This window comes from Peromyscus leucopus, chromosome 19 (assembly GCF_004664715.2).
Source record: "Peromyscus leucopus breed LL Stock chromosome 19, UCI_PerLeu_2.1, whole genome shotgun sequence".
Classification (NCBI taxonomy): Eukaryota; Metazoa; Chordata; class Mammalia; order Rodentia; family Cricetidae; genus Peromyscus; species Peromyscus leucopus.
The window spans coordinates 22,916,713-23,060,891 of record NC_051079.1 but is presented as its reverse complement, the minus strand read 5'-3'; the positions used below and the strand labels follow the sequence as shown (position 1 = coordinate 23,060,891).

The 144,179-nt window shown below is 41.8% G+C and overlaps 1 protein-coding gene and 1 pseudogene across 1 annotated transcript; one reads left to right on the top strand and one right to left on the bottom strand.

Annotated features, from left to right (window-relative positions):
• Positions 1 to 34,762: 34,762 nt before the first annotated feature.
• Positions 34,763 to 71,928, bottom strand: LOC114691680 (annotated as a pseudogene).
• An 11,876-nt stretch (positions 71,929 to 83,804) lies between these two features.
• Positions 83,805 to 111,175, top strand: LOC114691634 (neuronal regeneration related protein). Its single transcript, XM_028867045.2, has 5 exons — positions 83,805 to 83,849; positions 84,298 to 84,341; positions 85,597 to 85,660; positions 105,246 to 105,323; positions 109,395 to 111,175. The coding sequence occupies exons 3-5, from the start codon at positions 85,658 to 85,660 to the stop codon at positions 109,518 to 109,520; spliced, it is 207 nt and encodes a 68-aa protein (XP_028722878.1). The 5' UTR covers positions 83,805 to 83,849; positions 84,298 to 84,341; positions 85,597 to 85,657; the 3' UTR covers positions 109,521 to 111,175.
• The last annotated feature ends 33,004 nt before the right edge of the window (positions 111,176 to 144,179 follow it).

Sequence of the window (144,179 nt, the reverse complement as noted above, 5' to 3'; positions counted from 1 at the left end):
TGAAAAGACCTTCTGTGAAAGGAATGTTCCTCTCTCACATCTCATTCAGAGGTGGCGCCTCCTCGGAATGAAACACTCATCAAGAGGAGGGTTAAGGCAGGTCTTGCCCACATGTGCAAAAAGACAAGGAGACGGTCATGGAAATCTTTATCTTATGTCTGAACCTTCTGCTAAATAGAGCTGGAAAAGCAATAAATGCATAATTGCTCATCTTGGTTACCAATTCTTTCTACTATTTATTGAGACTAAGAACCTTATTCTCAATATGAGTTAAGATTGCTTAAACTCATCTTGAAAAACCAAATCATTTTTCCCATGATAGTTCACATTTTAAGGATTGCTTAGGGCAATGTAAGGTAACCCGACCAAGATCCTACAATAATAATACACAAATTGTTTTGTTTTTCAACTTGGTAACACAGTTTTTACTTCATTATGTTAATTATATGAATACATTAAAAAACTATATGGGGGACAAGGGGGTAGCTGAAATAGTTGGACTGTGTTATGGCATCACAAACATAGGTTAACAGTGTGGATGTGCTTCCAAATATTGCTGAACTTGCTATATCTTTATATTGGTATATGGTGCAATGTTGATCTTTTCTGGCACTTAAAATACTGTTAGTTTGAAAATAACTATGGCATGTCTTGGTTGTTTAGTTATACAGCACATGATTCTGCTTCTGGAAGGATGATGGACCAATGGCCTAAGTAATGAGAGCTATAGCATTTGCTAATTAATCCCATGATTTGTCATGTGAGGTAGCAGTTAAGAACTGGGGAGAGTCTGGATTTTACCTCCTTGTAACCTCACAAGCAGCACCATGGATGTTGACAGAAGGAAGACATCACAGTCCCGGGCTAGCATCAAATACTTAGCAGTAGCTAGACTATAGGAATTTGTACCAGTTTCTTAAACCTCAGCTGCCATGGGGTGGCCAAAGAAGACCGGTTGTTACCTGCACTCACAGTGGACTGCTGTTACGGAGGGAAGCCTCTGCTTAGGGAACTTTTCTAGTAGACATTAAGACTATCTGTCCTTTGCCCCAGAAAGAGAGACACTCTCTCCCAAAGCTGTCCACTGTACAATCAATCATACATAAATGTTTTCAGAGATCTGAAACTAAGAGGCTTTGGCCACAAGCCTCGCAGAAGCAAGAGACCCGTAGAGTGGTGTTCCCCACTGTTCTTCCCTCCTTTTCTGTACTGTGGTGACTTCTGAATTCATCTGCGCATGAGTTACTTCATTACCCACCTAGTAATGTAACACTCGGGAAGAGGTCATACCGCATCTAATTAAGGCCACTGTTACCAAAGTTTCAAGCAATGTGATGGGGTCATTTTGTAGTTGTGATGTCAACCATGCCTCTGGGGTCTCAGGTGCAACTAACTGTACCCGTAAGCCAGTGGTGCTTTCTGAAGGAAGTCAAGTGGGTTTTTTCCTTTGTTTCTTGGTCTGAGACATTAATGTAAGTTCAGTGAAGAGTCTCAGAACGTGTACAGGTTCCACTTTGGCCAGCACGGTAAAAGTCTAAAGCTGTTGCTGAGGTCTCTCAATATGATTCACAGAAGCAGTAACCACACCAGGTCAGACCCATCTGGTGGTGACTGGCAGACTTGTTTTAAAATTGCATGTTGTTCTAGTTACAGGGAAAGCCACATGGAGGATTTTTTTTCTCCTTGAGGAAAGCTCCCAGGGGAATCTGATAGATGAATATCATGAGCGTCTTTCCTTCCTCTGCGCCTGCTAAGATCTAATGTGCGCCTTCTCTGAGAGCCAGGGTGGTAGCTCCACCCCACTGCCATAACGTTGGTATGCCCTATTTTAGGAGCAGAAACTTCACTTTCAGAAAATCCACACTTGCCCCTAGGCCTATACCAAGAGTCCATTGTAAGATGGTGAAGAACATCTTTATCAAACGTAGACAGTTTACTCCCTTGTTATTCATCAGACACCCAGCAAGCAGACTCCAGTCTTTATGACCGAGGACTAGTCCCAGAGAGAACCATGGGGTTCTGACAGAATTCAGTTTGGATTCTCCAGGCCTCTTCTGGCCTGGCTGTCACTGGAGGGTGGCCTAATCAGTGTGTCTTAAAGTTTCCTTAAGAAAGGAAGACGCTCGAGTTCAGATATAGTGAGGACAGATTTATAAAATCCTGGTGCTTTCCGTTGATTATTTCCCAGGATGCAGCTGAGAGATGAGTTCTTTCTGGAGACAGCCACGAGAGGAAGAAGAAGTTGTTTTACAATTATTTTTATTTTATATATGTATATTTTTTCAGTGCTGGGGATATTGAAAACAGGGGACCAGGCATAAAAGGTAAGAGCTGCTGCTGGGCTTTATCCCTACCTCTATTGCCCCTTTTACTTTTAAAACAGGATCCAAGTTGAATAGCCTGGCTCTGAATTTCCCCAGTACCCTGGGTACAGGAACATCAATCCTGTTGTCTCAGGTTCTCTTATAGCAAGGATTTCAGGCCTATGCCCACCAGGACCTTGTAGAAGGTTGTCTTGTAGAAGGTTTCTCTAACTTTCCACACTTCAGAATGTTATATGTCCTCTACTAAGAGGAATTAAAAAGCCCACTGGATACTTCAACAACCATCCCATTGTTCTGAACATCTGCTGTTGAGTGGCTTTTATAATAAAGATGACACACATTTTAAGACTCCAAAATGGATCAAAACCGAGAGGAGAAAACAGATGGATTTCAAGGGCTATAATGGTGTGGGTTAGAATTGGCTGATGGTCTCATAACAGTGACATCAAAAAGTTTCTGGGGGTGGGGGGCAATGATAGAGGAGGCTGAAAGGTCCAGCCTAGTCAGTCTGTGGGGAGCAGGTGGAATACACCTTGCATACACTGTAGTCACACCTATGATAAACAGGTCAACTTTGAGCAACAGTTGCAGGCACAGCCTGAAGCAGTAGTGTGGGAAACAGAATCGGGGCTCCTTACTGCCTTTCTATCCTAGGATGGTGGACATGTTGGCATGTCTGGTAAGATCAGAGCTCTGTGCAGAAATGGTGGCAATCTGAGAGACACAGCAACTTGATTTCAGTTGATCTTGTAAAATAACAGGCTCTCGCTGTGTGTGGGCTTCTACTTGAGTAGCCCAGATGTTCAGATGAACAGCTACAATTTCTTTCCACTGTTCATATCCTTAAAGAAGAAATAGCCAATTGGCAATTTCTCAAGACTCTGAAAAAGTAAAGCAAGCTGTATTAAAGGGAGTACTAGCTAAAGTGTTATAAGAATGGGCTTGTGTTCTTCCAATTGAAGACAATGATTATGTTTGCTTCGGGTTCTGCATTGATGACACCGAGGCTGATGCCACTTGGCTGCAGGATAATTGAGCCATGAATGAGCCAGGCTCAGTCATTTAGAAGAACCTCTGTGAACTGTGAGGATTTCATTGAGTCAACAGCTTTGCTTCAAGCAGCATACCTGGGAATAAGGTTTCCCTCATGAATTTAGCTACCACTTCATGTAAAGCCAAGATCCTGCTTGGGCAAGGATGGCATTTCCATTTGATCAGTGAGGCTAGTGGTGGAATATGATGAGCTGATTCAGAGCAGGATTGGCAGGCTAGAGAGTGACAAGGTCTCCACTGATCAGATGCTCACTGCCGACAAGAGCCCAAAAGGTATGCTTCCAAAAGGTATGCCCCTGGGAGGCAGCTGAGGGAAGTGGCCAATCCGATCCCAGTAGATATTCCTTTCCCTAATACTGCAATCACAGAAGCATATAGTTCACAGGGTTAATGTGGTTGTTGGAGCTGTCTTGGGGTGGTGTAGAAGGTCTAGAGTTAGCCATTTACATGGTCCATTGCACTTCTTGGCATGCAGTTTTCCCCTGGTAGGATTTCTCCTAAAACCAATGGAACTGGGAAATAAAAGCATAAATTATTGGTTCCAGATGTCCCTTCAGATGTAGAAGTAGCAAACACAATATACTGAATTGGTTCAAAAGGCACACTACAAAGTCACACATATAGTCCCTACTATGGACCTGGTCTAATCCTTGTTGGGATAATTCTTGTATACATTATCCTTCATGGAACTTCATGGGTGATGAATTGAGCACCTGGATCTAACAGAGCCAAAAAAGTTTCCTTTCAAGACATAAAAAATGTCTCGTTTCCTCTGGGATATGTTTTGGCTTATTCCTACTATTATAACCAGTTATCAGTCATAGATTCCATCCGCATGATGATCCCACCTTCTTGTACAGAGCATTAGACAAGCCCCAGATAGTTAAAATTTCTTCAGTTGAGCCACAAGCCATGTCCCAACATTTATAACTGAAAGTAAATGTGAAGATATACTTAGGGTATAGATGTCTTTCAACCTCATTAGGCCCCTTGTTATTTCCCTTCCTCCCTTCCCAAATTGCCTTAAGAGTAAGAGTGGTCAAGATGTGTCTGCAGTCTCCCCCTTCTCTAGTGGAAGGACACTGCTCTTAAGTAATCCATTTTAATCTAGGGAACTGAATGCTCCTTTTCCATGGTGACATCTAAGAATCCATGTGCCAGGATTAACCTTAATAATCTACCTATATTATTTTGGATGTATTTTATCTAGTGAATTGCCTTTATTACTATTGTAAACCCAGCCCAGGACAGCAAAAGCTGATAGAGTATTCAACACCTAATCTATGCTTCCTCATGAGTGTTTAGCCTCTGGTATGTTATATTAGAGATGAAGGTAAATTTAAAAGGATTTAGTAGCTAGGCATGTTATCAGGTAGTCAACATCCAAGTCCCCTGTCCTTTAGCAGAGGAAGTGAAGAATGGATGGAATGTGAACCCTCACCTTGGGGGCTTGGGTTCTAGTAGTCTGGGATTAGAAATAGATATCAAGTATTTACTGGGTATTTGTTTTCATTCATCCATTGTGATGTAAAAGAAGAAGAAGAATAGAAGGAGGAGGAGGAAGAGGAGGAGAGGGAAGGAGGAGGAGGAACTTGATGGTGAATTGAGCTTCAAAGTTAGAAAGCGCAACTATAGAGGAGTAAAATCCGGAGCTAAAGGTAAAAAACCTAAAATAGATGTGAGAATCTTAGTGGATTAGTAGACTGAGAAGCCAGAGCTTTGAGACAGGCAGTCTTTACAGGGCGGTGGGTATCAAACTATCCTGGAAGAACAGGTTTAAGATAACCATCTTTCACTTGGTCTTCTGAAATCTTCTAGCTGGCTTCCTTGATCCAAACTCCCCTGCCAGTTCCTGCCTCGTGTGGCTGCCAGAGTTCCATTTATGAAATTCAAGTCTGGTTATGTCAGTATGCAGCTTGCAAACCTTTCTTTGGCCTCCCGAAGTTAAAGGACAAAGTCCAAGCTCTTTGCATGACATTTAATGTCCTTCCCAAGTGCAAAGTCTGCTTGCAGCCTCACCTCCTGTCTCCCTGCTCTGTACGCAGTGTTCCAGCAACATGGAATCATAGGCGTATCTTTCTTCTAGGTATACTTTGGTCTTTCATACTTGTTTGGCTTAGTTTCCTTGCTTGGAATGACCTTGTCTTTCTGTGTCTGGGAAAATACAAGGCTAAATTCAGTTATCTACATAACATAGTTATCTAACCTGCACCCTTTGCTTCCTTAGTATCATATGCACAGTGATTTTGATGTATTAGTGCACTTTCTATGACTACATTTTCCATCAGACTGTGACCTTGCTTAGGGATTTATTTATTATAGAAGCCTACTAAAGTCTTTATCTTCCCCTACATTCAGCATTTGTTGAATGAATTAATATATTATGATGTACCAAATTGTATCTTTAAGGTAATAAATATTTTATATTATGTTAAAAATCATACAAGGACCCATGTGTATATAGACAGTGCAAGATTAGACTCAGTGGGTTATTTGCAACAATAAAATCTCAACAACATGACTATCTGAACATGAGCTGAACAAGGACAACAACAGACGTACCAAAGAGGACAGGGGACATCACACAGTGCCTCAACCCTTCACAAAGAACTTCCAGCAACTAAGGAAAGCTGAGAGTGGGAGAGATACTCTTCCCTAGAGAAGAGCTCACCAATTACATAGAGGTAACAGTACACAGACCGAGCAGAGTGTGTTAAAGAGTGTATACGTGCATATATGTATATGCATATATGTGTGTATGTATGTATGTATGTATGTATGTATGCATGTAACAACAATAAGAAAAAAAGTCCATGAATTTAAGAGAGCAAGGAGGGGTGTATGGGAAGTCTTGGAGGGAGGAAAGGATGTAATTATATTATAATCTTAAAAATAAAGAAATATTTAAAAATAAAGAGAACATGAAGTTGGGAAGGGGTAGGAGTGTTGAGTGGATCTGAGAGGTATTAGGGGTAAAAGTGGATGATGAATAAGATCAAAATACATTCTATGCATGCATGAAATTGTAAAAGAATTAATGAAAGCATTATATTAAAAATCATGTAAGGGCCCAAGAGTCTGATTACTTCATATTAGATATTCAATTTTTATTTCCGGTGCAATCAAAGATAGTGCTGTAATTATGTGATCTAATCTGATGGCTATTGAGGCTGTTAGCCAACATTACCCAAGTGACAACAGGTGACCATTTAGGGAATGCCTTGTAAAGAAAGAAACATGGGTCACAGATACACTGGCGGCATCCTGTCTCCTGCTACTACTACTTGCTCCCAAATGTAGAACATCTCATCTTCCTTTTCTCTTTGTACATACTCCAGCTTTTAATTTCTCCTGTGGGTTAGAAACCAAAAATCAAAAATCAATAGAATGTTTAGGATCAATGCTTAAAAATATAACACTTGTTCATGGACACAACATTTAAAGTTCTGAAAGAACCTTCCTAAAACATATTTATTGGGCCTCTGGCCATAAATCCAGTCTCTGGGGAGTGTACAGTACATTCAGCATGGACATTTCATGCAAAATCACAGTAAATGGATGTCCTCATAACCTTGATGAAATGGCGTGATTTCCTGGTGACTTGGGCATTGTACAGCTATTTTGTTAAAAAAAAAAATGACAATGATCTTAACTTATTGTAGTATTGAAATGAAATTAGGGGAAATTTTTGTGTCCCTAAATACTCTTTCTGGCCTTATACCCCTTTCCCTGGCACTAAACTGACAGCTAGGACATAAAAGGTGTATGTATCACTCACATTGGTAGCTGTTTGCAGGAATGCCCACTCATCCACGGCAGACGCTCATCAAACATGCCTTCAAAGCAGCAAAGACTCTCACTATATGCAGAAGACATATACTGAGTGAGAAACAACGATTAGTGAGCCCTGGAGAAAACACCCATTTTCCATTTTACTCCAGAGAATAAGGATGCGCTCTCTCTCTCTCTCTTCTCTCTCTCTCTCTCTCTCTCTCTCTCTCTCTTCTCTCTCTCTCCCTCCCTCCCTCCCTCCCTCCCTCCCTTCCTCTCTCTTTCTTTCTTTCTTTCCTTTTTTTTTGAGACAGGGTTTCTCTGTGTAGCTTTGCACCTTTCCTGGAACTCGCTTTGGAGACTAGGCTGCCGCCTCCTGAGTGCTGGGATTAAAGGCGTGTGCCACCACCGCCTGGCAAGGATGCACTTTCAAGTAAGAAAATACATCTCAGCTGAAGTGAAGAAAATCAAGCAAATATTAATTGGGTAAGGTGACAGGCTCTGTGCGCCGGCTCATTCACTGGGCATCCTACCTCTTCCTACCTGCTGAAGGTCGGTTGAACACTGCACTTCTACATTTCCTTTCGATTAGAGTGCCGCCATGTAACTTACTTAGATCCTGCTGTCAGATGTCCCCCAGGAAGACTGGAATTGTAAATGGAGGAATCTGGAGCTCTCCCTCTAGTGAGAGATCTGACGAGCCTCCTGGAGACGAAAGCTGGTCCTCTGGAATTGCTGTGAAGGGAGACGTGGTGTTAATATGTAAGCACTGGGTGCTGTCTTGGATTGCAGTTGCAAGGGTCTTATCCATACATTTTGTGATGTCACTGGACACTTTTCAAATCTGCCTTGCTTGTGGCTAGGTCGGAGCCAAGCCCTGTGTTCTGCTCTTCTAGAGGTTTGTGATCACCCAAGAATCCCTCTGCTGTTTTCTGTTTGTGGCCAGGAATTCTGCCTGTCTTTCTTGTACCAACCACACAGTCTCTGTTCTAAGCAGGGAGAGAGGCATTCAACACAAGAGAAACAAAAATCACAGGCTGGAACTAGCGACTGTGGCGTTGAAACAACGAAGTGGTAGCTTTGGGAGGGAGGAAAGTTTTAAGTCGCGTCCCTGCCTTTTCTGTTATTCACAAGTATAGAACAGATGACTAAGACAGTTTAATGCAAAGAAGCTAGAGTCTGCGTGATAACTATGCACACTTCATAGGCAGACTATGACATAATCGCCTGAATTCTAAGATAGGAAACACTTTTGGCCATGAGGTTTCTCATATCTCTTCTCTGGTTACAAATTAGCTCAAGGTCAACACGTGTATAAAAGTGAATTATGCATGTGCCACATTTATCGAATGGTTCTTAGCACTTTATATCATATCCTTTTACAGCTTCACTGAGTTGATTCACTATAACCAACGCATTCCCTAGGCATCTTGGTACTCACAGCTCCGTTCTAAAACACTGTTTGCCAAACTAACCCAGGACTTATAAGTAGTAGACACAGAGATTAGGTGTTCAAGCCAGACAGGGTCCCAGCACTGAGAGGGGAAGTGGGTAAGAGCTCCCACCCCTAACCAAGAAACTATCTCCGATTAGCATCTATTCGTTTTCTCCAATGGAGTCTCACTGGGAACATTAAGCAACTTAACGGCAGGCTCCATGCTCATCAGTAGATGGCCAACACTAAAGGAACTCAGTGGTATTTTTGTAGACTTTTTTTTATGTCTCATACCGCTTTGTTTGGACACTTTTTGTCTTACTGGTCTTTTGTTTGAATATTATGGTTTCCAATTTTGTGTTTTTTATGTTGTGTGTGTGTGTGTGTGTGTTGTGCTTTCTCTTTGTTGTTCATTTTTTAATTTTTGTCTTTGTTTTGTTTTTCTTTTTGGCCTGTTTGTACAAAGAGAAAGAAAGAAGGCATGGAGTTGGGTGGGTGGGGTGGTGTCTTAATCCGTGTTCTATTGTGAAGAGAAATCATGACCACAGCAATTCTTATAAAAGAAAGCATTTAACTGGGACTTGCTTACAGTTTCAGAGGTTTAGTCCATTATCAGTATGGTGCTAAGCATGGCAGCACGCAGGCTTGGGCTTCTGAAACACCAAAGCCCACCCCCCAAGTGACACACTTCCTCCAACAAGGCCACACACACACCAAGATCACACCTCCTAATCCCTCTCAAGAAGAGCTACTCACTAATGACCAAGTATTCAAATCTTTAGGTCTGTGGGGGCCATTTCTATTCAAATTACCACAGGTGGGGTGGAGGATCTGGGAGGATCTGAGAAAGAAGAAACTGTGATCAGAATATATTATATGAAAAAATTATTTTCAATAGTAAATAAATAGAAAACCAACTTGATTTAAAAAAATCTATACAACTTTGAAGCATAAAGTCCAATGGGAGTTATCTTTCTCACCATGCTCAAATTTGGAATATAATATATTTCAGATAAAAATTCTGGTATGAATGTGGTGGCATGGATGAGGGAAAGATGCCTTCCTCCCCCCTCCCTCACCAACTGCGGCAGGCAGAAGAGCTGATCCAGCTCTTCACTAACTGCAGGACTAGAGAGAGCAGGCCTAGCATCTCCCTAGGCAGCACAGTGGAGTTGACCCTGTTGACAGAGCTGAGGGTGAGTCAGCCCTGAGACTGAGAGTGTGGGAGTTTTGTCCCTGCCCCTCATCTGCCAAAAGGTGTCATGAGCAAGGGGAGACATCCTTTCCCCCTGCTCCCCTGCCCCTCATCACCCGTGACAGGTTGGAGAACTGGCCCTGAGGTCATGAGACTCAGCCCAGCATCTCACTGGCTCCTTCACTAGGGAGAGCAGGCCCTGCACCTTGCCTGGGTACCACAGTAATGCTGATCCAACGCGATGGTGCACTGGTGAGCCTGCCCTGAGGTTATATGAGTGGGAGAGCTGGCCTTGCACCCCTTGTCTGCCATGTGGTGATGGCCATGAAAGAAAGATGCCCTCTCCACCTCACCCCTTGCCATCTGTGGTGGACGAGAGAACTGACCGTGCCCTTCATCCGCACCACTCAGGAGAGCAGGTCCTGCACCTCACCTGGGCAATGCAGTAGAACTGACCCTGTTGATGGGGGTGTGGGAGAGCTGGCCCGGGAACATAAGCAGGAGAGATCTGGCTCTGCTCTTCACCTGCTGTTCGGGGGCATGGGCAAGGGAGAGAAGGCCCCCTCCTCCACACCCCACTGAGGTCATGAGAGCTGGAGAACTAACCCTGCCTCTCACCAACTGCAGCACTCTTAAGAGTGGACCCTACACTTCACCTAGGCAACACAGTAGAGCTGGTCCTGGTGGTGTAGGTGTGGGCAAGCCAGCCCTATGACATGAGAGCAGGAGAACAGGCCCCGCCCCTTGCTGCTTACTACATAGGGTGAGCTTGCCAGGGTGGTGCTGGAGAGAGGATGCAAGCTGACCAACAGAGCAACCACCCAGGCCTAGAACTAGGCCTATGAGTTGGCCCATCCAATTATCCACCCCATCTGTGATCTGCTGGAGCGTGTGAAGGGGCCGGTCCTGCAGATTCAAAGCTGCAGGATCTCCACGACACAGGATAACAGCACGATATCCAAGAGGAGTCCCAGTGAGGGCCCAGGATCTATGTGTAGCAAAAACCAGAGGCTTTGAACCAGGCCAATGACTCTGCAGACTTGCAAGTAAAGATCTGTGGACTAAAGGGTTTATTGGGTGGCTCACTGTGTCATACTACAGCTTCCACAATGAGGTGTTTCTTTTCTTTTAAATTTGTTTTATCCTGGGGGTGAGGACTGCAAGGGACAAGGAGATGAGTGGGATCAAGATTCATGATGTGAAATCCACAAAGAATCAACAACAAAAATTAAATTGGAAAAATAATGAATACTAATAGAATTATTTCCTCACCAATTTAAACATAAATCTTTGTATTTATTTATGGATGTGTCTCTACAGTGGGAAGGCAAATTTATTCTAAATTTTAAAAGGAACTATTTGTGTCTTATTCTTTCATATATTACTTCTATGATCATGATGTTATTAATTTCTCTGAACATCATTTTGTAGTAAAAATCAATATCTACTCGTATTAGACTTTAGTGAATATTATTTCTTTTTGTATTATTGCTATTGGCACCTATGGGTCCTAAGAAGTTCAGTAATGTAAGCATTTGTTTCGTTAATTTGCTAACCAATTACAAAAAATATTTATCTTTATTATGCGTTTATATGAATGGTGACATTACAGCTTGAGAACAAACATGAACACTTAAAAATATAATTGTAACTAAGAAACATTTCTAAAAACTTACTAGATAACCTCCTGTTCTTACCTTACTTGTGGGATGATTTTATTATATCAAGTGAAAACCTGAGATAGATCCATTTTTTTAAATGTTTTTCTTGATTCTTTGAGAATTTCGCATAATGTGTTTTGGTCATATTCACCCTAACTCCTCCCAGGTCCACCTCCACCCCTGGCAACTTTGTGGCCTCCTTTTAAGAGAAAAATGACACGCCATGTCCAATTTGTGCTGCTCATAGACTCCTGGGTGTGGGCCATCCAATGGAGCCTGGTTGGCTACCAGGGGCCACACCCTTAAAGAAAACTGACTCTCCCTCTCTGAGAAGCCATCAATTGTCAATAGCTCCTCAACTACTTAGAGGATATATTGAATTACTCTGGACTTCCGCTAGCTAGGAAATGTTAAAAAAGAAATCAATTTAGTGACATTTTGAAATTTAAAATCTTTATGACTGACTGAGGTCAGCTCAAACATTTGCTAATAATGGGATTATAAAAGCCCGAGTTAATTAGTTATTTTATTAATAATAAGTTATAAATCAATCTTAAAGATTTTTACTCCTATATGTGAACCATTTTAAGCCCAAGGAAAAACACCTAAAATAGTATGAACTAGCTATGATCAAAAGGCAACATTTTCCAAAAAAAAAAAAGATGAATTATTTCCTTATTTTCCTCCATCCCTTTCCAGCTTCTCTTCCCAGATGTTGTCATTGCTGAAATTATTGTTGACCACTCCTATGATAGATAATTGATAATTGGTATATATATATATATATATATATATATATATATATATATATATATATATACAGCCATTGTTAGTGGACTCCATACTTATTAATTTGTCTACTCATCAAAGTTTCAAGGTTGCTTGTACCACAAAATCAATAGTCACAGAGCTTTCTTCAGTCATTGGCAGACATGCACACAGTGGTGGACATTTTAAGTCCTTCTGCCTTCTGTTAGCTGCCACATTCTTCCCATATTTGTGTGCTCTGTGGATGATTTATCTGCCTAGATTGGAATCCAAGTGGTACTGAAGTGTAGTTCAGTGCTCCTAAGTGCAAGGAGGCTGTGATGTACCTCATGGAGAAACTATGTATTAGATAAGCATTGTTAGGCACGTGTTCCCATAGTGTTCATCATAAATTCCATGGGACACACCGACAAGTGTCTTTAAATAGAAAGCATGTAAGACAAAGCTATGTTGATCAGTTCATTGAAGTATGACCACAGCATTTCAGGTACCCAGCCCTATTTTTCCCCTGGGAGCAATGATTCAATATTTGCTAATTCAGCATTCGTGGAATCTTTGTAAAGCAACCACAGATAATGAGAATAAACTGATTTATAAATAATAAATGATGCTGTTGTTTCTATTTCAGGTTAGAATCCTATACTAAATTCTACTTATCCTTTGGATACTTTCTTCATTCAACACTACTATTAAGATTTATTTATACATGAGAGCTGGAGAGAGTCTAATGCCCTTTTCTGACTTCCTTGGGCACCAGGCATACAAGTGTCCACATATAGACATGTAGACAAAATATTCACACACATAAAATAATAAAATAAAGCCGGGCGGTGGTGGCGCACGCCTTTAATCCCAGCACTTGGGAGGCAGAAGCAGGCGGATCTCTGTAAGTTCGAGGCCAGCCTGGGCTACCAAGTGAGTTCCAGGAAAGGCGCAAAGCTACACAGAGAAACCCTGTCTCGAAAAACCAAAAAAAAATAAATAAATAAATAAATAAATAAATAAATAAATAAAAAATAAAATAATAAAATAAATATTTTTTAAATTTAAAAAAGATTAAGACACAAGGAAATGAAATTTTTACATTATACTTAAACATTATAAAATGATATTAAATTATCTAAGAATAACTTAATCAGTTCTTTCAATTTTCTATTGTGCTTTTCTTTTTAATTCATCTGTTTCTTAGAAAGATATTGTGTAAAGCAGAGTGGGAAATATTTCTTAAGTTCAAGGCAGCTCTGGCCTACATAGTGAGTTCTAGGCCATCTGGAGCTATGCAGTGAGATCTTATTTTTTAAAAAACAAAACAATAGTAACAAAAGAAACAATAATTTTCAAATATGTGGATTTTTAAATTTTTCTCTAAATTAATTTCTTGATCCAAACAAACCACACTAATAATTTCAAATTTTTCCTGAGGTTGTGTATTACTGATGCGATTATGACAACAAAATCGTGTTTGCTTTATTTTCCCTGATATAATTACCTGCTTGCTCTATTTGTGATTATATATTTAGAAGCAGTGCATCGCAATCATTAGTTACTATGTATTCCATACATTTATAAATAACATACTTGAATAACGAGTGTAAGATATGTCCCTACAATTTCACAGGCGCTACCATTTCCAAAGAGATGGGAGTGGCTTATTCTCCTTGTGTGAGAAGTCAGATTTCAGCAGTTCAGTAGCTTGGCCACAGTAGTAGTCCTTGAACTTGTAATTTTCCTGTCTCAGCCTCCTGAGTGTTAAGATTACAGGTGTATACTTTCATCTTTGTACACCTTTTAAACAATTATTTTTATCACTAATCATCTCTTTTTTGTCTGCTTTATAGAATTTTAATTATAGCAAGTATTTTGATAAAAAATGATATGTGCTATTGGCAGTTTCATATTTCTTCAGAGATTTATTTTCCTTCTTGGGGAAAATTTAGGCAAATGATGACCGGGTGTGGGGTTCTTCCCATCTTTAACACACACACACACACACACACACACACACACACACACAGTGGACTCTGGCGACTGTCTCAAGGGAGAGTCAGCAACTACAGCGACCACATGTCCCAGACTCCTTGTCTTCCCAGCTCTGTTGGATTTTTGAATTCCTTCATTCTTCTGTTAGTTTATCCCATTACTTTTATTCCCTCTAATAATCTTTATACTTCATTACTGACTTTAATTGCCCCCTGTGACTCTCCTAAAACCCTGTACTCTCCAGTTCTTAGCAACTATGAGTCAGCCCTCCAGTTCTTCCAGATCAACAAATTTCCTTCTGGAAGATTATTCTCGGATAACCTGCCTTTCCAACCCTTTACACTTACCTCAATTCTTCTGGCCTTTCCAAATCTCCTTGGTGATTCTTTAAAATCTCAGTCTCTCCCACTGAACGGAGATGGCATGGACATGCCCCAGAACGCCCCCAGAGCAGAAAGCACTGTGCCTGTGCATAATAAACATTGTTCTTAGATAAGTAAGTGGATGGCAGGTGGTCTAAGTTTCTAGACCTGGGGAGTACTTTAATTTTTTTCTGTCTCTCAAAAGATAATCAGAAGTGAGAAACAAACTTTGAGAGATGATGAGACGCGAAGATGTTTCTGCCCTTGCTTTTTCTTCAGTATAAAGTTATTCAGATGATGTATAATTATTTCCACTTTATTAGAGCCCACAATAGATCCTGGTACAGGGACAAATAAGAAGTCTTATTTGAATGCTTGTCTGTTTCTTGCACCTTGATTAAATGCTTGAAAATTTGTATAACTGAATAGATAAGTCATAGATTTCACTCGCTTTGCATAATGTTTTCTTTTACTGATCATATCTGCAGGTGTTCAGTGTCCCAGATAAATATATCAAATAAACTCAGAGTACTGTATTTGCATAACTGAAATGTGTCCTATTTGGTTTGCACATGGCAACCAGCTTGTAGCCAAATCCTAACCAAACAAATCCTTATGCAACAAGAGAATCTGACTGAAGACTTTTATTTTCTTTTTCCATTCTCCCTCCCTCCTTCCTTCCTCCCCACCCTCTCTCCCTCTCTTCCTTCCTCCCCTCCTCCCTTCCTTCTTCTGGAGCTTTTAAGGGCCCTTTTAAACATACATCTACTTTCAGTCTTGTAACTATTAATGTATTTTCAGAGCTCTTATTAACATTATTTAAAGGTCTGCATACAATGGAATAGTAAAGTCGGATGCTGTAGCCTTGAAATCTAGAATATACTAGAGTTTCCTTCCTACTCAAAAGGAATAACAGCATTTCCCATGCTCATGCCTCCTGAGAGGATGATGAAGTCCCAACAGGTGAACTGGTCATGTGCTCACTCAGACCCTGAAAAGTTTCCTTGGGAAGTTGACCTGGGAGGCTCCAGACAGATGGGCTCATAGTGAGACACTGTCTCAAGCATAGAAAACCAGGCAGCCCCTCCCCCTTCCTCAAAAAAAAAGGAAAGAAAAGAAAACAAAAAAATTAAACACACAACCCTTTCTTTTTGAGAATTTTAATTCACAAAGCAGTTACTAAAGATAATGTGACCCATATAATCCCCATAAACTTAATGAAATTACATAAGGCACAGGCTGAAGAAAACATTGTAAAATTAGAGGTTAAGTAAAGAAGAAAAAATATATCAATATATCTGAAAACCCAAACAGGAGACATTAAAACAGTTCAGTCTGACTTTTAACTGTGTTGCTAAACTTTGTCTTGGAAACTATGGAGATGCTGATTTGGGAAACGTTTTTTCTTTAAGGCCATGTACTGAAACTGTAGGAACAAAGAAAATACTTCTTTGTGCCTGGCATCATGATGCCAATGCCTTGATGACTTTGATAGGACACTCTGTATCTGGGGTTTCCCTGGAGAGGCCTCACTAGCTAGTCATTTGGAACATAGGGTTGCCTGATCTCCCTGGACCTCAGAATTTTAATTTGTAATGTGGGCATTTCAATGCCCGTTTCACATGCTGATGCTCAAATTCAAAGGATATGCTTCCTGCTTATAAAAATCACAAGCAGAAAAGCGCCTGTAAGATAAAATACAGTGGAGGGTCTGAAATCTGCCATTTAGGAGGCCAGGTTAGCCTAGGTTAAAATCCAACTCAATGACATAGAAACTACTATTGTGGTCAAGCTACTAAATTGCTGAAATCCTTGGTTTCTCACTTACACAAGGAGAGTAAGCCACTCCTATCTCTTTGGAAACTGTAGCACATGTGAAATTGTAGGCACGTATCTTACACTCATTACTAAAATGTGATATTTATAAATGTATGAAATACACGGTAACTAATGTCTGCAATGTACTATTATTATTGCCACTCATTTGGTACTGCCCAGAAGCCGTGTAGAAATGGCATCTTTGGGCTATACAATCCGAGAATAAGGGATAGGAGAATGCTTAGCCTCCCAAGTGCTTACATCAAATGTGACGTTTTGTTAGTTTCTTCTTTTCTTTTTAGCGGAGAGACGTAAACATAAAATTTAGAAATCCTACCCTTAGGTCATTATCTTAAACTATTCAGTAATATGTTAATTATAGTCTAGAACCACACCTTGTTTACATTGACAGTAATCCTGAAGTACTTTTCCTCCATTCTCCTTTGTTCAGTTATAGTAAATGAAGCAATAACTAGATACATATACATTTTAAAACATTTTGTTTTCAAAAGGAAATGCTTTAAGATTTTTGCTTAGATTAAAGAAAATATTAAAAATATATGGGCCATTGTACCTTCCTTCCTGAACAATTAGAGTGGAGTAGTTTATAGAAAAATTTGAGGAGCCAAACTGATGAAATGAATTGAACCCCATATCACTTATTTGAGAAACAACAGTTTCTCATTTTTTAAATTATTTTATTATTGTATTTCATATGCATGGTTTCTCAGCTTGTATGTCTGTGCACTGTGTATTCCTAATGCAATAGAGGCTAGAAGAGGGTGTTGGGTCCCCTGGGACTGGAGCTACAGATGGTTGTGAGCTGTTATGTGGGTGCTGGGAATTGAACCTTGGTCCTCTGAAGGAGCAGTCAGTGCTCTTAACTGCTGAGCCATATGTATAGCCTCAAATTTCTAATCTTTAAAGGGTCATTTTTGCCTTTTGTGTATTGATTATTGTTTTTTGGGGGGACCAGACATTGGTGGGAAAAAGGCAGAGAGAGGATCATCTCATCAACTCCTAAACTGTTGTTGAGAGGAAAACAAAGTCCTTTATGATAAACCCAATAATTTAGGAACAGTAAAAACTGGAATCAGATATGATCTCCAACTTAGCAATAGTCTCTGAATAAAGATTCGCTGATGTCAACAGAAGAATGAATCCCACGAGAAGGCTTGTCCCACTCCAGAACACTTCCAGATTGTATGGGCAGCACTTGCTGGTGGACTTGATGGTGAATTTGCACTCTGAGACACGTCAGCCTCTGAGACTGAAGGAAAAGTCAGAGATAGAATCAGATATCAGGAGCTCTAAGAATCTCTCTCTCTCTCTCTCTCTCTCTCTCTCTCTCTCTCTCTCTCTCTCTCTCTCTCTCTCTGTGTGTGTGTGTGTGTGTGTGTGTGTGTTAGGGACAACAAACTCTTCTTAGGAAAAGGTGAGACCTCAGTTACAAGACTTGAAACAAGAATCACTTTTGATTTGTCTGAAAGGAAATCATAGTGTGAACTGAGAACGTTCCACAAGCTTAGATGGGACACCTATCTCACAGATCTTAGCACTTTAGAAAATTGCTCTTGCAGTGTTCAATAGTAATAGAAGCAAAGTCAGGATTAACCAGAGGCTGGTTTACAGAACAGCAGGCCAGCACTTAGGGAAGCAGAGATGAAGGCAAATGACAAGAGAGAGGCTGAAGTGAGGCGCTTGAAATGCAGCCTGGAGACAAAGGGAAGTCACATTTAGAGGGACCTGCCATTCAGGAGGAAAAGAGAGCGAAGTCAGGCCTGGACTCCACCGTACGGTTTCCTCAGTATATGGTTTTGTGTCCCACGGTTATTTCATGGGAGACTTTCCCCAGTGAACACCAGGAATCAATTTTCTCAATTAATTTACAGAGTATTGACCAGATAAGCCAAGTCATTTTCAATAAATATGCATTTCCTGTGGTACACTTGAGAGAATTATTTCAGCTAATGTTCAGTTTCATTTGTCAATCATGAGCCATAAGTACAAGGCTCACATAATTTGGTAACAATTTTATACAGAAATAAAGACTCAGTGTACTCAATATGCATGGAATCTACTGAGGGAAGCAGAATGTTCATCCTCTGAGCTGATGGACATTTTGTAGAACTCATGCTCTAGAGTGTGACACAGGAGGCCCCCACTGCGGTCCTGCATGCAAAAATTGCTGCTTTGATTTTATGGTTCCTTCAAAAGAGATTGTATTTTAATATTTAATGGAAACAAAGTGAATCTATGAAATGCTTTTCAGGGTTACAATGCGGAGATTCTTGGGTTACTCCAAATCAAATGTCTGGTTATTATAGTGTGTATGGAAATAAGACTGGGACTGTGGCCACACACTGCCAATTATGAGAAGGCCGCCGGCAATACAGTTGATTTTGTGCAGCTGGCTTGCGGTTCAGGAGCTAGGAAGTTGTTCACAGTCCAGATGGCACCCCTGACCTGATTATCTTACCACTGCCCAGCATTAATGAGGGTCATTAATGCCCAACTTGAAAATGCTCACCTCGTATTTGCCTATATTTTCTGTTGCTTCTTAGAGATCCCGTGGACTCATGAGCTCTGCTCATGTGGATAATTGTCTGCTCTGCCCATGTGTATGTGTGCACCTCTCCTCACTCCACCCCTCACCCTTCTGAGCTCTGCCTCATCTGGCAATAGTGATTCCGAAACAATCAAATCATCCTCTTAGGGAAGTCTGAGAGAGTTATTAGTTATCCAGAGAGATATCCAGAGAGAGATGTAGTCAAACCAAGGCAAAGGGATCAAGGAACAAGTAAGAAATGAGGGAGGGATAGAGGATGAGTCTCAGTTATAAGACAGAGGGTACAATGATAAATCAAAAAGGAACTGTACTCAACAGCCCTGACCCATTCACCTGCACAGAGGAAAAGAGAGGCTTAGATTTTTGTGCTCAACATCAACTGTTTCCTACTGTGCAGGAAACGAAAGACACAACCCTAAATAAGGGAGTCCCCTCCTGAGGCGAGTGTCTAACAGGGAGGAAGGAGGAGGAGCAATGATATCGAGGTTGGAAAGGATTTGAGAGGAGAGCCCCCATGGGAAAGGATTTGAGAGGAGAGCCCCCATGGGAAAGGATTTGAGAGGAGAGCCCCCATGGGAGATGCTTCATGTCCCTGTGCACCGCAGTAAACGTCTATTGCACTCTTACAGGCAAGGGATTGTCAAGGGTAGATAGACCTGAGAGAGGAATTTTGCTTCAGGTGGCAGAAAACCCATGTGCCCATGGTCAGAGACAAGGATGAGTTCAGGGCTCCTGAGAGGCTGTAAAGCAGGAGCAAAAGTCAACTGTGTTCCCCACAAAGGAAAATCACATGCATGCCTCTTTTAACGAAAAGTTGAGAATGAAAAGTTGGTTTTTCTATGATTAGCCTTTTCCTGCTTTAAACATAGTCTTTTCTTTACCTAATAGTTAAGAGATGGTGGGTGAACTATTTTGTCATTTTCTATGGAAATTTTTATAAAGTTATAAAATATGCATGCTAAAACATTTTCTAAATCTTCCCAAACTTCCTCTGAAGTCTTAAGTTGCTTTAAAACTTCTAAGCAAACAAATAATTTTCACTCAGTCTTACCCAATAAAATTAATGTATAAGTTTTATTATTTTTATTGTAAAATTTTTCTTAAAAATACACTACCTAAAAAGTAAAATTTTCATTATTAGAAAATCAGCCTGGTCAGGAGACTAGAAAGTGTGTGTGTGTGTGTGTGTGTGTGTGTGTGTGTGTGTGTGTGTGTGTGTGTAAGATCTTAAAGAAGGAGGGATAATAGAGCACAGTTGATAAGAAAGGGAAGGAGGAAAAGTGGAGAGGGAGATTGAACTGGGGAGAGAGTGGGAGGGTAGGACACAGAAAGAGGAGGAGTCACTAACACTGGGAATGTTGGGAAAGCCCTGTGGAAATCTACTGTTTAATAAGCATCATGTACACATGCGCACAAGTGCACACACATGAGAGAGACAGAGACAGAGACAGAGAGGACAGAAACAGACAGAGAGACAGATAAATTGGAATTACTGTACACAAGGCACTATGCTCATCCAAAAGCCATAAGCTGGCAAATAAAAAGTCTACTGCCAGGTGTGGGATACCTCCTCTTGAATCATTGGTCAGAGATGTACCAGAGACACCCCAAAGCAATGTTGGCTTTTGCCATTACTCATGATTACCTCCCAGAACTTGATGATAAGGTCCTATTGCTGAAGCTACCACATACTTCAGTCAAGACCATGGAGAAATCAGCTTTTATTATCCAGAAAGCTTCTTTTCTGCTGGGTATGTTTTGCAGAAGATACCTCACAGGCTTCTAGGAAAGAAATACTATCATCTGTCTTATCCAGCTGTGGACCTGTAAGTTACAGTAGAGACCAGCCAGGCAAAATATGCTCATATGTGCAAGTGTCATTAATATCATGGGGAAACTGCTTTCTGATTGGATTGAAGTTTTAGTCTACAGGGAGAAATGATTACTGTCATTCTGACCAAGGGTCTGTGGGGGAGCTCGTAGGTCCTAGGGATGAAAGGGCCACTATTATTCTGCTAAATAGACTCCATCAATCTGTCTCTCGAGTACTTATCTCTATGGCATTAGTGCAGCTCTCAGACATGGGAGAAGCTCCTTTGTGCACTGAATGGTGGATAATGCAGAAACCTGTAACCGGTCAAAGTTCAGAGAATGCATGTCTGTGGAGAGCTCAACCATAAGGGGAGCATCTGCAGCACACTCCCTTTCTTCAAGGCTCGGGGAACATCAGGGAAGAAGTGGAGACAATGTAGGAAGAGCCAGAGATGACAGATCAGGCCAATCAGCACTCCAGCATGGAGGGTGGTGGAGCTCATAATTCCCAACCCCTAGCTCGGAGCTGACAGTTGATGGTTGCTAAGAGAGGGAGAGTCAGTTTTCTTTAAGGGTTGGCTCTTGTTGTATTGACCATATTCAAGTGCATGGCCCCACACTCATGCATATATGGGCAGCACAAATTGAACTCAGTGAGTGGATTTTGTTTATTTTTACTTAAAAACAGTTTTTTTTTTCATTTTACATACCAACCCCAGTTTCCTCTCCACCCCCCCACATCCCCTGCATCCAATGCATCCAACTCCTCAGAGAGGTTAAGGCCTCCCATGAGTAGTCAACAAAGCCGACTCCCTATCAAGGCTGAGAAAGGTATCCCTCCATAGGGAATGGGTTCCAAAAAGCCAGTTCATGCACCTGGGATAAATCCTGGTCCCACGGCCGGGGCCCCCACAAACAGATCAAGCCACACAACTGTCACCCATATTCAGAAGGCCTAGTTCAGTTCCATGCAGGTTCCCCACCTGTCAATCCAGAGTCTGTGAGCTCCCATTAGTTTGGGTCAGCTGTCTCTGTGGTTTTCCCATCATGATCTTGACCCTCCCTTGCTCATATGATCCCTCCTCTCTCTCTTCAAGTGATCTCCAGGAGCTCAGCCCAGTGCTTGGCTGTGGATCTCTGCCTCTGCTTCCATCAGTTACTGCATGTAGGTTCTATGATGACAATTAGGGTAGTTGCTAATCTGATTACAGGGGAAGGCCAGCTCAGGCATCCCCTCCACTGTTGCTAAGAGTCTGAACTGGGGTCATCCTTGTGGATTCCCGGGAATTTCCCTAGCACCAGGTTTCTCCCTTACCCCATAATGGCTCCCTCTATCAAGATATCTCTTTCATTGCTCTCCCTCTCCACCCCTCCCCCAACTCGGCAATCTTGATCCTTCATGTTCCCCTCCCCCGCCCCTCCCTTCTACCCATGGGTAAACTGGAAGGGGGGAGGTGGATTGTGTTTTTTAAAAAAGAGGGCATGAAATTGAGAAAGGGTGGGAGTGGATCTGGAAGGAGTTGGGGGAAGGCAGGGGGGTGAATATGAGCAAAACACATTGTATGCATGTATGAAATTCTCAAAGAATTAATAAAATATTATGTTAAAAATCAGCATGGAGGGTTTTTTTTGTTTTTTGTTTTTTTTTTTTTAATCTTACATTGTGACAAAATTGGTTGAATCATTTTAAGCACTATCATTGACATAGTGTTTGGTAACTTCCAGGCAAAATTCCTTCCTGTTTCTTAGTTATTCTTAAGAGACATCTGAAAGAAAGTTTAGGGCTTGTTATTCAGCAATGATTGAATAACCTGATGGGACAAAATCAAGTTAGTTAGTTCTTCCATCTTCTAAGAGAGACTGCACAAAAACAGTTTGAATTGAAGAACTCTGTTACTCCACTGAACACTGAGGCTAGAAGTAAGGGGCATGGAGGTTTATTTGCAAGTTATATTTTTTAAGGTGAAGTCAATATTAAGAAACATAAAGTTATTTTAAAAGATAAATTAGTTTTAATTACCTAACATGCAGGCTTGTAAAGACATCAAAATTTGCCAGCCTGGATTTTTCCTCAATAGCCTTTCCAAATTGTGAATTCCCCAGCACAGTCTGTTCCCTCTCCACAAGCCAATAAACCACACCAGGAAGGGCTCTCCCTGGAGGTCTGAGCAGGACCCTGGCAGGATTGAGAGCAAAGCTTCCAGAGGGAGAAGGGCCATTCCCAGACCTGGGGCATGTTTTTGAAAACTACTACTCCATCACACCTATATAATTAATGAGGTCTGTGACCAGATCCACACTTTGGACAACTTCTAGGGCAGAGGCATAAGGGCCCATACAAAACAAATGAGTAATAATAATAATAATAATAATAATAATAATAATAATAATAATATTTTTCCTTTATAAAAACAAGGCTAGAAAGTTCTAATAGATGCTTAATAGTCTTCTCATATTAAATCAAGAACTACTATGCTATAACAAATCTACTGTGTAATTCTCAGTGAGGATTTGTTGTGTGCTCTTTTCTGTACTTCTTTTTAAAAATGCTTAATGTAACAATATATAGATATATGGTTGTAGCCTATTATCCTCCACAGAAGAGTGTTGGATAACACAGTTTCCATGAGTGGAAAAAGAAGGGTTGATGCTGTGGGATGTCTTTCTGCATGCTGTGAATATGTGTTGCTATAAATGGTTAATAAAGAAGCTGCTCTGGTCTATGGAGAGTCAGGTTATAGCCGTGTGGAAAATCCAGGAGAGAGAGACAGGAAGAAGAAAGGCAGAGATGGAAGAGATGCCAGCCCGCCACCCAAGGAGCAACAAGATACCAGCAGACCGATAATGCCACAGCCATATGGCAAGACATAGATTAATAGAAATGGGTTAATTTAAGATGATTGAGCTAGCTACCGAGAAATGTAAGCTATTGGCCATACAGTTTGTAATTAATATAAGCCTCTGAGTGATTATTTTATAAACAGCTGCAGGACCACGGGGCTGGGTGGGACCGGAGAAACTTTCCGGCCACAGGTTGAGGATTAGTGCACATTTGAAAAACTGCCTGAACCTCCCACTCTCTGCTTGGGTAGACACTCGAGGACAGCACACAACTTAGCTGGGTTGTTTTCTTGCAGTGTCATGTCAGAAGCAACGGTGCCCATCTGCAGGGATAGCTGTGTGTGGTACCCTTTGACCCTGGAGTAAACTGAAGAAGACAGGAACAGATGCCATTTCCATCCTTTAGGCAGGTCCTTCTCTGTGAGATTTCTAACTGCCAATTTGAAGAGTTTCAAATTTCCTGGAGAGCGATAAGACTAGAACAGCATCACTCATATGCCTCTTGTTACTTTTCTTGTGCTGTGAAAGAAAGCCTCATGTAAGCAATTGGGTGGGGGGAGGTATTTTGCTCATGGTTTCAAAGATTCAGTCCATTGTGGAGAAGGGGGTGTGGGAGGGTGTTCACTTCATGGAGGACAGGAAGAAGAGCAAAGCCTGGAAAGGTCTCTTCAAAGACATGCCTCCAGAGGCCTGCTTCCTGTAGCGAGTCCTCGCCTAACACAGTTTCCACAACCTCCCAATATGCTCTTCAGATCCTGAATCCCTCGGTGAACTGGGCTGTTGCTGGGGTCAGCTTTGAGAACACTCTCATGGCACCCCCAGGCGAGTCATTTCCTGATCGCTTGGGCATCTCCCAAGCCAGTCAAGTTGACAAAACAAAGTTAACAACCATGAGTTTCATCTAGATTTATCAACTATATTTTAATTGACAAACAAAAACTATATTTTAACAATACCAAAATACACTGTTATGATTCAATTGTTAGGTACTGTGGATTTTCTTAATCAATTTAACATGTCCATTATATTACATATTTAATATTTTTGTAGTGAGAGAAATTTAAAATCTCCTATCAATTTTCTAGTATTCAGAATATCATTGTTAACTATAATTAGCAGGTTGTACGACAGATCCCTGAACATACTAGCCAAGTTGAACTGAAACTTGGATTTACCAGTTGTTAACATTTTGTCTCATTTTTTAGTACATTTTTTATAACTCTTCTCTCTGTGTGTAAACATTTTTATTTATTTATTTATTTATTTATTTATTTGCCCATCTATTTATCTACTAAGATATTTGTAAACCAATTGTAATCCTTGTAATATTCTATTCTCAAATACTTCAGGATGCAGCTATCAGAAAGTCTATTTTACGACACTTTTCACGCAAATAGTGGGACCTGAGATCAATCCCTTTTGCCTACATAAAAAGCAAGACATGGTGGTATGTGCTTGTAATCCCAGTGCTAAGGAGGCAGAGAGAGGTGGATCTCAGGGGTTCTCAGACCAACCATCCTAACCTAATTGGTGAGTTCCATCCAAGTCCCACGGGGAGATCTTTTTTCAAAAATCAAGGTGGAAAACTCCTGAAGAATGACACCCAAAGTTGACCTTTAACACACACACACACACACACACACACACACACACACACACACACACGACTACACATACACAAACCATGAGATTTAATATTTATAAAATTGTATTGTGTAACACAGGCTCGTTTTCTAATTTCCTTGCATTGTTCTTGTTTTTACTTTAGGGTAAGATGTTAATGTGGAGTTACTGGTTTGAAGAATGAATGCCTTTGGAACGTGCACCTGGCAGAGCAGTTGTGGAATTCTGCACTCTCAGCAGTGCGGAGTGGGAGTCTCCTGCCTCTGTACTGTCGAGCTTCTCAAGTTCTATTGGTGTGATAGGTGGGAAACAGTATCTTCATTTAAACTGCATTTACTATGGCATGGGTGAAACTGAAACTTTTTCTATATTTAAAAGCTTTTTATTCTGAGTGGTGGTGGTGGTGGTGGTGGTGGTGGTGGTGGTGCACACCTTTAATCTCAGCACTGGGGAGGCAGAGGCAGGCAGATCTCTGAGTTCAAGGCCAGACTGGTCTAAAATGAGTTCCAGGAAAGCCAGGGTTACATAGAGAAGCCCTTTCACCAAAAACAAACAAAAACAAAACAACAAAAAGCTTTTTGTATATACCTTGCATGTTTGTTATGGCACATGCAAATTTTTTGGATAGATTTTTTTCCTTTTATTTCCTCCACTCAGGAATTCCATTACACAGGGGTAGTATAGCTTTTATGTGCACTATCTACCCAGTGTCTCTCCCAATGTGTCTTTGATTTTTTTGCTTCTGGTATTTTTCTTCCATGGTCTAAACTGCTTGAGATATAGTTATGACATTTTGCCCATGAGGTAATAATGAATTCATCTCTGTTGTATTCCAATATTTAAATCACTGATCTAGTCATAGCCTGTTCTTGTATGTGGTGTGAGGCATGGTAGTCTTTCCCCTGTGGCTGTCTAGTTTCCCTGCATTCTTCTCTTTCCTCGGTGTTTTGAGATTCAGCTTCCATTAAATAATGTATTTCCATTTTATTCTGTCTGAATTTTCCATCCTACCCTACGGTTCCGATGCTCCTCCCATGTGAGCAGCACTCTGTCTCAATTCGAGAAGTGTGTGTTCATGTCTCTCACAGGGCAGTCCACCCTTCATGTCTCTTGCTCTCAGCTCATCTTAAGCTCTTCATTAACCCTTCCCTGGCCACTCTAGAAGGGTTCACAGCAGCACTAGAGCTAACTCCTGTGTTCCCTGGGGGGAAGAGGTTACTAGTTTTTACTGAGTGCCATTGCCATGACATTTATAAATCATTCCCAGAAGAACTCACTTTTGAAAGGAGTACGCTCCTGTTGATGCTCATTTTTGCATCGAGGAGAGCTTTGTCAGCTCTCTTTCTGTTTCATCTTTCATGCTTACCTAGAATTTTTAAACTCCTCTTTCTCCAATGTCGTCCTTGTCTCTGGAGGGACACAGAACAGAAAATGACCTTGACTCCTGTCGGGAAACTAGGTAGATGCAACACATGCAGAGGGGTTTTCAATGGTTTGGCCATCGGTCGTGTTGAGTAGCTTTATATTGTGAGATGAATAAAGATCAGTAGGCATGTACATGTAGCCTTGGCTTTCCCACTTGCATCGATATAAATACTCCAGGCAACAAAAGACAAACTTGACATCTGCTGCAAAGGGAGACCCTGAGCATAAAGTGTCAGAATGAACTTGTAAGTAAAAGGAGCCAACCAAAAGCATCGGGAGGAAGGACCATTGTGAAGATGTGTACAGATGTCAGACACGGTACTTCTCTGTCTGGTGAAAAAAAATGTATTTTAGAAGAAATAGTAAGTATATTCCTATTGCTTTATTTCAAGCGATATTATAGATGCTTCTATGAATCAGTGTTCTCTGCCATTGATAGCCACCTCCATCGGCTTTGACAAGACACCTTTTAGTAAAACCTTCTTTGGAGGATTCACACACCCACATGACTTCAGCCATTTCCTGTCCTGATAAAATAGCATCCTTAGGAGCCAGTTTCTCCCAGGAGACAAGCACTCACCTGACTGTACAGCTGCCGTCACTGGCACTTGGTAGTTCCTACTGACTTTTCTACTTTTATATTAAAATGCTCTTATCTAAAACCAAGTGTATTATTTGTCTGCAATCTCAAATTTTATCTTTGGCAAAGCACGCCTCTGCTTTCCTAAGCCATTTAGGGCCAAGCCATGAACAAACCCATGATTCTTTCCTCATTCCTTGCTCAAGTTCTTTCAAAATCCTCCTCCGGTCAGGACATCACCTGGTCCAGTATTGCCCCGAGCATCATTGTTAAGGCGGAGCCCACAGCTACTTATAATCAGCTAAATGTATTCCACAGACTAGTTGGCATTTTCAGATTAAAAAGAAAAACAGAAAACTACGAAACGGTTTTTCATAGACATTCAGTCCATCCATCTAAAATGTAAAATTATAATTTTTAAAAGAATAGCTGTTTTTAATCATCTGTACAGAAATGCGTGTTGATGGAGAGGTTTGGCTAACACTCAGCTAGTGGTGTGCATTTTAGCTAACAAGACCCATGTCATTTTCTCGATATTTCCTGTGTTGGCTAAATTGTACTTTAAAAGAGTATGCTGGGGTGGGGCCCTGGGAAGATGGCCCCGCAGGTAAAGCCCTTGCCCTGCAAGTATAAGGACCTGAGTTCAGATCCCCACAACCCATGTAAATACCAGGCCAGTGTGATGGTCCATCTGTAATTCTACCACTCAGAAGGCAAAGTTAGAGGCTCCCCAGAGCAGGCTGGCTAGCTAGACAAGATGTATGTGAGAGCTCTGTGTTCAGCTGAAAGATCTCACCTCAGTGAACAAGGTGGAAAGGAATGGATAAAGGCCCCCTGTATCAGCATCAAGCCTTCACACCTGCACAAGTACCTCCCCCCCATACATGTCTGTCCACACACATATATGTGTGAAAAGTTAAACAGGATAAGAGCTGTGCTGATCAAGGCCTGTTTCTCTCTCACAGGGAGCTCAGCCGTGTTGTGCTCATTGACCTTCCTTCCTGTTTGCCACCTTTCATTCGGTCTCTATGGCAGAAGGCTCCGTTCCTCTCTCAGAAGTGGCCTGTGCTTGATATTTTCAAGACTGGATCTACTTTCAAAGTCTTTAACAGTCTGGGGACACCTGACTAATCGGTTGTCAATTTCTTTTGCCCAAGATGAACTGCCTCCCTGCTATCCTTTCTAACCCTGCATTTGACAGTCTTTAATTCTCATTGAGAGCTTAGCCTTAATCCCATCTCATCTGAACTTACCCTCAGCTAAATCTTATTTCCTTTCAATACTCTACTCAAATCCTCCAGCACACCTTTCCTGACCACTCTGAACAGTAGGCCCCTTGGCCTATGGGAATGATTGTTAAAAGTCGCTCATCAGAATCCTCTATCGCAAACTTAAATTTTAAAAAGCTGTCAATGTCTGGGCCCTCTCTCTGGAGGCTGTGATACAACAGGCCCGAGGTGTATAGTCTGATGACTTGTTTTTATAAAGTTGTAGCAGGGACTAGAGATGGCCTTGTTGTTAGTAGGGTCCCGCGCAAAACAAAACTACAAGACCTTTTGTTCAAAATCAAGAGGAAAAGGTGTCAGTGAAAGTACTAAATTATAGGTGAGGGATATGGCTCAGTGGGTAGGAACGCTGTTCTGCAAACATAAGCACCAGAGTTCAAATCCCCAGCAAGACCATAAAAAGTCAAGTGTGGCTGCATATGCCTGAAGCCCCAGCATTGGGGTTGGGGAGAGAAAGGTGGGTCCTTGGCGCTCCTGGGCCAGCTGTGGCCAGCTGTGGCCAGCTGTGGCCAGCTTCCAATTCAGTGAGACCTGCGCTCAAAGGAATGAGGCAAAGTGACAAAGAAAGACATCTGACCTTCTGCTCTGACCTCTGCATGTTCCTGCACGTGCATTCACATATATGTGGCACAGACATGCACATGCACACACACAAGCACACACATACACACACATATACATGTGTGCACACACCCATACGTGTATGCAGACACACAGTACTAAAGTAGAAACCTTTCCCTCCATATCAAAATCTTTCTTCTCAGCTTGTTAAGGTGTACTACACTTGCTATGTAACATATCATAAAAATTCTAAGACTTACAATGTAGTGGGTAGCCAGTCCAGCTTTGACCTGGAAGTGCCACCCCCGTTGAGACTTCAGTAACTGTCATGCCTAGAAGGTGGAGCCGAGAGAGGACCCCTGAAGACCCGAGATCTGATGGGCCAGCTCTCTTGGTTCCTGGATCCTGGACACTGGAGGTAGAACAGAGTTCTCCAGAGAATACCGCTGGACTGCACTTCACCTTTCACAGACCCTGTTACCTATCCCTTCATTTGTAAGTTACCCCACAAAATAAACCTCCCTTTTAACTATGTGGAGTTGCCTTAATATTGAAACCAATATCTGGTGCCCAATGTGGGGCAAATTCCAAAGGCCTGGGTGGCTCCTAATTTCAGCCTCCTCCCTGGCTGGCAGGTACCTAAACCTGCCTGCAGAGTTCCGTATAACCAGGGAATGCCTACATGGTTCCATTCCTGAAAAATGGAGTAGCTAGTCTGGTCTCAGTTCCCGGCAAGCTTAGCCCCCAGACTAGTGAAAAACCGCCGTGAGTGAGGTGTTCCCCCTCCTCCCTGAGTGCTGGCTCCCCACCATGAAATTCTCAAAGAATTAATAAAATTCATTAATAAAACACATTACTGGAATGAATTTTTCTTTTAATTTTTATATGACAAATTACATTAAATAATAAAAAATTACTAGAATGAATTTTTCTTTTCATTTTTATATGACAAATTTTCGTTTTTAAATGAAATTGTTAGGGAATTTAACTCATGTGTGGAAACCATGATAACCTATAGCTTGTGCACATATGTGCATTTTTCAAGTCAAGATGGCATAATGAAAGTCATTATGTTGTATAATAACTTTAAAAATGAATAAAATTAGAAGTCCAGATAGGGGAAAGTCACAAACCTAACTCACTGTTTTTCTTTAGTTCTTAGCAGGTATACATTCTACGAACACTCTCTGCCATGTGCTCCCTGAAGAGGAAAAAATAAGGGGGCAGTGCTGAGGAGAAAAGGAACAGTGCGGGGCCTTTTCATTTCTTTCTGTGTCGTTTTTTTTTTTTTACCAGAAGTGATTGGTGAATACCAAGAAGTAACATGAGCAGAAAAGGGATGGCGTGGAGCCGTGGTGGCCATTGCCAGCTGCATGGATTTACAGTAAGTGTTCCTTGAATGGCAGTGTGATCTTCTAACCTGTCAACACATGCTCAGACTAGGTCTAAATGCATCTTAAAAGCCTTGCTTCTCTCTTGTTCAAAGTGAGGAGAGAGACACTTCTTTTTCTCATTTTGTATACTGTCTAGTTTAGCAAACTTATAAGCATATGGTTTTTGGACCATACATCCTCTTATGAAGCAAATCTTAGTTAATTAAAACTGTTTTTAGTATAGAAATAGGTGTGGCCTAATTTTTCCAGATTGAGGAAAAGAAGACAGACACTCACGAAAAGATGCTGTACATGAAAGTACAGACATTGGCTTCTCGATATGTACCAAGGCACTGTAACAATAGCACATAGAGCTCAACATATACTGAAGCATCCTAACAATAACATATAGACTCAACATGTGCTAGAGCATCCTAACAATAGCACATAGACTCAACATGTACTAGAGCATCCTAATATTAGCACATAGACTCAATATGTACTGAGCATCCTAACAATAGCACATAGAGTTCTTGTGATGTTGTGATGATGCATCTCAAAGAGTTGCTAAGGATTGCTTACTTTCTTTTAGTAAATAAGATACAGGATGATTTCTGAAGTGGGAGGAGCAGGATCAGAAGCCCATTTGGTGAAAACATATGCCATAAGGGAAGCATGTGTCAAATGATGCCTTTTACTGGTTCCATGGCCCATGGATATCTTTCTCAAGGACCACAGAACCATTTCTTGGAAATGCAATCAAAGAACATAGGGCCCTGTGTTCTGCCTTCCTGTGGGGCCTCACTTTTGCAGGCTCTGCTTCCCAACTACCTCCTGTCCTAAAGATGTCAATGCTTATTGATTTATTTGTTGGCAAAAGATTATTATTAATACAGATGGTCAAATCTATTACCAAGTGAATGGAGATAAATTTTATGTGTTAAATTGTGTTATCAAATTCTCGTTTTTATGAGACCTAGTTATTCATTTATGTTGAAGACACCCACAGAAAGTATTATCAGGTTGGTCATCCCAAAGGATGAGATTGCCGTCTCTGCAATGGAGGAGAATTACCTCTGATGTGTGTCACACTTGAGTTGAATACAGAGGCAATAATAAATTTTTCCTCCTCTCCAGTCTTTGTGCAATTATTTCTCTGGGTTTAGGTTTTCAGCTATCTTCCCCAAAATGTGTCCTTTGAAAGCTGCTCATCCCGTGAACTCCCCCCAGATTCTCTGCTTGAGGCTGTGGTGGAGACTGTGCCCAAATGGAGAGTCCAGAAATGACAGCAGACAATCTCAAAGCCAAAACTGTGGAGAATTTCAGGACAACCACAGTAGGGCCTTCAATCAAGTGTGGGGCCTTCTCATCACAGACTCTGGAGTGCTTACCGCATAGGTAGCGTGACCACAGGGTTTACCCTGTGGGTGATTAACAACTACCGGTTTACACAAACCTGTGAGTAACTAGTCATGGGATCTAGTGAAAATATTTTAAATGATGAAAACCCATAACATTTGCTTGCTTATTTTTAAAATTATATTTCGTTAAATAGGAAATTCCATTACCAATCATTTCTGAAACCCCACCCCACCCCCATTGAATTTCCTAATGTCTACCTTTATTCCAGAGAAATGCACCACTGGCTAAGTCTTGAAAATGTTTTAGTTACAAAAAACTTCTAAAGTAAGCAACACTCCCCTCTGCCTGATTCAGCTTACAGTTCTGAACTAGTAAGCCACTATGTCCACTTGGCAATTTGAAATCAGAAACAACTTGTGTTACAGCTCAGTTTTCCTCCCTTCTGAGGACGTGGAGTCAACCTCAGATGGTCATGCAAACATTTGTGTGTACAGTGTTTGCCCGAGATGCAACCCATGGAAACACACAGGAAACGCACAGGAATCTGGCCGTAGAAGCAGAAAGAGCGCAACAGAGGAAGAGAACAAAAATGGGAAAAATGTAAAGAAATTAAATTATTTGTGATTAATTATCCTGAGGTTGAAGGTGCTCAGCACTCATCAATCCCATGTGGGATTAGAAATGAGGTTGCGGAATTAAAAATAAAAGATTAAATTATGCGTGATGTACTTCATTAACAAAGACATGGAATCATATGCCCAATTTCTGCACTGAATTTTTAGAATGTTTTGGGCTGGTGATTTTATTTCTCACTTTGCTATGACTTCATGCAAATAGCTCACACCAATCCTATTTGTTGAAATTAAATTTGACCTATGTTCTAGAATCTAGCTCTATCAAAAGAGACAAGATATTCTTTCCAAATAACCACTATCATTATAAATTTTACAACAAAATAGTCTCGTTAGGTTATGGGCTTGAAGGGAAAGTGAATAATTACCTAATTAATCTCAGTGACCTGTACTCGGTGCTCAGCCCCAAACGACAACAGAACAGAGGCCACGGAATAAGTGGCTCCTTTTGTAGACCTGGTGGGTGTCCCTGTGAGTTTTCACTTATTATTCTTTGTGTCTTTTCACCTCCACTTCAACTCTACTTCTTTACTTCAACAAAATCTCCCATTAAACTGTTGAAACTCTTATCTCTTGCGATATTTTCTTCTTCTGAAGAAAACCAGTTTCTCTGAAGAGGTGGAGACCCCTGTTCTCATCATGGTTTTGCAAGGCTGTTCTGAGTCAGGCAGGCTGCTATTGGCGCTCCTATCTCAGTTATAATCACCTGGTACAACTTCAGACTCATCTGACATCTGATACTGTGGTCCAGGAGCTTTGCCCTGCTGTCCTTTCCAGTTCAGCTGAAGAACTCTACTAGCTCCTGAAGATTATCAGTTTTATATTTAGTATCAGAAAGCATATATTTAGATGTCAGGCTCCATAAATTCAGAGAGAGACAGACAGAACATGGTGCTTGTAACCTCTGTACTCCTGCTCTGAAATTGTTCTTTCAATTCTGGTATTTGGAGGCCTCTTACAGAGTAGCATGGGTTAGAATTCCCCTGTCATAATTTTGAGTTGCAAATAACAAATACAACTGCAAAAGAATAAAATGCCACAACATTAAGGTAAGTTATAAACATTTCAATGTTTTGTTTTTCCAGCTTGTGCACTGCCTAGTGGAGAACAGATACTATCACCCATTCATCCATCTTTTTTTTAAACTGTGACCACACCTACACCTTCTTGTCTTCCTGGACCTGTTCTTCTCAAGACCCCACTGTCCTTAGATGTGTGAACTCGTTTAGTCCTCCAGGTTTTCCTCCTGTTATCTAATTTTCATGTTGAGACAGCAAGTCCTCAGACATGATTTTATCTTATTTACTAGTTTGCATTGGGCTTATAATTTCATGAAGGCTAATACCGCCTCCGCAATATGACTTTAAACTTCTTGAGAGCAGTGTAAATGCCACAGGTCTTTTATATTCCCCTTGTGACTCATAAAAATAGTGGGCATTATATTACAAATGTTCCGACGACCAAGTCAAAGTGAGTCAGCTACTAGCAGGCATTCATTCACTAAACGGTTGTTAGGACAGATTGTAGGCTTGGGGCAGGAATTTCTTTAAAAATATCTTCCCTTTGCGGGGACTGTCTTCGCCACTGCTGGCTGGCACTGGGGTGTAGGTAAGAATTAAGTGACTGAGCGGAGACCCTGAGATGTGGCTCAGCCTTACTGGCCTGGATCCTGGGACACCAAGCAATATGGTGGGTTTGAGAGTAATCATCCCACAAAGACATTTGCATCTCGGCACCCAGAACCCTAACTGTGCTATTTTACATGGTAAGAAGACACTTTGCATGTAACCAAGCTGAGGAACTCAAGGTAGTCATCCTGGACGAGCCCAATGTGATCGCAGGGTCCCCAAAAGAACGAAGACGCTATGCTGCTGATCTTGAAGATGGAGAAACTGCCATGAGTCAGGATAGAGTTGATGTCTAGAAGCCAGGACAGCTGAGAAAACAGCCTCCGTGGAAGGAATTAAAGCATACTTTCTTTCAGCAAACTAAAAGAGATTTAAAAGCCTTTCTTGCCAGAACTGTACAGTGTGGTTTAAAGTCTCGTGATTTTGTGACGACAGCAACTGGAAACTAATATGGTGGTGGAAATTCAAACTCTGTTCTTCTAAAGACTCAAGTTTGCCTCGGTCTCCTACCTATACAATGGCGATAATGAAGGCAACTGCCTCTGAGACGGTTGTTTAGCTATGCTTGAGAATCAACAAATATTAATGTGTACTATGTGTTCTCCTTTAAGTTGACTTTTAAATGTAGACTATATCTTTATATATCTTGAGCCATAGCTACTCCCAGAATTATTATTTTTTTTTTTTGACAGCCAAATCGTCTTTATTGAGAGAATGGGTCTCTAGGGGGATGGGCCTGCGGCCCCCACTGCACAGCTTGTTCGTTGGCACTGCCTCCAAAATCCTCTGGCCTCATCACATCTGGAAGCTCCGGGGGGCTGGAGAAGGGCTCACTGTGCAGGGCTTCAAAGGCATCCTCTGCACCGAAGGCCAGGCCCACTGTGGCTGGGGCCTGTATCGTTGTCTGGCTAGAGAAGCCACAACTGGCCCAGAGGTTTTCCATCATCAAGGATCTGGTCATCCTTGTACAGCCGCTGCTCTTCTGGAGGCCGCTGGAGGATGCCTTGGACAATACGCTTTATCTGGAACACGGTACTCGACTCCCTGGCGTCCGTGAAGATCGTGGTCTTGTGGCGCCAGATCATGAGAAACACCGTCTCTGATGGTTGTGAGTCCCACTTTGCAGAGCCAGCTCCGGTGATTTCCCTGAAGTCTTTTACAGGAGCCGGAGCGGGGGGGGGGGGGGGGGGGCAGGATGAGCCATTCTTTCTTCAAAGAAAACACCTGTGATCTCAAGTGGAATGTGGCGACAGTGCACATCTGGTCTCACTGGTGCCTCTGCTCTTCTCTGTCCCTCTGATAATGCTGAGACCGTGAAGTTCTGGTCAAATTCTAGTCTCTCATGCAAATGCAACAGTTAGGAAGATGAGGCTGAGTGGTCACCTCTGGTACTGACCTTTTTGATTGCAGATTCCAGATCCAGATATACAGACCCAGGCCCACTCAGGAATGTCACAGCTGTTGCTCATGATCCTGCTGCACACCTCTAACTAAAGGGTGGTTGATCTTGCTGCAGACTGTTACCTTATTCCCAGAATTATTAAATTGTGTTTGTATTATCAAAATACTACTTCTAATGTATGTATATTTTATTAAACAAAAAAATAAATGACCGAATTTGATAATTAAAGGCACATATTCTCCAATTCAATCAATCATACCATAAAATTTACCTCCCATACAAATTTAATTTGTGTAGAAATTAAATACTTTAGAAAATGAACTTAGGCTAGGGGCTGTGTACCTGAGTTCAAATCCTTATGACCCATGTACAAGGCCAGATGTGGCCACAAGCACACCTATGACTCAAGCAGGGCAGAGACTGGAGGATCTCTGCAAATTAGTGGTTGCCAGCCCAGGTCGTGGTAAGAATTCCTATCTCAAGAGAATAAAGTAGAAAGTAGTAATAGGATACCCACACTCTCTTCTGGCCTCTATACATGTCCATGGACACAAACACCTGCACACAAATGTGCATATACTGCTCATACACATACATCTACGTATTTATAGATAGGTAGGTAGATAGATGGATGAATGGATACATAGATAGATAGATAGATAGATAGATAGATAGATAGATAGATAGATAGATAGGCAAGTAAATGTATAGTGAGAGAGAGAACGAGATAGACAGACAGACAGACACACACACACACACACAGATTGGGGGAGGGAGAGAGACGGGTTGTAAACAGGATGTAGAGTGGAACTAAAAAGAATGATTCAGTGACTATGGAAAAAGTTTGTGAAGGGAAGTCTACCAGAGTAAGTCGAATTTCCTGACTACATAATTTGAATCTCCAAATGCAGGCCAAGTTTCCACCACCTTCCACTGTGCAGGAATGCAATGCAGAGCCAGCAAAGCCACTGCGGCACTTCCTCTAGGAATCAAAAGTCTTGAGTAGGTGATGGCCATGAGGCAGCTAGTCCGCCTCTGGATGCTGGTATCTCCATTGTATTGATTCTTGAGCACCCATCTGTAACTGATCCACTCCCTCTGTTTGTACAGTAACAACAGAGAAATTGCAAACTGGACAAAATAGGAAAGAAGGTCAATGTCCTTTCATGAAAGTGGTCTGAGATGTGTGAACCAAGGATACTTATGTTGGTTAACTTTGCAAAGACAAAGCAATTTATTATATTGAGTTATTTGTAAAGGTTTTAATTTTATAGAGGAATTTTAGAATCACAGGATTATACTTTCCCCATAGTTTTCTTTTTGTTTTTTGTTTTCCCCAGAATGTCATGCAGCTAGAATCAAACCTCAACAAAAGCATATTCAAACTGGCTCCTTTCACTTGGCGCTTTGTACGTAAGATTCCTCTATGTCTGTGCATGGTTTGATAGCTCTTTTCCCTTTAGTGAGGAATACAATTCCATTGTTTGAGTATGCCTCAGTGTACTTATTGGAACATGCTGGTTGCTTATAAGTTTTTGCAGTTGTGAATAAAACTCCTACGAACAGCTTCATTCATAGTTGAACAAAATTATTCAAGTCTATAAAATCTGGTTTTCAGTTCTTTTGAGTGAATAATGAGAAATGTAAGTGCTGAATAATATGGAATGGTGTATTTAGTTTAATGAAAAAAAAATCAAACTGTCTTCCTAAAAGAGTTACCATTCTGCAGTTTCACTAGCAATGAGTTCCTGCTCCTCTACAACCTTGTGGCTGTTTGATGACATCAGTGTTCCTGATTCTGGATGTTCCAACCTTATTATTTTAAGTCACATTCCATTTTTATATTTAATTATGAATGGAAACAATGATAACATTGTATTACTTTTGTTTGCTAAAGATGTATGCTATAATACAGGCTGTGGTGGTGCACACCTTTAATTCCAGCACTCTAGATGCAGAGGCAGGTGGATCTCTGTGAGTTTGAAGCCAGCCTGGTCTACAGAGTTAGTTCTAGGTCTGGTAGGGCTATATAATAAGCTGCAGTCTTAATGAGGAAAACAATGTACTGCACTCAGAAATTTTAAGGTTTTTGTTAGTCTATATTCATTGTATAAAGCGATAGATGTCATAAGACATTTTTGTTCCAGTGTAGCATGTGTGTTGACCACATTCATCACATTTCAGGATTTTTATAATAATTATTCACTTCAGCTTTTCCTGCTACTGAATGAAGACAAAGTATCTTCCCGGTGCATGGGGAGGGTTGTGAAGATTAATTTCATGTTCAAACTTCTCTGAGCTATGATGTATCCATTTAGTTGGTGTCGCTGTGAGGGTGTGTACTGACTCTAGACTGTCCCAAGAAGATCCATCTCAGTAGAACAAAAAAGGCACAGAGAGAGCCCTGCCCTCTCCTGGGAAAAGTCATCTCATCCTACCCAGACATCGGTGTGTCTGTGCTCACACCAGCTCCCCTGTGTTCCAGGTCCTCAGGTCTCTGTGTTCACACCAGTGCCTCCCTCCCCCGGGTTCTCAGGTCTTCATTCTCCGACTGAATACTATCTTGAGTTTTCATGATATGTCAGTTTGTAGATGGTATAACTGTGGGCTTTTCTCAGCCTCTGTAATCACATGAACCAATTTCCATTTACACATCTTCCTATAACTAATTTTGTTCCTCTGGAGCATCCTGACTAGTCTCTGAAGCCTGACACTTCATAAGGGGCAATCCAATTGAAAAATGTCCGTGTTTCGTCTGAATTCAGAGCACCCAGTGTGCAGGGTAGCTCTGTTATTTGATGTGCTTGGTTATAATTTTTAACCAGTAACCATGCTTTGCTTTCCTTTCAAAGGCCCATTTGTATTCCTTAATCCAGTTTGACTTTGAAGTCTGGAAAGCAAGAAATAAAAAGAGCCCCAAATAAAAAGAAACATGAGAAAAGAATTTTCCCATTTTAATGTGGCTCCACACATGCCCCTCAGTTCGCAGCCATGTCACAAACGGAACACACGCAACTAACTTGTGGCCGAATTACAAGCAGGATGGGTTTTGTAGGCTTGTTTCATTAAGCCAATTTCTTCCTCTCCATTGAAAAACCAAAAAACAAACAAAAAACTTTTCTTTTTCTCCCTTTTCTTAATTTTGAATGCTGAAAGATTACAATTCCCCTATGGGTCTGTCACATCTGCTTATTTTCCTTTCCAGAGTATAGTAGATATTATTTCTATAAGCTGTGTGTTGTGTGGGAAACTGAACTTAGCTGTTGCTGTGCACCCGACTTTCAGCTACCCAACCCTTTCTTTACCATCTTAAGGTAGTCATAATGCATGTATTAAATTTCTCAAGAAAAGTATGCAGTTTAGTTGATTTTTTTTTGAAATATGATTTGCCTTGTTATATAAGGATATTTAGGGTGTTCTATCAGACTATAAATAAAATGATACAGATTTAAAATAAAAATTTGACTAGGAAAATAAAGCAAGGTGACTGGTCAGTGTTTTCCCATATAGGTTAGAAGGCCTTATACTATTAATTCTATGGTAGAATTTCCTGTTATCAGCAATACATTTACATAATATAAGGCATAACAATGCATTTCTTCAATATAAATAAGCATATAATAATTTCTTAATGCCAAAGCCTAAAGCAAATCATGTGAATGAGAAGGGCTTTGCTGATAGTTTATAGTTACAAAATATTGACTTAGTTCTTGGCATTTTCTAACAGCTTTTCTCATTCAGTTGTTCTGATAATCATTTGAAGTAGAAACTATTTTATCAACAAGCATGTTAAAAGCTAGTTGATGGAGTCCTGTCAAACACAGTAGAGTGGGAGACTACAGGAGTGTCACAGCTTGGCCGTGCTTAGGCTGTCTCAAGGAACACACAGCAGTTCTTAAATGTTAAAGTCAAAATGTCATCCTCCTCCTCTCAAAAGTGGTATCAAAGGAGTTGAGCTCGCACAAATAGAGCTGAATGGTGCTTTCTAGGGACAGAGAAAAGAGGTGGAGTGGTAGGAAGATGCTGTGGGATGCTCCTGTTGTATGCTGTGGCTATGTATGACTCTCACTGGTTAATAATAAAGCTGTTTGGCCTATAGCAAGGCAGGATAAAGTTAGGCAGGACAATCAAACAGGGACTGGGATGAAGAAGGGTGCAGTTGAGAGTGAGCCTCCCAAGAAGCAAGATGCCAGAGGACTGGTAAAGCCACAGGTCATGTGGCAATACACAGATGAACAGAAATGAGCTAATTTAAAAGTAAGAGCTAGTTAACAATAAGCCTGAGCTATTGGCTAAGCATTTTGTAATTAATATAAGTTATTTGGGACCGGGTGGTTGGGACAGAAAAACTCTGGCTCTATTTAGAGGAAGACACTGGTCACAGCACTTAGCATTTCAATTTGAGAAGAGGAACGTTTCAAAATGCCTGATGATCATCGTGCATAACAACAGACTATGTGTTTGACAATTGCTATCAGAATAGAATTTAAACATTCCTACCTGGAACTGGTAGTCTATGGCTAGGATGTGTTGCAATGCTTTGTCCATCCATTCTACAATGTGCAAATGTATCAAAACACCACATTGTACATCATAAATATCCGGGTGTTCAACTTGTCAATTAAAAACAGATCATGCCATAAAGCACTGCACTCCTTTGCTTTAACAATATATCTTGAACAACTTACTTGACTGAAGAATTAGATGTTCATCTCAATGGCTGCCTCATGTTTCAGTGTATGGCTCTATTTTATTACTTTTCTATATTGTGCTCTTAATTTGTTTCTAGCCTCTTACGATTTTAAACACTGCTCAGATAAACATTCTTGGACAAAAATCAATATTTTTGTGATTGTATACTTAAAACAAATACATAGTAGTGGAATTATAGTATAAAAATCAATGCAAAACTGTTGGCTTAGTTCATTTTCCCAAGTATTGATTGGAATACAGTTGAGCGACCTATGTACCGTGTTTAGTAAAGCACAATAGCTCAGGCAGAATTGGCCCAGTTGCTCATCATATGCTGAATGGATAAAGAAACTGTGACACATGCAAACAATAGCATGTTGTTTAGTCATTAAGAATAATGAAATAGTGTCATTTGCTGAAAAATGGATAGAAGTTGGAGATCATCATGTTAAGTGAAATAAGCCAGACTCAGGAAGTCATCTCATGTTTATTCTCAGATGTTGAATCTAAGATGTTGAACAAAAGACATAGAAGTAGAGAGAGGAAGTATAATCAAAGTTCCTATATGTGAAAGTACCATAATGAAACCCATTATTTTTTAATAATACATTATTTTTAATTAATGTAAATGTTTAAGGCCTAGGCTTAAAAATTAGTAATATAAAAATTCCTCCAGAAGGACCAGAGATACCATGTAACCAGGTCTCCTGCTCTGGTAGGAACAAAGAACAATGCATCACTAGGCCTCCAGCTCCACCTGGAACATGGGATCACGATGGGCCCAGGCCTCCAGCTTGGAAGGTACAAGAGAACATCATGAGCGACCAAATCTCCAGTCCTAGAGGCTTTAGAGGTCAGTACACAGGGCCAGAGTCTCAGCTCCATAGGGCCCAGAGTACTCTGAAAGACTGGGACTTTGTTTCTAGTGGTCTTAATCGTCAGTATTGGGTGGGGTTTTGTTTCTGAGGTTCTAGTCATTACTCCAGGACCAGAAGTCTGCATCTTAGGGCCCTAGAGGTTGTTTTGGATCAGCCACTCTACTCATAGTCTCCATCTCAGATATAGATCTCAATGGGTTGGCTGTTGGACTCCTGCCCATAGTGGATCCACATAATCCAAAGAGTGAGCAGGGGTTTGAGTTCATCTGGTCACCTCGGTGTTCAGGCCCACTCTTGGTCATGTCAGAACATAACCATGATGGAATCACCTCGGCAACTCCATTTGACACTCAACACCAGATTTCCTCAGTCACTGTATCGGAACTTCATGCAGACACCCCTCTAAAAGGAATCACAGTAAATAAAGCTTCTGAATAGTTTGAAAAGGGGTTAGGGGAGCTAAAACTGAAAGAAACTCACTCCAACAGATGAGCAAAACATGACAAACACAAAGAATATGACACCATGATCTTGTCTTATCTCCATTGAATCATTTCCCACACAATGGAATCTAAAAGTCTTAAAGAGCTAGCCAAATGTCTGAGAAAGGATTCAGAGTGTTGCTCCTTAAGAGAATTAATGATTATATAGAAGAATAAAATAAAAAACAGACACATGGATTAAGGAAATCTACCCAAGACCTGGAGAAGACAGGTATCAAAGTGAATAAAACAATTAGTAAGTTGGAGGAGAAAGTAAAGAGGAAACAATAAGGAAATTGAAACATTGAAAAAGAACCAAACAGAAATACTGGAAATGAAGAACATAGTTAATCAAATAAAAAAGGCACCAGAAAGCACCATTAACAGAAGTCCACGCAGAAGATCAGTTTCAGGGACGGCAGACAAAGTAGAGACAGACACATACAGAGAAAAAAATTAAATAGCATAAATGATAGTTCTTAAAAGTTTGAAATACATTCAGGAGGCCAAACCTGAGAGTCCATGGTGTGTAAGAAAAAGCAGAGATGAGATCAAATGCAATAGACAATTTTTTTACAAGAAAATTGTTGCTAAAATTTCCCAAACTCAGAGAACAAAGTAAACATGCCTAGAGAAGACACTCTCCACCACACCTTATATTCAGGTGTCAGAAGTACAAAGTAAAGAAACAATACTAAAGGCCGCATGAGAAAAACATCAGCTCAGAGACTTTCACAATCAACTATAAAAGCCCAAAGAGCATGGAATGAAATATTTGGAAAATAACCCATCGACAAAATGGAAACTTTAAGCAAGTAGGCACATCTATTCTTATATCTGATACTGTCATCTTCAAACCAAACTAATTAGAAGAGATAAAAGTGTACTGCATGTTAATAAAAGGGAAAAGTCACCAAGGAGGTGTAACAATTGTGAACATCTAGGCAGCAAATGTTATAACCGATAATTTCATAAAATCAAACACAAAAAGATCACATAGGTTCTGATACTACCAAATCCATTCTATAAAGCCAGTAGATGTCAAAACCAGATAAAAACACAGCAAAGAAAAAGTGAGACAGACAGACAGACAGACAGACAGACAGCAAGAGATACACACACACACACACACACAGAGGGAAAACTAAAATAAATTTCTTTGATGGGCATAGATGCAAAAATTCTCAACAAAACACTCACAAACCAAATTCAGGAGCATAAGAAGATCACACATTATGATCAAGTATACTTCGTCCTAGAGATGCAAAGTTGGTTCAACATATGCAAATCAATAAATGTAATACACCATATAAACAAATATAAGGATAGAAACCACACAATCATTTCAATTGGTGCTAAAAAGACATTTGATAAAGCTCAACATGCTTTCATCATAGACCTTAGGAATAGATGAAGCATACTTTAAAATAATAAAGGCTGTATGTGACAAACCTATATAGCTAACAGTATACTAAATGGAGGTGATTTAAGAGTATTTCCTATAAAGTCAGGAATGAGATCCAGATGCCAAATCTCCCCTCTTTTATTCAATATAGTGCTGGGAGTCTTGACTATAGCAATTAGACAAGAGAGAGACATAAAAGGGATTAAAATAGCAAAGAAAAAGTCAAACTATCCCTATTTGATGATGATGATGACGACAATGTGAGTTTCTACTTAAAAGACTCTCTAGAATCTACTAGAAAATGTTAGCCTAATAAAGATAATTGCAGCATGCAAAATCAATATAAAAACCCCAGTAACTTTCACATATCAACAATGTACTCTCAGAGAAAAATAAATCCCAATAATAATAGTTTCAAAAAGTTAAGTACATGGGAATACATCCAACCAAAGAAGAGAAAGAGCTCCTCAGCTGAAACTTCAAGACAGCAAGGAAGCAAACCGAAGAAGACACTAGAAGATAGAATTTGTATTGTAAAAACGGCAAGGGCTGTGCTGCCAAAATTAACCTTCAACTTTAATGTAGACTAAATTTCTATCAAAAATCAGATGCAAATTTTGAGATACATTATATATAATATATATCTGTATTATATATAAATATAATAGCTCAAGAATTTATATAGAATAACAAATAACCACAAACATCTTAAGCATTTCTAAGGTGAATAGAAAAGGCCGGAGAGTCCCAACCTCAGATCACACTACAAAGGCCTGACACTGGACTAGAAACAGGACAGGCAACCAATGGGACAGGTTGGAGGACCCAGATATAAAGCAATGAAACTATGGCCACGTAAGTTTTTTTATATAAAGAAGGCAAAACCATGCTGTTGAAAAAAAAAAAGCCTATTCTATAAATATTAAAAAATGTACAAAAATCAACTCAAAGTAGATCAAAGACCTCCATTTAAAATCTGAGCTTCGGAAACTGCGAGAGGGAGGCTAGCAATGCTTTTCAAGATGTCAAGATGGGTAAGGATTTTGAGCGGCACAGGAACAGGCCTAAGCGTCCCAGGATGAGACTACAGGAAAACTCTGCAGAGTACAAGAAACTCAGCAGAGCAGACAGACAGCCCACAGAGAGGGAGAAGATGTTTACCTGCTAAGCTTCAGACAGGGAGCTAATATCTAGAATTTACAAAGAACTGCAGAAATTAAATACCAAGGAAATAAAGCTGTCAGTCAACAAATGGGCTAATAAAACGAACAGCTTTCAAAAGAAGAAACACAAATGGTCGATCACTATTTTAAAAAGTATTCAACACAACTAGTCATCACAGAAATGCAAATTAAAACTACTTTGAGATACCACCTCACCCCAGTCAGAATTAGTATCATCAACAAACCTGACAGCAAACGCTGGAGAGGATGTGGGGAAAGAGGCGGCCTTATTCACTGCTGGTGGGAGTGCAAATTAATACAGCCATATGGAAATCAGTTTGGAGGTTTCTCAAAAAAAAATTAAAAATAGCATTACCATATGACCCCGCTATTCCACGCCTGGCCATATACGCAAAGTATCCTATATTCTTTCATAGATATTTATATATCCACGTTTATTGCTGCTCTATTTGCATAGCACAGAAGTGAAATTAACCTGGATGTCTATCAACAGATGAATGGAAAACAAAATGTGGTACATACAGAAAATGCAGTATTCAACTGTAAAGAAAAACAAATCATAAATTTTCAGGGAAATAGATGAATTTAGAATGTATGATACTAAGCTAGGTCATTCAAATCCAGAAAAAAAAATTTGCCATCACATATGGATCTCATCCTGTAATGTATACATTTTTATATTCAAGTAGCTGTTAGTATTGGCATGGTTAATTTAGAAAGGAGACCAAGAAAGGACAATATTAAGTGATGAGAAAGTACAGAATGCAGGCAAAAGACATGGGTCATGAAAGAGGATGTAAAGCTAATTGTTTTTCTGTTTTCAACTCTGTCATAGCTCTGGGTGTGGGGCACAGATAAGTTCATAAAAATGTACTAATAGTGAAGTGTAAAACCCCACGTGAAGCTCCATGGCTTCAGAAAACTGCAGAAGCTCACTGATCTACGTAGAGTTTGGAACTGGGCACACATTTGCCTGAGAGGCTTCTTAAGTCTAGCTGTGTAGTATCTTTTTAAGGGAAGCTGCAAACTCTCTCCATGTGTTGATTGCTTGTATGTGATTACTGCCCCCACTTTTCCCACCAGGGTACTCTTGAGCAGGGAGAAGTGAGAAATATTTAGATAGAAATATTAGGAGAAAGAGACAGAAACACAGGACAGCCTCGGGAGGCCCTGGGTTAAAACCCACCAGTCCCTTCTGTCTCTTCTAAAGGGCTACTTATAGAAATGCCAAGGGGTGGATTAAAAGACCTCTCCCTAGCACAGCCAAGTGCAGACCCTTCCAAACACCTGGTCACCATGCACGTGGTCAGTCCATCCCCTTATGCAGCCCTGCTGTGCAAAGCAAGCTCAGCTCTCACTAGGAAACCTCTGTGGACCCCAACACTCGTAATTCTGACTTTGTGAATTATTTATGCTCTTTGATCCTTTAGTATCTATTAGTAACAGCTCTTTGTAGATGACTTGTGCTATTCAACAGCTGTCATATGCTGCTCTTTTACAGTTAACGTGTCACTTGCTTTCCTTCTTGCTCGTTTTCCTCTACATAGAATTTTATTTTTTTTGTAGGAATTAAACCCATCAACCCTGCCATTCATGCTTTATGGTGTTTTATACCATTGCTGTAAGTCTACTGAATAACCAATAATATAAGCTGCCAATAATCTTACATTATTAAGAGTCCTCTCAAGGTGAGAAAGGAAATATGAACCATACTGCAGCACGCTAGGAAGCTGTAGTCTTCTTTGTGGGCTAGATGCATGTCAGAGAAAGTGCAGAGTGTTTTTTAGTGAATTAACAGTTTCTAATGGTGTGTCCCAGCCTGTAACCCCCAAGATTTCCTTTAAAACACGGGCTTAAAAGTGCAAACCAGGAAATTTTCAAAGCAAAATTTATTTATAAAATATAAAAGTACAAGTAAATTTTAAAATAATTTTTATCTTGGAATTCTAGAAGTTCACATTTGTAGGACCTCCACTGTCAATATAAATCTACTGAAAGTAAGATGTGAAAATGGAAAATTCACCATGATTGGATGTGACCACTTGATTGCGGGCAATTCTTTTCCATAACATGTTCAATGGCAATTTTTCCCCCTGATACTTGTCTAGAGAAAACAAAATAAAGTCCATCAGTCAGACTCCTCCATGAACATAAAAACCAGTGATGGAAGGAAAGGAGAGAGGGACAGAGTAAGGGGGTGGAGAAGAGAAAAGGAATTGGCCATTAAAGAGGCTAGCGAGGCCAAAGTCAGCAGAGGCAGCGTTCCACTGGCTTGTCAAGGCTGGAGCTCGCTGTAGGGTCAGGAAGATGCGGTGGTGGAGCTTGCCACACAGGAAGAGCGGATGCTTCAGATAGAATGGCACTGGGCAGGGGAGTTTTCTCTTACTCATGGAGGTGTCAGAGTTTGGTATGGCCAAGCTTTCAACTAAATGAAGAGGCCATTCTAGGGAGGGTGTTATGCTGCAGTTGGTCTACTCATTTAAAAGGGAATCTCATCCAAATAGACACTAACAGAAACACTCAGAGTAATGTTTGACAAATATTTGGATAGCCTTTGACCCAGTTGAGTTAACACAGAAATTTAACCATCACAGTGTGTTTTACTTTGAAAAAAAAATTTATGTAGCTGTCTTATGTCTTATTCTTCAAGAGCCAAATAAAATCCATCCAAATTCCATCCTATGTGACTAGACAACTGGCTTTCTCTCTAGTCTTTCCAGGAATTCTGAGTGTCTGAGACTGATGAACATTCTTCCAGTTTGATGTTAAGCTCTGGCTTGAAGTATCTTTCTAAAGGATGGCTCATTGTCCCACGTGTGTTTTGTCCTTTCTTCACACTGTGCCCACAAAGGCTCAACTCAGCTTCCTCCCCTGGTTTCTGCATGAGACAGGGCCAATTCTGCAGCCATCAAAGTTAGAAAACAGGACAAACCTCTCTGAGAGCACCCTAAGTCTCTTGTTGCAGAAGACCACAAGCTGAATGGACATCTGTGACAGATCTTTTAGGGACATCTGTGACAGATCTTTTAGGGAAAAGTAGACAACGTGGCATGAAATCTCTTTCTCACCCTTGAGGACCAATGAAGACAATGACCTCTTCAGGACCAATGAAGACATAATGACCTCTTCATCCTTCTGTCTGGTGCTTGTTCTTGTTATCTCTGTGCGTGCCTTCTTCCTCTGTCTGTCCCTTCCCTTCTCACAGCACAGGAGGGTGAACTACAAGGCCTTAGGAAGGCCTGGCAGAGCCTTGCCCCTCTCTCCTGTCCCGGCATTCCTTACCCTCTCTTCTGTCCTGGCATCCCCTCCTCCATCGCTCCTTCCACCCCATGCTTCTCCAATTTAATAAACACGTAAATAAAATACAACTTTTCATCCCCATTCTTCTTCCTTCCATTATTCATCACTCCCTCAGCCACTGATACATAGATGATAAAGATATAAATTCTGAATCTGCCCCAACACACAGATATTTTTACTTACATTTGCTTCTGAAACTTAGAGTAAAAATACATATGAGACTGAGCTCAGCATCTCTATGTTTACCAAAGCTATACTTTTCAATAAAAAAAAAAATCATGGAGGAAATTTTAAGTTTCAAAGATTCTATACTAAGGGAGGAAATTTAGCAGGGATTTTGGTGATAGAATGATGTTTGGAACACTTCCTCTTTTTGTGGAAATATGGGTCACACATTCTGGATCGAAAGTCTTATACATTCCTAATTTTTCTTTTTCCTATTTTTTGAGATGGGGTCTTGCTATGTTTGCCAGAGGGCCCTGAGCATCTGGGTACAAGTGATCTGCCTGCTTGAGCCTCCGGAATAGTTGGAAACACAGTTGTGTACTACCATGCCTTCCTATACACACTTGTGTTTCAGCACATACTTGCGTGCTTGACAAATTTCCTGTCCATCCCTTCCACTATAAGAAGCAGAAGACATGTTCCAATGGTTCAGGGAATCCACAGAAAGCAGGTACTGGAGCTGGCAGTGTGCTTAAAACTGAAGACTGTTTCTCCCTCTAGATCCAAAGTAATGTAAGGTTGTCCATCCTTACTATTTCCATACTTATCCATTGACTTAAGGGATAAAAAAGAAGTAAAATTCATAAAGACACAAAGACCAAAACAAAATATTTTTAAATATTCCTATTTAAAGATTTAGTTGTTCTAGAAAATTTAAGAAATCTAAAAATTATTACAACTGGAAGTAGAAAGTTCAGTTCATTTTGTATCTCAGAATACAAACGTCAATTGCGTATTTCTAAAGATTGCTAAAAATTCCAAAGTAAGAAAACACAGCATCCGGGAGAAAAATGGCGATTTGAACAGACTTCACAAACAATGACAAACGGACAGCTAGTGACCACCAGCGTCATCAAAGAGCAAATCCAGCAAACTGACTACAGATCGATTACATTGGCTTAATTGTTGAAAGGTCAGCGAGCGGGTGGAGCGAGGACGCTCTCCACTACTCGCGGCATTTTCTTAGAGTTAACCGTATGTCTGCACCCACCATGTGACCCTTCTATTGCTTACTGCTTACCCGAGAGGAACGAAAGCACGTGTCCTCCCAGAGACTTACACACAAAGATGGACAGCAACTTTTTCTGTAGTACATCCAAATTAGAAGTGATCCTAGTACATACGTGGTGCTTTGAATGGGAATGTCCCCCATGGACTCGCACATTTGAGCTCTTTGTCCCTGGTTGGTAGCACGGTTTGGGGAGGTGGAACTTGGCCAGAGGAAGTAAGTCACTGGTGGTAGGCGTTGGGAGTCTGTAGCCTCATCACACTTCCAGTTTGCTCTCCCTGCTCTGTGTTCACAGTTGAGAATGTGGCCTCTCAGCTTCCTGCTGTAGCCACCTGCTGCCAGCCTTCCCTCTCCGTTACAAACTGTCCCCTTGAACCGTAAGCCAAATGAACTCTTCCATGAATTGATTTTGGTCGTGGTGTTTTATCACAGCAACAAAAGAAAACTAACCTACCATAAATAAATTAATAAATCAGTCATAATTTTGTTCACACCATGGACTATTACTCACGACCACATGGAAAGACCCATTAGAGTAAGAGACAAAGCAAATGAATAAAAGGAGATGGGTAGAACACATTATTTAGTTAAAATTCCTAAGCATGAAACATTCTCTGGCACAGCAGAAAGGAGATAATGGATGGAAATGCAGGCATGGCAGCTTCAAGAGGGTCATGGAAAGCATGGAGGGTGATGAGACATGGGTTATCTCAATTCTGGTAATGACTTCGTTATATATATATATTATATATAAAAACACATAATTATATATTTAAAAGGATGATTTTTTGTATTTATACATACAATATATTGTGTCTATTTTATTATATTATATATAAACAGATAATTATATATTTTAAAAGGATGATTTTATATATTTACACATACACTGTATATTGTGTCTATTTTATTATATATGTCAAAGTTGATCAGATTGCAGACTTTAAACACATGCAATTTGTTGTATTTTGCCATAATAGAGTTGAAAAATCAAATATAAATTGGCTCCTGGCCAGTTTCCACCTTTATTTTGCGTCATGAATTTCAAAGTCAACTTGTTCAGCTCTGAGAAATCTGCTGGAGTCTGCATACAGGGAGGCATCTCTTAGGAGTGAGTATTTCCACTCTCAGCTGATAACCTTAGCAACTCTTATTCTGCTGCATTCCCTGCAAATGAAGTTAAGGCCAAAAATGCCAACTTGAATTCCTGAGCTAGATCATTTCCCAGTGCACCATTTCTCTGCACACAGTTGATAAATACGAGGTAATACTGGGGAGACTTTTAGAGTTTTCCGTAAAGTCTCAAGCTGGAAAGTAGCAGACCAGGACTTTACACAGGGTACCTGACTTGCTTCTGTTCCCTGTTCCACCTCTCACGGGGACATAAAGATTTTAAGAGGGCACAATGGGACATGCTCTGTAGTTAGCAAGCCTATTGAGCATGTCCCCTATAGCATGAAGGTTGTTTCCTGTTGATAGCGGGGAACAATGACTCCTTATTACTGTGAGTTTGCCAAGAGCCTGGGGAAAAAAGCCTATTAAAAAAATACAATGCATTTCTTTGTCATGCTATAGACACTTACTTGAATTTTCCATCTATTGTGTTTTAGTGGAAAATCTCTGGCTTTTGTAGTTTACTCATCAAAATGTTAGTTTTAGAATTAATTTGGAATGATCAGATGCCCGGGAAATCTATTTTCAGCTCCACTTTACAGAGCAGTCAAACATTTCGTGTGGTTAAGTACAAATAAACTCAAAATCTAAAAATGTAAGCGTCTCACGTGAAACACAGAAATCCCAACTATGACTGCTTCAAGGTTGGCAAAAGCTGTGATCACATCACTGAGGTTTGCCATGTCTACTCCAGCACATGCTGGGGTGAGTCGGGGGACTTTACAGGTTACCTCACAAATGGCTTTCAGGTGAGGACATGTTCCAACATCCCAGGCACACCGATACGCTGACAACTCCACATGCTACAGAACCTTTTCTGTTCTCCATGTGGACGTTCCAGAACCCTTAGCCATGGACCTAAGAGTGTGCACATCAATGGTGTTATGGTAGTTACAGCCACTTCGAGGCCATCACTTAGTCTGAGTACAATGCTTACATTATTAGCAACAGGTGACAGTTACACAATGCTTGTTTTTGCCAGGTTTGTCGTTAAACTCTTTATATGTATTTTCTGTCAAAACTTATAATAATTAGCCTTGCTTTACAAATGAAGGAACTGAAGGAAAAAAATCAGACTAGATATGCAGTCAGTGTATCATTCAGTGGGCTCTAGAAGAATTAGTTCCTTAATGATTTAAGACTCTTAAGGAGATCTCTCCTTTAGTTTCTACTTTCCCTCCTAATTTGTGTTTTTAATAATAATGTCTATTGGTGTATATTCATGCTATCGAATGGTGAGTTTCATTCAGACATTTTCATAAAGTTTATTTTGTATTTGACCGTATATGCCCCTTCCCCAACTTTTTTTTCTCCTTTCTCCTCCTTCTATTCTACCTCAGACCCCAGATAGTCTCACTTCTATGTTTATGTCATATAAACACACCTACATATATATGATTTTGTGTTTATGAAATCTAGGGTTCACAACTGAAAATAAATGTAATATTTACCTTTCTGAGTCTGACTCATTTCATGTAGTATGATCTCCAGGACAATTCAGCTTCCTGCAATGACATGATCTTGTTCTTTGTGGCTGAACAGAGCTCCATTGAGTGTAGAGAGCATCTTACCTTTGTACATTCATCTGTTGACAGATACCTAGGCTGAGGTTGCTCTGGAGAGCAGCAGACACATGTGAAATGTCTCTGTGGTATGTGGACTTAGAATCTTCCTGAGTATATGCCATAAGTGTGTAACTGAGTCCTGTGATAGATAATTCTTCCTTTAGTACTTTGAAGAACCTCCATATTGATTGCATCCTTTCCTGTGAAGAAGCTTTTAATTCCGTGTAATACCATTTGTCAATTCTTGGTTTGTTTCGTGAGCGATCAGAGACCTTTGCTGGAAGTCGCTGCCTGTGCCTGAGCTTCCAAGCATGCACTTAATGTTTCAGAGTTTCTGGCCTTACATTAAGTCTTTGATCCATTTTGGTTGGTTTCTGCACAGGGTGAGAAACACGTGTCTACTTTCATTATTCTACCCTCCCCCATTTTCTTTTCTTAGAGATGATCTAATCCAGCCCCCCTTTCCCCTGCCCTGAGAGTCTTTATCTTTCAGGGAACACAAGTCTTGAAGTACAAAGAATTGAGCTGGAGATCTAACAGATGCCATGAAAGCAGATACGATCTGACTTGTAAAACCTCAGATAGAGCTGCTCAAAAATTCAGCACCATCTCTCTCTGTCTTTGCCTGTCTATCTCTCTGTCTCTCTGTGTGTGTGTGTGTGTCTTTCTGGGGGTCCTGAGAATAGGCCATATTATCTTTTGCTGCACAATTAATTATACAAAAAAAATGTAACAACTTAAAGCAAGGGTAATTATTTACTATTTCCCATGGCTCTGTCTTTCGAGTCAGGAATTCAGGTGTGCATAGAGATACCTGTGCTGTGTAGGGTATGGATTCTCAGCTGGAAAATGCTATGACAAGGAGCCCGAACCACAGCAGCCTTGGTTACCTGTATTCCTAGCAGGTGATGCTGACTGGGTGCTCAGCTGGTCCTATTGGCTAGACGACGCCTTTCCACATTGCACAGGCTTCCTGTCTTCACCGTGCGGTGCTGTCTCACATGCAGGCACCTCAAGAGGAAGCACGAACCACAGGGGAACCATGCTGCCTTTCCCCCCAGTCCCCAAAGTCACACACACAGCCTTGCTTCCCCCTTAGTCTGTCGCTTGTGGCGCTTATGAAATCTGCCATTTCAAGAAGAAAGACCATAGATTCTACCATTTCCTCCTCTGGTTTTATGACATTGACTTATTTTGTATGTTTGTGCACACACATGTGTCATGGCAAGCGTGTGGAAGTCAGGGTAACTTGTTGGAGTCCGTTCTCTCCTTCCATCGTGTGGGTCCCAGGGATTGAATTCAGGGTGGCAGGCCCCTTTAATGCTGACTCATCTTGCTCCTTCATATTCTTATTTATTCTTTGCAATTTTCAATCTTGCAAACTTTGTACTTTACATATTCAATAGAGTTATTGAATTTAAAAAATTTCAATCAACTATTTAATTAGGGTTTTTTGCATGAGTGTGGATGTTGTTTCCTGGAACACAGGCGACTTACCAGTTGCTACACCACTGAAGAAAAATGGCTCCACTTCCTCTAGCAGCCCTTAAACGCCAATAGCTCCTCAGCTGGGGGTGACTTATGCGTGTGCCCCTCTAATGCCTACTGGAATGTCGATGGGCTCCATCTCGTGCAGACAACCACAGCATCTATGTGTTCATAGTGTAATGGCCATACCATGGCCAGAAAATGGCATTTGGCATCGCTCGACTCCATTTCCCAGCTCCCCACGTAAATTGTGGTGGAAATGTGACCGCATTCTGTTGTGAAAAGCAAACATAGGGTAACCGTAGAAGCTGCTCACTTCGCAATGTCAAGGTTGTTACGAAGGAGCAACAGCGAGGAATTCTAAATGCCGCTGGTGGCTTAGCCTCTGCTTTTCTTACGTCAGTTCAATCAATGAGCTGTCTAAGTGTTTTGCATGTTATTTCCCTCTTTCTACCACACACAAAAAACTGAAACCTGGCCTTCTTCCATCAAGATGCACAAAGAAATCATTCCCCAGGCAAATACTCCCAAGGAAGAGTTCCCATAAGAGAGTGCCGAGAAATAGCTCCATGTATTTACAGCTAAGTGATTCTCCACAAAGGTGCCAGAAATATGCACTGGAGCGAGGATAGCCCTGCAAAACATGTCTTGTGAAAATGGTAAATTCACATGCAAATCTTAGACAGTATCTGCCACCCCCCCCCAAAAAAAAGAAGTCCACTCAGAGCAAACAAAGATATTAATGCAAGACCTGAAGAGGAAACAGGCAATACTTTAAGACATTGGTATAAACAATAACTTAGAAATAAAATAGACTCCTTAGCACAGGCAAAAATAACGTTTTGTTGCTCATTATAAGAATGAGTGGTTTGCATGTGGGAGCGCCTCGGTTCAATCTCTCCCACCAAAAGTAAGGAAATTCATGAAGGCAAATGTTAATAAAGACTGCTTCCTGTTATCTGCAGCAAAGCAGGTAGGCAGGATTAGAAAACATCTGTGCAGCAAAGCAAACCATTGGCACGGGGACAAACTTCATGGAATGGGAATGTCTTTGCAAATTCATCAGTGACAAAGGATTAGCATCCAAAACCGATAAGGAATTAAAATATGTAGTGCAAAAATCAGTAAGAAGGAATGCAGTTAAAAACTGGCAAGTGAGGGCTGGAGAGATGGCTCAGTGATTAGAGCATAGTGTGCCCTTGTAGAGGCTTAGAGTTCAGTTTTTGAGCACCACTGCTGGATGGCTCATGGCTGCCTGTTAACTCCAGCCCCAGAGGATCTGCCAACCTCTTCTGGGCTCCACAGGCATTGCACTCATATGCACAAGCCCACATACTGCACACACGTATAATTAAAAAGAAAAAGAAAATCCTTGAGAAAAGGTGCATTGACAAATGACAACAGACAGATATGCCTCAAAAGAAGTGATTCAAGTGATCCGATAGTTTAAGAAAAAATATTCAACATCATTGGCCATCAGGGGAATATGTCCAAACCACAGTGAGCTCTTGTGTTACCTCGGCTGGCATGGCTGATATTAAGAACACAAAGCTAATAAGTGCTGATGAAATACGGGGGGAGGGGAGCTCCCTGTAGGTGCAGGGCTCATTAGAATAGCCATTACTGAGAACATTGTAGACATTATCTCGAATTCTTTATCATATATATATATATATATATATATATATATGCATAGAATACTACTTGCACAAGCATGTGTATAGCTGTACTATTTGCAATAGCTAAGATCTGAAATCAACATAGAACCAGCTGATGAATACATAAAGAGAATGTGGCATACATTCACAAAGGGACATTACTAGGCCATCAAAAGAATGCTATCCAGAAGCAGAGGGTGTCACTTGAGGGAGGACTGACTGTGTGCTTACTGTGTGCAAGACTCTGGGTTCAGTCCTCAGCCATTAATAAATTTTAAGAGGAAAATCTTATTACCTGCAGTAAAAATGGATGGAATTAGAGGACATTAAGTGAAACAAACCAGGCAGAGAGGACAGACACTCCACCTTCTGTCCCACGAGTAGATGCTGAAACCTGTTGACCTGACTACAGGGCAGTTCTTACTAGAAGGCAAAGGTGGAGGAGGACTCCAAGGAAGGTTGGATGACAGGTATTAGAACACAGACAGTGGTAAGTTCTCCAGCCCAGAAGGTGACTGTGGCTCACAATAACCTATTATATATTTTATAAGTAATAAAAGGAGTCTAAACATAAAGTCAGGATAAGATGGAAACCTTAGTAACTCTCTTTTGATCAGTACGCATTGTAAACATGTATTGAAACTTCACAATGGGTCTCATAAATATGTAACTATTTTATGTTAGTCAAAATATTCCAGGGTCAAGGGAGATGAAAGTGCTAACTATTCTGATCTGGTCATTACCCATTGTCTACATGTAGTAAATTATCATGCTGTACCCCATAAATATGTATATTTACCATATAATTATAAAAATTCAAAACCCTCACTAAAGGTTTTTTTTTTTTTTTTCCCTCTGTGCTGCGGACAGCACCACTTATAGCAAAGAATAGATTTATATCAGAGAAAATAAAACCCGTAAAATACAACGTTGGAAGCCCTACTTGGAAATGCTCTAATGAACTCTTCTCTGTGTCCCAGAGTTACCCTCTTTCCTTATTCCTTCCTGTTAGTTGTCTTCTTCCTGAGTCCTATGGAAGCAGTCTGGTTAGACTCTGCTGCCCCTGTACACCCACCCTCAGTACAAACATCTCCGCATCCTGTGAAGCCACAGACCACCTGAGCCCAAACCTTGCCCTCCCTTCCTCTCCCTTTCATCTTCTCTGGGGAAGGGCGCTGATGAGATTTTACTCCCCTCCTGTGTGAATCACTCCCCTTCCTGCTCTTGTCTTCTCTACCGAAAGGGCAGACGTTGCTACATTCAGCTGTGGCTTCAAATACCATGTCCCCCTCTGCTTCCAACGAGCATGCGTTGGCTTGGAGCCAGTGCTGGCCCCTTAAAATTTCCATCTCTCATTTCCAAAACCCTCGGGGGCAGGGGCGGGGACCTCAGCCTCGGGACTTTGTGAACATGGCTTAAGAGCAGAGATTCTGGGGGCAAAAACTCACTACCCAATAGAGACCTGGGTTTCAGTTCTGTTTCCCCTTACCTGAGAACCATTCCCCCTCCTCCCCCTCTCTCTGACTGGACTCCCTTTTCTAAGCCCATCCTTCAGTTTAAACTATGTACATTTTAGAAATAGGTCAACCCAGGAGAGGCTTTTATGGAAATAACTAAATATGAAAGGCACACTCTTTAAATTAGCCCCTAAACAGCCGGATTCTAGAAGATAGTGCTCCCGCACGACAGCTAGAATGTGAATTGCAGCTCTTTGCCTCCGCTGTTGCCATCCCTCTATCCTTTCCCGCCTTCTTGGTGAGGCTGCCCCAACTCTTCCCAGTCTCCACAGACTGCCCGAGGAAGCCCTCCCTCCAATACCTGTCCCCAGCTGAGTGTGTGTATATTATGTTGAATGCCTGACTCCGAATAGTCCAATCAGATTGTTCTCCTAGGACAGCGATACAAGATGAAAAGACAGTAGCTTTAAAAAACGCCCGAGCCAAGCAGAACAAAGCCACTTACAGCAGCAGAAGCAGAGAACCTGCTAGGAGCGGTGACATGATGGGAGCTGGAGAGAAACGCACCCACCTCTGGAATCCTGGTGACTCCCGCCACCCGGCCTTGGGAAGTCTGGGCACCCCTCGGCCAAAGGCTTCGCTGAGGTTGTTCCACACTTATTGTTCCGGCTAGTTTGCTACCAATCGAAGATTATTCTGCACAGGACACGAGAAAGGAGATGAAATATTTTCGGTTTTGGTGTTAAATAATTAACTGTTTTCTGAGTATGTAGGCTGTAAGTGGTGGGAAAATTGTGTGAGTGAGTTCTAAGGAAGCATGATTGCTATTCCTCTAGCCCTAGGAGTTTCCTTATATGTTATTTCCCTTTTCAGAATCTGAGTTTTTTCTGTCTTTAACATTTTTGACAGTTTCATATAAGTATATAATGCATCTTAGTTTTTTATCGCCCCTCCCATTCCATCTTCTCCCTTTCTCCCTCTCAAACTCTTCTTCCCAAATAGTCTCCTTCCTCCTTTCACGTCTTCCTATATGTGATCCACAGTAGTTTGCAGGAGCCTTAGTGGGAAATTGCTTACTGGACAGTGGCAACTTATCAGGACTTATCAGTGGTTGTACCACTGAAACCAATGTCATCTTCTTCCTTAGCAACCATTAACTGCCAATAAACAGTCGGGAAGAAGATGGGCCTTATTGGACCCCATCTGTGATGGAATATTGATAGGCCTATGCATGATATCCACAGCTCTACTGAGTGCACAAGGAAATCAAACACACCTCAGTACTGAATGAAGTTGTCATTGGGAGCTTCTTTTCTGGAGTGACCAAAGCATAGTTTTGATGGCTTCGTTTTTGAGACCAGATCCTACTATGTTGACCTGGCTAGCCTCAAACTCTTGGGTTAGGCGATCCTCCTGCTTCAGTCTCCTAGAAATATGGTGGGCACACTGTGCCCAGCTCAGAGAACTTTCTTAAGAAATCATATGATCTTGAAGCTTCTCTGGAGATATTTGGAAGTTTCAGCTTTTGAAGAGTGTAATGGTTAATCTCAGTAGTCAGTTTAAAGAGATCTGGAATCAGCCAGGAGATAGCCTCTGAGCATGAACATTTTCACTGTTAAATCACAAACATGCACATCATAACTGATGTGCAACAACACTGTAGCATTGTTTTATTGTCTTCAGCTTCTCCTATTTTATACCTCACTACCACATATGAAGGGAGATTTATGTCTGTATATGCTCACACAGTACACAATTCCAATTGTGCAATATGTCCCAAAGTGAAAAGTGCATTGTCCAATTCCCTCTCGAGACAATCGCTGTTGGTTTCACATGAATATATATGTAAATCATACCCACATAAAATGTAGGATAGCCATTCTCATCTAGGGTTTCTTGAGAAAATTAAACTCTCATGGCCTACAGCATTGTATGTAATATATTTAATTTTTCTTCTGAGCACCAGGGTTGGTTTTAATTATATGTTCCATGGGAAAGAATCATAAATAATTTCGTGTGTGCTGAGGCTCAAGGAGAAACTCAGTAGTAACTATTGTGATAAAAGTTAAGATGGAGACTTCACGCTACTGAAACCATGTTTGGATCTTTCTTTGCCCCTCTGTAGGCTTCAGTGATTTTCCATAGTTTTGATTAGACCGGTGTTTCATTGGTTTGCTGTTTTTGTTGCTGAGTATTCATCCATTATATGAATAGACTACTGTTTATATGCTCATTCTCCTGCTGATGAGTCTATGGAACATTTCCAGCTTAGGGCTGATTTTAAATAAAACTACTGTGAAAAGATTTGTAATGTCATTTGGTGATATATACACACATATTTTCATTTTCTGGTCTGGGAATGCAGTTTTGTGGGTTCTGAGTCTGGGCTTAACCCTTCGGGTTGCTCTAAGCATCCCCAGATTGTTGTATAATGTAGAGGGCCAAGGATAGAATAGATCAGACTCTGGGATGACACAAGTTTGACCCAATAGCATATTTAGAAAAAAAATACAGTAAAGAATATTGAAGACATCATATTTTATTAATATTTGTACAAAGTAATGGATTTCATTATGACGCTTCATAAATGCATTACAATATACTTTGACCATTTTCAATCCCTTATTATCCTGTCCTGTTTCCCCTCCCACTGCCCCCCCCCACCAATTCCTTTCCTTCCAAGGCTTCCTTCTGTACTCATGTATTATCTCTAGTCTTCTTTACATATGACTGTTCCATATATGCATGCATGCAAATATATAAACACAACCTGGTGAGGCCATTTAGTGTTGCTCATATGAACACATTTTTGGTTGATCATTCAGTATTGGATAACCAGCTGAGGGAACTCTTCCTTGGAGAAGACGGTTTTCTCCCCCTCTCAGTAGTCATTAATTACATGTAGTTCTTCATCCAGGGGTGGGGCCTTGTGAGATTCCCCCAACCACATTTGCATGTCAACTGGTGTGGCAGGAAAGTAAAAGGGGACCAGTGATGGGGTAAGGAGAGAAAAGGAGTTCTAGAGAAGGGAATAGCACACACACATATGCTTTGAAGGAGGAATTGGAAAAAATTGACAATGATCCAATAGGGGAAGGGAAAGGCAGAGAATATGAATGGAGAAGGGAGAAAGAAGAATAAATAACAAACAATGCTTGAAAAACTCATAGGAAAACATTATTTTATATTTATCTAAAATTACATCATATATTTAATTATATATATGTTTATATGTAAATGTATCTCAAATTACATCATATGTGTGTACATATATAATGTAATTTTAGATAAACATATACCTATGGGTATATGTATGTATGCATGCATATATTGCTTGAATGAAGTTCTATCATTTGGGGTGATAATACTTCCCAGCAAGAACCATAGTCTATGCAATAAAATCCACAGTACTAGGTATGAAAAACCTCTTTTTTTAAGTTGCTGGTCAGGGGAGCTAAGAGACTTCCAGAACAAATAGGCTATTGCTGTTGCCCTTGGTTGCCTCCCAGAATTTGAAGACACCGTATTTCAGACACTGGAAGAATTGAGCAGATACTGACCTGAAAGCCACCTCTGTGAGGACTAGCACTCATTGTACTGGAGGGTGCTATGCAATCTGCCAAGGAAGAAGATGAACCAGTGGTCTTAGCAAGTGTAATGTTGACAAACTACAAAAATGACCTACGGGAGCAAGATACCCTCAAAGGCATCTTAGTGCACTTTTGTCTTGGAGGTAACTAAAAGCTGTCTAATTAGACTTAAGGCCCACTCAGGAGGAGGGAATTCATGCCTGGTAATGTAAACCTAGTTAACTACCCCTGGCTGGATAGGCCACGTGAGCTAGAGGAGAACCTTCTATTGCCCCTTTCCTAAATCAGTTTAATTCCTAACAACATTCTTAATAGTTATCCTAATACCCACAGGTAAATGTTGCTCTCCTCAACAAAGAAGTTTCTCTTTGCAAGAGACTGTGGCCATTACAGAGAGTCACAGCTGGTCAAAATACAGAGAACAATGATTGTGTGGTGCTCAGCATCATATAACTATAAAGAAAAATGCTTCACTGTAGAGATGAAGAATCTCAGGTGATTTCAAACTTTATCGTTGGTCCTAGAGTCTTCTTTATAGAGAGTAAAGCAACATTTCTGCATGGGAATCTTGAGTATAACTAACCCAGAGGCAATTTCTGCTCATCCCTGTTGCACAACTGAAAACAATAGGTCTCACTCTTACAACAAATTAAGGTAACCCCTCTTTATTAACTAATCTTAGTAACAGAGCAAATGATTTTGATGACTTAGTTTCCGCTCCGTGGTTGGAGCAAATCAAAAGCACCCAGTTACCACTATTTCTTTTTTATGGTCAAGACCAAGAAGTAACTTCCGAATAATGATTATTCCATTTGCTTTAGGATTCAGTGTTAACTTAGTGTTTTGCTAAATGTGAGCAATTCTGCTCCCTCAGCAAGGAGAGTTCATAGGACTATTCCTTCCTTGACCAAAGAATTCACTTTTAATCCAAGAACACAGTATATAGAAGGTCACACAGCAATTTCTTTTAAAAAGTAACAAAAAAAGTGAAAACTTGGAGAATTAAATAGAACACACATATCTAATAATGTGCACAATCCTCAACTGTCTGTTTGGATACAGAAGAGCTGTGACTATATTTACCAGTTGAAAGAAAATTGTATTTTAAGAGCTGAATAGTATTCTACTTTATATATGTATCATATTTTCATTACCTATTAATCTATTGATAGATAGGTATACTGGTACAATTTTCTTCCTGTAATGAATAAAGCAGCAATAAGCATGAGGGTGTGTTGTAGAATATTATTTTAAGGTGTGTTACTCTTGTTTATGTTGCATTTGTTTATCTCTGTGAGGCTATCTAAAACATCTGATGGTCTAAATAAAGAGCTGAACAGAAAATAGTGAGGCAGGAGAAAGGATAGGTGGGCCTGGCAGGCAGAGAGAATAAATAGAAGGAGAAAGGTGGGAGGAGAGGAAGAGAACAAGAAGAGGAGGACCCCAGGGCTAACCACCCAGCCACACAGCCAGCCATGGAGTAAGAGTGAAAGTAAGATATACAGAAGTAAGAGAAAGGAAAAAGCCCAGGGGCAAAAGGTAGATGGAATAATTTAAGAAAAGCTCGCAAGAAACAAGCCAACTGAATGTCGGGCATTTATAAGTAATAATAAGCCTCATATGTGATTTATTTGGGAGCTGGGTGGTGGGCCCCCAAAAGAGCAAAGAGCAAAATACCAAAAATAGCCAACAACAAGGATGCAAATATCTCTATGCTATTTTATAAATATAACAGAATGGAGTTCTTTAAGTGTTTTCTTAGGGGTAAAATAGCTGGGTCAAATGGTAGTTCTATTTTTATTTTGTCAAGGGATCTCCAAACTGATTTTCACAATGGCTTGCATTAATTTGTACCCCTACCAGCAGTGAATAAATGTTCCTCTTTCTCTGCATTTGCTGTCAGAGTTCTTGAGGATAGCTGTTCTGACTAGGGTTAGGTGGTATCTCAAAGGAGTTGTGGGGAAATGGATAGACTTAGGATGTATAATATTGAGTAAGGCCACACAACCTCAGAAATTAAAAAAAAAAATCCATGTTCTCCTTTATATGCAGATCCTAGCCGTGTGTGTGTGTGTGTGTGTGTGTGTGTGTGTGTGTGTGTGTGTGTGAATAAAAATATGTGTATGGTTACAGAAGAACATGTAGAAAGGAGAATAAGGAAGGTAAATATTAGGTGATGAGGAAGAGTGGAATGTAGGTAATAGACACATGTCATCAAGGAAGATTTAGAGCTAATTGTTTTTTGAGGTTTTAACTCTGTCACTGATATTTTCAGGGTTTTTGGTGATGGATAAGTGCATAAAAATATATGTGATACAGCCTTGGTGCAGTGGGAAGGGGCTTGGACCTGCCTAGGCTCAGTGAGCTGGGCTCTGCTGACTCCCCATGGGAGACCTCAATTTGGGGGATGTGGGGATGGGGGGTGGCTTGGGAAAGAGGTCTGGGGGTGGGAGGAGGGAGGAGGGGGGTCTGTGGATAGCATGAGGAGTGAGTAGAAAATTACTTAAGAAATAAAAATAAAATAAAATAAAAAGAATATTCTCTAGAAAAAATATTTTTGTGATAGTGAAAGTGTAGAAGCAATTTTGAAGCTCCACAACTTCAGAATGGTTATTCTCTGTATGGAAGTTAACTGAGATGGCTAGATGTTGGGTCTGGTTAATTTCCCTGCATGACTCTTTTTTCTTTACTTTCAAGTTCTTTATAATGAAGTTTTAATAAATTTTAATTAAGGAAGCATTATCTAGAGCAGCATTTTTTTGACCTGTGGGTTGCAATTTGCATATCAGATATTTACATTACAATTCCTAATAGTAGCAAACTTACAGTTATGAAGTAGCAATGAAAATAATTTTATGGTTGGGAGTCACCAGTACATGAGGAATTGTATTTTAATACAGTTTCAGCATTAGGAAGGTAGAGAACCATTGATCTAGAAAAATCTCAAACGGCTGAGAAATACTTAAAGTTCAACATTCTTATCCATCAGGGAAATGCAAATCAAAACTACTTTGAGATTCTATTTTACGCCTGTCAAAATGGCTAAGATCAAAAACGCAAGTGACAGCCCATGCTGGTGAGGATGTGGAGCAAGGGGAACACTCCTCCATTGTTGTTGGGAGTGCAAACTCATACAGCCACTATGGAAATCAATATGGCAGTTCCTCAGAAAATTGAGAATCAATCTACCTCAAGACCCAGATATACCACTCTTGGGCATATACCCATAAGTGTGCTCCATCTTACCACAAAGACACTTGCTCATCTATATTCATAGCAGCTTTATTCCCAATAGCCATAAACTGAAAACAACTTAGATGTCTCTCAACCAAAGAATGTATAAAGAAAATGTGGTGCATTTACGAAGGAGTGTTACTCAGCTGTTTAAACAAAATGACAGCATGGTATCTGCAGGCAAATGGATGGAATGAGAAAAGATCATCCTGAGTGAAGTAACCTGACCCAGAAAGACAAACATGGTGTGTACCCACCTGTAAGTAGATATTAGCTGTTAAATAAAGGATAATCATGCTACTATCTACAGACCAGAGAGGCTAAGTAACAAGGAGGACTCAAGGGAGGATGAATGAATCTTCCTGGGAATGGGAAATAGAATAGATATTGTGGGTGGACTGTGGTGGTGGAGACAGAAGCAGACGGGATCCAGTGATGGGGGATGGAATGAAGGGAGACAGTGTGGGGAGAGAAAGCTGGAATTGAGGGGCATTTGAGGGGTGGTGTGGAAACCCACTGCAGTGGAAACTTCCTGGAATGTATGAAGGTGATCCTAAGGAGGACTCCAGTAATGGAGGATAAGGAGTCTCAAATGGCCATCTCTTGTTGCCAGGCAAGGCTTCCAGTAGTGGGACTGGGTTGTATTCAATTGAGTTGTTGGCTAAGGGGGTCCATGGAAATCCCCCCAAAACTTAGCTGATGTTAACAAAGGGTTGCTCTCTACAAAGTGACAGCATGGGAGGGGGTCATTGCTGAGGACAACATCTACACAACTCATTGAACATGGAAAAGTTGAGGTTGTGCCTACATGGAGCCCTCACCCCTACATTCTGGTCTCTTTGGTGTAGGAAGGTATTATCAGGCCACTAAAAGAGAAACATGGATACCAACCCAGCCACAAAAACCAACAGTACTGGTCTAAAAAAAGGTATCAATAAAATGATTCCTAATGATATTCTGCTGCATTCCTTGATTGATGCCTTATCCAGTCATCATCAGAGAGGCTTCCTTTGGCAGCAGATGGAAACACATGCAGAAACCCATACCCAGACATTATGTGGAGAGAGAGTCTAAATTGGAGGTCTGTAGTGGGTAGTTGTTCCATCTTTGATCTGGAAGTACTACCCCCAGTGAGGCTTCTGGTAACTGTCACACCTACCTATAGCCTATCCCTGAGGCAGGGCTGAGATGGGAGTCCTTAAGACCCATGATCTGGATGTGCGGCTCTCTTGGTTCCTGGTAATCCTGGATGTTGGATGGTAGACCAAGCAGAGTTCTCCAGAGAACACTGCTGGACTGCACTTCACTCTTCTGGACCCTGTAACCTATCCCTTTACTTGTTGTAAGTAAAACCCCCAAATAAATCTCCCTTTTAACCATGTGGAGTTGCCTTAATACTCCCACCAATAGAGGCCTTTATCAAATCTCTCTCCTTAGAGCTTAGGGAATCCCAAAGAAGAGGTGTAGCATGAATCTTAAAAGTTCTTATTAATAAAAACAATCTGGAGCCAGGTATTGGGGTAAATGCTGAAAGATCAGAGAAGCAGAACAAGCCACAGCCACCTCACCTTGCCAATTCCTCATCTGATCCTGTTTCCTCAGACTGGAAGCCTCTGAGTCCTCATCCAAATAGATCTCAGCTGAACTGCTGCTCAAAAGCCTAAAAGCTTAGGCAGGCTCTAGTTCCTGGTCCTCATGCCTTATATACCTTTCTGCTTTCTGCCATCACTCCCTGGGACTAAAGGCATGAGTCACCATGTCTGACTGTTTCTAGTGTGGCTTTGAACTCACAGAGATCCAGATGGATCTCTGCCTCTGGAATGCTAGGATTAAAGGTGTGAGTGCCACCATTTTCTGGCCTCTATGTCTGTCTAGTGGCTGTTCTGTTCTCTGACCCCAGATAAATTTATTAGCGTGCACAATATATTGGGGAATACAATACCACCATAAAGAGGAAGCAGAAAGATTTTAAGAGCCAGAGGGGATGGAGGACACCAGAAGAACAAAGCCTCTGAACCAACTAAGTGTTGTGGAATATTCCTTTATACTATGTGGAGATATGTCACTGTGATTGGTTTAATAAAAAGCTAAATGATCAATAGCTAGGCAGGAGATATTCATGGCAGAGAGAATACTGGGAAGAAGAAGGGAACAAGGTATGAGTCAGATACACAAAATGGAATGGAAGTAAAATCCATGTGGTAGAACATAGATTAATAAAAAATATAGGTTAATTTAAGTTATAAGAGCTAATTAGGAACAAGCCTAAGCTATCAGCTGAACTTTCGTAATTATTAAGAAGTCTCTGTGTGGTTATTTGGGAGCTGACAAGTGGAACAGAAAAATCTGCCTACAAATGGCACTCAACATCCAGTCATGTATATCCACATAAGACCTGAGAAAGCTTTAAAAAAAGGTTCTAAACACACAAAAACAAAGCCTAATCTGCTTCTTAGTCTCATGTCTCTCCTGCGGCTGTGGTATAGAAACATGTCTCTTGGCAGCTGCTTGTGTACTTGAGCTACCAGTGTGCCATGAGCTAAGCTATATGGCTGGTTTAAGGTTTTTCTCATGCAGACAGAAAGATTACAGACATGCAGTAAAGCAGGTTCCAATGGGGAAAAAAAACTCTAAACAGATTATGGTGTGTTAAAAAACTGTGCATAGACTTAAGAAATAAAAGAAAAAGGGTATAAGACAGTCATAAGGAAATGTAAAGTCTTTAAAGAGAGAAGTAAAGTAAGAAATGAAAAACAAACAAGAATATATCACACAGAGATGGGAAATACACAGGGAGTCTGAATCATGTATATTGCTGTATTGACCTTGAACTTTTTTTTTTTTTTTTTGTTTTTTTGAGACAGGGTTTCTCTTTGTAGCTTTGTGCCTTTCCTGGAACTCACTCTGTAGCCCAGGCTGGCCTCGAACTCACAGAGATCCTTCTGGCTCTGCCTCCTGAGTGCTGAGATTAAAGGTAATTAAAGGATAATTACCACTGCCCGGCAACCTTGAACTTTATTAATGCTGATGAGCAAATAACAGCTGCTAGAAGACATGCGATTGTGAAAGGAACTGCTGAATTAAACCAGCCTAGACACTTTAGGAATGCCTTAACTTTAAAATGGGAATCAGTTTTGCTTTTGGGAAAGAGGTTATACTTACGTTTCCACAAGAAATGAAAGACTGTAGATTTCTTCCAGGTTAAAGAGGATCAGGTTTGACTGGGTGAGGAACCCCCCTCCCCGAAAATCCTGGCTACAGACATAAAGAAATAAACCTAGAAAAACTACAAGACAGGTGATGTAATTTTTACCTGCTCAAACATAAAACAAAACAAAACAAAAATCTTTGGCTGGTTATGTACAATGCACATTCCATACTTATGTTACTGTAGATATGTATGTTACCTTTGAAAGTTTGTGTGTTTTCAGAGCAAGGGGACCAGGGTAGCCCAGCCTCTCAGAATGCTTCTGTTGCAATTTCCTCAGAGGTCTGCATCCAGAACAGCTTCAAGGTTGCTGGCTGACATGATGCAGCCTCATAGACTATTCTAGCCAGGACTTGACAATTATCCTAATTTTCTCAGGGTCCTCCAAAGATGACAAAACCCCTAAACAACAGGAAGCAGTCCAGAGAACACAATGCTCACATTCCTAAGAGATGGGGTGGTGGTTTTTTTTTTGTTATTTGATGGGTTATAGATGTTTGTCATCATTTAGTGGGGTTGGTTACAAGTTGTTATTATCGATCATGGTCAGGAAAAAAGCTAAACAAAGAAGTTAGATTCAAAAATCTCTTTCTGAAGAAAAAAAGGGGAATATAGTATAGAAATGATTAGATAAAAACGTGAATTGTGGAGTCTACTTTTAAAAAACCACTAGTCTCAAATATTTTACAATTGTATGGATTTTTATATATTGATACAAATTTAAGGTTATTTTTGTTATACTGTATGTATGTTTCTATTCTTGTTTAAGGTTTTGTACCGATGCAGCTCATTTTAAAAGGTTATATAAAGTTTTAGTCTTTGAAAGCTATTTAAGATAATAAATGTGGGTTAATAGTTACTCACTTGTCAAACTTATATTCATGTTAGGTATGTTTTCAAGATCATACAGAAATATATTTTAGATAGATAGGTGATCTTCAAACACTTCAAAGACCTACAGAATATGGCATTTAAAATGTTTTTTTTTTGTTTGTTTGTTTGTTTTTCTTTTCGAGACAGGGTTTCTCTGTGTAGTTTTGTGTGTTTCCTGGATCTCACTCTGTAGACCAGGCTGGCCTCGAACTCACAAAGATCCGCCTGCCTCTGCCTCCCAAGTGCTGGGATTAAAGACGTGCGCTGCCGCCGCCACCACCACCTGACTTAAAACGTTTAGTGACAAAATGTTTTTCATGACAGTGAGACATGTGTGCTCCTGGCATCACCAATTTACTTCAGAAAGGATGGTGGACACTGAAGAACCTCCACACGGAGCTTGCTTTTTTTAATGGCAAAAGCTAATCATTTGGTCAAGAAACTGCTCTTACCTTGACTGCTTACAGTATGCTATCCAAACGGACCAGCAGGATGCAAATAAAAGTGACTGATGAACTTTTCCAAGACAGGGTAGGGCAGTCCTTCAGAAATTCCTGCTTCACAGAAAAGTTTGTCAGATATTCTAGCCCTGTGGACTGAAGATGGATGCCCTAACATTACAGAGGAATCTTGGGTGACTGTCCAGACAGTCAGGTATTTCTATCATTTCCTTTAGTTTTATAAGTTGCTTGCTCTGTACTTCGTAGTTACTAAGGTAATCTATCTTTCTGGATCTTTGATGGAGTTGAAGACTAGGTAGTCACATTTATAGTCTTCCTTAGTTATGATAGAAGATAATTCAGGAACAGGACTTTGAATTCATGCAGATAAGATAAATAAAAAGGTATTTTCTCCAAAATTGCCAAATATAAATGGACTAAATGTTGTGAGTGTAATTCTTACCTGATAATTGTTCTTATTATATATAGCTTTACTATGTTAAACCCTTTCCTTTTTATGTAGACAAAATGGGGAAATGTTGTGGAATAATCTTTTTGTACACTGTGAAGATCTGTCATTCTGATTGGTTTCATTAAAAAGCTGAATGACCAATAGCTAGGCAGGATTTTCAGGCACTCAGGAAGTCAGTCAGAGAAGGAGGAAGTAGCATGGGTAGTACAGAGTAAAGATAATAGAACCACCAAACAAAACATAGATTGATAAAAATGGGTTAATTTAAATTGTAAGAGCTAGTTAGTAAGAAGCCCAAGCTATCCACCAAGTTTTTATAATTAATAATAAGTCTCCGCATCATTATTGGGGAGCTGGTGGTTCTGACAAAGAGATCTGACTAAAAATGCTCAAAATAATTTCTATATATTTAGTGATGTAGGGTGAATAATATGTCAAAGAAATAATATTCCAAAACTGTATCATGAATCTTAAAGGTACTCATTAATAAAACCAAACCTGGGGCCAGTTATTGGGGTGAATGCTGGAAGATCACAGAAGCAGAACAAGCCATGGCTACCTTACCTCACCAATTCCTTAGCTGATCCTGTTTCCTCAGACTGGAAGCTTCTGTGTCCTCATTCGAATGGGTCTCAGCTGAACTGTGCTGCTCAAAGCCTAAAAGCTTAACCAGCCAAATGCTTCTAGTTTCTGGTCTCCACGCCTTATATATCTTTCTGTTTTTGCCATCACTCCCTGGGATTAAAGGCTCACTTCTTGGGATTAAAGGCGTGTGTCACCATGCCTGGCTGTTTCCAATGTGGCCTTGAACTCACAGAGATCCAGAGGGATTTCTACCTCTGGAATGCTAGGATTAAAGATGTGAGTGCCACTATTTTCTAGCCTTTGTGGAACTATAGTGGCTGTTCCATCTCTGACCTCAGATAAGTTTATTAGGGTGCACAATATTTTGGGGAACACAATACCACCACATAAAATTATTTAAAAACTCTAAATTTAAAATAAAATAACCCCCACAACTTCTTCATCACCTCATTTCTGATGTTTTTTTTTTGGGGGGGGAAGATCTATAAAAATAAGGTCTTGATGGGGCTTAAAATAATAATTTACAAACTACAGCTTGAGGAAGACTGAAGAATTACATGTAGGCATAAGATATTGCTTGTAAGTTTTCACACCGTAATTCTATCACAAATTCTAGTTCTAGGATTTTTAGCTAGAGTGAAAGGAACTTTTTAGTTTTAAAGTTAATAGAACTTGTAATACTGTCATACCTCTAAAAATTTCCCTAGCACAGTGTTTTATGATGTTATATTTAGCAATCTATAAACTATTTTAAAGGAAGATTTAAAATCATGAATTTTTGCTCACGCACTATGACTGAAGTCATAGAGAGCACTCTTGTGGATTTTGACCTAATTTTGGTTTACACTGGAATAAAGAAATGCTGATTTTTGTTGGCACAGTAAAATTCTGTTTCTAAATATTCTACTAGCACATATATATATATATATATTCACATAATACCTGCATATATATTCAAAGTACATGTATATATAATATATTATGAAGCCTCTGGTCAGAAAATATTGCTATTAAATCCTTTGTTGCTTATTAACTCTCTCTCTCTCTCTCTCTCTCTCTCTCTCTCTCTCTGTGTGTGTGTGTGTGTGTGTGTGTGTGTGTGTGTGTGTGTGTGTGTTGCCTGTGATTTCAGCAAAATTATTTCCTTGGTGATCCAAGATCGGATGAACTGAATTCAGCCTCAGTGGATACATTTACACCACAGCTCCTGCATCTGTGGCTCAGGGAACATCTTGGAAGAGAGGGTACAAAGACTGTAAAATCAATAACACCAGAAAATCTGCTGTGAAACATTCTCTCAAAGAAATGACTGTATAAACAGAATCTAAACAATGGCACTATCACTGGACACGCTGGAGTGGAGTCAGGAGAATCTCAAGGGGTCACATCTCTGCACAAGGAACTGTGGGAGGTCAATGACAGCTGAAAGAGGGAGAGTTAGCATCTCCCAGGGATGAGCCCTCTGACTGGTTGTCCAGTGCAGAGTGGTCAGCCTTGAAACTATATACACACAAGCAACAATAGACTCAGCAGGTTGTATTTTTATATTTGTATATGAATATGTGTGTGTATGTAACAATAATTGGGGAGAAAGAGGCTATCAATTTGAGAGGGAGCATGGAAAGAATTGGAAGGAAGGGATGTGGGCAGGGCTGGATAAAGGGAAGGGAGAGAGAAAAGTGGTGAAATCATATTTTAATTAATAATAAAAAATGTACGCCCCCAATTACTTTATTACATTTAGGGAAATTATGCAAATGAATGCGTTTACACAATGCTTCTCAAAAGACAGGCTCAACAGCTATTCCTTTCAGTCTTTGCTCCATCCACTCCTGTGTCCTTTACCAGCTTCTCAGAGGCACTCTGCATGGATTCATCCCAGCATCACCTGGAGGCTTTGTCTGACTTCCCAATCTCCTCTGCATCTTACTGTGCTCTAGCTACGTCGTGTCACTCAAGCTGTCCCTGTCTCTTTGAAATTCCCACTCGTCCATACCTGAAGACTTCTGCATTGGCGTTTCCACTCTAATAAGAACGTTCATTCCTCGGCTCTTTCAATGGCTGCCTCCATTTCATGATGCAGCTCTTAACGCAAGTGTCAACTCAGGAAGGACTTTCCTGAACACTCCTACCATCAGTCTCTTCCTGGCATTCTTTGCCACACCATCTGTTACTGTTGTTAATATTCTTGATCTGGAAATGCCTCATTTACTGTTGTTTGTGTCTTCATGATTGTTTACAGCATGAAGTTCCACCAGGACAATGCTGTTGGGTAGATCTTGTCCATTGTTCTATCTGAGATGCCTCACATCTTGTCTTAGGCATAGTAAACAAATGTTCAAAAAATATTGAAGGTGATTAGCTGCACCAAGAGTGCAGGAGAGGTATTGTGATGCTTCTGCCAATGCCTTAAGGAGTCTGTTTAATATGCAGAACTTATGAAAATTCATAATTAAGAGGAAGAGGGGTTTGAGGAACTTTTTTACCTTGATTGAGAGAATATGTGGAAATGAGCCCATTTACATAAACAGGGAATAGAAGATGGTTTCAACTTTGCAAAGGAGATGGCAAATTCAATTTAGATAAAGCAAGTCTATGATGCTGTGGGTTCTACAGATGATGTTGTGCTGGGGACACTTAGACAAAAGGAAATCTGTCTATGTAGGTGCAAGATACTACTGCCTTAAAAAGACAAAATGCTGTAAAGCTACTTGGAAGAGTTGCTGATGAATTACACTTACACCCAGCTTCTTCAGGACTGACATCAACAGTTGAGATCATAAAATTACTAAAAATGTGCTTTAAATCTAGACTTTCAAGAACCTGAACCCTGCTTATTGCATGAATTGATTTCATAAAATATTCCTTTGTACATGTGTGCACTGTTCTATTTGCGTTCAGTTCATCCTAACTCAGACTGAACTAGAATGGTAATTATTTGAACTCCTGAGGATATGGTCAATCTCACCAATTGTTCATGTGCTCTTAAATCCCTAGAGTAGCCAGTAAATTAAACTAACTTGTAACTTATGGGGTATCTTAAAAGAGTTTAGGGTATTTAACCAATTCTATAATGACAGTCAGGCTTACCTCTTTGAAGAGGGGGATTAGAACAGGAGATTAAAAAGTTGGCCAGGCTTAGTAAAGTGGTGGTTGTACGTTCTCCTCCATGATCCACGACTTCACTAGCCCTGGGTAGTCGGCTAGGTTTCCAGTATCAGGCGTGATTTACTTCCTGTTGAGTGGGTCTTTGAAGTTCAGTTACAGAGCTGTTGGTTACCACCAAGATATGCATGCCACTACAGCACCCTTAAGGTTATTGTACCATGCTGGCCATTGTTGTTTATAGGTGTCATAGCTGGATAGGACTGCTGTTTGCTTCCTTCCTATAGAAGGTTGTGTGGCACCTTCTGGTACCATGAAGGCTAGTCCTCAGGGAGGGGGCATTCAGTCAGTTCCAGCTTGGGGGCCTTTGGTTCCTGTTTCTGAGGTACATGGTACCTGAAGCCATAGCAACTTACCTTCCACCTCTGGGGGAATAATGGCCATAGCCTATAATGTATGGCAGCATAATCTCTAACTACATTCTGAATATTTGTCCTTATACCTACAGATAAGTTTAGTCCTCAACCCTCATCAAGATAACTTTGTAACAAATAGAGACCATTGCAGAAAACCACAACCAATCAAAATGTAGAACTGTGGAGCCCATTTCCAATGTATACATCTACTATACAAGCCCTGCACCTAAGGATCAGGGAACACTGAGGAAGAGGGGCTGGAAAGATTGTAAGAGCCAGAGGAACAGGAGTGTGCTGTGAGATTGTGTCTCCCAGGAATGTCAGAAACTACATCCATGAAGTCTTATCAACACGACTGCTTGAACATGAGCTGAACAAGAACCCCACTAACACACATGCAAAAGTGGAGAAGGGAAAAGCCCAGGAGGCCTCAACACTATACAAATAACTGTAGGCCAATGAGGAATGTTCGGAATGGGAGAAACAGTCTTCCCCAGGGGCGTACCAATCGGATATCCAATACCAAATGATCAGCCTTGAAAACATAAACACGCAAGTAACATTACACAGATAGAGCAGGGATGTATTTATGTATTTAAGAACACACACACACACACACACACACACACACACACACACACGAACGCACATGCACACACAACAGCAGCAACAACAACGAAACAATTTAGAAAAAGAGTCAATGAATTTGAAAGAGAACAAGTGAGGATGTGTATGGAAGGTTCTGGAAAGGGAAGGGGAAATGATGGAACTGGGTTATAATCTAAAACAACAACAACAAAAAAAACCCTACTGATGAGGGCAATGAGTTGGGGGTGGGTGTTGGCTATTTAGGGTTGAAAGATCTTGGAGGAAGGATATATTTGAGTAGCAATAATGACACATTAAGAAAACTCCTTCTGGTCAAGAGAGTAGAATCTCTCTCTGCCTTGGGTGGAGACCTAACATTCTAATTAGGCTGGGTCAAGCGCTTGGCCAAGAGATCACAGGAAGGTGGGGCTGACCTTAAGCCATGCAAAAGAGGTAAGCAGAATTATTTTTCCTTTAGGGTGATCCTGTACTTTTTCTACCCAGAATTCCTGCCCCACCCCCATCCCCACCTCCACCCCCACCCAGCACCGTCCCTGTGAGCTGCCATGAGATTCAGTGGGTTTGCCCAACTTTGTGAGGCCTGAGTCGGAGAAGCAAACCTCTCCCTTCTTTTATCTTGTTTTTGTCTGGTGGCCAGCACCTAAGTTCTCTGATGCTTTGGGCTTTCTTAGTTTGTCTCTAAAGCTACCCTTTCCTCCATGTAGCTTCTTGTCCACCCTGTGCCTGACCTCCATATTGGCTTAAACAGCATGGCTGTTTTTCCTTCTCTCATCTATTCTCCTCTGGGCAGCTGCTGAAATTTCCAGTTGCCTGCCCTGGGGTGTGTGTGTGTGTGTGTGTGTGTGTGTGTGTGTGTGTGTGTGTGTTAACACTAATAAAATAAAATTGTCCTCAAGCTTAAAGAGGAAAAAAGCAAAAGAGTTGGGGGCATTTAAAACTATGAAACAATGTGGACAGAAGAAATTATCTCATTTATGAACTTAGCAACTATATTGGTCAGGGTTCTCTAGGGTAACAACTTACAGAATGAATACACACACACACACACACACACAAAACACACACACAACACACACACACACACACACACACACAATTTGTTAGAATGCCTTACAGGCTGCAGTCTAGCTAATCCACAATGACTGGAATCCAGTAGTTGCTCAGGCCATGAGGCAGGATGTCTCAGCTGGTCTTAGAATATGCTGGAACCCTGAAGAAACAGCCTCTAATGCCAGTGAAGGGATGGGCTTGTCAGCAAGGCGAGGGCACATAGTCAAAGATCAAAAGCTTCCTTCTTCCACGTCCTTATGTAGGCTTCCAGCAGAAAGTGTGGTCCAGATGAAAGGTGTGTCTTCCCACCTCAAGATCTGGATTAAAGGCATGTGTCTGCCTACCTCAAAGATCGGATTAGTGAATCTACCTGCCTCAAATTAAGCAAAAATCCCTTGCAGGTGTGCCTTCCACTTTTTGGATTTTAGTTAGTTGCAGGTGTAGTCAAGTTGACAACCGAAAGGAGCCACCAGAGGATCCAGTGAAGATGTGTCACTCATACAATTGGTGAGACAAGGACTGTTCTTGTCAAGCCCTTCATGGAAAATGCCCATGTTCACCCCAGCCCACGGCCACCACAAATGGAGAGAAAGCAACTCTACAGAGCAGAAAGCCATGGAGAGACAACTGGAATGTGAGATGAGAGAGACAATGAACTCAGAAAGCCAGAAAAAGCTGTGAAGAAGGCAGCTGTGTCGCCTGGTGTGGACCAAGATTTCGGGGGGGGGGGGGAAGCTGGCAGGGGGGGTGGGGGGGGGAGGGCTTTGAACAGGCAGGAACTCTTCCCATCCGAATTCTTGATCAGCTAAGCCTGAGGTCACTGGCTTTAAGGAGCAGTTGTGGTCTGTCTCTTCAGCTTTCAGGGTGTAGTTACAGGATAGCAGCTGGATGGTTAAAGACGCTGACATTTTGGTGCAAAGTGAAACAAAACTAAGCAAATGAAAACTTGTTTTTTTGTTTTTTTTTTTTTTTTTTCTCCTTCAGACTGTCCAAATTCAGCTCCAAATGTGAGCAATCTCAGACTTCTAAGGGAAGTCCCATAGGTCTTCCCAACCCCAGCGTTAATTTTTTACTGTTTCATTTATTTCTATAAAACACAGAGTTAGCAAAAGCAAAACATTTACAATAAAGTATTGATTAGGACATTTTTTTTCACTTCTGCAAAGTGATTAATGCGGAATAAGAAAGCTGTGTGCAACACCAAACTCCAGGTGAAATTGAAGTTGGGAAGTCTGGGGTGCACATGGGAAGAATTGGTCAGAGGACTAGCCGGACAGCAAAGCCAAGGGATTAAGGGTAACGGAGACACACGGTGTGGTCATGTCCAGTGAACCATAGTCAAACAGAACAGTTATAGTATAGGAGCATGCTGACTAATTGGATTCTGGATCCAAGTTTTCTGAGTTCATGTCTCTGTCCCTTCATTTCATTTACACTGCTTGCCACGCTTTAAAGCACCAGCAGACCAGCATTCTGTGAGTTCGACACCTTACCATGATTAAAAACAAAAACAAGAAAAAAAAAAAAAAAAAAAAAAAAAAAAAAACAGTAGATCTTATGTGCATTGTATTCTACTTCCACATTAATTCAACCAACCTTGGATGAAAAAATATTTCAGCCATATAGGATGTATATAGACTATCTTGGCTATCATTCTCTAAGTAATGCCGTGTGACAACTATTTATACAGCCTTTATACTGCAGTAGACATTATAAGTCATCTGGTGATGAGTTAAAGTATAAAGTATATAAAAGCCTGTGCACTTTGGTTTATGCAAACATTACCTCCATTTATTTACACAAGGGGCTTTATGTCCAAGGACTTGGGAATCAGAGAGAGATCCTGGAATCAGTCCTCTGAGGATACCAAAGGAGGACTATGATCTGATGGCTTAACCTCTCTCTACCCAGTTGTTCACCTATGAAATATGGATGCTGATGTTAGTACGTAGGCTAAGGAACAATGCAAGGACTCTGTCATCCATGGAGAACGCTTGGTTTGAAAGCAGTTTTCTGGGGGAATGTATGCTCTTGTGAAAAGTGATGCAGTCTAGTCAAGATTTAGACTGCCTAAGCAGTTTTGCTGGTGAAAGCTGTGATCCTTAATAAATCTTTTCACTTTTTTTCTACCTCTATTTCTTATCTTGAAATGGGAATAAAGAGATATGGTTTTATAGCTTCTAAGACATGCAGTAAAAGATAAAGTTTTTAAAAAGAGTGTAGCAAACACGTGATATTACTATTGCCAAACACACTTACATGCCTTTTGTTATTCTTTAATGTATATTTCCACAAATTCTCAGGGGACCACACTGTCTGATGTATCTAAGATCTTGGGAGGGTTTTTTCACAGGCAGGAGGGTAATAACCTTATCTATTTTAAGAAGAAGGTGGGAGAGGAGAAGGGGAAATAGTAGTAGTAGTAGTATTGGTAGGAGGAGGGGGAGGAGAAGAAGAAAGGAGGAAGAAGGAGGAGGAAGGGGAGGAGGAGGAGAAGAAGGAAGGAGGAAGAAGGAGGAGGAGGAAGAAGGAGGAGAAGGAGGAAGTAGGAGGAGAAGGATGGAGGAAGAGGAGCCTTCTCATCCTAAGGGCAAAGACCCTTCTGTCTTCCAATGAGCTGTTTATCTCTTGGGTAACTCTTTCTGTCTCTTCCTCCAAAGTAAAACAATCACCACATTTAGTGGACAGTTAAATGGAAGGGTCCTAAGGCCCTATCCTCTGTACCTCAGGCTGCAGTGAATCCTGGGATCTGAGGCTATGGTCACAAAGAGAACAGGCCATTGCTTAGCTGTCAGGTGCTTGTATTAATTTCAGAATTGTATCCCATATGTTCAAGTTTTCATTCTAACCATACCACAATACCAGAAAAATGTCAATCTAGAGGTGCTTTTTGTTTGTTTGTTTGGTTGGTTTGGTTAATCTACCTGATTAATAAAACAGGCAGTACCCTACTATAACAGAATACATTTTTCAGCAGCTTTGAGTATATTTTGGCATTTTCCCCAATATTGTGGAAAATACTCATTCACTATTTTAATCTTTAATCAACTTTAAAATTCCAAATTTAAGCAAGGTAGAAATTCTTTGTCAAGGCAAATTAGTACACACACACACACACACACACACACACACACACACACACACACACACACCAGATGCTGGGATTTTAAAATAATTTCCCTTTACTTATTTTAACACAGCATTAAAGCACTAGTATTATTTTTAAATTTCACACCATAGTTGAAATCAGTTTTAAGGCAAGAAGAGGAAAACATTTTAACGTGTTTCGAATGCTTGGTTTTGTGAGGTGGATCGTTGGGGGAGCTTTCCTTTGAGACTGCCTTCTCTCATCTCTTTGCTTCTGCAACAGCCCGCCCCCTTCTCCTCTCCAGGTCAAGCTTGACTTTTCCAGGGAGTTTCAACTATTTCCAGATGTTGAACAAAATAAAAGACCACCATGATGCCAGATCTTCAAAAGTTCTTAACTCATACATTTACCCTTTATCTTCTAAATGCTTTTTGACTTCTTTTTTTCATTATATTTCACAGAACAATGGCACTTGTGAGCCGTATGTCATCAAAGTTCTGCATCTATTCTTCACATTTTGTCAAGTTCCTGGCTGTTTTCCTTTTGCTGTCTCTGTCCTCAGTGGCTCAGTTCTGGGTATTTTACGTCATTTCTCAAGACGTACCGAATGCTTCCTTAGGAAGGCCGCTCTCTGAGTGTGTTTTCAGTGTGTGTCTCTCAGGGGTGAGGCAGAGACTCTCTCTGGGCTGTCTTCAGCAGCTGTGTAAACACAGCTGGAAGCTACAAGTAGACAGGGCAGTCATAAGTCACTTTCCTTTCCCTTATGTGTTCTGGAATGATGCTTTGAGAACCACGAACCACAAATTTCATTGGAGCCTCCACAATGGCACCTTTCACATACATGTTTAAGTGACTTTTGATGGCTGGATAAAATTCTGTCCAAGACAGCTAGGACAGCACTGTCTTTCACTCCACAATAGCCCGATTCTCATAACCAGCATGTGGTTCAGGCCCTTTACTCATCTATATATCCAGTGCAAGGGAACTAACTATATTAGTTTGCTAGAATTGGCATGAGTTAACAAAATAACCCAGACTAAACAGTTTAGACAATAGACTTAGGTTAGCCCTGTGACTAGACCCAACCATACAATCTCATTTGACCGATATCACTTTAAAGACCTTCTCTCTGAACATAGTAATAATAATCTGAGACACTAGGATCAGAACTTCAGCATATGAAGTTGGTGGGGGGCAGATATAATTTACCTCTCAACAGAAAAGAAGCACAAGGATAAAGGGGACACTGGTAAGAAACTTACTCTAGGTGAGTGGTTAGGACATTGCACATGTAAGCTATACACTTAACGGGCACAAAACGAACTCTATTACCACAAATTTCTCTGTCCAAACCACCTATTTCTCTGCCCATATTCATTTTCTTCCTGTGTTTTGAGTTTTAGGAAGGAGCATCGTTATTCCAGCAGGAAGGAAGCCAGAAGCCTGGCTCCATCTTGGCCTCTACTCCAGCTAATCTCGTGTGTTGTGTGGAGACCCCAGGGAGATCCTGCAAGCCCACCAACAGAATCAGCTTGAATACTCTCTTCTTTCCTTGGTCTCCAGCTTAACTTGAGCTACTCATAATTACTCAGTGGTATTAGTCAGTGCATATTTTTATTAAGTTCACTCCTTCAATTCTATCCCTCCTCCACGCTCAAATCCATCCTCCAAAATCCTTTGAAAATGTTTCTTTGGAGAAAAAAAAATCAGTCATGTCACTTTCTGGCTAAATTTTCACTTGGTTTGTGTTTCAATAAGGATTGCACTTAAATTTTGTAACTCAAGTGCACAATGTAATTCCTCCCCATCAGTTGGGTTGGCGGAGTTTCCAATAACTCCGTTCTCACATCTCTAGATTATTACCAAATCCACGGGTGTCAATTCACATTGACTAAATAATTAGGATCTGCTTCTCAGAGCCATCTCGCCTGTCCTTGTGGGTTGTATGGGGAGCAAGGAAAAGAGCCAGTGCTTCACCAACAAGGAGGAAAGTAATGGTACACAATGGTGTAGTCTGCTTCCAGTGGAGAAGACAGAAAAAGTGAAGTCAATGTTACTGTGTCGCGTGATAAAGACAAGTGTACAGTTCAGCATAGAGGAGCACAGAAACTTTCTAAAGTGGACTAGGAGCTCAATGATAGATTCATAAAAGATACAGATTGTAGTGTGTGTGTGCGTGTGCGTGTGCGTGTGCGTGCGTGGTGCGTGTGTGTGTGTGTGTGTGTGTGTGTGTGTGTGTGTGTGTTGAAGTGATGAGAACTGAATCCAGACATTCATGCTTCACACTTGAATACTAAACACTTCCACTATGCTATTTCCCTCCCCCTCTAAGCTAAATTCTCTGTTCTGTTTTGTTTGTATGGCTGTACATACATCTTCATGTGTGTGCACATGTGTGTCCATGAGTGGGATCAGAGGTCAAAGTCAAATCTCTTCCTCAATTACTCTCCACTCTTATGTTTTTGATACCAGGTCTCTCCCTGAACATGGAGCTCACTTGTTGGACTACACTAGCTGAGCAGAGAGCCTCGGTGAGCTCCCTCGTTCTGCCTCCCCAGCCAAGCACTCAGCTTTTCACATGAGTGCTAGAGATCCCTACCAGGTCCTCATGCTCACACGGCGGAGAAAATCTCCCCTGCCTTATTTGTTGTTTTGTTGTTGAGGTAGGATTTTGCTATGTTGGCAAGGTGGCCTCAAACTCGAGACGTACTTCCGTCTCCCCAGTGTTGGGACAGCAGGTGTGACTCCCCACACTGGGCATCTAAGCTAAAGTTTGGAAGAAGCAAGCGGCAGCAAACTAAAGAAGGGACTAAAGGCTGCCCCAGTGGCAGGAGGAATAGCAGGGGAAAGATGCAAAGCTTGTGGAGTAGTGAGATTCACTGGGGGGCAGCCTATCATTCACTTTCACCAGAGAAGGACAACAGCCAGACCAGACTGAAAAGCCAGGGCAGGACATGACATGTCATCTGGGATTTATTCTAGAAACTTATCTGGAAGGCTTATTGTTACCATGTGTCCAATGCTAACTATATATCAAGTACTGCCCACAATGTCACATATGTATAAACCTCTGTGGTATAAACCTCAACTGAAAGCTGATGAAGTGTAGACAAAAGATTATATATAATTGATCTAAAGCTCCACAGACCTGTTTTAAGCCACTCTCTACATAGCCCTCTGGCTAGAATTTGTGGCTCCAAGCAAAACACTTACTAAAGTCACAGGACTGCACATGGGAGATCCATTGGGCTGTATGGGGATGTATTTGAGAATGAATTTTCCACGAGGGCTGCCTGCACCCTTTCCTTCCGACCTGCTCTCCGATGGAACATTCCCTCATATACTTGCAGCCAGGGACAGAGTGCATGAGTCAAGTTCTAACCCAGGCTTCGCCTTTTCTCCTGCCCCTTGGTGTCACCAGCTGCAGAATTTCTAAGTTTATGATCCTGCCCTGCTGCCTGGGCTGGATAAGCTCCCTCCGCTTTCTTCAGTTTGCTGCCTCCTTCTTTCCCATAAATTCAGGCTCCTCATGGGACTTTCTGTGATGCCTGATTTGATTTAGAGCTGGCTGCTGACAGTGTGTCCAGAGGAGGAGTTTCTAATTGTCCTTATTATACCACCCCACATCTTTGCCTTTAGTTCCTCCTCCACTACCTGTCAAAGATGAAGCCATTGTCTACTTCATTTTTTTTCTTTTTCTGAAGAAAACCTTGATGCTCTCCAGATGCTTGCCCTTCTCCATGCAGTCCGCCTGACTCCACAGAGACCCTTTCCATCCCAAGGAAAAGACCCGATTCTGACTATGTAAGTCAGTTTCCCTCAACTAGGGGTCAGCTTGCCTCCAGAGAGGATTTGGCAACATTTGGGCATATATTAGGTTGCCACAATGGGTTTGCTACTAACATCTTACGATAGACTAAAGTCTTCTCTCCACCTCATTTCCTGTTCCAGTAAAGATTCATCTGGTACCAAATTTGAGGTTTGCGACTCCCTTGTTTAAGGCAATTGTTGAGAGACCATTGTGGGATATTTGTACACTGCGTGAAGATACATTGCTGTAATTGGTTTAATAAAGAGCTGAATGGCCAATAGCTAGGCAGGAGAGAATAGGTGGGACTTCCAGGGAGAGAAAGGACTCTGGGAAAAAGAAAGGTGGAATTGTCAGCCAGACACTGAGGAAGCAGGATGGAAAAGACAGAGGTGAGGAAACACCACCTAGCAGAATGTAGATTAAAATAAATGGGCTAATTTAAGATATAAGAGCTGGTTGAGAACAAGCCAATGCTAAGGCTGGGCGTTCACAATTCATAATGTCTCTGTGTCATTATTTGTGAGCTGGCAGCCCAATGAAAAGTCTGACTACAGAGACTTTGTTTTCCTACTGGTAATGAACTAGGACCATGGCATGGCGTGATTAAAAAGGAGAGCTGGTCCGCTGCACAATCTGTAGGCTAGACGGTAGTGAGCAGGACACAGCAGTCAGCCAGCCATGGAACTGCTATTGCTAAAGTTCTAGAGCAAGACGACCTGGTGTGAAGTCCTCTCTACCCTTGAGTAGTTGGTCCCATCCCTCATAACCTAGAAGGGACTCAAGAATCATTTGTGCTCTTTGTATTGAACAGTTGTATGATAGCTGTTTTCTGGAATATAACAGATGGCAGGGCTTTGATTTTGAGCCATCCTGCTTAACTATCTGTCACCTGAATGTCTACAGTTGCAATGGTGAAAAACTAACATTTAATAAATACAAAATTGCCCTGGTTTCGAAAAGACATCGTAAGGTAATTTTGCATAAGCACTAAAGTCTGTGTTGGTGCCTGTGTGTGTCCATGTAGAACCAGTGTGTATGTATGTGTGTGTGTGTGTGTGTGTGTGTTGGATGTTTATGGGTTCGTGTGTGTGCATAGGTCCATGCGAAGGTCAGAAGTCATAAATAACTTTTCCTGTGAAGTCATACTGCACACATGTTCACTTACTCCAGGAAGGCAACCCAGGATAAAGCAAAGGAATGATTGCATCAAAGTCCAATTTGGTGGACTAGTGAGTTTTTATTATGGTTACTTACAGGACTATGGGTGAGAAGTTACTCACAGGATGACTCAGAAGCAGCTGCATCACAGAAAAGCCTACCCCAATGCAAGTCACAACTCAGGAAGGCTACATCAATGGAACTCTGCACACTTTGCAAGCAGCTTGACACACTGAAGAAATTTCTTCCCCACAGCTTGGTTGGTCAGAGTCCCTTCCCCAGACCTCTATTTAATGGTGTTATCTAGCTGGAGAAGGGATGGGGAACTTCTAAGTTTTACCTTCCCCAAGGGAAGTGTAAACTTGATTTACCTCTTGGGTTTCAGGAGCCCTAACCTCTACCCTGAATGTGAATGTTTCAGTTCAGAGGGAACTGCTACACTACAGGCACTGTGTGGTCCCCCTCTGCCTAAGTTATTTATTTATGAGAAAAAGTCTCTTGCTGTGCCTGGTGTCCACTGGCCAGAGAGCTCCGGGGAAATCTGCTGCCTTGGTCCCCCGGCACTGAGGTGGCATTCGCTGCCTCGCCTGCCTTTCTCCACCTGTCCAGAGGAGCTAAACTCAGGTCCTCATGTTCGCATAGCCAGGGCTCTGCAGACCGGTGCCACCACAGTGTGCACGTGGAGGTCAGAGGACAATTCTCTGGAGTCTCTTCTTTTCCTACCACGAAAGGGTTCAGACTGGAGAAACGGCCTCCACTCCCACACCTAGACTACTGTGCTCCACACTTTCTTTCCAGTACTTTCCTGACAGGAAAATACTGACCATGAATGCATCAGGGAAGTTCGATGAATTGTTTCTTTCCTTTGTTCTTAGCAACCCTTCCCAAGTATTTCCCACTCTCTGCTCCCAGCGAAAAAAATGGTAGTTAAATTCTCAATGAACAGAGATCTCCTGGGCCTCCCAAGCATCACACTCATCCTTCTGAAAGGTACTTGTTGCTATAGTGGCTTTTGTAGTTTGAAAAGCACTACAAATAAGCTTATATTATTTTAGAACTATGCTTGTAAAAGATTACTTTTCAAGATTTGCTATTTCTGTACCCAGTGCTTGACTCTTAAAAAAAAAAAAAAGATACTCTGTAAACAGATGGCTTAAATTGAGCTTTGTAAATCTGTCTTTTCTTTGCTAAAATAGAAACAGTCCTTTTAATGACTAGGGGTAAAATATAGATAGAAAATTTAGAAGACATTAGGAACCTTTATTCCCCCCCCCCCCCCTTTGGCTAAGCAGTTTAATTAGGAACTAATCTTCGCCATGAAACCTCTGACAGTTACCATAGTATGATATCTGCCGTCATGGCAACACCACCAGTTTGTTGCAACATTTTGAGCTATTACATTACTACGAAAAGATCCATTTTTTTTTTTACATGGATTTAAAAGACAAAACAAAACATCCCCCCCCCCCCAAGCAATCCACAACTTAAGGAAAGTTGCTCTACAGGGGCTGAGCATGAGAACTTTGAAATCCTTGAGGGAAGAAGAAAGCTCTAGCGCCGAGCGTCTCCGGTTGCACCCACCAGGCCGCCGCTCTTGCAGTCTGTGTGCGCGGGGGCGCGCACGCGACTGACAGTGTCCGAGTGCGCGCGTGAGATGGTGCACGCGACCGCGTGCGTGTGCGTCCCTCCCGCCCGCAGCCCCTGACCCGCTGCGCCGGGCTGCGGGGCTCCAGGCTCGGGCTTCCCCCGCGCGGGGGCGGGCGCGGCGGGGAGCCCGGGGGGGGGGGAGCAGCTAGGACGGGGCCCTCGGTGCGCGCCCCGGGGCTGCCGTGGGCACCATTTTCTGCTGTGCTCAGGACAGGCACATAAAAGGGAAGGCGGCAGGGCCGTGGCTGTCCCGGTTCCCTCAGATGCCCCGGCCGCAGGTTTATTATTACAGTAGGGCTGCACCGCCTCTCCCTGGCGGGCCGCCTCCGCGCCTGGCACGCCCCCAAACCGCCGCCTCCGCCTCCTTATTTGTCTGCAAAGCCGCCGCGCGGCGAGGCGGAGAACCCGCCAGAGTGTGCGCTGCGCTCCCGGGGCGGCTCGGCGCGGTTTCTGCCTCCCCCCCTTCCTCACCCCCCCCCCCCTCGAGGGCCCAGTGCCCTACGGCGGCGACGGCGCGGGTGCGGGGCCGGGGAGCGCGCGCCGTTGGCCGCGCGCCCACGGGCCGCGAGCCGCCGATTCCTGCCGAGTAAGCAGTCTGGCTCCGCGGTGGCAGCAAGGCTGGGGCGCTGGCCGCGTGCCAGCTCCATCAGAATTAGCTCATTGTTCACTAGTACACTAGCAGGAGAGAGGGGAGGAGGTGGGAGGAGAAGCGGGGCGGGGGGGAGAGAGAGAGAGAGAGAGAGAGAGAGAGAGAGAGAGAGAGAGAGAGAGAGAGAGAGAGAGAGAGAGAGAGTTGAGATTGAGAGGTTGGTTTAGAGGAACAGAGAGACACAAGACACACACACTTGGAGAGAGCGCGCAAGGCAGGGATCCCTTCCCCTCCTTTTCCGAGGCTGCACTTCTTGGAAGTGGAGCGGGTTGGGGTTTGGTTTCCCTTCCCCCTCCGCCCTCTTCTTCCTCCACCCCTTTCCCCTCCCCCTCCCTCAGCTGTCTTTCTAGCATGATGCCCTTTTTCATCCACATTTGTGTTTCAGGTGTAGAGAGGAGAGAGAGTGAACAGGGAGCGGGGCTTTTGTCTGTAAGTATATGCCTTTCTCATCCCCAGCTGGGAGCGCTGCTTTCTCTTTTGTGTCCATTCCTTGCCTTTGCTCTAAGCTGGACCCTTCAACCTTGCAGAGTTCATGCTTTCTCCCTCCGAATTTTAGAGCTAAAGCTGACACCTTGGAGAAATTATGTCATTTTGCTCCTGCTGCATTAAGGCTGGAATTTAACTCGATTCCCCCCCCCCTCCTTTGTTTAACGCACAAGTTGAGAGAAATGAATTCTTTTGTGAAGGGGTGGGGTTTTGCTTGCTGGTGTGGTTAATTTTGTTCTTGCTCATTGTTAGGAGCTGTTTTGTTCCTTTGCATTAAATGCACTTTGGTGCATGCAAGCTTCCCCCTCCCTGTATAAAATCCTTACACTTGATTACTCTTTCAATGTTGCTGCTGCGGCGGCGGTGGGTCTTTTCATGTTTTCGCTGTTGCAACACTTTTCTCTATTTTCTTATAAAGCAGTTGAACTTGGGGTTCGGGAGTATTTAAAAAAATGACTTTTTCTTGGTGTTGCTAATAACCTGATTTGCATTTATGTTTCTATAACAACATTATAGGAAAACTCTAGGTGCCTCTGATGCCCCGTTTGGAGAACTTTTAGTTTTTCCATTCATCTTAATTTTGCTATAACTTACATTAACAAAAGAGTTGTGCTCCAATGGAATAAAGATAGAGGGTGAACCACTGAAGCATGTACGTGAATGTTTATTTGGTTTCGGGAGAAGGGCATAATGGTGTATATTCCTGACTTTCTCCCCGTGTAGTTTAAAAAAAAAAAAACCCACGGAAGGTTATGTAATGCAGTGCCATTTCCAAAAATATCCACTCTGAGGCATTACACTACGGCGGAAGGCTGATTCTTGTTCTCTGGTCTTGATTGCAAATATACTGCCAGTAGTATGTCTGGGAACAAAGAGCAGCCAGAAAACAATCTATTTTTATCACTTGGGTCTACTTTTAAGTTGCTAAACCTTTTGAACTGCAATTTAAAGATGAACCAGACACTAAGGATAGCCCAGGACTGCAGAGCCAGGTGCCAGGGATTCCTTTGTCCCTATGTAAACCTGTAGACCACACTTGGAAAGCTCTTCCAGAGGCTCCGGTGGTTAGAATAATTTGCATGGAACTAATCTTCAGCACACAAAGTAGTTATTTGTCTGTGACCTCGGAGGAGACATTTTTGCATTTGCTGACCTGTGGTGAAGCAATGTGTCTACTGTATTTAAACATATTTTGCAGGTTGGTCTCCCTGGACTGAAGGAAGGGGGAACAGGAGCCCGAGACTACTAAGATTCTCAAAATGGTAAGAAGCGGTCACCAGAAGAAATTCTCAGTAGCTCCTTATCAGTGATTACATATAAGTATCAGCCACCCGCCTTCATGCAGCCTGCCTCTCTATTGTTTCTATCCCATCTGACCTTTAAAAGGTTCTGACCAGTGGGTGAGTGCTTTGCAGTACAACGGTCTATATGAATCGGATGTGGTGAATTAGATCTATTGACTTGCAGTCATTTTGAATAGAACGCTAAAATTCTGATTTTCAGAGCAAGGATGTTTTAACTCAAACAGCAGGAACTGTTCTGTCTTTAAGGAGATTGACATGCTGTGATATACATGAAGGAGGAATGGCAGGCGGGCTCAAACAAAGCAGTGGGTCTTCTATTGCAGAGAGCCAGAACTTATCCAGAAACTGAGTCTGTGTCTAAGGACCAAGCTATAGTATATGCTGTCCTTAACAGCAGTAGATACGATCGTTTTAATGAATGTATCATGTATTGTTATTCAAATACATATGTATTTTTTCCCTACTTATAACTTCCTTTAAAAGAGACATTTCAGTTTTAGAGGGCAGACATATTAACCTCTAAAGTGAAATATAGTGGTTTCCCACAAGGTGTGTGATCCACAGAGAGGGTAGTTAAATTTCTGATTAAATCAGGCACCATAGGAAATACACACCAAAAGCAGCTGAATGCATATGTTCAACTTCTGTGGGGAGGAAAAAAAAAAAAAACAGACAAAAACATTCTGCAGCTTTCTGTGCAGCATGCCTCCTGAAAATGTTGATGGTCCTCAGAGCACTTATTCCCTGCTTAAAGTGTGTGCCTGCCTAATTTACTTCTTATTTTTTTCTTTTCTTTTTTTCTCTCTATTAAATGAGGGTGGAATTTAGTGAATTAAAATTGGATCTGATATACTTCATGTTTTCTTTGAGAACAACCAAGAATTAGCTTCCAAGGAGAAAGATGAATCAGAGGCAGTTAAATGAGTTCAGATTGGCTTTCATTAAGAAGCAAGCTTTTTCATTTTTTTTTTTTAACCTGTGCCTTGCCTGGCATTTCAACAAGTGGGTGTCAAAGCCCTGAGCAAAGTAGGTTTTGCTTGGACTGGTGTGCTAACGATGAAATTAAAGAATTGGGGCAGAAAGACAAAAGAGGTGAACAGAGAAAGTAATTAATGAACTCCTTGCAAGCCGTTACCTGCAGGTTACCTTCCCAGTCAGCCATTTTTGCAAAGTACTAAGTCAGGTGGTGATGGAATGGAGTTTTCAGTACTCGGTTTTTTTCCTGGAGTGGACGCCCTGCCCACTGGATCACCCTAGGTAGACCACAAAGGCTGTATGTTGCAATGTTTCAAGTGACAGTCTTAGTTAAACATAAACGGGACCCTTGAACCCTGCCAAATCCAGGCCTATAGATCAAGGTCAAAGCCAAGCACCATGCTTCTGTAGTGGGGTGGGGTGGGGGGTGGAGTGTGCTTTGTGGAAGGCAGACATGCATGCCAAGCTGAGAATGAAAGTTGGAACCATTCAAAGGCAGAAAAGCAAGGACAAATTAATATTAAATGCTGATTTCCCTCCCTTGTCCGTGACGTGGGGTGGCAGGGTGGACGGTCGCACTTTGTTTCCCTTGGGAGGATTTTTACTCATGAAAAAAAAAATCTTCTCACAACTTTTCGATGCTCCTTTCATCAAGATGGCAGTCCCTTCTGGCACAAGCCCACTGCTTGAAATAAAACCTCCGGCAGTTATTGTCTGAGGGCGATTCCAAGTCACTTTCTAGAAATTCTTGTATCTGGAAAGCCTGAGCTCTGAAAAATCTTTGTGTATAGTAATGTAAAAGAAAAAAAAAATTCAAATATATTCTTTTAAACCTGATGCTAGAGATATCTTCAACCTCTTTCTTTTTAGCAAAATGAAGTTCATTTCCTTTCTTTGATTAAAACTGGGACTACTTTATAGAACTCTGTAACTAGTTTACTTAAAGATTTGGCTCACATACGATAGAAATTACTTACAGGAAGCAGGGTGGTTAACTGCTGGCCATCTCTGGAATATATGTAAGCATTGCTTTTTCTCTTAAACATGCCTTTTTATCTACATAGTATAAAACACTACAGAGAATCCAATTTCCATATATTATAAGAAGGTCATTTCAAACGCAGATTTATAATCTATTCAGGCCAATGTAAGAAATTAGTAAACTCTGGAATTCTACAGGTTATGATTGAATATCTGGTCTTTTTACACTAAGTTGGTAGGGTGCACTGGCTAGACTTTGTCAACTTGACCCAAACTAGAACAACCTAGGAAGAGGGGCCCCCCCACCCCCAATTGAGGAATGGCCTCAATCTAATTGGCCTGTGGGCATGTCTGTGGGTTGTTTTTCTTGACTAATGATAGATGTGGGAGGGCCCAGTCCACTGTGGGTAGTGTCACCCCAGGCAAGTGGTCCTGGGTTGTATAAAAAAGCAGGGTAAGCAAGTTGTGAGGAGCAATTCAGTGTTGAGGCCAAAGCAGTGTTCTTCCATGTTCTTCCATTGCCTCCGGGTTCCAATCTTGGCTTCTGCCACGGCTTCCCTCAGTGATGGACTATCACTTCTAGGCCAAATGAACCCTTTCCTCCCCAGGTTGTTTTAGGTCAATAATATTATTCCAGCATCGGAAACCGAACTAGAACTTAGGGTTCCACAGTAGTAAATTGGAGGCATGCAGGATTCATAGAGTGTTGTGTGCATTATTAAAATCAATGATAAATACATACAATGATATACATGTCTGTCTTCAGCTCTGTGCCACCTTTCACAGCACATGTTGTGCCTGGGCCTCTGAGGGTGCCAGTCATGTGATGGTATTGGAGGTGATGCCTGAGGTGGTAACAACCCAAGCATACTGTTAAGTTGTTGTTCTAAGCATAGTTTTCTGCATTTTTATTGACCATAATATTTTTATCAGTGACCCATTCTCCAGCCTTTTCAGTTTTCTAGCAAACATGCCTTTGCCTTTATTGTTTGCAATTTGTAGAGTTCTGCATGTTTTTTAATTATTGATAGTCTACAGGGATCTTTGGGATTTTTTTTTTCATTTTAGAACATAGCTTTTTGCTAAGTTTCTAGACCTCTATTTTATGATGTGTTTTTGATTTGTGCATTTTGTTTTAAAAGTACTTGACTTGTATATGCCAACAAGGAGAAAACATTTTAGAATATATACTGAAGTTGGTTTGAACAAACCAGATTTTTAATCCACTGCCAAAGTTAAAGTCCTGGTTTTACCTCCGTGGAGTAAACCTGCCCCCCAGTATGTGTTTGCCACAGACTCCCAGTGGCCTAAGAATGGACTTGGAATGTTCTAGCAGAGATCTAGGAACTGGAACAGTTTCAGTTCTCTTTATGGCTGATGCTGGGCATTAAGGAAGATGGGTTGACTCTGTTGTCCTGTTCATGGCGCTCTGCTCCCACACAAGCTGGGAAGGAGCATTCACGGGCTCATGAGAGAACTCTTTCAGCAGTTCCCCCCTTCACATAAACTTCCTGGTGTATAGAGAAAGGCAAGGCTTGGGAATGGTTAGTCTTACTGGCAGCCTGTGTCGCTGGGTTTGGGATGTAAATTGACAAGCTGCAGCAGTGACTTTCGGTGTTACCTGGGAGGTAACTTTATATGGTGCCATCTTGTCTTTCACCAGGCCTTCCTGTGCCCATGAAGGGGAGAATTGGTGATTGTCTGGGGAATTAGGACAGAGGAGATAATCAGTCTCTCTGGGTTTAGGCCCAGCCCAGCTTCCTCTTGAGTTATAGAGATAGTCAGGTCGGAGATGGTACTCAAGTACCTACTATCTTGGAGTAAAAACACCTTGGAATAAATAGCTATCCACTTTAACACTATGTATTTCTTGAAAAGTTAGATATAGGGCAGATTACCATAAATACACAAAAGGAATTCGCTTCATTTTAAATCTTAAAATAAATTCTTCGAAAATCAGAAAATGGGCTTCTACAATATAAATATTTTGCACAGATGAATGAGTAATCCCCAAATAAGAATTTTGAATATTTAAATAATCATTTACCTGGTCATTAAAAGTCCTTAAGTGCATTCAGATGCCTTGAAAGGGGGCCCTGAAGTGTCCTTGATCCCAGGCTTTCTCATTAGTGCTGCCCATGGCTGGGAAGTCTTCGGACCATGTCCTTACAGCTTCAGTGACATGCAAGACTGAAATAATTATCTGAATAACCACGCTTTAAAAAGCCTTTGATTTCATCTGATTCATCTTGGTAATTCAAATGATGCTGGAGTGATGTGGTAGTGGAAGGATTTGCTTGCTTTATCTGCATAATTCTTGTGCTGTGTAAGAAAAGGCTAGGGATAAGGCAGTCTTATCAGCAAATTCAATCCAGATATACAAAGGGGGAAAGATTCAAGTGTGCTTGGACTGTGTTATCTTGTCTGAGGGTATGATGCAAGAGTCCAACTTTAAACTGCTTTTCTGGCTTGAACTAGAAAACAGCTTAGCACTGGGTCTAAATTTATCCAAAATAGATATTTGAGGACATTTTTATCCTTGAGAGAGTGTCAATAATATTTCATCTCATTGGCTGGAAAAAAATCACAGTTCTTCTGCCTAGTGTGTTATAAGTATTACCAGCCCTCTTAGTTTGTGACTTAAGCATTTAAATTTCTCTCCACTAAATTCTCAATATCAATCCATTCGTGAGTAGTAAAGACACGCTCCTAACCCCAATGATATAACTTGTTAGTAGTTCATAAGCTTTTTTCATATTGTCCAGTTGATTTTAGGCCCATAGAGGAATTCTCTACTTCATATTTCATGCTTGGAAGTTAGTAAATATGTAGTAGAAGCTTAATAAATATTTTGTGTGTGCATGCTAATATCTATTAAGTTGGATGTTTTACAATTTAGCTCTAATGAGTCACCATGATTAGTTTTGGTGAAGTAGAGGTAATTTGTATCATTAACCTCTCCTTGTAAAGAGCCAGGAACCCAAAATGAACGTAACTTTCATTTACACAGCAAATTACCTGCCATGATTTGTTACAGGGGCAAGAAACGTTGTGGTTAAACCATAAAGTGTGGCACTTGCCAAAAGAGAGTAGCTTGGACTGCTCCGATTCCCAGTGTTCAGAGCCGTGCTCTGAGTAGGCAATGAGGTTCTGGTACTCTGGGTTTGATCCATCTGTGGTACTCAAAGCTCACAGCAGCTTATCCTACGGCTATAAAAATCCCCTCCTGAATCCAAGAGGAGCTTCACTGTCAGCCTTGTGACTTTAACACACACTTATTTCTGGTAGAGTCTGAATCTGTGGTCCCAAAGACACAAAGGCAGCATGCCTGAAAACACAAAACTAAGAAGAATGAGCAGTGGGAATATACACCATTTGCCTGTCACCTGAAGAGCATTCTCACCTAAGCACTGGGCATAGTTCTTTAGATTGCAGAAGGCACGTACCCAGCCCCTGGCCTCAGTGGATGCACATTTTAATTGCAGAAGGAAGACTAGCTTTGAACAGCAAATCTAGCAGACACTGCAAGACTCCATAATCCAGGACTAAGTATAAAATTCAGAGGCGGGTATGTAGGATGAGGATGGATGGTACCATTGGAAATCTTTCCTATTGATGAAATAGAAATTATCTAGAGCTAGACATGGCAGGTTGCTCATGCACGCCACCTCTGACTCCTCTTGCACCTGTGACCAAGCATCAGTCAGCCTCAACATTTGTTATTCATCCCGACTGTCGTGTCCAAATCCTCAATATAGTGTTTCAGGATGACACGCACACTTGCCTGGTGTTAGCACAAAATTTGAGTCCAGAAGTGAGCTGCTGTTCTTTTTCCATGAGAAGGAATAATATGCTGTATTACGTTTTCTATTCTAAAGTCTTGAAAGTAGCCTTTGATAAACATTGGGTCCACGAAGAACTGAGGATATTCGGGGCAGATTTAGAGGAGGCAGAAGGCAATTCTAGATGAAAAGGATGGATCGGGAAGTTATACTTGCAGTAGCGCTTCTTCCCTGTGAAGGACCTCTGTGCTGTCAAGGACAGATCTCAAAAAATTAGACCTAGGAGTCAAGGACTTGATGCGCTAAGCAGAAGAAGCCACTCGGCAGGCGTCTTCCAGATGGCCCAGTGCTCTCACTCAGGTTACCAGACTACCTCGGGTTCTTTTCTGGTTGAGCTGAGCATGTCCCGACTCACATGCTTTCTGTTAAAGGGGCAGCTGTCTTTATTGCGCCCTTTTACTGTCCTTGGACCGGGGGCTACACTGATAGGGAAAGGGATGCCCCTGGGAAAGGGAGCCTGCCTCTTACTCCTCCCAAGGCAGCAGCAGCCTTTCTTTGTGAGGAGTCCCTCAATGGTATCCACTGAGCCAGAGGGGCCACCTGCTGTGCCAGATGCCTGGAAGGAGGCAGGATCTCCTTCCGGTTAGGCAGACTGGGTGCATGCTCAGGTTGACCAGATGCGTTAGGGATTCAGCTGCTGTCTCCCTCAGGTCTTCCTGACCAAACTAGACATGCTTTGAAGTACAAGCCAGCTCCGCGCAGCAGCTTAATAAAATTACCGTTTGAGTCCTGTAGACACTTGTTTGTGTAGTCAATAGCCATGAGTATCTGAGGGGAATCACCTCACATGACTCACCCGAGTTGGGAAAAGCCAAGTCTGTCCACGAGGGACTTCCTTAGAGCCTCACATTGGGAGATGTTAGCTTCACGATCTCCACAGGAAGTGTCAGGACTAGGGTCTGTGGGACTGACCCATAGCTGCTTTAGGTGAGTTGGGCCCATCCCTCAGCTTTCCAGTGAGGCCAGCATAGGTCAGCGGCTGTAGTTCCTTCAGGTGAGTGGGGCTCTTCTCCAGGCCTTTCAGCCAGGGCACCATAGATGAACATTGCTCCTAGAACTGCTTATCTGTCCTCCATCATTTTCACAAATACATTTTTTTTTCTTTTTCTTTTCCCAGTGTACCAGATATTCCTAAGTTTAATTTCTAGGGTGAAACCAACTTGCCAGGAACCATTTGAAATAATCCTTTATTTGTAGCCATAGTTGGAGTTAGCCAGGTCACTTGTCCCAGGGTTCCTTTCTTCTGTGCCTTTTTTTTTTTTTGCTTGGTCTGTATGGAATGCACCACCTAACAAAATAAAGATGTGCTTCAAGACTGAGAATGATCTCTGTGAAATAATCCTAGTATCCCTGGTGGAAATAATTTTACATGCCTTGTCCATGTATCACACCAGTACAATTCCTCTTTGTGACCTTGAAGGACTGGCACCCTGACCACCACACAAGCCTGCCTTTCTTGGAAGCAATAAGGCTGTGATGTCTTGCTTTTCCCCCACTTTCGTCTGTAGGTAAGGTGGTGAATTCAGAGATGGGAAAGTTCCATCACTCAGAACTTTTGGACAGCCAGTAAAATAATTTGACATAGTTACTACATAGTGTGGAAGCAAAGCCCAGCCTTCATTAACATGTTCTAATGGGACCTTGGAATGGAGCCTACCTCCATCTATAAGCCAGGTTGATCTCTGCTATAATGCCTAACCAGGACCTGGCACATCCCCAGTGATCAATAAATGCCCCAGTGCTTGTGGAATAAACAATGAGTTAGTGTCATAGATACACGACAGTCTGGCATTTCTGGCCAGAACCAGGTGGCCGACTTCAGGGTTCATAACCATTAACAGCCTGACCCTGTACAGAGTCACAATCTCTCAGATTATTAATCTTGTGGTCCAGGAAACGAGATGAGTCGGGACAGATGATGCATTCATTGACCAAAGACTTGATCGCTGAACATTCTGGAATACTCTGTGTTAGGGAGGTGAAGGGAACAGTTAAGCCAGATCTAACCACCCTAGAAGCACAACTCTTAAATTCAATTCTGCACTCTCTTTTTTTATACCCCTTTAAGCAGAGTGGCACTATGTTAGCTCAGAATGCTGGATTTCTATGGTTTGCTGTTTCCCGGGAGAGTCCCAGACCTCTTCCAGGGTGCTGGCTGTGGAGCATTATGCCCTCCGTTAGCAGTGATTGTTTCCAGCAGGCAGCAGGGACCGCCTCTCGGTACTCTAATGGATGCAGTTGAGCAGAATCTGCTATGGCTTCACAAAGTGGTGAAATCTCTTAAGACAAAATTATTACTGAGTATTTCCTTGGCCTGCTTCCTAAAACCGTTTGCCTTCAGGGTGTTATGATTATCTAGCTGGAGGCATCTCAGAGCCCGGCTTCCAGAATCCTTGGTTCAGTGTCCATCCTAACTTTCATGGAGGACAATACAAGAATATCTTGAATTTGAGATGGAGGAGAAGATGTAAGAGAGTGTGGCGGAAGAAAGGAAGGTCTGTTTGCTCCTTTTTGGCTGAAATTGGCAGTTAGAGACACTGATTGGAAAAGAAGGGGGGATAGCCAAATGGTTGCTGCCAATGAAAATACTGAATCAGAGCCTTCCCGATAGGTAGTTAAAACAGAGGGAGTCTCAGAAAGTGGAAAGAAGTGTTGGTGTGGCTGGCTGGCTCTAGCCCTTCAGCTCCTGCACTCAGATCACTATCACACACAACTGTCCTTTGATTACTGGGGCAGGTAACAGCCTTCCTGGTGGAACTGGGTTTGATACACTTCCAGCCGGGAAAAATACTACAGGCCGAGCAGGGAGAATTTTACAAAAGTTGTTTTGTTTAATATAGGGCCCAGGCATTTTGAGGACACTTTTATTGGATAAAGTTGGTGTCTGCTAAAGGAAGCCATTGTTTGGACCGGAAGGAGTTCGAAAGTAGGGGAGAACCTTGCTTCTTGGACATTCTCTGGGAAGGAAAGACTATAGTCAGTAGTTAGGTGGCTAAAAGCAGTGGCAAGCATGGCCCCAGGAAGTGCTTGGGATTAAGTACTCAGTACTTCCAGCACAGCACGGTTTCCTACCCTTCACTAGGTCGTCCTTGTGAAAGTTACCCCAAGGTTGGTGAGACCATAGTCTGAAAGTTTGTCAGACCCTTGCTAAGTGGCCATAGTGGCATGTGTGGGGTTGGCAGCCTATGGCTGAGCATCCCCCCTAATGCGCTGTAGGCACTCAGTTAAACCAGACGAAACAGAGAACAGGTACAGGGCACACAGCCATGGTTCCAAGTCATGAACGTCAGAGGGTTTCAGATGTTGTGTGATTAAGATAATTAGAACTTGAACAGGTGAATTATATTAACGAGCACACTGCTTTCTTGAACAGACTTTCTTTGATTTGTGGCTTGTGATTGTGTGTGTGTGTGTGTGTGTGTGTGTGTGTGTGTGTGTGTTGCTCACCCTTGCATGCACATGTACAAGCTAGAAGTTGATGTCCACTGTCTTCTCCAGTTGCTCTCCACCTTGTTTTTTGAAACCAGATTCCTTAATAAACATGGAACTTGCCATTTCAGAGAGACTGACCAGCCCTTGACTCCAGCTGTCTCCTCCAGCATTGAGGTCACAGACATGTGCCACCACACTCAGATTTTACATGAGTACTGGGAATGCAAAGTGTGGTCTTCGTGGTTGTGTCGAAGCACTTTTTCCACGGAAGTATCTCCTTAGCACCCCATCCTTTAAAAAGCCTTTAGGAAAATTGCGTTTGCTTCTTTGATGGTTCCAGTTCAAATCAATGGGACATCACTTATTGATTAAAAAAAAAATGTGCATTCTGCTTTTGCAAAGTGCCCACCACACACCCACTACTTCACAGGAAATAAAGACTTAGTAATATTTTTTTCATGGATTGATTGGGCGATGGAAATTCCATACTTAGCCAGTTAGTTAATACAGAATCAACATATCTGCTTATATCTTTAAGCCCTCTGTCTTCATACATGTGTATCTGGATTATCTGGATTTGATTTCTACCAAAACCCCAATGATCTATACCAGGCCAAGTCTCCGAGCAAGGCTCTCTTGGCTCTCTAACTACACATCATCCAGTGCTTTGGCCTGGCAGTTTGCTGAGTTCTTGATAATGGAATCTTAAACTCTTCAGATCTTGTTATCCTGGTCTGGGAGCCAAGTCTCCACATGCTCTTATTTCATCTTTACAGAGTCTCTCCTACCCCGACCCCCTTTTCCTGAGGACTGTTTTTTAAGCTTTAATTTTATTATATGAGGCTTAGTTATCTACACTGTCAAAATCAATTCAATCAGAGGTTTGATTAAATTTATTCTTTGGCCTCATAGAAGCACCTTATTTGATAATGTGAATTTTTACTAAAATCACCAGCTGTTCTTATAACTTTAGTTATGGTTGAATGTAGTCTTCCATGTGGTCTGAGCATGAAGTAGGACACATTTTATTGCTTGTTATTTGGAGTCTTTAGACCATGACTACCTAGTAATTGGCTTGTTACCCCTTCTCCATTTCTTCATTAGCCTGTCTTTAGAACTGTCTGGATTTCTGCTACATTAATTAAAACTTTCCAAATTAAATCATGATAAATCTATTTTTCTTTCTGAATTTCTAATTTCTAGTAGCCTGGTCACTGCCTCTCTGCTCTAATTAGTGTTTATTTTCTTCCTTTTTAGTCAAGATCACATTATAGTTTATGCAGTGCATGGTTTGTCTCCACATATCATTGCTAAAGAGAAGACTCGAATTCTCTTAGCAGTGTGTTTTAAAGTTGGCTAGAATTTTGAAAAGCAAAAGTATAGTGAACATGATTTCCAGTATCTTCCAGGAAAGAGAAGAGTGAGCAGAATTAGAGTGGCCTTTGGAGGCCAGCTGAGGAGGAGCTGTTGGAGAGTTCATTTGGGGGTCATAATAAAACAATGTGCTTTCTCGGCAAATGGGCCTTGTCATTTGCTGTAGCAATTGCTAGATATATTTGTGCTGTGTTGATCATTTCCTTCCAGGGAAGGTGAAATAGAGGAAGGGAGGGAGGGAGGGGGAAGGATGGAGATGAAAACTGATAAACGGAGACTGCCAGTGTTTCTTCAGTTGGGTTCAGTAACATCCAAAATCTTAATGTCACCATTCTGAAGTTTCTGCTCACCTAGTGGACTTCTGCAGCAGCAGTGGTAATACTTGAGCACTGTGGAACAAATCCTGTAATCCTGTGTCCTCGAAGACTGCTTTTCTTTTTTTTTTTTTTCCTTAAGTTTAGTTTTATTTGAAGGAGTGACTATTTACTGGAAATAGGTTTTAGAACAACAAATAATTTGAGAAAATTACTTTTGACAGTGAGTATCAGAAATGTATCTACATTTCATCTCCAGGGCGCTAAGAGGGGGTGATCAGCACTCTTTGGGGTTGGAAAGCAGGCCTCTCCATTCTCTGGAGAGCCTCGGAGACAATCCGGGTGGCCCCAGGGAAGGCACCCAGTGTCAATCGTGACCACTGAGTCTGTAAGGACAGAGGCGATCTGTCTTCTCCACGTCTTGACTGTGTGACCCCAGGAAAGACCCCCCCTCAACTCTCCCTCAGTGTCTTCATCTATAGAATGGTAAGTGAGAGGAGAGTGGTCCCGGGAGCACCCACCCATGTGCTTGGCTCTGGTGCGAATACTGTGTATCAGCTCATTTCATCCTTATAGGAAAATGGTGGGGATTAAGTTATCACCCAGAGCTAATAAAACTTCATAGTGGAATGCTGGCCTGGCATGTGTAAGGTACTAGGTTCCCTCCCCAGTACCACTAAATGTATGCATAAATCCACATGCCTACAACTGTTTTTCTAAAAGCACACATGTAAATGGGGGTGTGTAGCTCAATGATAGAATAAACACTTAGCCCTGGGCTCATCTTCTGCAAGGGGGAAGGGGGGTAAACAAACAAATCCTAAGCATTATGATGGACTCCATGACACCTTACTACATGAGACTGTGGGTCCATGAATTTATACATTCAGTCCCTGTGGGTCCCCACAACACCCATTGGTCTCCTCTCTTGGAAAAGTACTTTTGATGTTTTGTTAACAGTGGAATGAAAACTCAGGATGGGGTTTAAATAGAAGGTTGGTGAATAAAGTCAAGTTTATGATGATGCTCTAAGTTTAAACGGGTTTCACGGTGGTTAGAATGCAGGTGGGATCTTGGTCAGGCACTTTTCCTTCGAACTTGCAGTCTCCTTTACAGTCAGTTTCACAACTCTTGAAAGCATTGTTTCTTTCTTGACGCCTTGCTCTGAAACACCCTTTCCACGTGGGGTGGAGCTCCTTCTCTGGTCCTCCGCCTTCCAGGACTCTTCAGCAGACAGTGCCTTCAGCCTTCAGTCCTTGCTTCACCCAGTAGTTGGAAACCGGGCAGTGTCCCGAGCTGTAGCGCATCCGTTCCCGCTTCTGTCATCTCTCTTGTCCGTCTAGACATGTGTTGATTTGTGCCGAGGTCGGGCTCTGGGAAACTGCTTAGCGGCTGGCCTCTTTTGACCTGAGCTCCTATAGGCTGTGCCTGGAGATCCGTAGACACTGCTCCTTTTCTCGAGAAGGCCAGGCTTCTCAGAAGCTGTGTCTTCTTACAGAGAAACGACTTTCCCTCCAGACCTGGTTATGAGGCTGTGAGGGTCCCTCAGTCTACAATGACAAGCACCTGCGAGATGACGTTTGCCCAGTGCCAGGGTGGCTGTGGCTGTGGCTGCCAGCCAAAGACACTGGACTGGTGGAAAGAGTGGCTGTTGACTTTTGGAATGAACACTTGTGCAGGTTTTCTGGAAAGCTTCTTCTTAGGTCTTTTACAAAAGTCAACCGGATGAATGCTCTGGAATGTCTTCAGACCTTCAGGGCAGCAGTCTGTCATCCGCCCAAACCATGGAAATCCAGCATTCTCTGTCTAGGTTATTAAGTATCTCACTAGTCTTTGACTGAAGGCTTTAACAAAAGAAATACAGTTTTAAGCAATTGCAAGGTTTTTTTTTTTTAATAATAAAGTTATAAAATTGAAAATGTTAAAAAAAATTTAAGTCTGGAGTTTCCTGCCAGCCTTGGGATGTAAGGATCTCTGAGGTGCTGGACTTGGAGGCTGGGAAGAGAACAGCAGTGCTACTCCAGTGGGAGAGAGTGCTGACTGAGGTTTAGAGCTGCACTTGGGCACACTGCACGTAAATCAGAACGAATAGCCCAGTCCTCTCTTCCTCGATGGACCCTCAGCGTTGGAGAAATCTCACAAGACGCCATGTTTCTCCTCTCTTACTGACAAATGCAAGCAAATCCATCCAGTGGGATAAGGTGGTCCAGACTTAGAATTCAGATGTGTTAAGTAAATATTTACTCTGGTTCTACTCCAGGGAGGTAAAAGATCTTAATAACATATTTGTTGGAGTCATAGGGCTAAAGGAAAGCTTATGCTGTGCTTACACGCCTCAAGGGCTTTTTGGCTGTAGCTTAACACAGACTCAGTTTTCCTTTTTTATTCTCTTTCTCATGTTTTTTTTTTTGTTTGTTTGTTTGTTTTTTTCCTTTACTGAAAAGGCAAATCTACTGTGGTCTCTGCTTTAAAACAATTTACTGACATTTGTTTAATTAATTAATTAATTTGTGTGTGTGCCCGTGCACACATGCACATACGTGTGCACATGTACCATAGGACAGTTGTGCCAGCCAGAGGGCAGAGGCCAGCTCATACTCAGGCCATCGGCCTTGGCTGCAAGCCTTACTCACTGAGGCATCTCGCCACCCAGCTCTACTTTTTTGTCCATCGGCTGCAGCTACATAATCTCAGAATTTCAAAAGCTTCCTTAGCTTTTGGCTCTTTGTTTGGAAAGTTTCTTCTGAGGCACGACGAGCTGTTTTCCAAAGCTTCAGTCTTGTGCTTTCTCTCGTGGTTTACTTTGAGCGGTTACCAGCTGTTTAGACTTTGTTTTGTCTTCATTACAGAGAAGTCACCCATTAAAGTCCAGATTTGAAGCACGGCGCTTACTTCCTCGAGTCTAGACCACACTTGGCTCTGATTCCTGTACCAGACTGACCTCCAGTCCCGGGGAGGTGTCTTGGCAGAAAACTGAGAATCCCTCGATGCATGCTCTCTGTTTTGGGTGTCTGTAGTCTTAGATGGATTTCATTGTGCTGAGCAAGTTCCTATTGGCCAGGAATGAGGCTGGGATAAAGGGCAGTTGTAAGTGTTTGCAGGTGACCTCAGTGTTACTCTGTTTTATCAAGCCATTGCACTATACCTGGACTTGAACTGTGCCCCATCAAAGCCTAGAAAATTCACATAGTCAATGGGTTCATACAGTAGTGTAAAAGAAAAGCCAGACACAGTTGTTAACCTTTTGTGGCTTGTTTCTGCCTTTGTTTGTTGCTACCCTTGAAAGTCTTTGCTGTTGTTCTTAGAAGACAAAAATCTAAAAGTCGGCAGCCAAACAGAATATTACATTGTGGAACAGAGGGGATGTGAAAGCTCCTTGTGCTGACGATTAATTTCACATGTAAACACTTTCATTTGGTTGCCAGCAAGGAGATTTTCATTTCCTTTCTCTGCCTAGTTGAAGTCTAGAAATAAAATTCCACAGCTGTCAGGTTCCCACGTATTCATCAGCGGCCTCTCATGGCGGCTTTACATTGAGCAGAAAGAGTTCAGAGGATTCTACTATTGAAGTCCACACAGCTTGTTGCAAGTGCTCTGACTGTGCCAGCAAAGAATTACCAGTCTTTGGATTGTCCAACACATAATGTGAAATGGTCACACAATCTGCTACAGAATATGAAATCAGACAGGAACATATTCTCGGCCCATCAGAGGAACACGCACCTAGGGTCGAGCTGATACCAATGGGTATGACCAAGTTGGGAGCCGTCCCAATCTTTCTTTTGAGGTACAATTATCTTCCCCCACCCCACTTTCTCCGTGTTAGGGACTTGTCAAACCATGGGGACTCTAAAAGTGTCAGCCGAGCTACAGGGCCAGCCATTCCTTCTTGGGAGGAAAACTCATAATGTTTTCTCTCTAATTACTCATTGTTCTAACAGCCAGTATGTGAAGGTGTGTGTGTGTGTGTGTGTGTGTGTGTGTGTGTGTGTGTGTGTGTTTCAGTTAGTTCCCATCACAGAGTGTTTGCCAGCGTAGGCACTAACACCTTTATTCTGCTTTCTGAAGTTTGCGAGGATTCTATACATCATTTGGGTGGCTTGGTGTTTTCCATGCTTTCCTTTCTATCTTTTATGGCAATGGATTTCTCCCCATGTGCTTTCCCTTGAGGAAGCTTTGTCTAGCTTATGCAGGCCTCTAAGACCAGAGCTCTAGAGAGCCAGCACCATGCATCATTTTTGGGGCACCTTTTGGTCTTTGGTGCGATGCTGCTTAGGGAAAAATGACCTTTCTTCCTCATTTATGGTTTCAGTCTACATCCTTCACTCTTGCGACCAGCAACACTTGGGTCTCGGTGCCTTTTGAGGAAGATTCGTAATTGCGCCACTTCAGAGGATTTTTTACCAAAATGAGGTGTATGAATATGCACATAAATTCTCTTCAAATTGTAGGACTAGGCTTCACAACCTCCTGACCAATTAGGCATAGTAGAACATGTACATATGTAGGCATACACTGTTTAATTGGCAGCTAAATTATGAAATATACCCCTTTGCTATACAAAGAGTTAATTATGGAGGTTGGCCACCTGCTACCCTACTCTGTTTCCTTAATGGCAAGGGGTGGGCATCTGTCGTTTTAAGTCTTAAGCAGGCCATTTGTCTACATCCTTGAAACACAATGGACCCCTCCAAGGGTTTAAAAAAAATAGTGCGTTACAGTTATGGTCATTAACAGCTAAGCCATGCAGCAGTCTTTACTTCAGATTTCTGTGAAGGTTTGTTAAACAGCTAAGTAAGTGGTGTTTAGCTATGTGGCGTATATTTGCTCAGAGTAAAGATATAATGGTGCCTTTGTTGGCTATTATCTGAGAACGGTCTTCTCAAGGAAATGTTGATAAAGGCAGTAAACAAATAGGGAAATTTTAGAAGCCTCTAAATTACCAGCTGGTAATACATAGAAATCAAATTCTGCTGTGGAATAATGGGAATGATAGGAAATAGGACAAAGGACTTTTCCATTCCCCTAAACGTGGACCACGAGACTACTGGGAAAAAAATAAAAATAAAAAACAAAAACCAGCAAGCTTTCAAATGAAAAGCTTGAAAGAATTTAGGCAGTGTTCTAGGTTAATTTTTTTTTTCTTTTGAAACATGGAAAGACTGATCTTTGATTCCCCTCCAACACACACACACATACACACACACACACACACACACACACACACACACTCACACACACACACTTTTCTAATTTACAGTACTAGTTCTTATTTATAATTCCTACCAGATAGCAAACTGCTTTCAAGCTTATGACCTAGAGGTTTAAAAATTGAAGTTATTTTTTTATTATGGACTTGACAGTAAAGTAGTCTTCAAAGAAAGAAGAAAAGAGGGAGAAAAGGTTGGAAGGAAGGGAGGGAAGGAGGGAGGAAGGAAGGAAGGAAGGAAGGAAGGAAAGAAGGGAGGGAGGAAGGAAGGAAAGTGAGCTTTTTATTCCCAATGTGTGTGCTGTGCTGGGATATTTAAACTTAAGACTCAGCAATCAAATACTTTAGAGAATAAGAAATGGTAAATTTTCATCATAAGCCATTAAATGTATATCATAGATTTAAACATATTAAGACATCTTCATACAATCCTGTTGTTCCTAATCTAATCATCAGTGAGGTGGGAAAAGGTACATTAATGAGTACTTTGTGGGAAAAGGCACATTAATTAGTATGCTCAGAGACAAATATGAACATACTTTCAGGCAAAATCGAGTAAATGCTAAATTCTTCCTTCTCTATATTTTTGGAGTGAACGCTCATATTTTTGTAGTTCTTGAAAATACAGCTTGTATCCCTGGGTCCCTATTTGAAATCTAAGAGAGTAATATTCTGGAAGAATTTGATGGAAAATGCTGTTTCTTTTTCTACACGGAAGACGGTGTTGAAAGACTCCATGCTTCTCTTGTGATGATCGAGGCACACTTTGTTTTACTGGGTTTCATAGGGTATTTTTGTGTACATTATCCAGAACGTTGGCGTTTCTGAGATACAAGCCCTCAAAGTAAGAACTCAAAAGAGAGTGAGGAAGAATGTTACTTTAGTTTTCACGAAAAACATGAACTTGAATTCAGAAAAGCAAACGCAGGTAGAGTCACGTGTCTAGTGCAGCAGGAGCCGATTGGTACCAAGGAGAAAGAGAGGCTGTGAGCCAGCGTCCACACAGGGACTCCAGGTGGGTCCATAGCGCATTCCTGTTGTCGGAGTCCCATCAGCATTTCAGGTCTTCATCGTGAGTCATTTCCAGCTCTTAATATTCCCAACAGTTAGAAAGCCAGGCAGGGTCCAGCCACCTGTGTGGCACAGTGTTGGGTCCTGAGAGCCACAGTGGTGGGCACAGGAGACGTCTTGCCCGCTTGGAGCACATTGCCATCAGTCTGTTCCTGGATTTGCATCTAAGAGTAACTATCTTCCCAGAACTTCTTACTCCCGAGCAGCCTCTCCTGCCAGAAGTTCTGAATGTTATACCAAATGTTGGTTTTGCTTGTTCTAGCTGACACAGGCTCTGGTAGCTTGGATATGCTAAATGCTAAAGCAGTGGGACTTGGTTAAAATGGAGTAGCCCCAGAGAAACACACAATCACAAATGTCATTTCTTGACTTTGCCTTTGCTTCCTGAGGAAACCATTTCTCACTATTTGATTTTGTTTTTTTTTTTTTAACTGTAGTGAGCGTGTTGAAAAGTGATCAGTCGCTGAGGTCAATTTCTATTAAGTGAACTTATTCCTGATTTCAGTGTGGGATCAAACTGGGATGTCAGGCCAACGTGGGATCTTATGTGCTATGATTTTTGTTACATGCCTTGAAACCAAAAAAGGCTTATTTATTTTAAATTGTAATTTTATTCCCTCTTTTCTGGCTAGGGAGACCGCCTAGACTGGCTGCCTGTCCCAAACAAGGCAGATGGTGTCATTCTTTAAGAAGGAGCTGGGCAGAGGAGGGAAAGATCTGTGAAAGCAAAGTGGGGAGACTGGAGGGAAGCACATGTCTCAGAAGGGAGCGGCACTCCAAGGGGAGGAAACGGTTCTCACAGGATGAGCCCTCAAGTCTTTGAGAGCCGAAAGTGGGTGGTAGCTGTGGGCTGGTATTGTTTTGAGAGGGATGGTAGAGAGTAGACATGTTGCTTTAGGGGAAATGAGAGACACCAGCACACTGGGAAGAAGAGAGCTGAGATCTAGGAACCTAATTTGAGTTGCAGTCCTGACCCAGGGGGTGTTACTTTGGGCAAGTTGTCCTGACCTTTATGAGTTTTCCTTTTTTCCCTCTGTGAAATTAAAATATTCCTATTCATAGGCCTACTGCCGGGCTCGATTAAATAGTGTATGCGGTTACTTTGTGAGCCGTGGCTATGATGTGTCATAAACACTGATAGAACAGCAAAAACAGTTACTATTATGTTATCCCAAAGAATGAACACATGAGCCATCCATGTTTTCTGCTTCAGACCCCCAACCGACTAACTAGCTTGATTGAGACACACAAAATATTAACCACTAATTCAACAATTAGTACTTCCAGAACTGAAAATGACTCCTGAGTCTCTTCGTTAACCTGTTAATGAGATATGCTTCTTAATAGTTACTGTACAGGAGGCTTATTTACAAAACTTGGATCTGGAAGGCGTCTCCTCTAATTTCATCCCTCTCTTCAGGCAGTACGGTATCAAATGTGAATTAGTTCTGACAGATGGCTGTTGGATTCTGTTTCTAAATTTTTTTAAAGAAGATTTCACAGTTTTCCACTCTAAATTCATTTAGTAATTTAACGATTCTTGTGCCAAGTTCTTTCTTATAGCTGACCTAAATCTGCAATTTGTAGTTTTAAGCCTCCCCCGCCCCGCCCCACCCCATTCTCTCCATCTTGCTTTCTGGAAATAGAGAACAGCTGGTCAGCAGCCTTATGCTAATAACCCTTTGTATATTTAAAGAAGACTTGCTCAGCTTGCCTCCCTCCCTCTACCTCCGCCCACCCTCAGAATTCATCAACTCTTATTATCTGAATCATTCATTGCGCAGCTGCCCAGCTCCCTGCCCCTCTCTCAGATACTAGGCTGCTTCGGGGAGCTGGATACAGTGTGGTGTGAGTGGCCTCATGGAGCTGGAGAGAATAGAAGACATTTCTGCCCTCCTCCTATTCTTCAACCTTCTGATAAATGAAGGATAACTCCTAACAGTGTTGATCAGCGCCCAAATAGTTATGTCATAAACATTGAGGCTTGCAAGGATACTTATGAAATGGAAGATGCTTTGAAAGCTCTCCATGGCCCCTTAGTGCACCCTGCCATACATGCCGTTCAACTGCCTCTTTGCCTGCTGTAACCAACGTCGATTGATATCTCTGCTCTGTTGGACTCCATCTTGGAAGACTAGCCAAAGCTCTCCTGAGTGCAGTACATATTGGGAAAACATGTAGTGAGTTTCCTGGTGCTCTGAGCAGACAGTGGGGGGCGGGAGGGGGGGCAAGAGGACAGCCTAGAATCTAGAATCATCATTGAGAACTGAGCTTGTGGGGGTGAGGCCATGTGGTTTCAGGATGGACCTTGTGATTTGAATGTGTGTGCTTTTATGTCTCCATAGGTTTACTACCCAGAACTTTTGGTCTGGGTCAGCCAAGAACCATTTCCATACAAGGAAATGGAGGGAAGTCTCACTAAGGTAAGAGCCCCAACTGCTGTCGGTGAACCCCGTTTTCAAGTTTGAAGCATAAACACACACAAAGAAATAGATCAGGCTTACTTCATTTCATCTTAATGTCCATTGTACACTCCCAGAATCATCCACTAATATAATTCTATGCTGGTCTTGGAAATAACATATTTTTAAAAACATAACCTACAAGGTAAGTCACCAGTTTTCCCTGTACATACTTTGGACTGCAGTAAATATCAGTTTGACCTTCAATGGAAGGATTGTGCTTCTTAGCACTGATCAGCTAGTTTCACGAGAAAGAAAAAATCCATTGAAAATAAAATTTCCATTAAGCAGTTTCTTGGGGCTGGAGGCATGGCTCGGTGGTTAAGAGTTCTGCTGTTCTTCCAGAGGGTAAGGGTTTGATTCCCAGCATCTACATGGTAGCTCACAACTGTCTTTAACTCCAGTTTCAGGGGACCCAGTGCCCACTTCTGGCCTCGTGGGCACTATATGCTCATAGTACACAGACATGTTGCAGGCCAAAGACCCATACACATACAATATTATTCCCACCCCCCAAAATCAAAGTTTCATGTCATTGAGCAATGGTACCACCCCAGATGTAACATTGCTGTCATTTTCCTGTATGAGATGACCTGATTTACACTAAATGATTTAGGCAGTTCCCATTATTGACAGAATTTTTAGAAATCACAGTCCTGTCCTCTGGCAGTTGACATGGAAAGAAAACAATTCTAAGTCATTTTTAGACTTTCAGAGACTTTCTGAAGGTCAAGTTGAAACTTTTGGCAGAAATGCAGATGAACGGAATTTTATGGGACCTGATGGAACTCAACTTGTGCTAGTCTTACTGCGTTGGAGTAGAAAAGAACTGAAGTACAGAACTCATCCGCACCCCACAACTCCAGCACCACCACATACAGCAGTAGCAATCTAACCATTTAACACTACCATCACCTACTCCTCTTCCTCCTCATTACTACTATTATTTATTATTATTGTTGTTGCTTTGAAGGTGCTAGAGGTAGAACCCATGCTAGGTACATATTCTGCCACTGGATACATGCCTCACCCTTTAAAATTATTTCTACATATACATGTGTATTTTTGTCCTTAGACATTCTTTTCTGGGCCAAATCAGGGCATAATTCCCCTGAAGCAGCTGAGGGTGAAAAAGGATCAGCCCTCCCTACAGCAGCCTTTGATGTTGGCTATATCAACCAAGTGGGAAAGACTATCTGAGGGTCCTCAGTGACGTGTGAGGTCAGTGGTGTGTCCCTTCACTCTGTGCCTCCATCAAAGCATGCTCTAAGGTGGGCGCTGTAGGTAGTCGGAGCCACACCCTCAGCTCTTTTGTTATTTCTTCTCTAAAAATGCAGTGGTATTTTAAGCACAATATACTTGTCCTTTGTCCAGAAGGAAACTTCTGGAAAAGCACACCTTTGCATACCTGCATGAAAGATAATCTCAATTTACTTGGTCCAAAGCACATTACTTAGTAACTGGGATTGCGCCAGCAGTCATTGGGAGGAACTCCATCCATCTGGAGGTGGCTTCTGGCAAAGCAGGCCTGTTGTGGACACCGAGCATCTCTGCTTGCCCCCACCCTCAGACTTGTAGATTACTCAGGGCCCTCTGCCTCACAAGAATCATCGTGTGTGTATATGGATGATGGAGAAAGGTAACTGTATGACCTCAACTATCCTAAGGCCTGACTTCTGGGGAAAAGGGTATGCTGAACACAGACAGTTCTTTACAACAGAATGGTAGGAGTCAAAGAAGAGGATTGTAATCTAGTAAATCCAGGCTCCAGGGAGGAGGTGCAGAGAGCCGTCTCTTTGGGAGTTCCTCCCCTTGAAGGCGTTTTAGTTTATTGGCCCTCAAGGTCTTTCAGTAGCATGCCTCTGCATGACCTACTGATGGTCTTCTGTCATGCAGTTACTTGGGTGTCTCCCCTAGAACAAGTTAATTAAGGGCAGACTGGGTAGGGACTGTTTTGGTTTCTGTTTCTCTCTGTAGGTTCAAAATCCAGTAATGAGTGCAAGCATTCAGAACCATAATGAGTGACGAAGTGCCTGAGGGAGACAAAGTCATGCTAGTGCTAAATTCAGATCTGAAATACTCTTCCCTAGCTCTCAGTTTTCATTTTATAGTGTGTTTTCCATGGAGGTCAAAGGTTAGTGGTACTGAGTCTCATAAAGCAAGACACAGCAGTGTGCTGACTTTGAAACGGTTTCAAGGCCGCACTAACTGGTCAGATGAGGTGGCGGCATTGCTTGGAAAATATCAATGGATTTCTTTTTTTAATTTGTGGGTTGTATACCAAATTTCAAGGTTGAAAGCTACTAATTTTTACTATGTTTTACACACTATTATTGAGTGCCCCAATAATATGCTTTGAGGAATTTTATTTAGATCCTTAATGGTGTGTGAAGAATTATATTTTTCTGGCTATTTACTGATACCAAAACACCATCACAACCTAGACTGGATTGTCAAGGGGCACATTGTGTGTGTTTCACATAGGGAATACGTGGAAATGCTTTCAAAGTTGTAGGCACACTGGGTGCCGAACACAGTAGGTGTTGTTTCTTCAGCTTGTGTGATCTACCCTGAGGCCACTGGAAACAGTACTCAGCTTCAGGTTGTTTGGAAGTTCCTGCCTCCCAAATTCATCCTCAACTTAGATTCAAATGTGTCAGGTTGTTTGGAAGTTCCTGCCTCCCAAATTCATCCTCAACATAGATTCAAATGTGATAATTCACACGTCACAAAATCAGAATATCACTTCAATCCAAGCACTTCCATCCAGGTAACTTCACTGAAACTTTCTTGTTAGAACCGATAACCTGAGAAAAAAAAGATAAAAAGAAAAAGAAAAGAGAAAAGAAACACTTAAAACCCACAAAGGCTATTTCCTCCCTAAGAAAACACCAATAAGTAACGGTTTAATTAAGAGAGACCTTCGTCTTCACTGTGAGGGTGTCTGGATGGGGCATGCCATCTTCCTCTTCGAATGATTGAAGTTTTTTGTGTCAGTTGTTCAGTGGGCCCCGCTGTCCTGCTCTCTTTGCTGCTCAGTTCTGGTGGAGGCTGCGCTTCCCGTCAGCCTCGCCTGTGTGTCAGCCGAAGCGGCACAGCAGTGGTCCTCAGCCATCCATCGGGCCCATCATCTCAGTGGTCAGCTCTGTAAGGAGAGACTTGAGCTCTAGGCTGCCTGAATCTCACCATCCTCTGGACGTAGTTTCCCACTCTCCTTCTCTTTCCTACAGCTGCCATCTGGGATTCCCTTCCATTGTGTGCACCTCAGACACTTGGATCTTGGGTACCATTTTAGTCCCGACGTTAGCGCTTGGATGAAGTGTGCCCGCTGCTTATAGAAAGTTCATGTAGGGAGATTTATGCACCGTGATATTTAAAGTCTTTATTGTGTAATGGAAAATAGACTACTGTCAGCCCTCCATCATATCACTCACTGAAAAAAAAAAAAAATGGGAGTCTAGAAAGATGGCTCAGTGGTTAAGAACACTTTTTGTTCTGGCAGAGGACCTGAGTTCAGTTCCTAGCATCCACATCATGGTTCACAACCATCTGTAACTACAGTTAGTTCCAGGGATCCAATACCCTCTTCTGGCTTCCATGGACACTGGGCATACACGCTGTACACGTACATACAAGCAGGCAAATGCTTATACACACATAAAATAAATCTTTAAAAAGTGTATTGGCACTCTGATGTGCATTCCCAACCCAGTTTGATCCTGGGTGCTGTCTAGGACTAGCAACTCTCCCAGAGATCCGACTCTGAGGAACAGTGCCACCACCATGACAGAAACACTTGCCTCTGCACAAGCAAAGGAAAGCTGGTCTTTAATTGCTTCACCGCCCACTGACCTAATATTTACATTCAAGGGAATACTGTTAATATATAAACTGTTTGCAAAATAGCACAAGTTCAAGGATAAAAGTGGGTAGAAGAAGCAAAAAAAAAAAAGTTTCAAATGGTTTAAAAAGTGACTAAGTATATATTTGTGTGTGTATGTTTGTCTGTCTCTCTGTCTGTGTTCCCTGCAGGGAAGACTTCCTGTGCCAAAGGAAGTGAACCGTGAGAAGATGGAGGAGACCAGCGCTGCCTCTCTGACTCCACCAGGCAGCCATGAGTTCTGCTCCCCGAATATCAGTTACCTCTACTTTTTTTAATTGTAACACCTCCATTTGTATTGCATATGGTGTATGGGGTTTTGATGAGGTCTTGGTATCATATATGGGATTTTTTTTTTTCTGTGTAAATCATCAAATATAAGAAGAAACTATGGGACTCTAAGCCTTGCTTTAGAGAATTTACAGTGGACAAATAGGTATCATCAAAACAGTTTCTAATCATTCAGACTCAAGTGAAAATACTCAGAATTTCACACTGTGAATCCACGTTTACAACCCCCCCAGGTGGGCCCTCAGGCCTGGTTCGCTACAACAATGTCTTCCACAACTCAGACTCCCTCTGCTCTCACATGACTGGTCCACTCCCACCTTTTCATCACGTGGCTCCCGACTGCTTCTTGCAGAGGCTGAGAGTCCCCCCACTTTTTTTTTTTCTCACTTAGATGTAACAAGCCTAGTAGTTTATGTTCATCAATTGTCTGTATATCTCTATATTTTATCCATGTACTCTTTTGATGTATAGAAGTAGTTTGAAACTCATTGTTTCCTGGTGGTAAGTGACCGAGATGCTGCCACAGGACCTGAGACACTGATGAATGGTGCTATTTTGGACTTTCAACATGCTCCTTGGCGAGGTAGCTCTGATGGAGTTATTTTTTATTTCCATGTTCTGAGAAGGTGTTGTTGGTACTCTGTTTCCCCGAATGTTGTTCTCTAGACTGGATCGTCTTGTTTTCCTTGTGTCTTCAGTGTGGCTTTCTTCTTCAGTGTTGTAGGTTGAGCGGATGCTACCAGGAGGGTGAGGGGCTGTCCCCTCATGGCTGGCTCTGGTGGATGTGCAGTCACGTTAGCGGGAGCAATCACAAAACTGTAATGTACCTACCAGAACTCTTCCGTTCTGCAGCCTCACCTGCCTGACTTAGAAAAAAGAAAAGCAATAATTCCCCAGGCATCTCGAGGTATCTCTTTGGATTCTTTTTGTTTGACTGGTATTCAGGGGGGTAAAGGTCCACTCTTTTTCAATAAGTGCCATGTGGGAAAAACAAATCCAAGTACTGACATCCGAGTAGGAATTTGAAAATTATACCTGTCCCAAAGTTGAAATTGGAAAAAATGTCTTTACAAAATAATGATGATGATGATGATGATGACGTTGATAAAAGGCAAAACACCTTTTTGGGGGGCAGTTTTGATAAGCAAGGTGTAGAGTTTACATTTTTGTCCTTGCTCCCAGTGAAATGGATAAACAAAAATAAAATCCGATAATGCCATCTCTTCACGGAATGTTGTTGTGTTAGCCAGACTGAAAGCCCACCTTAATTTTTATATAACGTCTTTAGCTCTTCCTTTGACAGGGCAGGCCTTGTTCTGAACTGTTTGCGCTTCTGACTGTTAAACACCAATGACGCATGCACTGTCCTTCTTCCTTCTCTTCTCGCTCCCCCCACTGGCCTGAGTTTCTCGTGCATTCCCCCCTCCCGCCCCCCACCTTTGTTAGGATAGATATATCAGCTATGTAAATAGAGCAAGAAAACAGTATTGTGCATTTGTGGCATTTATGTAGACTTGCAGCTGCGCACCGCTGGAGACGCAGCCTTTGTAACATGTGGTCCTTACTGTTGCTCTCATAAGTACCCAATGTATTGGAGCTATTTTAGTAGTATTGGTTCAATAAATATGCAAGCTGTAAGACACCTGTGATGTGGCCCGTCATTGCAGTCATACTTTTTAATGTCTATGCAGATCCATGGTTATTTTGCGTTCCCAGGACCTCTCACACCCGGCCAAGTGTTAGAAGGGAGAAGATGTACCTTTTCAAGAATTTTCTCTTTGAGGGTTTTATGAGACTAGGGGCAAGGTAGGGGCTTATTAAGATGGGTATTAACATCATTGCCTTGGTCACAAAGGCGAGTTAAATCCAAATCCTTTCATTTCTAGACATTTTCTTTCTAGGGCATTCCCACACACCTCAGAATGTACTTTCTCACCCCGTCCTTGCCATGGTGACCCACTCTGAAGTGTTTGCACCTTCACACAGAGAAAAGGCTTACATGTGTAAGAGGATATAATTCTGAACTAAGCATTTGAGCCGTTAATGTGTAGGTATGTAATCACTCAGAACCCTGTGGGTGATAAGATGCCATCATCAGAGCCTTTTAGAGGTCTCAAGTGACTCTGAAAACAAAATTGGGGGATTCATACTCCATAGGTATTTGGGCTTATTCCTAGCTCTTTTTTGTGTGTGGGGTCTGTGTGTGTGTGTGTGTGTGTGTGTGTGTGTGTGTGTGTGTGTACATGTGTTGCTATAGATAGAATCCAAGGTTTTATGCATGCAGGGCAAGCTACTCTACCAACTCAATGATATTCCCAAACCTCTCAAAGTATTCTTGTTTGTTTGTTTGGTTTTTTGAGACAGGGTTTCTCTGTGTAACAGTCCTAGCTGTCCTGGAACTCAACTTGTAGACCAGGCTGGCCTCGAGCTCACAGAGATCTGCCTGCCTCTGCCTCCCTAGTGCTGGGATTAAAGGCGTGCACCACTACCCGGCTCGATATATTCTTTAGGAAGGCAGAAGTTATGGGAACATCTAGATAGCTCTAAGAGACACCTATGAATAAAGGGACTGAGTTACCCAGCCAACAGCCAAGTGAACCCCAGCCAGAACATCAGATGGTTCTAGCCCCATTTGCCATCTTGTCTGTTGAGAAATTTCTACTGCTTTTCTCATTCATTATGGGACAGAAGCATCCCCTTGATTTAGGGAACAGCTTCAAAATCGACTGGTGTACGGTAGATACTGAGATTTCAACTCAGTAGAGGATAAAGAACAGAATTCTAAAATGAGAGAGAGAGAGAGAGAGAGAGAGAGAGAGAGAGAGAGAGAGAGAGAGGTCTTACAATCCCCATCCCCACACTGGGAGTGTATCCTCAGTAGGGTGGACAGAGATGCTTTGGGGGAAGACCCTGGTTCCTGATCGTGCATGTCAAGAGATATAAATTGGAGGTTTTTAGGTTTAATTTGAAATTAATGCACATCTCAGGTGAGATACCAGCACCTGTATACACACTCAGAGGCTAATGCCTCTGCATATAAAGGAAGGTCTTCTTTTATTTCATTACCTTTCTACTTAGAAACAATCCTTACTTTCCTACTCAACAAGCTCCCTTTGCTTGGATGGGTATCACAGCTATAAGGGGATATACTCTGCCTTATCAAATTAAGATTATGAAGAGATGATGAGACTGGGCCTTTGGGGTGGCATTTCTCTGTTATTTGATTTCTGTCCATCTTAATCTTCTGTTGCTACTAAAGAGGTGGCAACCACATTTTGCATATTGAAACCATATACTTTCATATCCCACGGGTTCTACAGGTCAGGATTTCTGGAGTAGTATAGCTGGTAGTTATTAGTATCTCCTAGCAGCCCAGATGTCAAATGAGGCTACAGCTACCTGATGTTCTGGTTGGGGTTGGAGAACCACGCCCACTCCCTTGGCTGTTGGCCGGGCACCTATCTTGGGGTTTACCGCTGATGTGAAGAGGCACCATGACCACAGCAACTCTTACAAGAAAACATTTAATTGGGGTGACTCACTTACAATACCTGAGGTTCAGTTCATTATGATCATGAAGGGGAGCGTGGCAGCATGCAGGCAGATGTGGTGCTGGAGCTGAGAGTGCTACATCTTGACTCAGAAGCAACAGGAAGTCGACGGACTGTCACACTGAGGGAAACTTGAGAAAAAGAGACCTCAGAGCCCACTCTCACAGTGACACACTTACTCCAACAAGGCCACACCTCCTAATAGTGACACTCCCTTTGGGAGCCAATTTTTTTCAAACCACCACAGCATCTCAGTCCCTCTATACACAGGTCTTTGGTCAGAGCTGTCTAGATGTCCCCATAATTTCTGCCCTCCTAAAGAATATATCAAGAGATGTTTGGGAATATCATTGAGTTGGTAGAATAGCTTGCCTTGCATGCATAATACCTTGGATTTTATCTACAGCAACACATACACACACCACCACCACCACCACCACCACCACCACCACCACCACCCCATACCACACCCAAAAAAGAGCTAGGAACAAGCCCAAGTAACTCTGATCAAGTCTCAGATCTCACCATTGTGCTGGGATGGTGGCTCACATCTATAATCACAGAACTAAGGAGTCAAGTCCAAAGGATTGCCATCAGCTTGGGTCAGCCTCATTTGCGCAGTGAGTTTCAGGCCAGCTTGGTTTACAATCAGAGACCAGAAAAAAAGAAAAAGAAACTAGAAAGCAAACAAACGATATCCCCAAACCGAATACCATATTCTGTTCGTGTAAATTAGCCATTAAGTTTACAGTCTTATGGTATACTCTCCAAGATAGAAACTCAAGTTACATCTCTTGAAATGGGGAAAACTAAAGAATTTGGGGACATAATTTTGAAATAATACACTACTAAAACAACCTAGGGTTTATTGTAGGTTTCTTATATATTGTGTATATAAGAAAATCTGAAACCTGGAATTACAGATGCTTCTTCAACTGAAAGTTCTTGGAGCTCTGGAGACCATGGTTATGAGGAGTATGTCTAAAGCAAGACTGGAGGCCATGGAGCTTCCATTTACTAATCAGAGTGCTGGTACCCCCCCCAAAGAAATAGTTGCCAGCAGTTGTAAAAACACAGAAGTTGGAATGCATGATGTTTACAGTTCTGAGAAAAAAAATCCTGTGATATTCTGGGAGGTCACTGAAGACGACTCATTCAGGCTCCATAAGCTTACAGGGATAGATTGTTGACCCTGCCGTCCACTGTAAACATACAAGAATCATTCCAGGAGCAGCCATTAAAGTGTTAATGGTTAATACCTGCTATGGCAGAGCAAGGCTACATTTGGAGGCCGGCTGGGGTCAAGCAGGAGCCCCAGACTTTGATCAAAGACTTTGTTCTCTCACCAGCAGCAAAAAAAAAAAGTATTACCATATCGCCTTGGAGAGCAGATGGCCAAACAACTAGGGACCAGATATAACCTATTGATATAACCACGCAAACATCTAGGTAGAAAAATGGTCGCTGTAACAATAGGAGGACAGCTGATACAGTGGACTCTGCTTTGGCATGAAACATGCCTTCTTCTTCATCTGTTCTCACTCCCTGCCTCACTCACGTCTATCACCTGCCTCCGCTGGAAAGGTAGTTTTCAACATTAATCTTTTGGGCCTAGGGAGCAGTGAGACCCTTTTTTTTTTTTTTTGCCAACAAAGGGTCAGGAACCTTTATGAAGAGTTGTTGTTTACAGTGGAACTACTTGCAGTAGCACTAAGCAGACTGGAAACAAGCTCCTCCATACCGTTCCAACAGCCTGACCGCAGTACCATCTGCACCTCCTTGGGTTCTCCTTGGAAATGTCCAGTAATCCTCCTCCAGGCCCTGAGATTCTATGATTGAAAAAAAGAAAAGAAGTCTTGAATTGGTTCAGGAAAGATGATATATGAGCAGAAGAGACTCAAGAAGTTCAGACTGGAGTGTGTGGCAGATTTCCACAGAGCGTATACTTGTATGTTTATGGGTAGTTTTAAGGAAGTTTGTTTTAAGGTCTTCTGTATTCTTTTCCTAAAATCAATCTGCAGAAAATGATTCTGGGTTCATAATAATCCTTTTCCACACTATTTTTTTTAAAGAGAAATTTCATCTATCTCAGATATGACACATGGCCCTTAACATGACACCCAACCCTAGATAGAGGGAACAGAAGGTTCCTTCTAATTAGTCATGAAGACAGAGTCTCAAGCTTTTCCTTCTCCTATTCATTCGTGTTAATGATGATTATAGTGTTAATGAGCAACAAATGGGGTCTTTGGACTCATATGGATTTTCAGATTGTAGATGTATGGAAGGTGGAATGATGGGAATAAGGACAATATTTACTTAACACATCTTCCTTTTCCTCCCTGTCCTTTTGAGGGAGATCATAGACAGGGTGGAGCAATAACAACAACACAACAAAATGGTAGGAGACATCAACTAGGGAAAAATGGCTTCTGCAAGGGATTGTATAGAACCACTTTCTACAGTTCTTAGCATCTGTCCATAGGGTAGATTTTGATTACTTGACTAGGAAGATTACTCGACTAACAAGAAACAGGAAAGACGTCACGGACTGGCAGTGCTGATTTTGTTTGTTTGCTCATTCACTCACTCATTCATTCATGCATGCATGCATTCATTCTGAGACCAGACCTTGCTATGTTGCCTAGGCTGGCCTTGAACTCCTGGGCTCAAGCAATAATCCTGTCTCAGCCTCCTGTGTAGCTGGACTACAGGTACATGTCATTGTGTCTCTTGCTGACTATTTTAAATGGAATTATAAGGCTTTCTGAAGCTATCAAGTGGCTAAATCCAAAGATAAAGGCACTTTCATGAGGATTCTTTCAGATGATGTACACTGTTTAATAAAATTGTCAAAACTATTGTACAAATTATGACATGAAATGTTTATTCAATTATAAACATTTCTCCTCACATTATCATATAAAATATTTAATATCCTTTCCTAATTGGAACAAAATTTCTGTGCTGTTAGACCGATTAACAGCCTGGAAGAACCTTTTCATTCTTAGTGGTATTCTTGATTTTGACATGAATTCTTACATAATTATTCTTCAAAGCCAGTCAACAGCATTCAAGAGTTGCATACAAGTTTTCTGGAGAAACAACCTACCTTGTAGGTTAGTTACTTTTACTAGTTACTGCCATTAAGTCCACATACCTGACAGATACTTAGAAGAAGAATGACTTATTTTGGCTCATGGTTTGAGAACTTACAGCTCTCATAGTGGGAAAGGCATGTTCAGAGCCTGTGGTGATAGGTTCATATGGCTGGGAATGTTCAGATCTCATACCAGGAAGCAGAAAGCCAGGCCTGAGTCAGGGTTCAGCTATATCTTGTAAACCCTGGGCCCTACCTCTGCTAGCCAGGCCCCATGTCCAAAAGTTTCAGTGACTTCTGAAATAGAGCCTTTGAAAGACATTTCCTATTCAAATCATAACACTTTTGTCTTGGGGGTTTGCTGTGACGAAACTCCATGACCTGAAGCAACTCAGGAAGGAAAGGGTTTCTTTCATTTAATGATTCCTGGTACCAGCCCATCACTGAGGGAAGTTGGAGCAAGAACTCAAGGCTGGAGCCTGGAGGAAGGAACTAGTGCAAAGGCCATGGAGGATGCTGAGGATGCTGCTTACTAGCTTGCTGCCTATGGCTTCCTCAGCCAGCCCAGGGCTGCCACTGCCCACAGTGAACAGGGCCCCTTCGTGATAACCATCAATCAAGACAGTGTCTCCACAGACTTGCCTACAGGCCAGTGTGGTGTGGAATGTTCTCATTTGAGGTTCCTTTTCCCCAGATGACTCCAGCTTGTGTCAAGGTGACATAAACTTGCCAGCGTGACTTTATGTCAGAGCATGTTGATCATCTTGCTCTACAACCTACTTAAACATGTAACAGTTAGAGGTGCATTACCTTGATTAGTGTTTTTAGGGATCAGTTTCACAAATGTTTTATAAAATTTAAAATAGCTATTTGAGTAGAAAAAGAAAGTTGACTTTTTTTTCTGATAGAAATTGTACCTGATTTAGCTATTTGATAGTTAAGGTTGTCCTTATTGATGAGGATTTCTGAAAGACATTTTCCATGATTGAGTTAAATCTCCAGTGCTAAAGTGGAACCAATACACTTAAAGCAAAAATTAAGATAGAAGTATTTCATCAGAAAACATTGTTTTGTCAAGTGTTCAATCAGCTTTAAAAAAACATGTGGTTTTATTCCTGCCATTTCTAAAGAGATGGGTTTTAAAAGGTGGTGCTAAATGCAAGTGTCACTGCATAATTAACAATCATTTGAGAAGTCAGAGTGAATCTTTCTTGGTATACTTCCCAGAAACTGAGAAAGTGAATTATTCAAAATAACTGGAGAGTAAGTCTCTGCCACTCAGACTCCCCAGTGCTCAGAGTCCCCGTACACTAAAGATTCGGAAGAACCTTCCCAAGCCCACAGGTGGCAGAGAAGCAAAAGTAGTTTTGATTATAGGTCATGATATGAATCTTGCCACATGGTGTTGAGGATTGAGTTTTATTGCTGTAGTAAAACATTTTCAGTGTATATAACATGCACATAAACAAAAGGAGTAGAATTTATGTGGGCCTCCTGTTTCACATGAGCAGGATAATCTTCATTGATAGATGCATAAATTAATGACTAAAGTTCATCATCTGGCACTGGGATGCGATTTCCCATTTTCTTCTTCTTCTTCTTCTTCTTCTTCTTCTTCTTCTTCTTCTTCTTCTTCTTCTTCTTCTTCTTCTTCTTTCTTCTCCTTCTCCTTCTCCTTCTCTTCTCCTTCTCCTTCTCCTTCTCCTTCTCCTTCTCCTCCTCCTCCTTCTCCTCCTCTTCCTCCTCCTCCTTCTTCTCCTTCTTCCTTCTTCCTCCAAGTATAAGGTATTCAAGTTATCTATAGTGCACTGCTTCTAAAAATATTTTTTTAAGAAATTTTTTTATTCATTTTACATACCAATCAAAGATCCCCCTCTTCCCTCCTTCCACCCCTCTAGCCTCCCAACCCATCCCCCATTCCCTCCCACAAGAAGGTAAGGCCTTCCATGGGGAGTTAGCAGAGCTTGGTATACTTAGTAGAGGCAGGTCCAAGCCCCTCCCTCTGCCTCAAGGCTGTTTGAGGTGTCCCATCATAGGTAGTGGGCTTCAAAAAGCCAGCTGATGCACCAGGGGTTAATCCTGATCCTACTGCCCTTTAAGCAGACCAAGCTACACAACTGTCTCGCTTGTGCAGAGAGCCTAGTCCAGTCCCATGCAGGCTCCATTGCTGTTTATCTAAACTTCATGAGTTCCCACTGAAAAGGAAAAATCACTAGCCATCTTGAGAGATGCTCCCCCCCCCCCACCAAAGGTATTTGCTGACCAGCAGTTTTAGAACTGACCAGAAGTTGAACTCATAGGAACATAAGGCTGAAACAATAAGTCCTGGACTTGGCAAAACAGGATATGGGAAGTAATGGACTCAACTGACCAGAAATTAAACTTATGGGAGAATAGGACTGGAACAATAAATCTGAATGTATCTATCCTGGGTTCAGCAAAAGCAGGACATAGGGAGTAAAAAAATTTATGTTTCTGTAGATACCCTGAATCCTGTTAGCCATCAGTAACCTCATGCTTATATTTCAGCCAGTAACTTCAAAGAACTACCTCACCCCTAGCCCCCTCATCCAATCCCAAGCTGCATGTAAACCTTTCCTATATAAATGCCTTCAAGTGAGTGCTCAGGCCGTCCTCCTCCACCTCCTGTGTTGGATGTTGGATGCGGACCAAGCCCAACCTTGCTTGTTATCAATGAACTCTTTTGTGTTTTGCATTAGATATAGGCTCTGTGGTGGTCTTTCTTGGGGGTCTTGCGATGTGGGCACAACACCACTAGTTTGGTTTGGTTGTCTGTAAGACGAATTTTAAATGGTCTTATTAATTGAAAAAAACCTGGAGCCAGATATTGTGATGAAAACTGGAAGATCAGAGAAGCAAAGCAAGCTACAGCCAACCAACCTCACTTCACCAACTCCTCAGATGATCTTGTTTCCTCAGACTGAAAGCCTCTGAGTCCTCACCTGGAAGGGATCTCAGCTGAACTGCTGCTCAAAGCCTCTAGTTGCTGGTCCTCACGCCTTATATACTTTTCTGCTTCCTGCCATCACTTCCTGGGATTAAAGGCATGTGTCCTTCCCAAGCAAAGACATGAGATTTCAAGTGATGGGATTAAAGGTGTGTGCCACCACTGCCTGGTTCTGTCTAGTGTGGCCTTAAACTCACAGAGATCCAGACAGATCTCTGCCTTCAAGTGATAGGATTAAAGGTGTGTGCCACCACTGTGTGGCCTGTATGTCTAGTTTAGTGGCTGGCTCTATTCTCTGATCCCCAGATAAATTTATTAGGGTGCACAATATATTGGGGAACACAATGTATCACCACAGTTGTCTCAGTAGGTTTCTTTATCATGATCTTAATGCCCTTGCTCATAGAATCCCTCTTCTCTCTCTTCGACTGGACTCCTGGAGCTCAACCTGGTGTTTGGCTGTGGATCTCTGCATCTGTTTCCATCAGTTACTGGAGAAAGGCTCTGTGGTCACAGAGTATTCACCGATCTGATTACTGGGGTAAGCCAGGCACCCTCTCCTCTATAGCTAGTAGTCTAAGCTTGGGTCATCCTTGGGGATTCCTGGGAACTTCCCTAGCCCTGAGTTCAATTCCCAGCAACCACATGATGGCTCACAACCATTTATTATGAGATCTGGTGCTTTCCTCTGGCCTACAGGCATACATGCAGGCAGAACAATGTATACATAATAAAAATAATTCACTTTGCAAAGACTTCTTTTTATATTTAGAGATTTGTGGTCACAGGAAATAAAAGTGAAAGTTTAGGTGCAGATAAGGCAATTGCAGATAAGGCAATAAGGAGATAAAATATTTTTGACCAAAAATAACATGACATTGAGATAAAGTTCTTAAATAAAAATAAAAACTAGCCAATTGGTGGTGGCGCACACCTTTAATCCCAGCACTTGGGAGGCAGAGACAGGCGGATCTCTGTGAGTTCGAGGCCAGCCTGGGCTACTAAGTGAGTTCCAGGAAAGGCGCAAAGCCACACAGAGAAACCCTGTCTCGAAAAACCAAAAACAAACAAATAAACAAATAGATAAATAAATAAAAACTATTAGTTTAAGAGGAAAAAGAAAAAATATCAAATTTCTGAAAGTTACAGAAGTATTTGTTTTTGGGAAAAAATGATGCTGTCACACTCAATACCATGATGTTTAGTTTCCATTGTGTATATTTGTTCAAGAATTACAACTTTCATTTTAAAATGCAAAACTATTATAATATTCTTTAGATTACAGATTTTTTCTTTTATTCTCCTTTCATGCATTACATCCTCACCAGTTTTCCCTCCCTCCACTCCTCCCAGTCTCTCCCTCCACTCCTCCCAGTCCCTCCCTCCACCTCCCCTCTCCCACAGATCCACTCTTCCTACCTTTTCCTTCAGGAAAAGAGCAGACATCCCAGGGATATCCACCAAACATGGCCTAACAAGTTACAGTAAGACCGGGCACAAACTCACACCATGACTGGACGATGCAACCCAGCAGGAAGAAAAGGGTCCCAAGTACAGGCAAAAGCGGCAATGGCCATGTTTGAACAATGTCCTTGCAGTAGGATGGAGCACCCTTTGGGCACATGCTCAAGAGCGGTATAGTTGGGCCTTGAGGTAGAGTCCCAATTTTCTGAGGAATCACCACACTGATTCCCTTAGTGGATTTACAAGTTTTCACTCCCACCAGCAATGGAGGAGTGTTCCCCTAGCTTCGCATCCTCGCCAGAATGAGCTGTCTTTTGTGTTTTTGACCATTCTGACAGGTGTAAGATGGAATCTGAAAGTAATTTTGATATGCATTTCCCTGATGGCTATGACTGTTGAATATTTCTTTAAGTGTTTCTCAGCCATTTGAGATTCCTTTGTTGAGAATTCTCTGTTTAGATCTATACACTGTTTTTAAATTAGATTATTTCATTTGTTGATGTCAAGTTTCTTGAGTACTTTATATATTTTGGTTATTAGCCCTCTGTAAGATGTGGTATTGCTGAAAATCCTTTCCCATTTTGTGGGCTGTCACTTTGTCCTATTGACAGTGTCCTTTGTATTTGGGGCATAGATGTTAAGAACCGAAAGACCATCTTGGTGGATCTTTCCTTTGATGAGTATGAAGTGTCCTTCCCTGTTTCTTTTAATTAATTTTGGTTTAAAGTCTATTTTGTTAGATATTAGAATAACTACACCAGCTTGTTTCTTAGGTCCATTTGCTTGGAAAATCTTTTTCCAACCCTTACTCTGAAGTAATGTTTATCTTTCCTGCCGAGGTATGTTTTTTGTATGCAACAGAGGGATAGATTCTGTTTTCTCATCAAGTCTGTTAGTCTGTGTCTTTTGTAGATTTTTTTTTCCTGTTTGCTCTTTTGGAGAGCCTGCCACCCAGCTCCCAAATAATCACACACAGAAACTTATTCTTTCTTATGAATGCCTGGCCTTAGCTTGACTTATTTCTAGCCAGTTCTTAAATTATCCCCTTTACCTTTTGCCTCTGAGCTTTTACCTTTCTCTATTTCTGTATATCTTTTCTTTCCTTCTTATTTCACGTCTGGAGCTGGTTCCTGGCATCCTCCTCTCCTTGTTCTCTTGCTCCTTCTTCTTTCTCCTTCTATATATTCTCTCTGCCTGTCATTCCCACCTATCCTTTCTCCTGCCTCACTATTGGCCACTCAGCTCTTTATGAGACCATCAGGTATTTAGACAGGCAAGTAACACAGTTTCACAGAGTTAAACAAATGCAACATAAAGGAATGCAACACATCTTTGCATCATTAAAGCAAATGTTCCACAGTATAAGCAAATGCAACATATCTTAAAATAATATTCTACAAGAGTCATTTTATTGAGGAATTGTGTCCATTAATATACAGAGAAACCAATGACCATGATTGGTATAATTACTGTTATTTTATTGTTGTTGTTGGTTAGTGTGTGTGTGTGTGTGTTGTTTGTGTGTGTCCCTTCTTTTGGTTTTTCTGTTGTGAGATTATTTTCTGTGTTTTCATGGGTGTAGTTAAATTGCTTGGATTGGAATTTTCCTTCTGTACCTTCTGTAGGGCTGAATTTGTGGATAGACATTGTTTAAATTTGACTTTATCATGTTTTCTCCATCTATAGTGATTGAAAGTTTTTCTGGGTATGACAGTCTGGGCTAGGATCTGTGGTCTCTTAGAGTCTGCAGGATATCTGTCCAGGCCTTTCTGGTTTTAGAGTCTCCATTGAGAAGTCAGGTATAATTCTAATACATCTGCCTTTATATGTTACTTGGCCTTTTTTCCTTGCAGTTTTTTTTAACATTATTTCTTTGTTCTATATGTTAGTATTTTGATTATTATGTGGTGAGGGGACTTTCTTTTCTGATCCAATGTACTTGGTGTTCTGTAGGCTTCTTGTATTTTTATAAGCATATCTATATGTTGGTTATTTTTACTCATTACTCTTTTGGGGAACTGACACTCAACTCCCAAATAAATCACATGGAGGCTTGTTCATTTTTATAAATGCCCTGCCTTAGCTTGGCTTTTTCTAGCCAATGTTTCTTAGCTTAAATTATCCCATCTATCCTTTGATCCGGGCTTTAACCTTTCTACCTGCTTTTCTTTCCTCCTTACTCTGTGGCTTGCTGTGTCGCTGGGTGACCGGGCCCTGGAGTCCTCCTGTCCTTTTTCTCTTGCTCCCCAATCTTTGCATCATTAAACAAAAACCCCACAGCATAAACAAATGTAATGCATCCTAAAAATAATATTCTACAACTCATGTCCTTCTTTAGGCTAGGGAAATTTTCTTCTATGATTTTGTTTAAAATATTTTCTGAGCCTTTGAGCTGTGATTCTTCTACTACTTCTATTCCTAGTATTTTTAGGTTTGGTTTTTTTTCATAGTGTCCCAGATTTCCTGGGTGTTTTGTGTCAGGAAGTTTTTAAATTTAACATTTTCTTTGACTGATGTATTTCTATTGTATCTTCAACACCTGAGATTCTCTCTTCTATCTATAGAAGAATCTTCTATTGTATCTTCTGTTGTATTCTGTTGGTGATGCTTTTATCTGTAGTTCCTTTTGATTTACGTAGATTTTTCCATTTCCAGGATTCCCCCAGATTCTATTTTCTTTCTTGCTTCTATTTCCATTTTCAGGTCTTGAACAGTTTTATTCATTTCCTTCAACTGTTTGTTTCCATGACTTTCTTTAAGGGATTTATTCATTTCCTTTTTAAGGACCTCTATCATCTTCATAAATTTGCTTTTAAGGTCACTTTCTCGTGCTTCAGCTGTGTTGGAATATTCAGGGCCTGCTGTTGATTTTGTTTTTATGCTAGTGTCTAGGCATCTGTATGTGGGGGGAATTATAGGTCCATGTGGCCAATTTCCGAGTAGTCTTTGTTGGATGGGTGTTTGTTTGCACCCCACCCCACGCCAGTTTCTATTTCTGCTCTGGTTTTCTAGCTGGATTGGTCTGTCATTGAGTAGAGGGTCTCAACCCAATTTGGGGGTTGGAGTTCTGGCAGCCTGCATGCCCTCTGGTCCAACTGGGGGTCCTCTGCAGGAATTGGGGGTCAGGATATGGTGATGGGAAATGGTTGGTTGTAGGCTGGGTGGGCACTGAGAGAGGACAGTGCTGGGGTAGGTAGGCTACCTATGGTTCTGGTGTCTCTACTGGAGTTGGGGCTGGGGCATGGCAAAGAGGAGGGGAGGGTTGGGGGGGCTGGGAAAGCACTGAGGAAGTAGGGCAATTCTCAGACAACCATCCTACTGTGAGTTCTGGCAGCTGGCGTGACATCTGGTTGGGCAGGGGGCTTCTACCTGAGTTGTGGGCCAGGATATGGTGGCAAGGAAAGTGGGGGCTGTTGGGGGCAGGCTGGGCAGACTCTGAGGGAGTATTGGCAGTCTTCAGTTAGGAGGTACTTACCTGGGGTTCTGGATGCCAGTGTGGCCTCTGTTAAAGCAGGGGCTAAATCCCAGCTTTTGAAACTATGTAAACTTAAGCGTCCAGTTAAAAATTGCACAAAAGTACAATCTTATGATTTCTATAATAAGGATATCTGGGGCTGGGGGATCAAAGCGCTTGCTCTGCCCGTGTGAGACCTGGCGTCCAGCTCCCCAGCACCCATGTAATGCCAGGTGCCATCGTGCAGGTCTGTAATCTCCAAGAGCCTACAGCAAGATGGGAGATGAGGAGAGCAGAACCCCGGAGCCGTGTGAGCCAGCTGGCCTGGCATACACAGCTGTGAATAAAAGAACTTCCTTGGTCAAGGTGTGAGATCAGGACTGGCACCTAAGGTTGTTTCCTGACCACGTGCGTGCCGTGACACCTGGGTGCCGTTCCACACCCTCACATGCCTATGCACACTGTGCATGTGTCACGTACACATGCAAAAAGATGAGAGCACGATATTTTGAAAGCCTTTGGCTATACAACAATCTGAGCTCTGTGGTTTTTGTCTTGTGTGTGTGTGTGTGTGTGTGTGTGTGTGTGTGTGTGTGTGTGTGTGTGTGTGTGTTTTAGACTGTCTCGCTGTCTCACTGTGTTGCTGTGACTGGCCTAGAACTTACTATGTAGACCAGACTGGCCTCAAGCAGAGATTTGCCTACCCTTGCCTCCTAGGTGTTGATAATAATGGCATGCACACCACCACGCCCAGTCTAGTGCCTTGAGGAATTTACTCATGGCTGGAAATACTTGCTAGCAAGTCACGATGCTTGAATTTGGACTGCCCCTCCCCCTTGTCAGTTACTGTCCACTAACTGTGGCAGTGTGAGGGGAAAAGACATGAAGGGAGTCTGGCACCAGGTCTTTCTTGATGGAGAAAGGAAAACAACGTCCAGAGTACATATTCGTGCTTAACTGTGGTGTTCTGGATGGGCCAGTGAACCACATGGAATGGTGGTGGTAGACGGCAGTGGGGTGCATTATCCTCAACTGTAAGTAGATTGTTGGGAGGTGAGCCCGAATGAACACAAATGATAAAAGGAAAAACCAGCCCTCCTTTCCAGCCCAGACTCTGAGCTGCTTTCTGCACTGACTCTTCCTTAGGAGTGCTGAGGTCTCAGGATTGAAGATCGGAACCTAACTAATGCAATCTCTCTTCTCTCATTGGCTCTGTCCTCCTTCTCCCATGAAAGCGATCATTCATCCAGACCCCTGGAATATACTAGAGATATAATAAAGAACTTGTAAGAAAACACGACTGTGCCCATTGAGCAAAGGATGAAAAGCTCTGGAAAAGAGTTGCCGATGCTTAACTGTTCCACTCAGACCCACGTCGTCAGTGTGAAAGCCTTGTAGAAAGAGAATTTGAAGAATGTGGTAATTTGCTGGGTTCTTCAAATTGAGCAGCTGTAATAATTAGTTGGGGTCTCTCTGAGCCCAAGGCTTCTATTAATTCCTTTCAATACACTGGTCCTAGCTCAGTTTCCAGGCAGCACAGACAGAGCTGCATCCCTCACATCCCATGATCTTTCCCATCTTGTAACCCTTGCTTTTCTTTTCTTTTTTTTTTTCCTCCATCAGGGATGAAAAGCCTCAGATGCTTTAACCAGTCTCTCTGTATCTGTTTTCTGGGACTTTTAGCAACCCTTTCAACTTCTTATACGAACCCTTGTCTTAGACCAACCCACATTCTGGTTTTTTTGTTTGTTTGTTTTGGTTTGGTTTTGGTTTTTCGAGACAGGATTTCTCTGTGTAGCTTTGCGCCTTTCCTGGAACTCACTTGGTAGCCCAGGCTAGCCTCGAACTCACAGAGATCCACCTGGCTCTGCCTTCCGAGTGCTGGGATTAAAGGCGTGCGCCACCACCGCCCGGCATACATTCTGTTTTTAATGATGGCTGCCATCTAGAAGGAGTCAATGGCTGAGGTTATTAGGGTGGTTAGGCTGCGGTTATTATAATGGTATAGCTAAATGGATGGGACAGGTGAGTGTTGGCGCTCTAAGCACCTGCTCTAGAGCCATCCCATGCTCTTCTCCACCTTGTGCCTTGGGCAAGCCCCAGCCAAGTGTCTCCTGCACTCCTCTGACGCCTTACAGGGTGAGATGACACTTCTTTGTGTGAAGGCTCCAAACTCCTCCCTATTGTCTCCTTCCCTGAGCCTTATTGACAAGCTGCTGGTATCTGGGAGAGGAGAAGTTAGCCAGCAGTCTCCCAGGCTTTCTCTGGGCTGTCAGTCTCCCTGGCTTGTGCCTTGTCATTACAAGACTAGTCTGTGCAAAGTAATTGTTCCTTGCAGAGCTCCGGGGCACTGCTTTCTAGGAGAGGGGTAACTGGAGCTCTTATTTGTCACTAACAGCTGGGATCGGCTTTGTCAAATGTGATAATGAGGGGGTACTGAATGTGTGTTCTTGTGGAGGAAGATTAGCTCAGAAGGACATGTTTAAAAAGTGTGGTGGCAGCAGGCCCCGGGAAGAGTGTGGAAAATAGCCACTAGCTCATTGAATGTGTAGGACCTCATCACAGATATCATGGCGCACAACACCGGGAAGACAACAGCAGCCTGTCAGCTGAGGGATAAGTCATTGTACAGTGAAGTGTCTTTGCTAAAATGCAGAGCTACTTTACCTTCTCTGTGGGGCCATCTCGGGAAGCTAACTCTGCTATTTATAACTTCCTCTAGCTTTGTGATCTCTCTCATTTCCCATATTAATAAAGAGGAAGCATTGGACATCGTCTCCAAAGAAACAAAAGAGACATACATATCTAGTTTTAAAGATATCTGTTGTAAGGGACAGGCTCTTAAAACATCCCAGCTGAGCAGTGCCTGTCTTTTATCTTCTACCCAGAGACCTAGGATATAACCACCAGGCCTGAGAGCCAATGGCATGAATTCCAGTTCTGATCTGAACTTCTGAGTACCAGAATGCCAAGGCCAAAATGTTTAGTTTTGTTTGCTTATTTGATACAGGGTTTTTGCTGTGTAGTCCAAGCTGGTCATGAACTCATGGTAATTCTCCTGCCTCAGCCTCCTGAGAGGTGGGAGTATAAGCATGTGACACCACACCCAACTTAATCTTCTAGTTTCCGGAGTTGCAAATTCAGGAGAGGCAAATCCAGCTTCCTTTGCTTTTCTGTTATATTTGGATCCTCAATGACTAGGAAGCTAGCTGTATGGGGGAGGTCCACTTGTGTAGAGAGGTCTCTGTTCACCAGCTCAGATGCTAATGTCTTCCAGAAAGGCATACAAATAGCATTTAATCAGCTATCTAAGCATCCTGTAACCCAGTCAAGTTGACAAATTAAAATCAGTCACCATATTTCACTTGTGTGTAGACATGCTCTCAAGAAGTCTGCAGCAGTTTTCACTTATCAGGTAACCGAAAGCACAGAAAATAAGTGACTGGAGAGTGTACGGCCATGAATGGGGCACCTATTTCACACCCCTACTCCCCAAGGCTCAGGAAACAGTGTGGAAGAGGGGGCAGAAAGATTTGAAGAGCCGGAGGTTGGGTTGGACTGCCAGGAAACAGTGTTTTCTAGACATAAGTGTCTGCTGTCATGATCTCACAGCAGCTGTGGTTCCCTGCACAAGATCAAGACGGTATATTCCAATGTGGATGGAGAAGGAGGGGCGCAGGAGGCTGCATGTCCCTGACTGAGGAGCTATTGGCAGTCTGCAGCTACGAGGAGAGGAAGAGTCAGTTTTCTCGAGGGGTATGGCCTCTTGGAGGTTGTGCATGCTCCAGCAGATGGTTCAGCATCCGTACTCACAAGGCAGCATCAACTGGACTCAGTAAGTTAGAAACAAAAAGAAAAAGAAACACGTAAGAGGACGTGAAGGTGGGAGGGAACCACCAGAGTCCAAGAGGAGCCAGAAGCATGGAGTGGAGGTTGTAGAGAATCAAAGTACATTGCACACAGGTATAGAATTCTCAAAGAAAAAAAAAAATAAAATGACTGAACTTGTTGCCATGGTTTTCATGAGGGTATATGCATTTTAATGGAGCAGAACTTCTTTCATAAAAACATGGTGTGTTGGGGAGAGATTTCAGACAGCAGAAGTGGAAGGTGGGAGAAATCAAACAGCAGTTTTACACACGCCTGGTGAAGACCCTTTTCTCCAAGCCTGATGTTCAGCAGCCTGACATCATGCATTTGTGTTTGGACAGGCGCCTAGCACAGAAACACTTTGGATTTCTCCTTTGGATTCCATGTTTCTAGGGTATGTCGACGAGATTTGCACACCATCTGGTTGAGACATCTGTTACCATGCTGATCCCAGGCCTGAGTCAGCTGGCCTGGCTGCCCGGGTAGCTGTCCTCTTCTTCACTTACTATTCCACATAGTTTTCTTCTCAGAGCCATGTGGCAGTTAGAGGCAGAAGAACCATCTCTGGCCAGGGACGGCTACAAGGAACACATAGATTCACTTCTATGGCCTGATTAATCTATTGTAAAAAACCAATCGTGGATTTTTAAAAAATTGCTTTTAGGAGGATGGAGTTGATGTGAACAATCTTGTTTGGCCAGGTACCATAACCACTTCCTGGAAGGAGATTTTTATTCCAGAATGCTAGGGGTGATGGCAAGGCTGTTATCAGATCTCATAGCTGACTCCATCCCTGACAATGTGTATCTGGGGCTCTAGCCTTAGTCAGCGTGTATCAGGGGAGTGGATGGCCTAACGCGCATGCCCACACACTCTGCATGACTGAGGTGCTGCTTCTCAGGCTGCTGTTAGTGCGACAACTTACCTCTTATTTGTCTTTGTAAACTTGCTCTGGTGTTAGGAGTCAAAACCAAGAAATGATTATACAGCTTTGACAAGTTCAAGGTACTCAAAATGAGTCCAGAGCTTTGTTTGTTATACAAATTTAAGTAATATGGGGGTAAGACATTAAGAATAATTTTCATCCAGCAACCGTGGCTGCATATGAGGTTTGCCTGGGAAAACCTGAAAGAGTTTCTGTGGCTAACTTCACCCTCAGAAGACGGTAACTCTTCCTCCTTCCTTCTCAGGGCCGAACCTAGCTACTTCTATCTCTAAATTTCTTCAAGCCATCCTGAGACAGACCTCCTCGTTCTGTCTCTCTCCATGTGGTCATAGACGTTGACAACCGGGCCACAGCTGAAGGTCAAGTGGACCATGTCTGATAAGGCAGGAGTAAGAGCACAAGAATGACCAGCAGGAAGAAAAGGGGTCTTCCTCTTTCTGCAGACTCCACATGACTCAGGTGGAAATAAAATTACTTCTCGCTTTCAGCCCCCGTTCCTGCTCCTAAGCAGCTGCACTGCTATTGAACTACGGCTGAGCTTTTTCATTTGTTGTGTGAAAAGACTCGGACCTTGCACATTGTGAAGAGATGCTCTGACAATGGAAGGCACATCTCCTGTAAGGGGTGTGTGTGTACCTCTGTGTGTGTGCACGTGTGTGAATGTGTGTGTTTGTGATTATGCCTGAGTGTGTGCATGCATATATCCGTGACTATGTCTGAGTGTGTGTGTGTGCCCCTGTGTGTGTATATGTGTGTGCCTGTGTGTGTGTGCGTGTGTGTGTACGCGTGTGTCATTCTCTGAAGAAAATGAACCACTAAGAAGAGAATAGAATAATTGAGGACAGGTATAGGGTGGACAATCTGCAATTATCAGGAGAGTTAGGGGCAGAGATGAACTACAGGGAAGTTCGAGAAGGTAGAATCTGTAGGGGGATGAGTAGGCTGCATAGTTTGTGAACTGAAGTGGGATGTTTGGGAGACGAGGAACGGGGGACATGCAGGAAATTGAGATTTGGCTGCATCCAGTTTTCCCTCTAAGTACGCACAGGAACCGAGAGATGGAAGGCCAGGAGCAGAGACGACTTCCCCAAGGTGTTATGGTATACTGGGGGTTGGTAGCAAGACTCTCAGGTGAATGTTAAGAGAGGACCCACAATGGTGTGACTTGGAAAGTCTGATTTTTACTATGAAGAAGTTGAAGATTCAGGGGTTCACAGGGTGCCCTCTTATTCCTAAAATAAAATCTGAAGAAAATCTCACATCAGCAGGTATCCAGGTTCACTTTGAACACTGAAAGGAGAAAAAGACCAGAATATTGGGGAAATCTGTGAAGGAGAACAGGTCCAAGCTCAAGCCAAGTTTTCAGGAGTGGAAACAGCTCAGAGAACTTTGATTATTCCAATCAAACCATCTTTTTGGGAGTCAGTACTCATTTTAGTTAAAAAGGAATTCAGATCATTGCGGTCAGGGAGGTCCGTTCTAAGTATGTAGATCCAGCCACAGCAACGGAGCAGCTGGTAAAGTTTTTTTTTTTTTTTTTGGTTTTTTGAGACAGGGTTTCTCTGTGTAGCTTTGCGCCTTTCCTGGAACTCTCTCTGGAGACCAGGCTGGCCTCAAACTCACAGAGATCCGCCTGCCTCTGCCTCCCGACTGGTAACCTTAAGAGTTGATCCCAACACCTCCCCAGCTAAGAGGCCCCAAGGCTTGCTTGTCCTGGGTACAGAGCCTGTGCTGGAGGTGCAGAGGTGAGCCCTTGAGTGCCCAGCTCGCCTACTCTGGCTCCTCTGCTCCCAGGCTCGCTGTCTCTGATTCTAATGAATCCTCTCTTCCCCTAATTAAAGTCTCTTCCTGCCCCTTTGGGGCTGCATGAAAGATAGAGGGAGAGAGAGAGGGAGAGAGAGAGAGAGAGAGAGAGAGAGAGAGAGAGAGAGAGAGAGAGAGAGAGAGAGAGAGAGAGAGAGAGAGAGAGAGAGAGAGAGAGAAGAAACATCCGGGGCTGAGCAGGCCACCTGCACCTGTGATCCGGAGATGCTTGCCCGGGCGCAGTAAAAGGGGCAGCGACTCTGACGGCACTTGGTGAGGCAGAGAAGGCGTTAAAGATGCTGAACTTGCTGTCCATGCAGAGAGACAAGTGAAACAAGCTGAGGAGCCAACTCTCCACAGCAGGAAGCTGAGTAAATCTGTATGCGGAGGCTGGTATTGGAGAAAGAAAATGTGAACTATGAAAACGAGGTCAGGCATGCCGTGGAGGGAAGCAGGCCGCTGTTCTAACATGGAGAAGGAAAAGATAAAGATGCCTTGATAAAGATGAAAGTGTGTAGATTATTGTGGAGATGAGGTAAGGGGCAGTCAAAAGAGAAATTATTCAGTTTGGGACAGAAAGTGAATTACATGACCACATCAACCAGTGCAGAAAATTCTAGAGTACTTCAGACACACACACACACACACACACACACACACACACACACACACACACACAATTCTAATTCTTTGAAGTCAAAGGTAAATTTGAAAATAATCAATATACATGTCTCTGCTACTTATACTGGTATTTAGTGTAATACATGGCATTAAATCTTACCACGGTAATAAATGAATGATTTGCAAACAGATGTAGAAAAATCATTTGAGGAATTCAAACCCACTACTGAGGATTATTCTTTAAAAATACGAGAATATTGTGGCTAATATTAAGCTTAATGGTTAAAAAGCTGAATTGTTTTCTCTTCTGTCTAGGAAGAAGGTAAGAATTCTGTTTTCTCCCTTCTTATTCAACATAGTGCTAAAAGTTTTAGACATAGCAACAAAGCAAAAAAAAGAAAGAAAGAAAAGCATACTGATTATAGGGAAAGAATATTTAAAGATGGAGGGACACACTGTGTTAAGTATTTAGAATGGACAAATCTATGGATTTGTACTCCCACCGGGTGACAATAAGAAGGAATGTGTTATTGTTATAGCCAAAAACTTGGATAAACCTCCAGAGAATTATGCCTGGTAGGGAAAAGGCCAATCCCAGATGATTAGTATGTAATTCATGTGCACAATTTTTTTTTTCGGAAATGACAAGAAGTAATGAGTGAAGAACAGGTTAGTGGGTGTCACCAGGGAAGGGAAGGAACACCTGGAAGCCTCTTTGCTTGGCAGACATGCTCTGCGTCCTGACAGTATCAGGCAGTGTCCTCCTGTGGCATTGCGCTGCCCTTTTACCGGGCGACATCACCTGGAAAACTGGATAAAAGCTAAGTGAAATCTCTGCACGTTCTTATGATTATGTGTGAATCCACAAATACCTCAAAATAGAAGGAATAATGGAAGCCAGAGACAGGAAACATCGAATGTCCTTGGAATACCCCACAACAGAAAACTAGAAGATTCCGTGGTATGCCTCAGTGCCAAAAAAAAGCCTTATGTTTCTGTTGTTTTCTTTCATATACCATTAGACTGCTGTCCCCCATATTTTTAAAAACCAAGTTACATTGGTATCAGTGAACTGAGTATCAAGATCTAGCTCCAGGACACTTCGCTGGCGTGGGATTTTGAAGGTGAGAAATCCAGCCTTGTTGCCCCTACATGCACTATGGAATTAGTGAATTTTCAAACACGGATCACTCACATCATTTTTACTATTTTTCCATCTATCAAGATCAAAGGGATTCCTCTGGCTCTTCATGTGTGACCAATGGGCATGGGAGGCATGAGCTGGTTAAAATTGATTGTAATCTGTTAAAAGTTATAGTAAAACTAACAGTTGGGTGTTCAGGGAATTTTCACAGAGTTGGGTGTTGGGGAATTCTGGAAGAAGTTTTTAGGATGAGTAGAATGTCAAGATGAGTCAGAGTCAGGGTCCAGACAGGACTTGGGTCTATGAGGACTCAGGAAATGATACCTTATGGATAGCTGTCTTATAGCAAGAATCTTGTGAGTACTGAGCAGGGTGTGGCCCTCTTGTTAGAAGAAAATAATCGAGGAAGAGGGAGACATGCAAAGACTGTGTAAGAGTCAGACAACAAAAAGAAACCAAAGGTAGAAAGCTCAACAGGCTGCTTAGGGATGCTTTAAACCCCAGCAGCAAGTACCATTGCTTCATTGGAGACCTCTCTAGACTAAATACCAGGTGGGCTTTGTGGGAAGCTCTGTCTAGCTGGGCTGTGAGTTTGCACACTGGTAAACTTCTACGCACTTCCCTGATAAAGGAAAACACAAGGCCACTCACACGGCTGCTGGCAGAAAGGGAGACACAGGGGTACTTCTGAGTGGTGTTTGGGAGAGAAGCCAGCTGAAGAGCAGGCAATTTTTATAGAACCAATGCATTCAACCTATGAACTGATGGAGCTGCAGACCCCTCCTGTGAAGGGAAACGAATAATCGGAATCCAAATCGCAGAAGGGCAGGAAATGAGCCAGCATTCCAGAATCTGTGTGTTGTAGAGAGCCCCTCTACATCAAAGTTTCCATCTTCTTTGAAGTGTTCCTAGGACCTGGAAGGAATTTTGTGTTGTCTCTGAACGTGCTCTTTCCTAGTTCTGATTCCCACTCCTCGCCATCTAGAACCACACAAAACTACAGCGACTGTTTACGTTTAACGCGTTTTGCTAGGGGACACTATACACATCATTTGCTCTTGTTCTTACTACAACCTTCACAATAGAAAGTGAAAGGCCAAAGGGATTGTCTACCATTTCCAAGCCAGTGTCAGGGGACAGCTCAAGCCTGTCTCTCTCAGGCATTTTTTTTTTTTAAAAAAAGCATTTTGTTAGATTCTGCTAAACTACCTCAGAAGTCTAAGCTGGTGTCCTTTTGAGAGTTCTGTTGGTTTTGGAAGCAAGCTGTTCCACAGAGTTATAGATTTCTGTCACTAAAATATACTCACACCTGCCACTTGCAATGTCTTCATGACAGCATAGTCAACTGACATTAAAAGATAGAGTGCATAAACTCTTCGGGGGTCTACTTAAAAATGGAAATTGCTTGATAAACATCTGGTAGGACTCTAAAGATAATAATTCTTGTTTAATAAACATATGACAGAATTTAGAGAGCTGATTGTGTTATAACTCAACAGGGACTTTGTAGGGAAGGAGAGAAACAGTCTCACCCACCACAACTGTTTTTTTTTTTTTTAAATCATTATCCACTAAAAGAAAGAAATAGAGAACGGAAGGGAGGAAGGCGGGAGGAAGGACCTACTTCTCAGGACAGTTAACAACAATGGCCTTAAAGATATGCTTCCAGGAAGGAGGGTAATTAATCAAGTGACATGTTAGCACAGAACCCAGGGAGCGTCAGCTTCCTCCGGTGCAGGAAAGCAGAGTGGCAGTGTCTTTGGACAGCCTCTACCTTCTGTTACAACCGCCAACTGATTGAGGATTCCATCACCAGCCATTTCCACACCTCTGCAGGCCTGTCTCCTCTCTGGGCAAAGTGCTCAGAGGTTTTATTTCACACAAAGATGGCTATCATATATAGAAAAGACTCTTTAGACATTTATTTCATTCTTAGAAGTTGGTGTGACTTAATTCATCCCATCGGTTCTATCTAAGCTCATTCACCCTTGAGCTCACATTCCATTTCAAATCTCTCTTGCAAAGCATTATTCAGTGGTCACTGTCATGGTCTCTGAATCAGATTTGACTCTGTTGAAAACCCAGGGAATTCATCACTTGCACATATCCTGAAATGCACTTGTAAGTTTAGTATATTTTATTTCCCTCTAGAGTAATTTGATTGCTTGATTGGCAAACCTTCCAATGTAATTCACATAAATATGACAAATTAAGCATATGAATATCTGGAACCCTAAGTCCTTTGAGTATTATAATACTGTGTATAAAGTTAATAAAAAATTGCATTGTAAACTGTAAATATAAATTAACTACTTGATTAGATGTTTTAAATTGACATTGAACTATAATTATAATGTAACTCCTAAGCATTACAAGGATATAAAACATTGGCTATAGGTTCTTTTAATTTAAAAAATATTGATATTATTATCTTTTAACTTTCTAAATTATTTGTCCTCTGTTTTCTCAATTCTGAGATTGAAATACTTTACCCTTTTAAGAGTCAAGTCCTAGCCTATTTAATCTAGGCTCTCATGACCAAAGGTCTCAGCCTGAACCCTGCAGGTTTATCCGTACACCTTATTCATGCTTTTAACTCTATGATTCAAGGAAGGTATGCTACCTGGCCTACATCACTGCATTTAAGCCACATACACCATCTTTTATGTATATGTATATGTATGCACAGAAACCTACAACTCCCTCATTCTAGCCACAAGGACAGATTATTAGTTCTTTGCCTCTTGAAACATGGAAATGTACTGCTCAGGTCTTGAAGACTTGATTGTGGATGGTTTTCATGCTTTTTGTTGACATTTTAACATTATAAATATTAGAATGAACTGTGGATGTTTTCCATGTTTCTCAAAGCCATAGTTGATGATGGAACTACTACAGTGTGTGTGTGTGTGTGTGTGTGTGTGTGTGTGTGTGTGTGTGTGTGTGTGTATTAACCTATTCTTTGATCTGCCAGGCCATTTGAGAGCTAACTTTATTCTCTTCTCCACCTTGGTGTCCTGTGATACCTCCTCCTCTCTAAGGCAGTGAAGAAGTCGTGACTGAACAGGATCCTACATAGCACTCTGGAAGTCCCTTTACAGTTTCTCTTTGTATGTAAATCAGCTTGGGTTGGGGCTCCTTTGGAACACTGCCAGGGCTTGACCTCTGCACTTTACTATAGAGCCTCAGGCTCAGCCACAGGAATCCTGGGCCACATCAGCTCCCCAAGTCACTAGGACATAGTTTTTCTAGCATTAGTCCAAAGATCAGCTTCCAGAATGGCTGCCTCTACTTCAGTCTATCTGCAGGGACATAACTAGGGTGTCAAGTGCCTTGTGAAGGTCCCTATTAACTAGGCTCTGGGCCTTCGTACACTGCATAGTTCCTCAAAGGTCTTTCTCCTTGTAAAGCAGCTGGAGTCTGAAAGATCATCTCCTGTCTTATCAAGAGCTCAGGACCTTCCCCTGAGATTGACTAAGATTCGTCAGCATTGTCCAGTATCTTCCTATTTTCTCTTTAAAAAAAAAAATTAAGGCATTCCCTTCTATTCCACGCCACAACGAAATCTTTAGGCAGCGGCTCCCATGTCCCTGGTTGGTGTCTCAGCAATTATTTGATGGGAATCAGAGATGTTATTGTCAGCTTTATGCCATCTATGCGGTGAATGTGTGTTTTCCACGCCTGAAGGAAACAAAGAGAAACATCTTCTTGTGAAACAAACAAATCCCCCAAACCCAAAACAAAACAAACAAAAGGCACATGCAGAAGAGCATTTGTGTACATAGATACAGACCAGATTCCTTAATTGCTCTTTTTTGTCTCGGACACTTGAGTACCTGGCCTGGTGCTCATCCGAACAGCGGTTTTGATGAGACGGGTTTCTCACGCGTGGCTCCTGACCACTGCTGCTTCTGGTGTTTCCCCCATCGCTGTCCAGTATTCCCACAGCCCTGGCTTTCCCTTCCACCCTGCTTCCACCACTACCCTTGTCTTCTGATTACACTAATCTATCACAAGAATGTACTTTGTTTCTGGGAAAATATTGGCACTGGGACTCACCTCTCATGTGAATATTCTTTCTAAATCCCCACTTAACGGAGCAGTCATCCACGACTGACCACTCTCAGACGCCTGGCGGAATGGCCACTTCTTCAACCTGGAGGAAGTGGGGACTTCCTTCTGGAGACTCACTGAGAGGCCAGGAGCTGGAAGTGCTTGACGCAAATCTGATGGGCATTGTTGACGTCTGCATGCTGCTGTGCCCCAAATTCTATGTTCAAAGCGAGGCCTTTAAAAGTGCGGATTTTCAGGAAGCTTCAGCCTACTCAGTGGGGCTAGTAAAGAGGCTACCAGAAGCTGCTTTGGCTGTTCCTCGATGTGAAGACACAGCATTCTTCCTTTCTGCCCCCCTGTTATGTGAAAGAGATGCAAGATGCAGAATCTACCAGAACCTTGATCTTGAATGCCTGCCTTTAGACCTATAAGAAATACTACTACTGCTCAGTATCCTAATCTCAGGCATTTTGTTATAGCAGCAGGAACAGAGTAGGGAAGAGACTGTGAATATTTCAGGACTTGACAGTCTGGGCATTCAGGGCCAGTAGAGGAACTGAGAGAATTCCTATAGTTTTTCCCAGGCTCAGTCTGGGACTTCCATGTGCCTTGCCTTACATTTGCTCAGTGCATGCTGGCAATGTAAGGAGGGACAAATATACCAAAGTTGTTTGATATAACTTCAAGGAATCATATTATTTTATATTTTCCTAAAATTATATGTAGTACATATAAGTATATGTATACACACATAGAATTAATATAGATATAGGATATGTTATGCCACTTAGGCTGGCAATGCTCTCCACAAGAACTGCACACTAACAAAAACCCCAGTACCAGGCACTAGAAACCTCCTTTCCAATGGTTGCTCAGAGTAATTCAAGTCACTCCCAAAGCAATGTAGACTGTTAGTAGAGCCTCAGGGGTTGAAGGTAAGCCCCCATTGCTGAAGACAACTCCTGCATCTATGGCTCAGGGAATGTCCTGGAAGAGGGAGCGGGAAGATTGTCAGAGCCAGAAAACCAGGAACTTTGTGATGACATCGTCTCCCCTATAGAGGGCTGCGTAAACAAGGTTGAAACAGTGACAATATCCATGGGCATGCTGACGTTGAAGGGGGACATTTCCACAGGGTCCGACCCCTAGATGAAGAACTAAAGGCTGGGAGAAGAACTGAATGCTGATGGAGAATTAACCTCTCCCAGGGATGACTTCTTTATTGGTTGTCCAACAGATACTACATACCCTGAAACCATATGTACACTACCAACAAAATGGACTCAGCCGGGTTGGTTTATATATTTGTACACACACACACACACACACACACACACACACACACACACACACACACTCACACTCACACTCACACTCACAACACAGCCTGTGTATAACAATATACATATGTGTATATGTGTGTGTAACAATATGGTGAATGTGTATATATAACAATAATAAAGAAAAAGAGGCTGCCAACTTGAGGTGGGGACATGGGAGAAGTTGGAGGGAGAGTGCCTGGGAGGGGAGAGAAGTAGGAAAGGGGAGGGGAAAATGATGTAGTTCAATATCAATTAAAAATACATGTTTTAAGAGGGGGATCCTGTTCGTATTAGCTTTGTGGTTGGCAAACAAGGATCCTGCTCCAATGTTGTCTTTTCACTGCTCATCTGCTGCCCCACCTTGAGAACACACACAAGCCGATCTGGCCTTTCCCAGTGATGAATGCTCTCCGCTGGCTATTGACAAGCTTTAATTGCTGCAGTAGGTGGGACCCAAATGCCTTTATCTGAAAGCCCTCTCTATCTGTTAGTAACTTATAATAAATAAAAGTATATGTATGTAATTTATGAACTACAGTCTCAGACTCAGTATTATCGAACTTACAAAGTTATACCAGCAAAGAACTACCAGAATGGTGAGAAAACTTATTCTGTAAGCTTGCCAAAATATTTACTTTTTCTGCCTTTTAACCATGTACTTTATGGGATTGACTGATGCTAAAGCAAGAGCAACAGATAGTTTTGCCAGCTAGCCTCCAGATAGAACCTTGAAGGAGAATTCAGTTAAGTGTCCAGGGGCCCAGGATCTCGTAGCATTCTCCACCAAAGGCACCATCTGCAAGCAGACTGGGCTACCAGCCTCACCCCATCTAATGCATGCAGGGAAAGAGTATCTCTCTAATCACCTTGGTCAGCCTCCTAACTCGCAAACCTCCAGTTCCATCAGGGAAGAAAACACTAATATAGCTTATCGTAATTAAAAACTCTCTGGTGCATGTTTAGATGAGGATTTTAGGAACTATTGGTCATAAGAGTTTCTAATTAGCTTAGTACATGTGCTAGCTAACACCTCGATAGTATATATTAAAGTTCATTTGTGTGTGTGTGTGTGTGTGTGTGCACACACATACACACGCACACACACACACAATGCTGCAAATACTGACAAGTTTTACAAAATGGCAAAATTAAAATTTCCTTGCAATGGCCCTTTCCCCAGTCCCCATCTGGACACCCCTTGAGGGCTGACGTGAGAAGTCACTGCATCAACGCCTCAGCTGGTGTCCCTTTGATGGATGTAGCTCCTGGTAGATCATCCTTGTCCTCTCCTTTGGGGGTTCTCATTTCACCCCATCTTTTTCTTCCAGGCATCTGTACACCACTCCAGCTGATGCTGTATTCAGAGGCTCATTTTCTTTTTATTTCCTCCAGAAAAGACTTGAATGACCAATCGGTAAAAGACTTGACTGTAAGCATGGATCCAAATACTCAACATCAGAAATCCTGGCTCTGCTTCCCTAACATGAGTTCTTAGTCCTCATTAAAACAATCATTCTACCCACTGCCTAAGATGAGCAAGGAATAATTATGTTCCATCTGGGAGCATTCGCTTTAGATCTTAGACTATGTCGATAAATGAAGAATGAGCTAAGATTTTTATTGCCAAGACAGGTCAATTCTCATCTTAACTCATGCATAATCAGCTCATACTCATGGACAGGTATAGAGATGGCTGAAGGGTTAGTCAGGAGGAGGTGAGAAGCGCATGCGTGAGGGGAGAATGTGAGGAGGGGGGGTAGGTAGAAGGTGGTATGAATGTGGGTGGTGCTATGGGAGGCTGGACCTAGGAAATGTAACATTTCAAATATCTCTGATAAAAAAATTCTCTAGTTATCCAGCCACCCAAATCCTTCTCTCTCCCCCAAACTTGTAGAATTTGCTTAGTACAGTGGTAAGAGTTCTATGATAACATTAAGATTTTTTTTTTTTTTGTAAATTTTTATTCTAGAACTAAACAGAAAATTTCCAGGTTTTAAAGTCCTAATCTTACCATAGCTGAAGACATCATATGCAGCCAATGATGAACCAAGACTTGGAACAAAACTCGTCAATATTTTTGAATGCTAGAGTTCTGAGTAAACAGATAACCGGGTTTATTATTCTGTAGTAGAGACATTGTGTTACTAGGTAAGTTCTAAAGGTATAATTTTGTGGTTGCCATGGTAATGGTAACAGTGGGAGTGTTGTTGGCTACTGTAGACTGAACTAGAGACACTGAATGATTATCTGCAGGGTGTCAATATGAAGCTTATTGTTGAATGAGTCCTTACTGCGCTGTCTTGATCTCCTGGAGTACTCGATTTTTAGCAGCCAAAGGAAGAATGAGGTTTGTGTCTGCCATTGTCATATGTCACCCAGGCAGGCACACGAGCTACCTCACTTCGTAACACCTGGAATCACCCAATGGTTTTAAGTTCAAGGAGATTTTTTTTTCTCTTTTTAAAAAAGTCTAGAATTTTTAAATATATTTGCATGTTGACTTTTAAACATATGGAACCATCCATATAAAAATAAATTTGATTGCATCCTACTATTTTGCAGGCCAAATTCAATTCAAAGAATTGGCATACAAAAAGAGGTCTCAGTTGATTAGTAGAAAAATAGAAGAAAAATGCATATTGGGATGTAGGGACTTAAGGGAAATGAAGAAGCCATTTTCAAACCTTACTGCATTCATGAATGGGACCCTTTAAAAAGAAAATTTAACCCAAGCAGACTAATTCAACCCCGCTTTTAAAATATTCCTTTCTTCACTACTCATGGCCCTGTCTTCATTTCTTTAACAGAATGGCTGAAGAAGCATCCAAGGAGAGCCAGATGCCTTCATCAGTAGAGTCTTGGCACTGAAATGTCATTGTCACTGATTTGTATGTGACTGCTGTTACTTTGTGGACATGAAATATGAAGGAGTTAATTTCAATAAAGTTTATTCAATAAAGTTATAATAAAGTTGTTACCTCCTTCTCAGCTTGCAATTTCCTCTAAGAGAAAAGTGCTTTATGTTCTGGTCTCTTACCAAATGCTCACATTGACCTCCCTCATTTCCAGAATTCACCTAGCAACTGTTGCTATAATTTCAGAAATAGGGTTTTCCTCTTTCTTTTTTCAGCTAGAAAAACAAAATGCAACTGAAGAAAACAAAACAAAACAAGTTCAAATGTTCAAAGAAGAAAGCATCCCCAAATCACATAGCCAAGGGATAATTTCTTTATCATGCAAAACTCCCTGATGGCATATATTATCTTATGATTTTATCTTCAAAAGTCAGCTTGTTTCAGACGGATGAAATGCAACTTTCGTTTTTTTTTTTTTTTGTTATTTTTTAACTTTGCAACATATTGAGAAGATTTCCCCATGCCAGGTTATAAATCTCCTTTTTAAAAATGCATGTTCAGTATTCTGACTTTTTACTGTTCCACAATTTAACTACTAGTACCTCATTGATAGTCCTTTAATTATTTCTAATCATTAATTATGAATAGTTTTACAATGAACACATTAGTGTAAATGTTCTTTGTGTCCATTTGTAATGTTGCAATGAGGAGGGAAGTTATGCTGTTTCTTAAAATGAAATTATATAGAAAAGGACAGGAAAAAAGAGCAGGTTTCAAACCTTCCACCAAACTATCTCGCAGAAAGACTGAGAAGTTTATACTACCGCCAGCAGCAAACACAAGGGCTTGGATGTGCGTTCTTGGGCATCTCATCCGTAGGTACACTGGCCTAAGCTAGTGCAGTTGTGATACTATAATATAGGTACACCCTGACATGGAGTTAAGTCTTTGCCCACAGAGTTCCTAGGACCCAGGATACATACCAGCTGTACACAAGGTCCCAGCTGAAGAGGGGGGTAGGGAAGAAATATTTCTTTGGCAAGGCTTTCAAGTCAACAGTGGCTTGTCATGTTATAGTTAATCTTCACTGCTAACTGGACTGGATTTGGAGTCACCTAGGAGACATAGACCCCATGTATGTCTTCAAGGGCATTTCCAGAGAGGTTTAACTGAGGACAGAAGATACACCTTGAATGTGGGTGTTCTAGACTACATAAAAATGGTGGAGGGGCGCTAATATCACCTCTCTCTGCTTCTTGATCTACTCAGATGGGAGCAGGCAGTCATGCGCTTCTGCTGCCGTGCCTCGTCATCCTGATGGACTGTCCCCTCTCAAACTGGGAGCCATCTTTGCCCTCTTGGACTGTTTTCTGTCAGATATTTCATCACAGCAATATGCAGTATAAGCAGTAAAGGATGGTTCTTAGCGGTGGTGCCTCACTGGCTAGCTCCCAGCTTCCACTCAGAGTCTTTGGACCCATTTCAAGAGAATGGCGAGCGACCGAACTTGGCGTAGCAGGAAAAGGAGGATATTTCTCTAATGCGAAAGGGCATGATAGAGTGTGCTGTGATCTGCTTTTAACGAACCAGAAACTAAAGTGTTGTGATTTGTTTAGGTCGTGACGGAGCCTCACTGGGCAATGTAACTAACTTCATTAACTTTCACGAATTCCCAATGCTTTGAGACACACGTACAAGTGGCCCCCAAAGCTTTTGTCTTCATTCACTCATTCACACTCATCCAGAAGACACTCTCTAGATGGATATGTGTGTCAGGCATTGTGCTAGGAAAAGTGAGAGAGACGGAACGGCATCTCAAACTGGCTCTTTAAGTTCATCTTCGATGGCAGCCAGGCGGGCTAATTGTGCAACACCATTCTTTCCTCGCTACCCCCTCATTTCCGTCTACAGTGGGGACATTTTCTCTCCAACGGCCATCTTTAAAGACACGACAAAGCATATACAGTGTGGACTTTTATATCCAATGGTCATCTTTAAAGACACAACAAAGCACAGAAAACTACTGTGAGTTGTTCAACAGAAGAAACCTGGCACGTCCAAAGTGTCAGGGCTCCTGTTGCAGGAACAGAAAAACAGCAAGGTCAGTTCCTGCGCTCACAGAGCTTGTCCTGCTACAGGGAAGCAGGCAGGCTCAAGGCATTCCCTGGTGATGTCTGAGCTATAGATACAGGAATGATGATGCTATGAGATCATAAAACTGGAAAAAAAAAGATAAATTCTCTATACTGTGATGTTGTAGACAGAATAGTGATGCCCTAAAATGTCTGTGGTTTAACTCCTGGAGTCTGTGAATATGTCATTTTAACTGCAAAGGGGACTTCCGGGTATCATTAAGGATTCTGAAAAAGGGAGAGTTCTTGGATAATCGGAGTCCTGTGTAATCACAGGGTCCTCGAATAGGGAGGAAGGAGGAATGGGGTAGGGGTAGGGTGGGGAGGCATAGACTATGGACAAAGGGTGATATTTAAAGATATTACCCTGATAAGTTTTAAGATGTCAAGGGGGTCATTCGGCAAAGAATGAAGATGAGCTCTGGGAAATGGAAAAACAAGGAAATGGTTCTCCTCTTTAACCTTTGGAGGAAGCACAGATATGCTGGAACTTTGATGTTAAACCACTAAAAGCCATTTTGGATTTTAGTTTTTATTTATCATACAGGGCTACATAAGGTCATTTTCAGGTCAGTGTCTCATGCACCGGAAGCATATTCTCCCCCATTGTTTGTTACCCTCTCCCTTCACATCCCCTTCGGTCCTCAGACAGTTTCGTTCCCACTTTCATATTTTCAGTACATATATGTAGCTATGTATCTATAATGTCTACGAGCTGCACATGAAGGAAACAGAGTAGCTGCCTTTCTGAGACTGACTGAATTTGCTTTGTCTCATCATCTGCAGCTGCATCCATCTTTCTGCAACTGATTGCGAATCTTCATCCTCCTTTCCAGCTGTCCTGGAACTCACTCTGTAGACCAAGCTGGCCTCAAACTCAGAGACCCAACTGCCTCTGCCTCTGCCTCTGCCTCTGCCTCTGCCTCCTGAGTGCTAAGATTAAAGGTGCTGGCTACCATGGCCAGCTCAATGTAGTTTTTAATCTGCCTTTCTGTGATGGCTAAGGATGTGTATGTTTTTTTTTATTCTTATTGACTGTACTGTATCTTTTGAAAACTATGTGCTCATATCATTAGCCCATTTATTGGTTGGGTATTTTATTACTTTTTATTTAGTTTTTCAGTTCTTTGTGTGTTCTAGACATTACTCTTCTGTCACACGTACGGCTGGCAATGATTTTTCTCTCATTTTGAATTTTTTCTTCCATAATCATATGCTGATAAAAATTTTTAAACCACTACACTTAGGATTTCTTATAACAGCAACTGAATGAAGATTAGAGATAGTTAAGGAATGGATTGCAGGGGAACGTTATTTGAGGTATTTGCAGGATTCTGTAGGTGGACATACAAAATGGGCTTAC

Excerpts from the sequence above, each read along its gene's own strand:
- LOC114691634 (XM_028867045.2), top strand. Across the intron at positions 105,324-109,394 it reads TGGAGGGAAGTCTCACTAAG|GGAAGACTTCCTGTGCCAAA; the intron begins GTAAGAGCCCCA and ends TGTTCCCTGCAG.